Source organism: Capra hircus, chromosome 9 (genome assembly GCF_001704415.2).
Source record: "Capra hircus breed San Clemente chromosome 9, ASM170441v1, whole genome shotgun sequence".
NCBI lineage: Eukaryota > Metazoa > Chordata > Mammalia > Artiodactyla > Bovidae > Capra > Capra hircus.
In genome coordinates this window covers 57,671,139-57,793,531 of record NC_030816.1, presented here as the reverse complement: position 1 = coordinate 57,793,531, position 122,393 = coordinate 57,671,139, and the positions used below count along the sequence as shown (strand labels likewise).

General features: G+C 40.1%; 5 protein-coding genes across 5 annotated transcripts; 1 reads left to right on the top strand and 4 right to left on the bottom strand.

The window, feature by feature from the left end:
- On the bottom strand, positions 1,680-2,714 carry LOC102170976 (trace amine-associated receptor 6). The gene has a single exon (XM_005684760.2). It carries the CDS (start codon positions 2,712-2,714, stop codon positions 1,680-1,682), a length of 1,035 nt encoding a protein of 344 aa, XP_005684817.2.
- On the bottom strand, positions 13,422-14,453 carry LOC102191616 (trace amine-associated receptor 7a-like). Its single transcript, XM_005684830.2, has one exon. It carries the CDS (start codon positions 14,451-14,453, stop codon positions 13,422-13,424), a length of 1,032 nt encoding a protein of 343 aa, XP_005684887.2.
- Positions 23,545-26,801, bottom strand: TAAR8 (trace amine associated receptor 8). The gene is made up of 2 exons (XM_005684759.2): positions 26,778-26,801; positions 23,545-24,546 (listed from the first exon to the last, which is right to left on the bottom strand). Exons 1-2 carry the CDS (start codon positions 26,799-26,801, stop codon positions 23,545-23,547), a joined length of 1,026 nt encoding a protein of 341 aa, XP_005684816.2.
- Positions 35,141-36,189, bottom strand: LOC102170425 (trace amine-associated receptor 9). Its single transcript, XM_005684758.2, has one exon. It carries the CDS (start codon positions 36,185-36,187, stop codon positions 35,141-35,143), a length of 1,047 nt encoding a protein of 348 aa, XP_005684815.2. The 5' UTR covers positions 36,188-36,189.
- On the top strand, positions 62,192-121,785 carry STX7 (syntaxin 7). Its single transcript, XM_005684757.3, has 10 exons — positions 62,192-62,316; positions 72,450-72,600; positions 105,290-105,359; positions 108,042-108,135; positions 108,821-108,958; positions 109,942-109,994; positions 110,537-110,633; positions 112,000-112,072; positions 115,855-115,937; positions 120,447-121,785. Exons 2-10 carry the CDS (start codon positions 72,516-72,518, stop codon positions 120,537-120,539), a joined length of 786 nt encoding a protein of 261 aa, XP_005684814.1. The 5' UTR covers positions 62,192-62,316; positions 72,450-72,515; the 3' UTR covers positions 120,540-121,785.

The window sequence follows — 122,393 nt, the reverse complement described above, 5'->3', positions numbered from 1 at the left end:
CTCAAATATAAAATATGAATCTCATCCTGGGTCTGTAAAAGCTGATGGATATGGCTCAGAGATCTTTAGGAGCTCCAGAAAGATTGGACCCCAAGAATCAATTCGCTAAAAATAAAAACAAACTAAACTGAGTCCTGGGGTTGCAAAGAGTCGGACACGACTGAGCGACTGAACTGAACTGAAACTGAGTTCACAGAAAGACATTCACAGAGAACTTGGAAGAAACATTTGAAAATGAAAAAAGAAAAAGTTAAGCTTGGTAGGAAAGGTAAAAGAATAACAGGGACTTGAAAGAGAAAAATAACAACTGACAGAGCAGGACAGTGTAAAGATGTGAGGAAACTAGAAACTATGACCACTCTGTCAACCACTAGTAAGTAATATGTTTTTATCAAATGCTCAAAGGATGTTCACTTCTCAAAAAATAACAGTATAAAACTGATGCTGCTGAAATTGAGGTATTGTTTTTACTCCCCAATTTAGTGGATCATTTTCAAGCACTATATTTCATATAACAATTATTCAGAAATTTTCAATATATCACTAGATCACTGTTAAATTTTTTAAATCATCACTATGAAATTTGTTTTAGAATTTAGTTTTGATTGATGAAATGTCCTTTAATATTTCCAGTTTAATAAGTCCTATTACTCTTTTAAGCCAAAGGAAAGTGAGGCATAAATCAAAGGATTTAGAGCCAGTTATAGTAACTGAATGAGCAAAATATCTCATAAGCATATTAAATGCTATAAAACTCAAAAAAGAATCAATGAATGAATCGATTACATTGAGAAATCATGAGACCAAAAGTACTAAGCTGTGATGTCCAGGGTTTTAGCCGCTTTTCTCTGTGTCTTAGCCACTCTGTTCTTGAAATTCTCTGGTAACAATTTTACTTTCTAGTAATGTTTATATCTTTTTAATCTGTTTTCCAATCACAAGAATAGTATTTCTGTACCGAAGAATCTTAACAAAGCCAGGTGTGAAAAACAATAGAAATCCTACCAATATGCAGAACTGATTTAAACAAGTTGACAATCACTTATCAAGCAGAGGGCAGTTACTTATCCCTCCATCCTATCATCTTGGGCATCTGTGTACAATTTGGCACCACTGTAGGCCAGAGATAGGATGCAGAAGATGCTGGAGACAATTCCTCAGACAGACACCAGTGCAGACCTTAAGCATAATAGATTTAACTGAAACCCAAAAGTTTCCTGGGAATATGAGCTAAGCAGAAAAGGGGGGAAAAAAAGGCAATAACCTTGAGAAAGTTAATCACAGAGAAATTTCTGAGGAGTTGGAAATAAGTAGACCACTTTGTAAAAGAAAGACAAAGGAAATCAGAGACGACTGAAATGTTTACAGGATACAAAAGGAATGGTTAATGGGATAAAAAGGTGTGTGGCGGGGGAGTGGACTGTCTGCAGAGAGTGGGCGGGCTATGGTGAGTTCTGCAGTAGTTAACAAATAAGGGAGTTAACATTTATTAGTCAAATAAATATTTTTGGAGAAGCAAAGAGTAGTGCACATCCTAACAAGACTGAAATACAAGGGCTTCTCCAGTTAAATTGAAAAAGCCATTTGTTTTCTTTCATGAAAAATCTCACTTGATTTTCTAAAACTCATTTCATTTGGAAAAGGTAAAGATCTATCTTCAACCTCCTCAACCCAATGGCTTACATTTGTTCAGAGGACAAATTCATGCTCCCAGAACTATCCTTGAAAACCCGACCACTCACAATGACTTTGATGGCTTTCCTAAACCAAGGGTAAAATAAAGCATAGATCAAGGGGTTCATGGCTGAGTTGTAATAAGCACACCAACAGCAAATCTCATAAATATAGGCCGGGGTTATGAAGCCCATAAAGGCGTCAATTAATGAGTCAATACTGTATGGTAACCACGAAATCATGAATGCTATGACCGTGATACCCAGGGTTTTAGCTGCTTTTCTCTCTCTCTTGGCAACTCTGGATTTGTAACTGTCTGATGATGACTCTGTTTTTCTACCAGTATTTTCAATCTTTTTAGCCTGATGTCTGGCCACAAGGAAAATATTACTATAGAGAATTATCATGACAAGGGTAGGTATAAAGAAGGACAGAAAATCTATCAATACCCAGTTTTGATTTACAACCATCTGACAGCCTCCTACACAGTTGAGTGCACTAGACAATTCCTCTAGCCCATTCTCATTGGCACCTGTGTAGAACACAGCACCACTGTAAGTAAGGGGCAGGATCCAGGAGATGCTGATGCATATCCCCGACACAGACACCGTGAACTTGGTGGGATAGACCAGAGGGTCAGTAACAGCAATGTACCTGTCGATAGAGATGAAGGACAGGTGGAAGAGAGAAGAGTAACAGAATGCTGCGTCAAAGCATGTGTGAAAAGTGCAGAAAGTTCGCCCAAAGTACCAGCAGCTCTCCACAGACCTGACCATACTGAAGGGCATCACAGTCACTCCCACCAGAAAGTCTGCACAGGCCAGAGAGGCGATGAGAAAATTGGTTGGTGAGTGCAGCTGCTTGAAATGAAGGATGGCAGTCATCACCAGAAGATTTCCAAACACAGCCAGGACAGCCCCAAAGCCATACACCATGTACAGAATCACGCGGGATGTGGGTGAGTAGGGGGTTTTCACACAGGATCCATTCAGGTGCTCGTAGCAGAGCTGCACAGCTGCAGTGGGAGACGAGTTGCTCATGATCTGTCCTTTACATTCAAAGAATTCTGTCCTTGATTTTCATAAAGAATATAGGATTCTGCTTTTCAGTACACCTAGGGGAAAAACATACATCCACTAGGATATCTGAGGAAATTATCAGATATTATTACAATTATTTTTTTAATTTTCCTTATTTCATAAATCACAAATGTGTTTAATAACAAAGCACAAAAATTACACTGAACAATAACATTGGGAGTAATTTCAACTAGTGCTTCATTCCCTGAATTTGATAAAATTTTCTTTTAGTCATAAATATTTTTCTATTTTTTTACCTCCAGAGTTCCTCTTTGTAACAGGCAGTGATATGGGAAGTAATTACAGAGTGAAAGAATCATCTCCTACCAGGTTTATCTGCATTACTGCCTAAAGCACACAATCCTTCCTGATATATAAAAGCTATCTATAAGAGAATCCCTAGATGGAATCCCTGTAGTGCAAGGTGTGAACTTGGAAGATTATTTTCAAGAGTGATTATTAAGAAAGTTATTCTCTAAAAGAGTTCCTCGCATTAAGCTACTCATTATGTTTTTTTGGCCAAAGACTTTTTATATCCTTAGACTTGAACATTCAGCCGATTCTTAATCCTGTTGTGGCCACTTTACTGGATTTTAGCTAAAAAGATATAACTGGGTACACACAGTGAGAGCAAATGCTTGGCTTTTTTCCTCCAGTCAAGAATCATTTTTATATCTTCAGTGGGCACCAACAAACAGACAAGGGAACATACACCATGAGCAGCTTGTAATGGACGAGTTACATTACAGGAAAGCATTAAAAACACCACGATATTTAGGCACACCCACAATTGCGAGCATCTGCAAAAGTCAGTGCTGGTTGAGAAAAGATCGCTCTCTTCTCAGGATGTTGTCACTGGAAGCGGATTGCAATGTCTCTCCATCCACCTGAGAAATGGGTGTAATCCCTCTGAATACTGCTGCTGTGAGATCCTCACAGACAGAAGACCTCACATTCCCCTCTGTAGTGCACTCAATACTGCCCCCCTCCACAAATGATATTTTCATGTTCTAACACCCCAAATCAAATATTCTTTGGAAAAGATGTCTTGCAGTTTTGATAACACATAGTAAGTATATTAAGTATATGCAAGTTTTAAGCATTTTTGCAAGTCAGTGTAAAACTGAGTTGGTTATGAACTTGATTCTTTACATAATTTATTTCTGTTTAATAGATATTTCTTAATATATGTTAACCTCTTATGGAATAATTTGCTTGAAATGGCAAATGATAAAACATTGTATTTTCTCCAACCAGAGACTCCCAGTGTCCTCTGCAAATCTTCCTTCCTCAGCCCTCATTAGATCTCAGGCACACCCCAGAGCTATCTAGTCACTCTGTGTTAATAATTTAGTTCGGACAACTCCAGTTTGAAACTACAGTCTAAATGTAAAAAGAGTATCCCTGTCTTTCCTGTGCCCAGGCTAGCCAGGTCTGAACTTAAGCATTTCATCATTTTCACAAGGGAATGCTTGAACTGGTACATACCATCTGAAGATAAGCCCTGTTAACTAATCACAGAGTTCATTTCCTCCTAAAATCCTATTGAGATGCCCCAAAAAGTATTTCTGAAAGAGAAAAATCTGATGGAGCAAACTAATGGAAAAACCAGGGTAGAGAAATACACTCACAATATACACAATAAAGTTTACCAGAAAGGTGAAAGAAATGTTTTTTCTAATAGATCCTGAAAGAAATTCTTAATCCCAGAAAAAGCAACTAAAGAATGAGGACAAGAAAATAATACAAACAATGCTATAAAAAGTTTCTTCTCAGCTAAACTTCATGTTCCTACCAAGTGCAAAGAGGAAAAATGATGCAAATGCAGATGCTAACTGCAGACACATATAAAGAGAAACTTTTAAAAGTTCCTAGGAAGAGAGGCCAGAGGGTACCAGCTTATGAAAAAGACGTGAATATCATATTACGATCAAGCTCCTCATCAGTACACTATGTCCAAGAAGGCAATGGAGCCGTGCTTTCAAAGTTATCAGACAATTTATTTTAGGAAACATAACTCTAGTTAAAGTCAAAATTTTAACTGAAATCTTATAAAATTCTTTAAAACTATATGGAACTAAGAAGAAATATATAATGCATAATTGTATACATATAGCATATATTTCTATATATCATACAATATATCAATGTATTATACCAAATTTTTATTCTACTGAATTATAATTAATATAATAAAGTACATGCTTATATCATGTAAATAATATATAATATTTGCATTAGCATAAAATAGAGAAGAAATAGATGGTTTTGGATCATTAAAAGCAGGCAAGTCACATATAATGGAGCAGAAGTGAAGCAATTCTTAGAAAAGAGAGCTTGTGCAGGACCAGAGGAGGGGCAGATGAAGGTGGACCACAGGGCCATCCCAGCAGGACCGGATGCAGCCAGACACCCTCTGGAGAGTGGTTAGCCCCACTCTGAATTCATAAGACTCTGGCTGTATGACCTTGTTCAAGTCACTTAAGCTAGGGCCTGTACCTGAAAATGGATGATTCAAACTCAACTAAAAACGAAGAAACAAATGTGGTCAATTCAAACAATGAAGTACTACTCAATCAAAAAGAAAACGAATCAAATGCTCATTCATGTTTTGACATGGTTTATTCTCTATATTATTCATCAGAGTGAAATAATTCAAAGAAAAGTGAGCACATAATATAATGTATGGGTTCATTTATATAAAATGCTAGGAAGTACGTTCCATAAAATTCTAGGACATCCCACTTGCTGGACATGAGTTTGAGCAAGCTCCAGAAGTTGATGCTGGACAGGGAGGCCTGGCTTGCTGCAGTCTATGGGGTGACAAAGAGTCAGACATGACTGAGCAACTGAACTGATTGAGGAAGTGCAAATTAGTATAGAGTGACATAAAGCTGATCAGTGGCTGCCTGGGGATGGAAGAGGGTTGAGTGTGTAGGGATGAGCAGGAATAACATTACAAAGGACATGATGAAATCTGGGAAGTGATATATAACAAAGCTAATGGAGGTGATGGAATTCCAGTTGAGCTGTTTCAAATCCTGAAAGATGATGCTGTGAAAGTCCTACAGTCAATATGCCAGAAAATTTGGAAAACTCAGCAGTGGCCACAGGACTGGAAAAGGTCAGTTTTCATTCCAATCCCAAAGAAAGGCAATGCCAAAGAATGTTCAAACTACCACACAATTGCACTTTCCTCACATGCTAGCAAAGTAATGCTCAAAATTCTCCAAGCCAGGCTTCAACAGTACATGAACCACCAACTCCCAGATGTTCAAGCTCGATTTAGAAAAGGCAGAGGAATCAGAGATCCAATTGCCAACATATGTTGGATCATAGAAAAAGCAAGAGAGTTCCAGAAAGAAACCTACATCTGCTTTCTTGACTATGCCAAAGACTTGACTGTGTGGATCACAACAAACTGAAAATTTTTTAAAGAAATGGGAATACCAGACCACCTTACCTGCATCCTGAGAAATCTGTATGCAGGTCAAGAAGCAAAAGTTAGAACTGGACATGGAACAACAGACTGGTTCCAAATTGGGAAAGGAGTATGTCAAGGCTGTATACTGTCACCCTGCTTATTTAACATATGCAGAGTATCATGCAAAATGTCAGACTAGATGAAGCACAAGCTAGAATCAAGATTGAAGGGAAAAATATCAATACTCAGATATGCAGATGACACCACCCTTATGGCAGAAAGCAAAGAACTAAAGAGTCTCTTGATGAAATTGAAAGAGGAGAGTGAAAAAATTGGCTTAAAACTCAATATGCAGAAAACTAAGATCGTGGCATCCAGTCCCATCACTTCATGGCAAATAGATGGGTAAACAATGGAAACAGTGAGATACTTTATTTTTTAGCTCCAAAATCACTGCAGATGATGACTGCAGCCATGAAATTAAAAGATACTTGCTCCTTGGAAAAAAAGCTATGACCAACCTAGATAGCATATTGAAAAGCAGAGACATTACTATGTCAACAAAGGTCTCTCTAGTCAAAGCTATGGTTTTTCCAGTAGTTATGTATGAATGTGAGAGTTGGACTATAAAGGAAGCTGAGGGCCAAAGAATTAATGCTTTTGAACTGTGGTGTTGGAGAAGACTCTTGAAAGTCTCTTGGATTGCAAGCAGATCAAATCAGTCAATCCAAAAGGATATCAGTCCTGAATATTCATTGGAAGGACTGATGTTGAAGCTGAAACTCCAATACTTTGGCCTCTTGGTGCAAAGAACTGACTCATTGGAAAAGACCCTGATGCTGGGAAACATTGAAGGCAGGAGGAGAAGGGGACAACAGAGGATGAGATGATTGGATGTCATCAAGCTCCAGGAGTTGGTGAAGGACAGGGAAGCCTGGCATGCTTCAGTCCATGGGGTTTCAAAGAGTTAGACATGACTGAGTGACTGAACTGAAGTGAACTGATATATGCTCAGGCTTGATTTTTATAATAACTTCACAGGTGTCTACAAATGTCAAAATTCATCAAATTATAGAAGTATGAATAGATTATATCTGTTATGCATGTCTATTATGAAAGTATTAAAATTAGAGTCTCTAAAAATAAAAGGGATGGTTCAGAATAGATCATCTCAAAGTTGCCTTCAGTTTTAGCATTTTACACATTTATCACAGTGGGCTAATGATTGGAAGGTCAAGAAAATGTGGCTAATGTGATATGCCTGATTTGGAAATGTTTCTGACTCTGAATTTACCTACAAATGCCTGACAAAGAGGAATGCTCCTTCCAGGGAATGATCCCAAGAACTACAAAATAAGTGTCTGCAGTGTCTGCAATTTTGGTATTACTATAAACACTATGATGCATAAAGAATTATTTATCTAATATATGTGAAAGGATCCCATCTTAATGACCCAGATAACCACAATGGTCTGATCACTCACCTACACCCAGACATCCTGGAGGGTGAAGTCAAGTGGAATTTAGGAAGCATCACTATGAATAAAGTTAGTGGAGGTGATGGAATTCCACCTGAGCTGTTTCAAATTCTAAAAGATAAAGCTGTTAAGTGCTTCACTCAATATATCATCAAATTTGGAATACTCAACAGTGGCCACAGGACTGGAAAAGATTAGTTTTCATTCCAGTTCCAAAGAAAGGCAATGCCAAAGAATGTTCAAACTTCCACACAATTGCACTCATTTCACAGGCTAGCAAGGTAATGCTCAAAATCCTTCAAGCTAAGTTTCAACAGAATGTGAACCGAGAACTTCCAGATGTTCAAACTGGATTTAGAAAAGGCAGCGGAACCAGATATCAAATTGCCAACATTCGTTGGCTCTGGAAAAAGCAAGAGAATTCCAGAAAAGCATCTGTGTCTCCTTCATTCACTACACTAAAACTTTTGACTATGTGGATCACAAAAAACTGTGGAAAATTCTTAAAGAGATGGGAATACCAAGCCACCTTACCTGCCCCCTGAGAAAACTATTCAGGTTAAGAAGCACCAGTTAGAACTGGACATGGAACAACAGACTGATTCCAAATCAGGAAAGGAGTACATCAAGGCTGTATATTGTCACTCTGCTTGTTTAACTTATATGAAGAATACATCCTGCTAAATGCTAGGCTGGGTAAAGACTGGAGCTGGAAATCAAGCTGGAATCAAAATTGCTGGGAGAAATATCAATTATCTCAGATATGCAGATGATACCACCCTTATGGCAGAAAGCAAAGAAGAACTAAAGGGCCTCTTGATGAAAGTGAAAAAGGAGCATGAAAAAGTTGACTTAAATCTCAACATTCAAAAAACTAAGGTCATGGCATCCACTCCCATCACTTCATGGCAAATAGATGGGTAAACAATTGAAACATTGAGAGTCTTTTTTTGGTTCCAAAATCACTGCAGATGATGACTGCAGCTATGAAATTAAAAGATGCTTGCTTTTTGGAAAAAAAGCTATGACCAACCTGCTGCCACTGCTGCTGCTAAGTCGCTTCAGTCGTGTCCAACTCTGCGACCCCATAGACGACAGCATTAAAAAGCAGAGATATTACTTTGCCAACAAAGGTCCATCTAGTCAAAGCCATGGTTTTTCCAGTAGTCATGTATGGATGTGAGAGTTGGACTATAAAGAAAGCTGAGCACTGAAGTACTGATGCTTTTGAACTGTGGTGTTGGAGAAGACTCTTGAGAGTCCCTTGGACTGCAAGGAGATCCAACCAGTCAATCCTAAAGGAAATCAGTCTTGATTATTTGTTGGAAGGACTGATGCTGAAGCTGAAGCTCCAATACTTTTACCACCTGATGTGTAGTGATGATCCATTAGAAAAGACCCTGATGCTGAGAAAGATTGAAGGCAGAATCGAAGGGAAAGACAGAGGCTGAGATGGTTGGATAGCATCACCAACTCATTGGACATAAGTTTGAGGAAGCTCCAGGAGATGGTGAAAGAGAGGGAAGCCTGGTGTGCTGCAGTCCATGGCGTTGCAAAGAGTCAGATACAGCTAAGTGACTGAACAAAATGTTTATTCTTATATAATCTATGAGAAATAGAATATGTCCTGCCATATCAGTAAACAAGAATGTTACAGTCATCAGCAACTACAGTCCTCCAACATGAGCCTCTGAGTCCTAACGAAAGTCAGAAAAGAATACCTATCATCTAATAACCATCACACTGTACCACTCCCTACAGTGAGACCTGAGAATACTCAGAATGTGAAAATATAGGATACTGACCCCAGGCAGCTGAGGTGCATATCAAAGAAATGGTTTCAGTGAGCCCAGACTCTTACTTCTTCCCACATATAGAAAAGCACTAAATTTCTTAACTTGACACATCTGGTTTCTTTAATTAACAGTAATTTTTTGATATTCACAACTACCCACCCTTTGTTGCAAAACTCCTACATATCTAGTTCCTCCCCTTGCCTCCTCGGAAAGTTCTTCAAAACTCTCTGAAATGCCATCTCCTGGGCTGTGGTCCTTGTTTTGCCCTAAATGAAACTTAATTCTCAACTTTCATGCTGTGCAATTTTTTTCCAATGTCTATGAAGTATTTCTATATTTAAAGGAAACATACATTTATTTATTCAGCAAATAGGTGTTGAGTTTCCCCTATATTCCAAGCAAAGTGGAAGGTTCATCTTGAAGCTACTCATATGAACAAGTAGGTCATTTTCTTCTGAGGCATGCACTGTGGGGGAGAGATATGCTTAGTCGATCAATCATGTCCAATTCTTTGAGACCCTATGGACTGTAGCCCGCCAGGCTCCTCTGTCCATGGGGATTCCCCAGGCAAAATACTAGAGTGGGATGCCATGCCATCCTCCAGCGGATCTTCCCAACCCAGGGATCAAACCGAAGTCTCCTGCATTGCAGACACATTGTGGGCCACAGTGCAGGAGGAGAGATAGGGCACTATAAATATATATATACATGTATAAATATAATATAAATATGTCTAACATATGATCAGAAAGCAGCAAGTAGTGTGATGGGCAAATGAACAAAGTGGTTCCTAAGAAGGTAGGAGCTATTTAGATATGTATTCAGTTGCTACTGTTTTAATTTTTCATCCACACAAAAAAATGAAGACAAACTTTACAACATATTCTTAATACATGAGCTATTCAAGGAGTATAAAAGGTGCAAATATAATCATTTGCTATCATAATAATATACTATATCCATGAAAAAAAGTTAAATGCAATTTGGAAACCCACAACACAAAGATGGCATGAGGTGTTTTGAATGTACAATACTTGCTATGGAGAACAGGCTATGAGTGAAGTCGCTCAGTCGTGTCCAACTCTTTGCAACCTGTGGACTATAGCCCACAAAGCTCCTCCATCCATGGGATTCTCCAAGCAAGAATACCGGAGTGGATTGCCATTTCCTTCTCCAGGGGATCTTCCTGACCCAGGGATCGAACCCAGGTCTCCCACATTGCAGGCAGAAACTTTTTTTTTTACCTCTGCACCACCAGGGAAGCCCTTTGAAAGTGAAAGTGTCCAACTCTTTGTGACCCCATGGACTGAATTCTCCAGGCCAGAATACTGGAGTGGGTAGCCTTTCCCTTCTCCAGGGGATCTTCCCAACTCAGGGATGAACCCAGGTCTCCTGCATTGCAGGCAAATTCTTTACCAGCTGAGCCACAAGGGAAGCCCCACTATATCCATGAAAAAAAAGTTAAATGCAATTTGGAAACCCACAACACAAAGATGGCATGAGGTGTTTTGAATGTACAAGACTTGCTATGGAGAAGAGGCTCAAAGGAACCAAGTAATCAGTAATAGAAAAAACAAGAGCCTGTATTTGCTTGATGTGCAGACCAATCCTGCTGTAGAAATTAAGATGTAATTTATTTAAATGAACCTCTCTTCACCCTCAGGGGGAAAACTTTGTACAGTAAAATACATAATGAAGAATTGTAGGTTAAATGATGCATCACTAAATCAATTACTCCCATCAATGTACTGGGATCTCCAAAGAGTTGTGTTTAGTCTTTTCTCTGTGATGACTGATTTTTTTTCCTTTAAAAAATTGGTACAAAGTCTTTTGTTCATATTGCTCTCAATAACTTGACTGCAGTGACTGGGCCACAACAGAGGAGAAAGAATTATTGGTTACTTTACTTATTCTCTGATTCTTTGGATGTGAGTATCAGCTCTATTGTTTAACAAATACACCGCCGTGGGAATGAGACTCACCTCATTATGCCTCGTGTCCCTCATTTATGACCCAGAAGTAATAATATAGCAATAGTATTCTCTCTCACATAGTATTGTGAAGACTAAGCAGGTCAGGTAAGTCAGTCCCAAGCACAGAATGAGTGGCCTATAACTCAAAGCATTCTTAGGTTTGCATATCAGAAGCACTCAATAAATGTTCACTGAAACAAAGGCCAATGGATTAGTTCCCACACCAAGCAGAGTAATTCATAGTAGAGAAAAATGAGAGCAGGAGCTTAATTTTTTTTAAGAAGAAAATTCTGATATAGTTATAAAAACAGAAGAAATGCAGATCTAGGAAAGTGGAAAAATTAATGATTTGTCTAGTACATGTGAAGCTCTACTGAAAAAAGACAAGTGAAAATGTATTAAACAAGATATTAGAAGCGCTTGTTTGAATCTGGAAGCTTTATGATATTCAGCAGAGTTTGTAAACACTTTACTTTTAGCTTTCTTATATTTAAAATGATGAAATATGATTTCTCTATAGCTGTGAAACAGAATTAAAGTTACCACATTGAAAACCCTAAATGAAAATAAACTGATAATTTCCAGTTCAGAACTGAAGAATTGTGGCTAAACTAATACTAAGCAGTCTAGAGTGCCTTTAAATCATGTCTATCATCTTTAATCATCAGACTGAGAGTTTCACACAAGTAAAATATAATCAGAAATAATTCACTATCTCAGGAGAATTTTACCAATTTGAAGGATTTGTTTAATAATAGAAATGATGTGCTAATGTAAGACTGATTTACAACAAGCAAGAAATTACAGAAAAATAACAAGAATATATTGATGTGTATTTACTCCTGCTGCAAAGATGTGACACTCTGAATTTTAAATCTTGATGTCTGATGACAACAAAGCTAAAGTTAGAATAGAATTAAGCAATTTATTTAAAATTTTTTTAATTTATTTAAAATATATATATACAACATCCTCCAATCTTAGTACCAAGAACAAGTCTGCATGTCTAAAAAGCTGGCTGAGTTGTATCCAATGTGAGTTGCTTAACTTATTCAGTTTCAAATTTGTGGATTACACAAAATGCACTTATCGGCCTCTGTCTGCCATCCTTTACACTCTTCACTTCAGTTTTATATTCTTTTGGACACATTTTAAATTTGGGCTTTCATTTGAATCCATGAAAACTCTTATAAGTAATTTTTGGAATAATGCAGAAGTGAGGAAATAGTAAGTTAATTTAAGATGAAGTATGATAATGAGTGACAATCTTAGAAACCGATGCATGCACTGAACATAAGTTAACTGGTAAAATTTCTAAACACAGCTGAAATGTTACGAGCAGACAATCAACAAGAAGAAGCTCATTCAACAAATGAAAGGTATTTATGGCACCAATTACCTTTCCCATAGTGAATAATTCAATTGATAGGGTAGTAAAGAACTCTGTCTCTGGATTGATTTTACCTGACTCTGATTATCATATCCTTGACTCAGAAATCTGAAAACCTGACAGTGCAGATTCAATATTTACCCTCCCTAGACCAGGACCTCTGGATCTTCCAGCTCCTTTGCATTTTAATAGAAAAATGTTACAAAGGAATAAAGAAAAGTCTTAACCAGGGATTGAACTACCATAAAGTAATAAAGGGGAGGTTTTAGAATAACAAAAATTTACTAGATCCTTGTCATACATTCTTTTAAATTTTTTAAGGATGCTACAAAGGGGAGATTATTAACTAGAGAAACACAGTGAGGTTCAGAGAGAAGTAGCAGCCCCAGATCAGTGTTAAACGTTTCTGGCTCCAAGGTCATGCTGTTTCCATAACAACCAGGTTTTTATGTTATATTGATTAAAGAATGATGAAACTGAATTTAAGTGTTTGGTCATATCAGAAGCTTTTTGCATTAGAAAATCTTGCAGATATATGATTAAATTTTCTACCCAATGGTGTGTTCACTGTGAATCTATTTTCAATTCCTCCATCTTAAAAGTGAACTTACCCAGAAAATAAATTTACTGTCGAGGAATTCGCTCTCAAGACTTTGCCAGTGACAATGAGTTTGATGGCTTTTCGAAACCAAGGATAAAAGAAAGCATAAATCAAGGGGTTCATAGCTGAGTTATAATAAGCAATCCAAACCAGTATTTCATAAATATATGTGGGAGTGATGAAACCTAGGAAGGCATCAATGATGGAATCCAGGAAGTAAGGCAGCCAGGAGATGAGAAACGCCAGCACTGCGACGCCCAGGGTTCTTGCTGCCTTTCTCCCCCTCTTGGCCACTCTTTCTTGGTAGCTTTCTGAGCATCGCCCAGTCTTGTTGTTCAGACTCTCCATTTTTCTAGCCTGTTGTTCAGCAATGAGGAAAATCTTGGAGTACAGAACTATCATGACAAGGGTGGGGATGAAAAATAATAGAAAATTCACCAATACCCAACTTTGATTCACTGCAATTTGACAGCCTCCCACACAGGTGAGAGCACTTACTAGATCCTCCAGTCCAGCTGCATTTGCTCCTGTGCCAAGAAGAGAAAAAGAATAAATAATCGAAAAGAGCCAGGAGAAGGCAATACACATGCCAGAAACCGACACAGTGAACCTGATTGGATAGACCAGGGGATCAGAGATGGCAATGTATCTGTCCAGAGAGATAAAGCACAAATGGTAGATGGAAGCTAGACAGAATGACACGTCAAAACAGGAATGAAATTGACAGTAACTCTCCCCAAAATACCAGCAGCTCTCCACAGACCTCACTATGCTGAAGGGCATCACAGTCACTCCCACCATGAAGTCCGCACAAGCCAGGGAAGCAATCAAAAAATTGGTTGGAGAATGCAGCTGCTTGAAGTGGAGAATGGAAATCATTACCAAGAGATTTCCAAATACAGCCAGCACAGCTCCAAAACCAAACACTGTGTACAGGATGAGGCGGGGAGCTGGTGAGTAGGGGGTCTTCACACAGGACCCGTTCAGGTGCTCATAGCAGAGCTGCACAGCTGCAATGCTGGGTGAGCTGCTGTTCATGATGCTGCTGTCAGTAGCTTGTAAACATTTGGAGAAGTTCTGTCCCTTTTCAGTCACACAAAATAGAGCCGTTTTCTATTTCCTGGTGGGAGAAAAAAAATCTCGTTGCACTGATTACCTTTGTTATAGTTACCAAACATTATCCCCGTCACCTGTCATATATCTGTATCAATCTGAATGTATGAAATAACAATGTATTCTATTCAAATGTCCATAAATCTTAGCTATTATTTTTCTTATAATTTAGAATGTAATTTAAAACAATATTCTAAATCAAATAAGAATTTAACAGAAAATAAATAGTTCAAATATTCTTTGCTACAAAAGATTTCTTGTCTTACAATTTATCAACAATCGTTTATTACCTGATCTATATATGGGGAATATTCCTCTTCGCCAAAGGTAGTAAATGTGTGTGATTTTTTCGTCATTGGTTACCTTGTGCTACCCAACCACCCTCCCCAGACTGTCTAAAAAGTTAATGACAAAACCCCCCAGGAAGCACAGCCAAATCCCACGTCCAAAATTATCCACAGCGGAGTCCCTATACTGCAAGGTGTGAAGAAGAAGAAACTTACACTTAATAATCTCTGGTTAAAATGTATTGTTTCATGCATGGCCACAAGAAAAACTCAAGAAAAGCAAAGGAACACACTCACTCAAAAACAAAGATGCAAACTAAACAAACTGAAGTCAAATACATATTAAAAGATGATAGATCTTTTTTTTTCCCCCCCACTGGCAAATTTTACCAAATATTTACTTTATTTTTTTTTTTTTTAATTTTAAAATCTTTAATTCTTACATGCGTTCCCAAACATGAACCCCCCTCCCACCTCCCTCCCCATAACATCTCTCTGGGTCATCCCCATGCACCAGCCCCAAGCATGCTGTATCCTGCATCAGACATAGACTGGCGATTCGATTCTTACATGATAGTATACATGTTAGAATGTCATTCTCCCAAATCATCCCACCCTCTCCCTCTCCCTCTGAGTCCAAAAGTCCATTATACACATCTGTGTCTCTTTCCCTGTCTTGCATACAGGGTCGTCATTGCCATCTTCCTAAATTCCATATATATGTGTTAGTATACTGTATTGGTGTTTTTCTTTCTGGCTTACTTCACTCTGTATAATCGGCTCCAGTTTCATCCATCTCATCAGAACTGATTCAAATGAATTCTTTTTAACGGCTGAGTAATACTCCATTGTGTATATGTACCACAGCTTTCTTATCCATTCATCTGCTGATGGACAAAAAAAAAAAAAAAGATGATATATCTTGATTAGAGTGTATGCAAAGAATGGAAGTTTGCTTTAACAATCCTGTAATTCACCATTTTAACAGGTTAGAATTCTATGACCATCCAATGAAATGCAAAAATGCATTTGATAAATTTTAACTTTTTGTCACTGCTAAAAGAAAAAATCCTTAGCTAACTAAAAATACAAGAGATCTTTTGTATCTGAAGAGGTCTATATACGAAAAGGATCTATCACATATGATATACCCAGCAGTGGAATTTGAGAGAATTCTCTTTAATATGAGTCAAAAAGCAAAGATGCTTCAGTGGGAGAAGATTTATAGAGTATAAGTCATTGCAAGACATGCATGAATTCACTTGCATTCCATTCATTCATGTAGGCAACATTTATATATGTTTATTCATTTAGAATTTATTTGGGTCAAGAGTCTTAAAGATAGGAGAGTACACAAAAAACATCCCCTGCCCTTAAAGGGAGTCTTCATGTAATATGAGAGACAGACAGAAAATAGCAATAATAATCTGCTTCAAGCTAAAATTAACACATATGAAAGATGTAAAGTGATGAGAAAAAGAACAAAGCTGGAAGTATCATGTTCCTTGACTTCGAATGATACTACGAAGATGCTGTTGCTGCTGCTGCTGCTGCTGCTGCTCCTAACTTGCTTCAGTCGTGTCCGACTCTGTGCGATCCCATAGAGGGCAGCCCACCAGGCTCCCCCAATCTCTGGGATTCTCCAGGCAAGAACACTGGAGTGGATTGCCATTTCCTTCTCCAGTGCATGAAAGTGAAAAGTGAAAGTGAAGTCGTTCAGTTGTGTCCGACTCTTAGCGACCTCATGGACTGCAGTCTACCAGGCTCCTCCATCCATGGGATTTTCCAGGCAAGAGTACTGGAGTGGGGTGCTACGAAACTAAAGTGACACAAAAACAGATACACAGATCGATGGCCTCTGATAGAGAGCCCCAAGATAAACTCACACTTATGGTTAGCTCATCTGTGGCAGAACAGGCAATCTATGACACAAATGGGGAAAGGACCGTCTCTTCAGTAAGTGGTGTTGTGAAAACTTTCACTTCTCAGAGAAATGGATTCTTCAGCTATGCTTGTACACATGGGACCATGGGACACGGGGATTTCTAGGACCTGTCGTGACTAAATGCTACTCTGAGTAGCTCAGGAATCTTTTACTGTCCCTGTGCTGCGGCAGAGTGGTGAGATGATCTGTCAGGATACATCCATAGACAGCCTAGGTGACCATTTCCGCCCTATGGTCTCCATTCTTATTGACTTCTGTCCAGAAAATGGAGAATGAGCGTCCCCTACTCTTGGATCTTCTCCCTTCAAACACACTTGACTCTATCAGATTTCTGTCACTGCTACAAGAAATCACCACAAACTTGGTAGCTTGAAACAACAGAAAGGCATTCCCTGATAGTTCTAGAGGCCAAAATTATAGAATCCCAAGTCAAGGTGTTACCAGGACCATGCTTCTTCTGGCGGGGGGGGGGGGGGGGGGGGGCGGGGCGGTCTAAGAAAGAATCCACCCCCAGCCTCCTTTAGTTTCTGCTGACTTCCAGCATTTTTTGGCTTATGGCCTTGTCACTCTCATCTCTGTTCCTGTTATCACATCACCTTTTTCTCTCTGCGGGTAATCTCCTAGTGCCTCTTCCTTATATGAACATGCAGGGCGATGCCTTTAGTACTCACTCCAGGATAATTTTTCCATCTAAAGGTTCTTAATCACATCTTCAAGAGCTTTCTTTTTTCAAATAAGATTAGCATTGATGGGTTCTAGGGTTTAGAATGTGGATATCCATATAGGGCTTCTATAACCAATTACATGAGCTTATCATTTATTATCACTCTCAACTCAGACCATATTCAGAGAGATGGGATACCCTTCCCAATAGACCTTCACTATTCTGTTACTAATTTTTGTTCTCCAATTATCCCTCCTACTCTTATTCCTGGATGCAAGGAAGTTTTGCTATTGTCCAGAACTACCTCAAATCTATTGAACATCATTTCTTCCTGTCCCAACAGAGTCTGGCCTTGAAAGTCTGAAGTGTTAGGAAAATAATCCTACTTATTCCTCATTTCAACCAAAACAATCAAAATAGAATAGATGTTCTAAAGAGGTATTTCAAGTTTCTCTTATTCACAACTTGATTTTTTATTATATGGAAATTTTAAATTTTGAAACATGATGGTAAGAGAAAAATAGGAAGAAGACAATGAGCATTGAAAATAATAGGGAGGTGGGCATGAAGGGTGAAAATACCAAAAAATGTATTCACCAGAAGACTGGGAAATGGAAAAGTAAAAAATCTTAGCAGTAAGGAAAGATGACCAACGTGCTTTTGAAAACACATTTCTAGGAGATGGTTGAAGACACTCACTTTAAACAATGTTTGTTTCATTGAATTTGAGGAACAGCTTTCCCCAAATTTGGAATTATACCCAACACTATATTCTATGCCATTAAAAATGGAAATTTTTTAAACTAAATTTCCTCATTTTAATTTCTTATCCAGAAAACAAATTTATATTGATAAATTTTCAATCTTGATCAGTTATATTAAGTTTTAATTCTCCCCAAACCAAGGGTAAAGAAAGGAATTTAAAGCTGAATTTTAAAAACCCAATCCAATATGTTTATTGTAAATTAGAATGATTACTGTGTATATATTGAATATGATTGTTGATGTGTTTGCATTTAAATGGATTGTATTACTGTTTCTTCTAATCATCAAATTCTTTTCTTTGTTCTTTTAAGCCTTCTTGACTTATTTTAATTAATTTTTGTTATTATTCAATCATTCCCTGCTTTGAAATGATAAATATCACTTTTATCATTCTGTTGGCAGGTACCCAAGAGTTTCAATACATATTGTTGATTAATTAAATTTTATGAATTCCAAGCAGTGCAATAAATTGCCAGGAATCACAGCTAAATATTTAAACTTATTATCTCCCCCACCTCTTTTGATAACTGTTGTCATTTATTTTATTTAAATAATTTAATTTAAATTGAATTAAATCCCCAAAGATTTAATTTAAATCCCAAAAGACATTTATTTCAGTTTAGCATGTATTAAGTTTTCTCTTCTTTATACTTTGTGATATTCTTCATTATTTCCTACCTTTCAGTGTTTCCTCTGGAATCGGTTTTCTTCTCCATGGAGAACTTGCTTTAATTTCTTTGTGTGTGATGGTGTGCTGGCAATGAACACTCACTTTTTTTCAACTAAAATATATTTTTATTTTATGTTGCCTTCAGCTTTGAAAGGTGTGTCTGATACGACCTCCAGAATTCAAAGTTGTCAGTCATTTTATATGATGTGAGCTGGAAGCAGACATCTTTCTTATAGATTTTTTTTTTTTTTTTGGCTGTGCCACTCCCCATGAAAGATTTCCCCCTATCAGGGATCAGACCCATACTTCCTGCAATGGAAACTCAGAACCTTAACCACTGGACTGCCAATGAAGCCCTTGTGTAGGATTTTTTAAAAACATACCAGGAAAGTTTTCTTAGGGGACATATATGGTATAATTCAAAGTCACAGAGTGCTTTTCCAACTCAAGTAAGTTAAACAATTGTGGGAAATATATGTCTATAATCTCTATTTGTATGGCAGGTGAAGGCATTTGATGTCCAGAACTTGCTTCTCAATAATGTCAAGGCAAACTTAAATTTTTTATGTAGTCACATCATCTGCAAACGATGATACACTAATTTTTCATTTTTGAATTTCCATGTCTATTTATATAGTTTGTCTAATTGTATTAACTAGTACTTATAGCATTTATAAAATGTGATAACATTGGACCATTTTGCCTTTATCTGAACCTTAAAAAAAGTGCCCCTAAAATTTTACCTTTGAGTATGTGTTGAATTTCAGTGATAGATATATTTTTGCCATGTTAACATGGAAACAATGAGCAATCAAAACTTTGCATAGAACTTAGGGAAGATCCAGGAACTTCATTCAAATGCTCAGTATTAACATGGCCTGTGTCTTTGTTCTTTCTCTCTTGGGTATAATATAATAGACAATATAATAGATTCATCCCTACCTACTGATGAATTTTTCTGGAATCATGTTGCCAACTCTAATTTAGTCATCTAAGACCAAGGAGGTTATAATGTGGTGTCAATACCATCAAGGCATTGTGAGTTTTTATTAGAAAGCCATGATAGGCATATCTGGGATAGTCATATTGAGAAAAGACTATCATGAAGCGTATGACAGAATCTGATCTCTTATTTTCTTTTGTTGTATTCCACATACTCCCTTCATGATCAAGTGAATTTCATATTTAGAATTACATTGAGATTTTGGTGTCATTTGTAACAAAATATTTTGCTTACCCATGGGATAAACTTTAAAAAGTTTAATTTTCCTTTGGCCTCGTCATATACATTATCTATAATTTAATTTAGTAACAGTGCAATTCTCTGTGACATTTATTGAATGGAACTATCAGTTCAGTTCAGTCACTCAGTCGTGTCCAACTGTGTGACCCCATGAACCACAGCACGCCAGGCCTCCCTGTCCATTATCAACTCCCAGAGTTCACCCAAACCCATGTCCATCAAGTCGGTGATGCCATCCAACCATCCCATCCTCTGTCGTCCCCTTCTCCTCTGAACTATAATATGATCCAACTCTTTCACTTAATTCTTTCTATTGTCCTCTATACTCTAAAAATAAGGAACAGTATGTCTTTTCTTAAAAATCTGCTACAGCTAATCTAATTTATTAAGGATAGGAAGTGACAGCATGAAAATGTATTTATTGTTACCAGGCCACTCATCTATTCCTTGTAGATTGTCTTTCTCTTTTCCCTAGCCCAATCTTCCACTTAAGGAAATTAATCCCACAATCCAAAATAGCTTTCACACTCCAATCTGCCTATACAAGTTGACATATGCTTAAAGACACCTCAAAAGTTCTTTCTACTCAAAAATAAAGCCTCTTTAACAATACTTTAAGTCCTCATAATAATTTTTAACAAAGCCATGGGACCATATGTGGGTGAGAAGACAACATTATAGGAAAGACCAATATGGAGTACCAGTCTGGTAATGGCAACTAGTCCTCTGCTTACAGGATTTAACATCTAGGGTACTCTTCTAAGCCTCAAAAATATAATTGAAAATCCATTGTCCATATTACCTACAAAAATTGTTTCCCTTGAGGAAAATACTACACAAAGTACTTTTTTAAAATCTTTAGCCATCCTTGACACAGGTATTTGATTATAATTAATCTTCAGTATTTGTTTGATAACAATGAAAAGACTCAGTGAAAACCAATGAGAAAAATTACTTCAACCATTTTAACTGAAATGACAGCACAGAACAATCCAAAAGAAAAAGGCTTACATACCAGTACTTTATTACAACTTTGTTTCATTATAAAAAATATTCCAGAAATGCATTCCAAAAACTCTTATTGAAACAATAATGTAAAATATTCCAGAGATCAACATGTAAACTTAGAGCACATGTGGTTTGTACTCTCATTAATATAAAAATTTTTGTAAAAAGCATAAAATTCTTGACCCTACAATATCCCAGAGAAGTAAATACAGACTACGTTTAGGTGAGAAAACTGCTGAGAGTAAATGGGGATGTGAATTACACTTTACTTTCAAGCAAGAAAAATTGGTGCCAAAATGGTCACTGTCAGTGATAATTGCTTTCATGTGCAGATTTTACATTAGCTAATGATGGTGATTGCAGCCATGAAATTAAAAGACGCTTACCCCTTGGAAGGAAAGTTATGAGACATTACTTTGCCAACAAAGGTCCATCTAGTCAAGGCTATGTTTTTCCAGTGGTCATGTATGGATGTGAGACTTGGACTGTGAGGAAAGCTGAGCACCGAAGAATTGATGTTTTTAAACTGTGGTGTTGGAGAAGATTCTTGAGAGTCCCTTGGACTGCAAGGAGAGCCAACCAGTCCATCCTAAAGGAGATCGGTACTGGGTGTTCATTGGGAGGACTGATGCTGAGGCTGAAACTCCAGTACTTTGGCCACCTCATGCGAAGAGTTGACTCATTGGAAGAGACTCTGATGCTGGGAGGGATTGGGGGCAGGAGGAGAAGGGGACAACAGAGGATGAGATGGCTGGATGGCATCACCGACTTGATGGACGTGAGTCCAAGTGAACTCCGGGAGTTGGTGATGGACGGGGAGGCCTGGCGTGCTGCGATTCATGGGGTCACAAAAAGTCGGACACGACTGAGCGACTGAACTGAACTGAATGATCATTATGCCAGTCTTTTTGTGGTACAATTTTTCCACAATTTTCTACTTCTGCGTAATGTCTGTAACTTATATCTGATTCCAAAGCAGAATTACTGCTTCCACAAGACTGCAAGTGAACATTCCAAGATTCCGCCCAGCCATTAAGCAGGAGAGGCTTACCTGCTGCTCCAAAAGCTCCAGGAAGGTACAGAGGAGATGGAGGTACAGACCCTTGTGTGTGTGTGTTAAGTCCCTTCAGTTGTGTCCGACTCTTTGATGCCCTATGAATTGTAGCCTGCCTGCGGGGCTCCGCTGTCCATGGGATTTCCCAGCAAGAATACTGGAGTGAGTTGCCATGCCCTTCTCCAGGGGATCTTGCAAACTAAGGAGCTGAACCTGTGTCTTACATCTCCTGCACTGGCAGGTGGGTTCTTTAACACTAGCGCCATCTAGGAAGCCTTATGTAATGTTATTGAGTCTGGACTGTCTGATATGGGCTGAATCAGGTCCCCTCACCCCTAATTCACATGTTGAAGTCCTAATTCCCAGTATTAAGCAGTATAACTGTATCTGGAGACAAGATCTTTGAAAAGGTAATTAAGCTAAAATGAGTTCTTAAGGACGAGCCCTGATCCAACATGACTAGTATTCTTAGAAAAGGAGATTAGGACACAGACTCTCATGTCGCAAGGACCATGAGAGAACACAGAGAAGACAGCCATCTGCAATCCAAGGAGAGGGGTCCTCAGAAGAAACAGACAGCTGACACATTGATCTTGGAATTCTACCCTCTAAAGCTAGGAGAAGATGATTTCTGTTGATGAAACCACTCCATCTGTTGATACTTTGTCACGACAACCCTAGTAGCATAATACAATGTTGCAAAAGACTGAGAAAAAAGAACCATTGAAAGCTATATGAAAGTTGAGCATGAATGAGAAAATTATGACAGATATGACAATGAAAAATGAGATTCAGGATTCAATGAAATGGAAAGAGACAAGCGCATGTGGTAAGAACATGTGCAGAGTGTTGAGACAGGCGACACAGGTAAGGCACTTTATCATTCATTATTTGGTGCAATAAATATCTTCACAATGTAAATACCTTTACATCTTACGATTAAAACACCTGCCTGCAAATTTGTTCCTGCTGCTGCTGCTAAGTCACTTCAGTCATGTCCGACTATGTGCGACCCCATAGACGGCAGCCCACCAGGCTCCCCTATCCCTGGGATTCTCCAGGCAGGAACACTGGAGTGGGTTGCCATTTCCTTCTCCAATGCATGAAAGTGAAAAGTGAAAGTGAAGTCGCTCAGTCGTGTCCGACCTTCAGCGATCCCATGGACTGCAGCCCACCAGGCTCCTCTGTCCATGGGCTTTTCCAGGTAAGAGTACTGGAGTGGGGTGCCATTGCCTTCTCCGACAAATTTGTTTCTGGCTAACTTGAAAAAATATAAATATTTCCCCAATTTTGAAAGGCTTTATTCATTTTTTGTATCTAATTTCATCATAAATTCATAATTTTAAAAACAGCCCTAAATATTCAACTTAGTGCTCTCATTCATTCTGAAAATAAACTAATGGTTGATGAACTATCATTAAAAAGTCCCCCAGTTAAAATGACTTTCATGGCTTTCCTAAACCAAGGGTAAAATAAAGCATAAATCAAAGGGTTCATGGCTGAGTTATAATAGGCACCCCAACAGCAAATCTCATAAATATAGGCAGGGGTTATGAAACCCATAAAGGCATCAATTAATATATCAATTGTATATGGTAACCATGAAATCATAAATGCTATTACTGTGACCCCCAGTGTTTTAGCTGCTTTTCTCTCTCTCTTGGCCACTCTGGATTTGTAGCTCTCTGATTCTGCTTTGCTGCCAGTATTTTCAATTTTTAGAGCTTGTTGTTTAGCTACAATAAAAATCTTACCATAAAGAATTACCATAATGAGGGAAGGTATAAAAAATATCAGAACACTTATCAAAACCCATTCTTGATTTACAACAATTTGACAGCCGCCTATACAATTGAGAGCACTTACTAATTCTTCCATCCCATCGTCACTGACACCTGTGTAGAACACAGCTCCACTGTACACAATGGGCAGAATCCAGGAGATGCTGATGCATACCCCTGACACAGACACCGTGAACTTGGTGGGATAGACCAGGGGGTCAGTAACAGCAATGTACCTGTCAATGGAGATGAAGCACAAGTGGAAGAGAGAAGAGTAACAAAATGCCACATCACAGGAACTGTGAAGGGCACAAAATCTGGCTCCAAAGTACCAGCAGCTCTCCACGGACCTGACCATGCTGAAGGGCATCACGGTCACTCCCACCAGAAAGTCCGCGCAGGCCAGAGAGGCGATCAAGAAATTGGCTGGCGAATGCAGCTGCTTGAAGTGAAGAACTGAAATCATCACCAAGAAGTTTCCAAAGATAGCCAATAAAGACACAAAGCCAAACACTGTGTACAGAATCACCCGAGATGCAGGTGAGTAGGAAGATTTAATACAAGATCTGTTCACACTCTCATAGCAGGTTGGGAAAGATTGCTGGTCATGGTTCTGCAGTTGGATGCTTGCTTTTTTTTCTGCCCTTCGGAAAAAATGGTTCAATTCTGAAAATTAAATAAATAAAGTAAAACTGTATACTTGAATCGTGCTTTTTAAAACTTCCTCATATTACATGTATTTTCCATTTTGTTATGTAAAGAAATTAAAAGAATTTTTAAATTCTGAAATGTATTCCTTCTGTGTTTATATAATTATTTCTCTGTATCTAAATCTCATAGGCAGTTAACTTTAAGCAAATCTACTATGATTATTATGATCATTCAGAAATCACATTATCTGAATAATTGAAGAAATTTCATTTAAATACCTGGCCCTTCACACCTGTGAACTTCTTCCTTGCAAAGGATAATCACATGCAACAATAGCACATTTAAAAAGTCACCTCTTAAAGGACCTCAGCCTTCCTGTTGTCTGAAAAGTTAACACCTAGGGTGCTTTAGAAAGCCAGCCAATAAACTTTGCCCATTATAAATTCCTCACAAGCAATCCCTGTAGTGTAAGGTGTGACTGATGAATTTTGTTGATTATAATTAAAAAGTTTTTCTGCAAAACATGTTTCTCTGTGCCCTTTTACTTTATCAAAACACGATTTTCACATCCAAGAAATCTATTTTAATTCAACTGTTCCAAAATAGCCTCATTCTGTATTTGGCAATGATGTTACCTATTCCCTATTTATAAGACTGGCTGCACAATTTGCAGGATCTGGGACAAAATAACAATCTGGAGATCTTTGTTCAAAAATATGAAAAATAGTGCCCTCACATTGAAAAGTTTTTTCCCCTTCTCTGCAGTTTCTCTCGACTGGCCAAGATATTTGATTTTTGCTGTGGAATGCCTCACTCCCTTGGACATGGAGATACTAGCAGGTCAAGTGCAGGTCCTCATAGGTGCATGGAGACCCTGTTCTGCAACTCAGTGGCCCACCCACTGCCAGGCTCTTCCCCCGCCCAACCACTGAAACAATAGTCCAGGCTCTGTTTGGGGTGAGGAAGCTGAGCCAGGCATCTGCCCTTCTCTGGGCCTGCCACCTGAACCACAGACAGATAGACAACCCCTGGGACTGCGGCCTCCACATGAGGACCCACACAGTGCATGAAGTGGGGGTAGGTGAGGGGCTTGGCCCGCTGAGTCTCTACTGGAACATGCTATGGCCCTCCCAACCTGAGACGGGATGACACCTGCCATGCCGACAGTCGTGCACACCTGACCACAGCCTTCCCGATGCCACGTCCAGTCCTCGCACAGGGTGGAGAAGGAATGGCAGTGCTAGGAGGTCAGAGTAAGGAAGGAGACACTGGACTGGGCCCAAAGAGCCAGGGGCTGAGGAGTAAGTGGATGAAAACCCCTCCCAGGGAGAAAGGGATATAATGGGAGACAGTCATATGTAATGTGATTCCAGATTCCAAGACCCCGCACATGCTCCACGGTCCCTTCCAAATTCACATACAATATATAATTCAAAGATAAAATTATTACAAATTCCAAAACTGCAGCCACACACCTCAAAGCCTGATAGCAACGTTCAGTGCTGCTGGACTAGTGGCAACCCATGGAAGGGCCCTGTCTGATTCACTTCTGAAACTAAATTATCTCTTTGTAACAGCAACTAAATGAAGCAAAGAATGTCAAGCGGAGGCAGCTACCAAACTATCTGATGGGACAATTGGGAGCTGAGGGCCAGGCAGTTCTGATGGCAATATCCTTTCTGGAAACAGAATTTTGCCCTTTGGGTATCAACAGGAAATCAGAGAATTACAGAGGCACACTAAAGACTGTAAAGTGTTAATCACTCAGTCTTGTCCAACTTTTTGGGACCCCCATGGACTGTAGCCCACCAGGCTCCTCTGTCCTTGGAATTCTCCAGGCAAGAATACTGAAGTGGCTGTGGTACTGTATTAATGTACTTTTCAAGATTAAAAATGTATTGTAAGATTAAAAATGTTTTCTTTATTTTTTGTGCTTGTATTTGTTTGCCTTTTATGTATTATTTCTGTGGAAAGTATTATAAACCTATTACATTACAGTACTATATAACCGATTATGTTAGTTGGGTACCTAGGCTAACTTCATTAGACTTAAACAGATTGGACTTAACAAATATGCTCTTAGAACAGAACTTTTTTCTATGTAGGAGATTCATTGTAATTGTATCCCTCATCTAATATAAAAAGGAAAAATGATGTGTTTGTCTACAGAAAGAAATAAACAAGAATACTGGAGTGGGTAGCCATTCCCTTTTCTATGGGATCTTTTTCTAGGGGATCTTCCTGACCCAGGAATTGAACCCCAGTCTCTTGCATTGCAGGCAGATTCTTTACCACCTGAGTGGTATCATTCTGAGTACATTCTGAGCCACCCCATTAAAGTATTTCAAGTCTGAGGAAAAAAGTTACCTTTGATCCTTTAAAGCATATAGGAAGCAACCCTACAAAACAAACAAGTGATGAAGAATTTTTTTCTTTACATTATGTTTAATACTTAAAAATTAAAGCATAATCTGTCATTAAGGATAAAAATAGTGAAAATAGCTTGCTATAAAAATGAAACAGATATTAAAGATGTGCATGAAAACAATTACTCAGCTAATTGTCAACCAAATTATTCTGGGCTGTGCTACCTTTTCTTCACTCTCAATTCTCAAACCTAACTTGTTTTCAGCCCACTCTTATTCAGTAGCCTTGCCGCCCTATTTTCTGACAATATAACATATAGAATTTAAAGAGGATGCAAAGATTTGGGGTGCATAATGGAAGCAGGAATCAAGGATGACTCCCAGGTTTTTAGCTGCCAAAAGAAAGATACAGTATGTAGGACAAAAAGTACATTTGAGAGGAATGATGATGGATTAAGTTGGGGTTGGGTGGAAGAACATAAATCTGAGGCTCTTCAGTGAGTTGGTTAGCCTACATACTTTTAGCTCAGGAAAAAAAATTGTGCCTGATATGATCGTGTGGGTTTCCTCAGCATACTGGTGTCTTTATGGGCATAGGAGTATATGTGATTGCCCACTCTACACCTGCCATAAAGCTTAGGATATATCTGATATTCAGTAAGCATACAAAAAAGATCTTCATGACCCAGATAATCATGATGGTGTGGTCATTCACCTAGAGCCAGACATCCTGCAATGCAAAGTCAAGTGGGCCTTATAAAGCATCACTATGAACAAAGCTAGTGGAGGTGGTGGAATTCCAGCTGAGCTACTTCAAATCCTAAAAGATGATGCTGTTCAAGTGCTGTACTCAATATGCCAGCAAATTTGGAAAACTCAGCAGTGGCCACAGGACTGGAAAAGGTCAGTTTTCATTCCAGTCCCAAAGAAAAGCAACGCTGAAGAATGCTCAAACTATCACACAATTGCACTCATCTCACACACTAGTAAACTAATGCTCAAAATTCTCCAAGCCAGTTTTCAACAGTAAGTGAACTGAACTTCCTGATATTCAAGCTGGTTTTAGAAAAGGCAGAGGAACCAGAGATCAAATTGCCAACATCTGTTAGAAATAATTGAAAAAACAAAGAGTTCCAGAAAAACATCTAATTCTTCTTTATTGACTATACCAAAGCCTTGGACTATGTGGATCAAAACAAATTGTGGAAAATTCTTCAAGAGATGGGAATACCAGATCACCTGACCTGCCTCATGAGAAACCTGTATGCAGGTCAAGAAACAACAGTTAGAACTGGACATGGAACATCAGACTGGTTCCAAATAGGAAAAGGAGTGCGTCAAGGCTGTATATTGTCACCCTGGTTATTTAACTTCTATGCAGAGTACATCATGAGAAACGCTGGGCTGGAAGAAGCACAAGCTGGAATCAAGATTGCTGGGAGAAATATCAATAACCTCAGATATGCAGATGACACTACTCTTATGCCAGAAAATGAAGAAGAACTAAAGAGCTTCTTGATAAAAATGAAAGAGAAGAGTGAAAAAGTTGGCTTAAAGCTCAACATTCAGAAAATGAAGATCATGGCATCTGGTCCCATCACTTCATGGCAAATAGATGGGGAAACAGTGGGAAAAGTGGCAGACTTTGTTTTGGGAGACTCCAAAATGACTGTAGATGGTGACTGCAACCATGAAATTAAAAAACGCTTGTTCCTTGGAAGAAAAATTATGACCAACCTAGACAGCATATGAAAAAGCAGACATTACTTTTCCCACAAAGCTTTGTCTAGTCAAAGCTATGGTTTTTCCAGTAGTCATGTACAGATGTGGGAGTTGGACTATAAAGAAAGTTGAACGCCAAAGAATTGATGCTTCTGAACTGTGATGTTGGAGAAGACTCTTGAGAGTCCCTTGGACTGCAAGGAGATCCAGCCAGTTCATCCTAAAGGAAATCAGTCCTGAATCTTCATTGGAAGGACTGATGCTGAAGTTTAAATTCCAATACTTTGGCCACCTGATGCAAAGAACTGACTCATTGGAAAAGACCCTGATGCTGGGAAAGATTGAAGGCGGGAGGAGAAGGGGACGACAGAGGACAAGATGGTTGGATGGCATCACTGACTCTATTGACACGAGTTTGAGTGAACTCTGGGAGTTAGTGATGGACAGGGAAGCCTGGCCTGCTGCAGTCCAAGGGGTCACAAAGTATTGGACACAACTGAGCCACAAAAGTGAACTCAACTTACCTCTGCCATTGTAAGTTCTTCCTCTGCTCCTTTGAGGTGCAAGTCTTTTTGACAGCCTCTTGTCTATTTTACCACCCACAACTGTCCTTCTTAAGTACCTGACAACCATCCCTTTGAAATGTTAGCATCAGTTCCCCATTTGCCATTTCAGTTCACTTCAGTTCAGTCGCTCAGTCCTATCTGACTCTTTGCAACCCCATGGACTGCAGCACACCAGGCCTCCCTGTCCATCACCAACTCTGGGAGTTTGTTCAAACTCATGTCCATCGAGTCAGTGATGCCATTCAACCATCTCATCCTCTGTCGTCCCCTTCTCCACTTGCCTTCAATCTTTCCCAGCATCAGGGTCTTTTCCAACGAGTCAGTTCTTCACATCAGGTGGCCAAAGTTTTGGCGCTCCAGCTTCAGCACCAGTCCTTCCAATAAACATTCACGACTGATTTCTTTTAGGATTCTTTTAGGATTGATTTCTTGCAGTTCAAGTGACTCTCAAGAGTCTTCTCCAACATCACAGTTCATGTTGAGGTTTGACAGAAAACAGCAAAATTCTGTAAAGCAATTATCCTTCAGTAAAAGATATATTAAGTTTTTTAAAAAGCATCAATTTTTTGACACTCAGCTTTCTTTATGGTCCAACTCTCACATCCATACATGACTACTGGAAAAACCATTTAATACTGGGAAAATCAATCCAGGGCCAGGTGGGCAACAATATTTAGCCAGCAGACTCAGGCTACTATGTGGATAGAAACAAAAGCTGGACAGCAGGTTCATTATAAGACTTACTCAACGTTGATTTTGCATGGGAATGGAGAAGGAACTCTTCTTAATAAGAGGACCTTTAATTTGGACTAATTGAGGGACACCAGGAAGTTTTCCCAACTGAATAAATCTTCCCTTCTTGAATATCACTCTTAGCCCTTTATCCTTTTTACAAAGTACTTGTCTCTGGATGCCCCCTAAAACTTCTCCTGTGCCTTCAACCACTGCCAACTCAAAGGGGAAGCTGTGTGAGAATGGTATGTTTCACTGTTCATAGTTTCATTCAGTCAGTAGTTACTGTTTAGCAACTCATAGGAAGGAGACAGGGTTCCTAGGAGATGGTAGAAGTAAAGACAGGGCAAATGGGAGACTCTAAAGTAGATTTTACCTGCCTCATCAATTTAACAAAGATGAGTCATAGCAGAAACCTTACCTATTCTTCTCTTTAAAATTGTCTATTCTGCTTCGCTTTGTATTGTCCTTAGAACTCGATGAAAGGTCACCCTTTGCCATTAGATATAATTGAGTATATACCTTTAAACTGTTGTGTCTGTGGACAGAATAAAATATAAATGTCAGTTGCTATGTAATACCTGGGAATATAGTCTACACTTTTTTATTTCTGAGAAATGCTATTGGTTTTTTGAAATTTATTATAAGACATTATGTTATTTCCCATCACTGTGTACGATAGCCAAGAAGTCTTTTTGGTTAAAATGCTTGATTGTATGACTTTAGCTAATCAATCTTATAAAGGCATGTTCTGAAAGTGTCTCAAATAAAACATCCTAATAAAATTCTTTCCACTGATAAAATTTATAGAATTGAAACAAGCAATTCCAATGCAATAATAGTTTGTTTATTGGCTCTTTGAACTCCAAAACCTGCAGATTTGTTTAAATCATCATAATTTTTACACAAGACCTCAATGAGAACACCTATTATCATTTTTATTTTATAGGTAAGCAACTAAGATATACAAGAGGGTAATGACTTAACCAAGGTTGAAGCTAGGAAATGGTAGAGATGGGTTTCAAACCCAGAGAACCTGGCTTTAAAATCTCACTCTGGACTCTGTAGTGTATGTAGATTTTACAGATAAAAGAAGGCACATGTTTCCAAAAATAACTAGACATTCATAATCCAGATAATAAATCTCTGAGGCATCGCCCCATGAATTTCCATTTCCACTCTGTATTATAGAACTTTATGTGTTCTAGCATTTTTCTCATTAAATAGAAAATTTGGGGATTAGGCAAACACTATCAATACCCAAATCTGGATTTTTCCTAACTACTGATTAGTAAAAATTTTCTACTTTAGAAAACCAAATTTAAAATGAGACAGATTTTTTAATTTTTTTGTTTATTGAAGGATAATTGCTTTACAGAATTTTGTTTTCTGTCAAACCTCAACATGAATCAGCCATAGCTATACCCTTTTGAACCTCCCTCCCTTCTCCAGCCCCATCCCACCCCTCTAGATTGATATAGAGCCCCTGTTTAAGTTTCCTGAGCCATACAGCAATTTCCCATTGGCTATCTATTTTGCATATGGTAATATAAGTTTCCATGTTACTCTTTCCATACATCTTACCCTCTCATCCCCTCTCCCCATGTCCATAAGTTTATTCTCTATGTCTGTTTCAAAAGGATGTAGATTTTTAATGCAAAAAAGGAGTACACAATTACTTGATGGATGAAAATAAAGTCATTATTTGCTTAAAAATAGCCTTAGGTGCTTAGAAAGAGCAAGGAACTGTACCAGGTATTGAAATAAGGTGAAAAAATAACAAGTAAAAAGTACACAGCTATTTAGTATTGTTAGTAAACATCAGATTATTTGATATACAAAGTATAATAAATCTGTCTAAAGCCTGAAAATATCTAAAAATTATTGCTAAGGTTCTGAGATAAACTTCGTTTAAAATATAGTAATCAAAATAAATTCCTTGCATGTCAAAGGACAGTTGTCTTTAAAACTCATTTTTGACTTTTTAATTACTATTACTAGTGTGTTTCTGCTTTTTTTCCAAGTGAGATGTAATACTGAAGAGTCATTCTTCCAGACTGATATTTAAATAGATTAAATAGATTGGAATGTGTCAAAAATGAAGAGTGAAAACATAAATGAAGAGCATTAGAGCTGAAGAAAAATAAACAGCAGCTTCAAAAGTTGTAAACATGGGGATCTGTGAAATTCAGGTAAGCATCAATTACGTCAGTAACAAAAGAAGAAATGTTCCAGCAGCGACCAATGAGTGACACTGACAGTTCTCCAAGAGAACCTGTCTATTAATGACGGCCTGTTTTGTCTTTGCAATGTGTTATTGATGGATTATTCACAGCCTTGATGCCAATTGATATATTTGCTCTAATTCCAACCAACACTGAGGCAAATGACAGCAATTGTTCTATAACTTTCTTTCTTTTTTAAATGTATTTATTTTAATTGGAGGCTAATTACAATATTGTAATGGTTTTTTGTTCTATAATTTTCTATTTCTGAACACCCCATTTCAATATTTTTTAATATCAGTTCAGTTCAGTTCAGTCACTCAGTCGTGTCCCACTCTTTGAGACCCCATGAATTGCAGCATGCCAGGCCTCCCTGTCCATCACCAACTCCCAGAGTTCACCCAAACTCATGTCCATCGGGTTGGTGATGCCATCCAGCCATCTTATCCTCTGTTGTCCCCTTTTCAATATACAGTTTTTTTAAAAGTAGAGCTGTACTTTTAGTATCAACCGATTAAGAAAAATACATGTTGGACAAAAACAATTATGAATTAAATAATGCTTTTACATAAATAATTAATAAAAATAAACATCCCAACCCAGGGATCAAACCCAAGTCTCCTGCATTGCAGACGCATTGTGGGCCACAGTGCAGGAGGAGAGATAGGTCACTATAAATATATATATATGTATAAGTATAATATAAGTATGCAATATAAATATAAATAAACATACATTTTAATAATAGTACGTATATGTGAGACACATAGTATTTATGAAATTTACAACCTGAGGCCTAAGTGGATTAATTACATCTTTGCAGTAACTGTCTACTTCCATCTTCAGGGTGTCTTGTTCCAAATACATCCAAGGCTCTGCAGCAATTTTGTATGCAGCTAGACAAGAAGTTGATCTATTACTTGTATAAATAAATTAGATATAGAAGAAAGGAGTGGTGCTAAGGTCATCACTGAGATAGTTTGAGGGTAAATAACCAAGTGTTGTGTTCTTTTCAATCAAAAGACTTTTATGAAGAACTTCTAGGAGAGTAGAAAAATAAACAATAAAGAGTACATTTGAAGTGTATTCTTCATTCATAAATGTGAATAAGAGCTTAGAAACATCACTGGACAGTATTTATTTTTGCAATCAGTTCATCCAATGATCACACTCTACAAAGTGCAAGTGAATACAACAGTATATTTATATATATTTTTTAAGTCCCCCAGATCGTTTTCCTCATTATATACGAGTGTCACTGTCAGTTTACACTGGCAATTAACACACATTTCTATGAGGACAACATTATTGATTCACTATTGAAGGGACACAGCTTTGAGCTCTTCTCCAGAGAGAGTGTGAGGGACCTTAATTATGATCATTTGAAAGGTGACCAGTAGACCTGTTTGGTGACGTCATGTCTGAACCAGATAGGTGTTCTGCATGAAGACTCCATATTCTCTTCATCCTCCTTTATCTTTATATTTTTTCTCTGAAGTACTATCAGCTCTATTTGAAAGGTATTAATTCATAAATGTGAACTAGCTTAACCTTGTATAAAGTATTTCACAAAGCTTTTTTTTAATAAAAAATATAACATACAAAGTTTATGTAACTCTGTTCAGCTCTCTCTTCTTTTCATCTCATTAAACAAGTTTGTTATAGAATAGTCTGCGAAAATGAGTTACCTAAATAAAGATTTAAGGCTGTGATTCAAAGATTTAAGAAGGCAAATCACCTTATTCTTGGTTTTTTCAAATTTTTCTCCATCTTAAACACTTGACATACATGTTTAATTAAAGTGAATTAAAATTCATGTGAATAAGAAATGTTATCAGATGAGAAAACTAACGATCTTCCTAGAGTCTATAATACCAACTTGGGTACTTGCTATTTTGAAATAATCCTTGTTTATATTTGGGTAATTCAGCTGTTATTATAATTCAGGTAATGTATACCTCCAAATACAGTGTCTAATACAAACAATGAACTCAAAAGTAGAACAAAATGTTCATTTGAATTAGCATTTGGTGGCTCAAACAGTCAAGAATCTGCCTGCAATGTGGGAGACCTGGGTTCAATCCCCGGATTGGGAAGATCCCCTGGAGAAAGGCATGGCAACCCACTCCAATGTTCTTGCCCGGAGAATCCCCACAGACAGAGGAGCCTGGCGAGCCATAGTGTAGCAAAGAGTCAGACATGACTGAGTGACTAAGCACATCACAGCTTATCCAGATTGTTAAAAAAGCAGTCCATCTCTTTGTCTACATGCTCATTTGACTGTAATAAATTATGTTCTCCAACAGTAAAATGTTCTGTAATCATGTAATTACTGTACATGTTTTCTGTGAACCCAGTGTCCATTAAATGAAGAGAAAGTGTGACTAGGATTTAGAAAACACAGAAATTCAATCTTTAATTCACTAGAAAATTTCCATTGCACCTTTTGCTTTTCCCCTTGTTCTAAAGTCCTTTTTAGATTAACACATTTCAAGAGTTTGTAATCTTACATTAACTTTTAAATAAAATATACTTTAAAGAAGATTTTTTTTTTGTTTCCCCAAATCTAATTTCATGTTAGGTAGGATTTTTTTAGCCTCTATATATTTTGGACAACTTAACATTGGTAACATGTATAAAAGAATCGACAAAATTCAAATTATTTGAAGAAACAATGAGAAATTTCAGAGGAAAAGGTAGAGAATCAGAAAAGCATAAAAGAATATGAAATGAGAGGCAACATTACTCATTTATCATTAAATTCTAAAATAAATGCCAAAATTCAACACAGCAAAATTTTGGAACAACTAACTTTTAAACATTAATGTCCTCCTGGTTGGCAAATGATTACACTTGCCTCTCTAGATCCAAGTACTTAATTTTGCCCTTGACCTTACTTCCATGTTAGTTTTTAAGTTCCTGAAGTAATCTTGTTAATCTATGTCTGCTTCCTCAGAACATAAATTAATTGTAGATGAATCAACTCTTAAGACTTGGCCACTTATGATAAGCTTTATTGCCTTCCGAAACCATGGATAAAAGAAAGCATAAATCAAGGGATTCATAGCCGAATTATAATAAACACACCACACTAAAATCTCATAAACATAAGGAGGAGTTATAAAATTCATATAAGCATCGATCACAGCATCAATAACATATGGAAGCCAAGAGAGCAGAAAAGCTGCCACGGCAATACCCAGTGTTTTCGCGGCTTTTCTCTCTCTCTTTGCTACTCTTTCCTTGTAACTCTCTGAGGAGCACTGAGCTTGGCTGGCTGTACTTTCTATCTTCCTGGCCTGATATTTAGCCACCAAAAATATCTTACCGTATATAAACACCATGACAACAGTGGGTATAAAGAATAGGAGAAAACAGAGTAGAACCCAATTTTGATTCAATGGAGCCTGGCAGCCTCCTACACAGGTGAGAGCAACTACTAGGTCCTCAATCCCTTCCTCATTGGCCCCCGTGTAAAAGATAGAAAAACTGTATGTGACAGAAAAGAACCAAGAGAGAACAATGCATATTCCTGAAACAGAGCCTGTAAACTTGGTAGGATAGGTCAGAGGGTCAGTAACAGCAATATATCTATCGATCGAGATACAGCATAAATGAAATAAAGAAGCAAAACAGAAGGAAGTATCAAAACAAGTATGAAATTTACAGTAGCTCTCCCCAAAGTACCAGCAGCTCTCCACCGACCTCACTGTGCTGAAGGGCATCACAGTCACTCCCACCAAGAAGTCCGCACAGGCCAGAGATGCGATCAGAAAGTTGGTGGGAGTGTGCAGCTGTTTGAAGTGAAGAATAGCAATAATGACCATTAAGTTTCCAAACACGGCCAGCACAGCCCCCAAACCGAGGACTGCATATAGAACTGCCCGAGGACCTGCTGAGTAAGGCGTCTTAACACAGGACCCATTCACGTTCTGGTAGCAGAGTTCCACAGCTTCAGCTTGGGAGAAATTGTTCACCATTGCCTTCTTTGAAAGAGTTTAGGGTTCTCCAATTCCCTATTTCAGCAATGGAAAACAAGAAGGAGATGGCAATTTTAAAAGCTTCTGGAAGAAGGAAAATTTTCTGGTTAAAATAAATGAAAGTTAGTAACTTTTCTCCCATTTGGGGGAGAATAGGAACTCTAACCTCTTGGTCTTTTCAAAAACTATTCCCAAGTTTTTAATATAATTAGATTGGGAATTTGTTGCAGAGAGTCATTAAAATACAGTCAGCACTCTTAGTCCAGTGATACATTTTATATAGTGTAATTAGTTAATGGTTAGAAAGTCCCTTTTTTGAGTGTTACTTTACCTTTTGAAATCTTGCCTGTAACCTCCTGAGCTGAGAACTGATTAGGCTAACAAGAGCTGAATTTTATCTAATAAGTCATCTCCCCTGAGTAGTCCACCAGTAATGATAAACTGTACTTCATTTTTTCAAGAAGGAAGAAGTAAATTACGTCTCCTTCAAATTACAGCCTCAAAAATCCCTATAGTATAGAGTGTAAAGACTAAGGAAATATTTACTCATAACTTGCTAAAATTATTTGGAGAGTGTATTTCCTCCACTGGTTATATTTTCAGAGTTTGTGGGGTTTTTTATTTTTTTTATTTTTTGTATTCCTCCGCGGTTTGGACTGCTTGAGATGGTTTGGAGAACTATTCTTCCCAAATTGCCACTAATATATAAGCAGTATATAAGTATTTTGTGGCTAACAATCAGTTTTCAGTTCAGTTCAGTTCAGTCGCTCAGTCGTGTCCGACTCTTTGCGATCCCATGAACTGCAGCACGCCAGGCCTCCCTGTCCATCACCAACTCCCAGAGTTCACTCAAACTCACATCCATCGAGTCAGTGATGCCATCCAGCCATCTTGTCCTTTGTCGTCCCCTTCTCCTCCTGCCCTCAATCTTTCCCAGCATCAGTGTCTTTTCCAATGAGTCAGCTCTTCGCATCAGGTGGCCAAAGTATTGGAGTTTCAGCTTCCCGTCAATCCTTCCAACGAACACCCAGGACTAATCTCCTTTAGGATGGACTGGGTGGATCTCCTTGCAGTCCAATGGACTCTCAAGAGTCTTCTCCAACACCACAGTTCAAAAGCATCAATTCTACGCTCAGCTTTCTTTATGGTCCAACTCTCAAACCATACATGACCACTGGAAAAATCATAGCCTTGACTAGACAGACCTTTGTTGACAAAGTAATGGCTCTGATTTTTAATATGCTGTCTAAGTTGCTCATAACTTTCCTTCCAAGAAGTAAGTGTCTTTTAATTTCATGGCTGTAATCACCATCTGCAGTGATTTTGGAGCACAAAAAAATAGTCAGCCACTATTTCCACTGTTTCCCCATCTACTTGCCATGAAGTGATGGGACCAGATGCCATGATCTTCGTTCTCTGAATGTTAAGCTTAAGCCAACTTTATCACTCTCCTCTTTCACTTTCATCAAGAGGCTCTTTAGTTCTTCTTCACTTTCTGCCATAAGCGTAGTGTCATCTGCATATCTGAGGTTATTGATATTTCTCCCCGCAATCTTGATTCCAGCTTGTGCTTCCTCCAGCCCAGCGTTTCTCATGATGTACTCTGCAGAGAAGCTAAATAAGCAAGGTGACAATATACAGCCTTGACGTACTCCTTTCCTGATTTGGAACCAGTATGTTGTTCCATGTCCAGTTCTAACTGTTGCTTCCCAACCTGCATACGGGTTTCTCAAGAGGCAGGTCAGGTGTTCTGGTATGCCCATCTCTTTCAGTCTAAAACCAGTAAGATTGATTAAAATACACAATAACTCACCTAGCCCTTCACCTTTCATCCTTAAAACAGAGGCCTATGTAACTCCTGGAATGGTCTGGGCTAGGGTGGGGAGGTGGTTAGATTAGCTACCTCTCTGGTGGGAATGGATTCATTCAAAGGCATCCAAAATTCAAGGAGATACAAAGTTTGTTTCTCCCAGTGTTTGTTTTTATTTGATTGTTTCTATGCTGAAGAATACAGTCTTCAGACATTTTACAGAAGTCACCAAACAATTTAGTTCAGGTCATTCTCTCAGTCATGTGCGACTCTTTGCAACCCCGTGGACTGCAGCATGCCAAGCTTCCCTGTCCATCACCAACTCCCAGAGCTTGCTCAAACTCATGTCCATTGAGTTGGTGATGCCATCCAGCCATCTCATCTTTTGTCGTCCCCTCCTCCTCTTGCCTTCAATCTTTCCCAGAATCAGGGTCTTTTCCAACGAGTCAGTTCTTTGCATCAGGTGGCCAAAGTTTTGGCGCTTTAGCTTCAGCACCAGTCCTTCCAAAGAAGACTCAGGACTGATTTCCTTTAGGATGAACTGGTTGGATCTCCTTGCAGTCCAAGGGACTCTCAAGAGTCTTCTCCAACACCACAGTTCAAAAGCATCAATTCTTCGGTGCTCAGCCTTCTTTATGGTCCAACTCTCATATCTATTCGTGACTACTGGAAAAACCATAGCCTTAACTGGATGGATATTTGTCCATAATGTCTCTGCTTTTTTAATATGCTGTCTAGGTTTGTCATAGTTCTTCCAAGAAGCAAGTGTCTTAATTTCATAGCTGCAGTCACCATCGGCAGTGATTTAGGAGCCCAAGAAAATACAGTCTGTCCCTGCTTCCATTGTCTCCCCATCTATTTGCTAGGATTGGTGGGACCGGATGCCATGCTCTCCATTTTTCTAATGTTGAGTTTAAACCAGTTTTTCACTCTCCTCTTTCACACTCATCGAGGCTCTTTAGTTCCTCTTTGTTTTTTGCCATAAGGATGGTGGCATCTGCATATCTGAGGTTATTGATATTTCTCCCAGCAATCTTGATTCCAGCTCATGCTTCATCCAGTCCAGCATTTTGCAGGAGGTACTCTGGATATAAGTTAAATAAGCAGGGTGACCATATACAGCCTGATGTATCCTTTCTCAATTTGGAACCACTCCATTTTTCCATATCTGGTTCTAACTGTTGCTCCTTCACCTACATGCAGATTTATCGTGAGGCAGGTCAAGTGGTCTGACATTCCCATCTCTTGAAAAATTTTCCACAGTTTGTTGTGATCCACACAGTCAAATGCTTCAGCATACTCAATGAAGTAGAAGTAGATGTTTTTTCTGGAATTCTGATGCTTTTTTATTATCCAATGGATGTTGGCAATTTGATCTCTAGTTCCTCTGCATTTTCAAAATCCAGCTTGAACATCTGGAAGTTCACGGGTCATGAACTGCTGAAGCCCAGCTTGGAGAATTTTGTGCATTACTTTGCTAGTGTGTGAGATCAGTGCAATCGTGTGAGTTTGAGCATTCTTTAACATTGCCTTTTTTGGGGATTGGAATGAAAACTGACCTTTTCCAGTCCTGTGGCCATGGCTGAGTTTTCCAAATTCGCTGGCCTATTGAGTGCAGCACTTTCACAGCATCATCTTTCAGGATTTGAAACAGCTCAGCTGAAATTCCATCACCTCTACTAGCCTTGTTCGTAGTGATGCTTCCTAAGGCCCACTTTACCTCACATTCCAGGATGTCTGGCTCTAGGTGAGTGATCACACCATCATGGTTATCTGGGTTATGAAGATCTTTGTTGTACAGTTCTTCTGTGTATTCTTGCCATCTCTTCTTAATATCGTCTGCTTCTGTTAGGTCCATACCATTTCTGTCCTTTATTGTGCCCATCTTTGCATGAAATATTCCCTTGATATCTCTAATTTTCTTGAGAGCTCTAGTCTTTCCCCTTCTATTGTTTTCCTCTATTTCTTTGATCGATCACTTTAGAAGGCTTTCTAATCTCTCCTTGCTATTCTTGGAACTCTGCATTCAGATGGGTGTATCTTTCCTTTTCCCCTTTGCCTTTCGCCTCTCTTCTTTTCTCAGCTATTTGTAAGGCCTCCCCAGGCAGCCATTTTGCCTTGTTCGTACTTCTTCATAGGGACGGTTTTGATCACCATGTCCTGTACAATGTCATGAACCTCCATCCATAGCTCATCAGGCACTCTATCAGATCTAATCCTTTGAATCTATTTCTCACTTCCACTGTGTAATCATAAGGGATTTGATTTAGCTCATACCTGAATGGTCTAGTGGTTTTCCCTACTTTCTTCCATTTCAGTCTGAATTTGGCAATAAGGAATTCATGATCTGAGCCACAGTCAGCTCCTGGTCTTGCTTTTGCTGACTGTATAGAGCTTCTCCATCTTCAGCTGTAAAGGATATAATCAATCTGATTTCTGTATTGACCATCTGGTGATGTCCATGTGTAGAGTCATCTCTTATGTTGTTGAAAGAGGGTATTCGCTATGACCAGTGCATTCTCTTGGCAAAACTCTGTTATCCTTTGCTGTGCTTCATTTTGTACTCCAAGGCCAAACTTGCCTGTTACTCCAGCTATCTCTTGACTACCTACTTCTGCATTCTAGTCTCCTATGATGAAAAGGACATCTTTTTTTTTTTTTTTGGTGTTAGTTCTAGAAGGTCTTGTAGGTTTTCTTAGAACCATTCAACTTCAGCTTCTTCTGCATTAGTGGTTGGGACATAGACTTTAATTACTACCTTGAGAACCCCATGAAGAACACCAAACAATAGCAACTATCTTTAACTTCATTTAACCATGAAAAGTTACAACCCTGAACCTGAATCTGAACTGAACTAGAGACTAGATCACTCGCTTTATCGCCGCATCATACCATCGGCTTTCCAGGTGGCGCAGTGGTAAAGAGTCTGTCTGCCAGTTCAGGAGACACAGGAGATGTGGGTTCGATCCCTGAGCTTGGAAGATTCCCTCAGGAACAAAATGGCAACCCACTCCAGTATTCTTCCCTGGAAAACTCCATGGACAGAGGAGCCTGGCGTGATACAGTCCAAGGGACCACAAAGAGTTGGACACAACTGAGTGAATGAGCACACACAGCACACATATTTCATACCATAGATTTGGCCTCTGTTGAAAGTGCAGGTTCTTAAAAACAGCTGGGTGAACACACTTGTGTATATGTGTATCTTTTATCTACGTGTCTATACTCTGTAGTTAGTAAGCTTTGCTAATCTATGAATTATAAACATATATGTGTGGTGCTGCTGCTAAGTCACTTCAGTCGTGTCCGACTCTGTGCGACCCCATAGACGGCAGCCCACCAGGCTCCCCCGTCCCTGGGATTCTCCAGGCAAGAACACTGGAGAGGGCTGCCATTTCCTTCTCCAATGCATGAAAGTGAAAAGTGAAAGTGAAGTCGCTCAGTTGTGTCCAACCCTCAGCCACCCCATGGACTGCAGCCTTCCAGGCTCCTCCATCCATGGGATTTTCCAGGCAAGAGTACTGGAGTGGGGTGCCATTGCCTTCTCCATATATGTGTGGTATGTGTGTATATATGTCTGTGGCATTTTCAGGCCTTCCTAGTCCTTGAGTTTTAAATCAATTCATTTTTACCTTGATTTCTCAAGTTTATACTTATTTAAGTTCTGGCTTATTGACATAAATCTAAGTCTCCTCCTTAGAACAGATCTCATAGTTACTCCTCGGATTCCCAAGGTAGGTGCATGCATGTACTCATAAGCCAGTTTACCCAATAAAATGACCATTTCACACTTCCATGTTTCCGTCTTCTGCCACATAATCGAGAAATCGTTTATTTAACAAAAGTATAAATTATGATGCTTGAAATCTAAATCCCTGAAATAGTAAAGGCATAAGGGCTTGAGGCATCTTAACTCCTTATTTCTTGGCAGGTCTTTCTTACTGATCTATTTCGAAGGTAATGTCTCCCGTCTTTGACACTTTCATTTTTCCCTGTACTCTGCTGCCCCTTAGTGGTCACTGTCGGCAATACTGGGCTAACCAAACAAGATTAAGTTAAAGCCCAGAAAGTAAGTTTGTTCAAAAACGTCACCACCCAAACCCCTCCCCAAAATAAGCTCCACATCAAACACTTTGAAAAGAGTCTCTGCCTCTGCCGTGACTCAGATGGTAAAGAATCCACCTGCAGTGCAGGAGACCCAGATTTGATCCCTGGGTTGGGAAGATCCCCTGGAGAAGGGAATGGCAACCTACACCAGTATTCTTGCCTGGAGAATTCCAGGTTCCAGAGGAACCTGGCTGACTGCAGTCCATGGTGCTGCAAAGAATCAGACACGATATAGCACCTGAACGACAAACACTTTGAAAGCATGACAGCTAGAGACTACCCACTTTCTCCCTTCCAAGCTACCCCTCCATACAAACAAGTCAAAGAAAGATTTTTGAACTTGTCTTCATGTTCAAAATCACATGAGGTGCTTAAGATTTCAGGCCTTGTACCTAGAAGTTCTAGGACTGTGGTGTAGTGTGTTTTTTTAAGTCATGCACCACAAATGATCCCGGCATTCCACAGAACATTTCTTGAGAAACTCTGCCCGAGGGGAAAGTAGCCCTAGTAGAATGGAAAATGCTCTCAACTCAATCAGAAAAATCAGGTCCATTCTTTCCACTCACACTTGCTAAGCACTTTCTAGAGCCAGGCATCCATGTTTGGTGCTAAGAATGCAGATAAAAGTCACAACCCCTATCCTGCTCATGGTCTAGTTTGGGAGAGGCCAAGCAAACAATTACAGAGCTCTGAGATAAGAACTCTGGAGAGAGGGAGGAGGAGCGTTCCAGGGAACAAGGAAGGGGTGAGGGGAAGTCCCTGGGAGAGCCAGGCTGATGTTTTTATTGTAGAATGTTCTCCAGTCAGAGACTCTGAAGTAAGTAAGGACAGACTGTATTCAAGTTCCTAATTTCTCTCACCCTGAACCCATCTTCAAACTCTCTGGGTTTCAATTTGTTATAAGAAAAAGACAGATTATACACATGTCGATTTATACATGTGGTTTTACATACATGTTTAGCTGTTCCTGGCACCTTTCACTTTTACTTGACAGTGTGCTTACAGTTTACACTAGTGACGGTGTTTCTAATAGGTACAGTGACCTCAAGACGTTATTCACTGTCTCCAAATACCTCCCACCCAATGTTTTACGATCCTATATATGTATGTGATCCAGATGCCTTAGGAAGAACAGTTGGCTGTTCTTTCGAATAAACCAAGGTCCTAGCTGTTTTGTTGTTAAATTGTGTCTAACTCTTTTGCGATCCCATGGACTGTAGCCCACCAGGCTCCTCTGTCCATGGGGTTTCCAGGGCAAGAATACTGGAATGAGTTGCCATTTCCTTCTCCAGGGGATCCTCCTGACCCAGGGACTGAACCTGCACCTCTTGCATGCATCCTGTGCACTGAAGGCAGATTCTTTACTACTGAGCCCCCAGGGAAGCCCAAGGTCCTAATGGCTCATTGTATTTCATTATTAATTCATAATAATCTACCAAATAGAAAGCTATAATGCATTTTTGTTTGGTCTGATCATTGATCATGGCACTTCAGTGAATCCCAAGGAAGGTCCAAATGGAGAATAAAATGAGATAACGTGAGATGAGGGGAGATGAGATGAACAGAGAGCAAGAGGCAAATGATAGATAAACAAAGGAAAAGATGAAGGAAACAGAAAAAGAAGTGATTCCCTGTCCCCACTGTACATTTCAGTATCTCTTCCTCTTTCACATCCCAGCATCACACAAACCTCCTCCTCCCGAGGTCTTTCCTGAAGCAAGGTCAACATCTATGCACTCTGTTTTAATCCTGGCCGTAACTTCTACAGTAGCAAGAACTAACACGTACAGAGTACATCCCTGTGCTAGGTGCTCTCACAAATGTTTTACATTGTTAACTCATTTAATCATTAAAACAACTGTATGAGGCAATATGATTTCTACTTGACATGTGAAAATAGAAGTACACAAACTTTGAGTAACATGCAAATTTAGGGAAAATGGGTGGCAAAACTAGAATTTCAACAAACCTGTGTCTTTGTCTTCAACTCTTTCTGTGACTGTCTGGAGACAGCTTTTTAGTCCCTTTCTCTACCTCTTTAATTCAGAGGCTTGTGAAAAAATGAGGCATCAAAATTATATTGATGACTTCAACAAGGAAAAAAGAACTTGGGGGGGAAATGCGTTAGCAAGTTTTGAGGAGAATACCCATTGAAGGTCATAACTAACAATATTCAAAGCCACGGCTCAGCTGGATTATTTCCTAAACTGTAAACTGAGTAACTGCTATAAGAATTTCTTCAATGTTTTTAACATGTACGCTTTTTCTTTAACAGTCTTCAATAATCTTCTATTCTAATTAACACGAGATTTTTAAAATTGAGATATAATTGGTGTAATGGTGTAACTGACATATACCATTTTATTCGTTTTAAGTGTGCAACATAATGATTTGAAATAAGTACATACTGTGAGGAACTACTAGAATAAGTTTAGTTAACAACCATCACCACACTTACTGAATAGCTACAGTTATTTTACTGTGATGGGAACTTTTAAGATCTGTTCCCTTAGGAACTTCCAAATATACATTACACTATTTTCAACTATAGTCACCACATTGTACATTATATTTCCAGGACTTTATTTTGTAGTTGGAAGTTTGTACCATTTGACAGGTAAGAAAACTGAGGCACAGAGAAGGTAAGTGAGTTGTCCAAGACTACACACTTTTAAGTGCTAGAGCTGGGGCTTGAGCCCAGGCAGCCTGATTCCAAAGAGCATACTCTTAACCACCACATGATGGTCTTCCTTTCCCTTGCCTTTATTAAAGCTGCACTGCTGTCTGTGTGCAAACATCCTTAGGGAATTCCATTGACAGATATTTATTTTGTTCCCAAATGCTTGACACTTAAAATCATATTGTGATATGTCGTTTCAACACACTTGTCCAGGCATTTCCTCAGGATAGATTTCTAAAGGCAGTGTTGATGGGCTGAAGAGTTAGTACATTGCATTTAAAAGTTTGCAGAAAGGGTGTGTTGATTTATAAAGCTGCCGCACTGTAAGAGTGTCCATTTCCCCACATATCTACCTGTTCGCACTATGTAGTATCATTCCTATATGCCCAGTCTCTCATGTGTGACAGTGTAGAGCCCTTTTTTACACAGGTAAGACTCATAGATGCCCTCCTTGTTTATTTATGACAAGGTGGGACAGACTAGATCAAATTCCCATTCTTAGCCTCATAAATGATTGGCTGAACTTCTAGTCTCTACAAATCAGTCAGAACAAAATGCTTATTGAGTTCAAACATCGGTTAAGATTCCATCTTTCCCCCAGGTGCCTGAACTTTGGTCTATCCTCAGCCTTCCAACAAATGGCCAGCCCCTCCCTACAAATGGCCAGCCCCTCCCTAACAGCCTCTCCTGAGAAAGGACAGGCCTCAGGAGAAAACACTTTCTAATCTTGTTACTCCCTTTCATTCCAAGTCCTGACACCTAGTTCTTCTTAGCCTGGTTTCCTCCTCTCTAGTAAAGAAACGAAGAAGGCAATGGCACCCCACTCCAGTACTCTTGCCTAGAAAATCCCATGGACAGAGGAGCCTGGTAGGCTGCAGTCCATGGGGTCACTACTAGTTGGACACGACTGAGCGACTTCACTTTCACTTTTCACTTTCCTGCATTGGAGAAGGAAATGGCAACCCACTCCAGAGTTCTTGTCTGGAGAATCCCAGGGACGGGGGAGCCTGGTGGGCTGCCGTCTATGGGGTCGCACAGAGTTGGACACGACTGAAGCGACTTAGCAGCAGTAGCAACAGTAAAGAAACGGCCTATTACCTAACACCCGAGACCTTAGAGATCTTGTGATCTAAAGGCTCTCCTCACGGCAACAGCTCCTTTCTCTCCACTGCAATAACTTTCAAGGAAATTCCCTTTTCACTAAGTCCAGATTTGTTTTTTAACATGTCAAAACAACAATCACAAAACAGCTTGCTTTATTTTGCTTTTCCTTTTGTACTTTTGTTGGCTTTTCAAGTATGATTATTGGCTATTTTGATTTCTTCTCCTGCAGTTTAAAAACTTTTCCAGATTTGCTCAATCCCAGGTGATTTCAGCCATTTGTTTCCAGGAGATCCAACCGCTAGGAACAGTCCAACACAGCTGTGTCTCTTTGCCTCCCAACCATGAGTCTAGGTTTCTGCAGAGCTTCTAGCCTCTACATGCAAAGTTACCGAAATTTTGGTTTGCTGATGTGGCTTCCTGGGCAGGAATGTCTCTATCTTGGACTTAGAAATGCACCTCAACACTGCTAAGAGACTGGACCTCAGTTATTCCCACCATAAAAAGAAATGGTGATCACATGACGTAACGAAGGTCTTAGCTAATGTCACAATGGCAATCATAGTGCCATACAAAAATGTATCAAGTCAACATGTTGTACACCTTAAACTTACACATTATGTGTCAAACATATTTCAATTATCAAAGAAGCTTTAGTATATAAAATTTTGCCTTAGGCTCTCCTTTTTAGGAAGCTTGGACTAAGACTCTTCTGTAAGTTTTCTATTCTGAGCTTTTGCTACTTTTTCTAATGTGATGTCTTAGGTTTGGGTCTCTAGATGCAGAAACTGAACTGGGGTACAAGAGAAGGTGAGAAGAAAGTGTAGAAGAGAAAGGGAATAAGGAAGGGAGGATGAGCCAAGGGCAAAGCTAGGAATGTGGTCTTGGCTAGAGACTAGCTTCAGTCCATCCCATAGGAGCACAGGTTGCACCAGAGAATCAGTTCTACCACAGCTCCAGGAGTTCAGTTCAGTCAGTCATTGACTGAGTCTATGGGATCAGGGCATGCGAGCTTCTGAAGGGAGCAGCTCATCTTGAGTCAAGGGTAGCTCTCCAGAGAAGGCAGTCGTGATTTGTTCTAAGCCAATACAGCCACTGAGGTTTGGTTCCAGTAGCAGTTAAAGGGAATTTGATTGGAGAATCAATAGCCTCCTCCATATGAGGTTTGTCTTTCTTATGAGTGATGAGGCTGTGAACCATTTGTGCTAGAATTTGCACATATTTTCTGTTCATTTGTCATTCTCTTTAATTGTGTTCATGATTTTAATAAAGAACTTATAAATTTTTCTGTGAAGATAATCAGCACCCCAAAATAGAGACTACTTTGGTGCAAAGAATATTTTAAGCTGAAAGCATTTGAGATTCAACAGATGCAAAGAAAGAAGAAGAAAAAGAAAGCTTTCTCAAAGCTTCTCTTATCTGTTTAAAAGTAGTAAATTCTGGGAAATTGGGCTGCTGTAAAATTCCTCTTCGGGGCATATCTACTCCAAGAATGGGGAACTCAACTACGTGCATGCATGCCGTGTGTGCTGAGTCACTTCAGTAGTGTCCCACTCTGTGTGACCGTATGGACTATATTGTTATTGTTTAATCATTAGGTCATGTCCGAGTCTTCTGTGACCCATGGACTGTAGCCTGCCAGTCCTCTGCCATGGGATTTCCCAAGCAAGAATACTGGAGTTGCCATACCCTTCCCCAGGGGATCTTCCCAACCCAGGGATTGAACCCGCATCTCTCATATCTCCTGCATTGGCAGGTGAGTTCTTTTCCCACTGAGCCAATTGGGAAGCTTTATGGGCTGTAAACCTACCCCAAGTCCCTTCCTCAAAGGAGTTTTAGTTTTAAGACCATTTATGCCTATGTAGGGGCTTCCCTTGTGGCTCAGAGTTTAAAGCGCCTGCCTGCAATGAGGGAGACCCGGGTTCCATCCCTGGGTGGGGAGATCCCCTGAAGAAGGAAATGGCAACCCACTCCAGTATTCTTGCTTGAAGAAGCCCATGGAGGGAGGAGCCTGGTAGGCTACAGTCCACAGGGTTGCAAAGAGTCGGACACGACTGAGCTACTTCACTTTCACTTTCATGCCTATGTAGACAAATATTAACCCAAACTTTTCTACCGCCAGTCTGTTCTCCTAAAAACCTGTTTGTCTTTCCTAAAGAAATCTGGGAAAGGTCAGTTTCCATTCCAATCCCAAAGAAAGGCAATGAAAAGAATGCTCAAGTGAAGTGAAGTCGCTCAGTCATGTCCGACTCTTAGCAACCCCATGGACTGCAGCCCACCAGGCTTCTCTGTCCATGGGATTTTCCAGGCAAGAGTACTGGAGTGGGGTGCCATTGCCTTCTCCAACGAAGGTTTCTTCCTAAAGAAACCTGGAAAAGGTCAGTTTTCATTCCAATCTCAACGAAAGGCAATGAAAAGAATGCTCAAACTACTGCACAATTGTACTCATCTCACTTGCTGGGAGGGATTGGGGGCAGGAGGAGAAGGGGACAACAGAGGATGAGATGGCTGGATGGCATCACCAACTTGATGGACGTGAGTCCAAGTGAACTCCGGGAGTTGGTGATGGACAGGGAGGCCTGGCGTGCTGCGATTCCTGGGATCGCAAAGAGCAACTGAAATGAACTGAACTGAACTGAAAGAAACCTATTTGCTTTTCTAAGTTTTTCTTTTTTTTGTGGAGTTGGCATATACTTTGTTTCTATCTTTGTTTGTTAACATGTAACAACCAGTGTTTCTCTGTTTGATATTCATGCTTTTTATCTGTTAATCAGTCTTCTGTTACTTTAATTCACAAGGCCCAGCTGCTCAACCTAAGTGTTAGTCTTCAGTCTGCCTCTTTGATAGCGTGGACTGTAGCCCCAGCCCTCTGTCCATGGAATTCCAGCAAGAATACTGGAGTGGTAGCCATTCTCTCCAGGATCTTCCTGACCCAGGTACTGAACCCTGGTCTCCTGCACTGTAGGCAGATTCTTTATCAGCTGAGGCACCAGGAAAGCCAAGAGAGTAAAGAGAAAGCTTTTTCTCTACTGCGCTGAGAGGGATTGGGGGCAGGAGGAGAAGGGGACAACAGAGGATGAGATGGCTGGATGGCATCACTGACTCGATGGACGTGAGTCCGAGTGAACTCCGGGAGTTGGTGATGGACAGGGAGGCCTGGCGTGCTGCGATTCATGGGGTCGCAAAGAGTCGGACACGACTGAGCGACTGAACTGAACTGAACTGACCTGTGTCATAAATACAGATCATCCCATTCTGCTTTCCTTGCCTTTTTCACCCCAAGATAAAAGCAGTCATCAAGGTATATGGAATATAACATAAACCATAAACTTAGATCTACTCAAAGAAATGAAGAGATTCAGGAATGGAATATATGAAGGTAAAATAAATGTTTTTCTCATTTTAAATTGCTCTAAAATATGGATGACCATATTAAAACCGTAAAATACATTATGTTTTTATAGCATATGTAAAAGCGAAATGCATGACAATAACAACACAAGGAAAGACAGGGAGGATTTAGGAAAACACTACTATAATGTCCTTAGAAATATTACTTGAAGGTAGGCTCAAATTAATTTTTTTCTCTTTCTTTTTTTTTTAATTATGAAAGTATGACAACACATTTACAAGAGATTTGGAAAATACAGAAGAAAGTTACAAATAGTTTCACTATATATTATACTTTTTAAGCAGATAAATTAATATTTTTAGCTGGAGTTTCAATATCAAACTCTCAAAAATTAATAGAATGAATAGGCAGAAAAGTAGAAGGATATTAGTAGACCTGAAAAGCACTATGAACCAATTCAATGTAAATAAGATTTATATAATTTTCACACAAAAGTAGGATATAAATTCTTTTCAATTTCCCATAGACTATAATCTAGGAGACACTGGAACATATCCAGGGACATAAAATAAGGTGCAAAAATTTCATGGTCTAAAGGTATTGAAATCATGCAGAATCTGTTCTCTTATCACTGTGGAATTATGTTAGAAATCAACATAAAAAGATATCTGAAAATAACCCACATATTTTCAAGTACAATGTGACATTTACCAAGGCTCAAATTAATTTTAAAAATGGAAAGAAATATATGCCAATAAAGGAAATAAAATTATTAAAAATTCTTAATTAAACCCAGGGAAGAAAGAAAAAAGTGAACAAAAAAGAATAAAAGGAACAAATAAGCAATTAACAAGATGGTAGACTTTAATTGAAACATCATAGATTTAACTCAAACATAGTTTAAATGTTAATGACCCATACATGTTGGTTTAAGATTAAGAGGAATTTGAAATAAAAAATACATTTATAACAGCATCCAAACAAATGAATACATTACATATGACTTACAAAATATGTTCAAGATTTGTATACTGAAAATGATAAAAACACTTATTAAAAATAAATAAAAGAAAAGCTATATAAATGTAGAGATATACTGTGTTCATGAATTGAAGAGTTTCGGTTTTGTTAAGGTGTTAATTCTCTTTAACTAAGAAAGCTTCCCTGGTGACTCAGATGGTAAAGAAACTGCTTGCAATATAGAAACCCAGGGTTCGATCCCTGGATCAGGAATATCTCCTGGAGTAGGAGATGGCAACTGACTCCAGTGTTCTTGCCTGGAGAATCCTGTGGACAGAGGAGCCTGGCAGGCTACAGTCCACGGAACTGCAAAGAGTTGAACACTACTGAGCAACTAATTCTTTGCTTTCACTTTCCTCTTCAATTGACTTTTGACTAGAGTGCTGTCTACTTAAGATTCACAACATGAGAGTTGCAAATTGAGTTTTATATGGGGCAAAATGAGGCCTGCTAACTGGGAGACAGCACCTCAGATAACTTTGAGAAACTGCTCCAAAGAGGCAGCGGGGGAGGACAGTATATATGTGATTTTGTTAAAAGGAGAGTACATGCAATCAGGCCCATATTTTTCCAGAAGGCTTTTGCTAGTCTTATGAAACTTTCTGCTAGTCATGAGAAACAGTCATCACCATGAAGGATTTTAATGCTTTTCTAGATATGAGGAGCTACAAGAATTGGGCTCATAAAATCACCTCCTGAGAATATCTATCTGAAAACCCGTCCTGCCAGTTTTTCCCGAAGCACAGAGTGCCTCATTTCTCCATTACCCTGAACTCCTTTCAGAGGGATGTTGAAGGTCAGCAGCTACAGCAGGACATGATTTAGTCTTTGTAGAGGTAGAGACAAGTACCCATAGCACATGCCAATTTCTAGCTGACACTGCAAAGGCAACTCAAAGGAGAAAAAAGTCTTCTACAACTGATCCTGAAACAATTAGACATCCATATTTTAAAAAAAAGAAACCAAAACTTTGATATACATCTCATACAAAAATAAAAATTAATATGTATTGTAGATCTAAATGTAAAAGGTAAAACTATAAAACTTTAAGAAAACAATTTAGAAGAAAATCTGTGTAGTTCTCGATTTGGTAATGAAAAGATTCAACAACAGTAGCATAATTTATAAAAAGAAAAATTTGGCAAATTGGATTTTATAGAAAATAAAATTTTTTGCTCTGTGAAAGACACTGGAAAGAAAATAAAAAAGACAATAGGAGGAATATTTGCAAATGACACATTTGTTACAGCCCCCCAAAATATAAAGAACTCTCAAAACCCTACAATAGGGAGACAATCTAACACACAAAAAAAATGGGCAAACGATGTGAACAGATACGTCAGTAAAGAAGACATATGGATTTTAAATAAGCATATAAAAATGTTCAATATCATTAAGAAAATGAAATTAAAGCCACAGTGAGATGCCACTACACACCTATTGGTTTGGCGGTTTAGTCGCTAAGTCGTGTCTAACTCTTGTGATCCCATGGGCTGTAGCTTGCCAGACTCCTCTGTCCATGGGATTTCCCAGGCAAGAATACTGGAGTGGGTTGCCATTTCCTTCTCCAGGGGATTTTCTTGACCTAGGAATCAAACCTGTATTTCCTATATTGAGGGCAGATTCTTCACTGCTGAGCAACCAGGGAAGCCTATACATCTATTAGAATAGACACAATTAAAAAAGAAAATCTAACAATATCAAAGGTTGACAAGGAATTAGAGCAAAAGAAATTCTCATTCATTGCTGGTGGGAATGCAAAATTATATGACCACTTAAGAAAACAATTCGGCAGTTTCTTATAAAATTAAACATATACAACCCAACAATACCACTTCTAGATATTTACCTAAGTGAATTGAGAACAAGTGCACACATATGTGAGTTTTATTTGTAATTGCCCCAAATTGGAAACAACCAATAAGTGACAGATAGTGTTACATAATGACAATGGAATGCTACTTAGCCATAGGAAAGACCAAACTATTGATTCATATAATAGTGTCCATGTATCTTAAAGGCATGCTGCCAAATGCCAGAAGGCAGACTCCTATGATTCCTTCTCCCAATCTTACACAATCCCTCACCCCTGCCCATTCCAGGCACTTTTATTTCTAAGAAGTACATTTGAGGGCATGTGGCAATCATGGTGATGACATGAAGCCTGAAGTAATGTTTTCAGATTTGTGTTTCAAATATTCAGTGCTGGCTTTGAGAATAATGTCGTTGAGTGGAGTGGAGGGATAGATGCCGGTGGATTGGGACACAGACCATGAGAGACAGAGATAAGAGGCCACCTATTGACAATATTTAGGAGGTAAAATTAGAAATGAACATACCACTTGTCATGCTGTCATGCTGTAATTTTCCACATAAGATTTCTCTGGGATGCCTATTAGCTCTATGTTTAAAAGTGAGAGCAAAATCTGCTCTGTCCTTGGCATTTAAGTAGGCACAGGGTGATCTTAGAAAACAAAGAGACTGACAAGGAAGGTGCTGCTAAGCTGCTAAGTCACTTCAGTCGTGTTCAACTCTGTGCAACCCCATAGACGGCAGCCCACCAGGCTCCCCCGTCCCTGGGATTCTCCAGGCAAGAACACTGGTGTGGGTTGCCATTTCCTTCTCCAATGCAGGAAAGTGAAAAGTGAAAGTGAAGTCACTCAGTCGTATCCGACCCTCAGCAACCCCATGGACTGCAGCCCTCCAGGCCCCGTCGTCTATGGGATTTCCAGGCAAAATTACTGGAGTGGGGTGCCATTGCCTTCTCCGGCCAAGGAAGGTGAGGGGTGCCTAAAAGCAAGGCACAATGAAGCAAACTTGTTTATTAGATATTAATTTCAGCTGCCTCTTAGTCTAGGACAGATTTCATAAAACAGCTGTGGTTTTCCCACTAATAATCAAAACCAAACTTTCACAAGTACTCATGTTCTCATTTATCAATAAATTCCTTGCCTTGCAGTATTTTTCTTTTTGTCTCTTTCATTTCTCTAGCTGTCCCACAAGATCACATGGTGGTCCTTTAAAAATTTTTTTAGTTCAGGGGCTGTCACATGAATGGGCAATTACCTCCTTCTGTTCACTAGAATTACTATTCTAAACACTGGAGATATAGCAGTGAAGAGTTCCCTAGCCTATCCCTACTATCGCAGCAACCTCCTAAGTAGCCAAACCTCTCTCTCTCTCACTCTTCCATGTGTGCGTGATAAGTCATGTCCCCATGGACAGCAGGCCGCCAGGCTCCTCTGTCCATGGGATTTTCCAAGCAAGAATACTGGAGTGGGTTGTGATTTCCTTCTCCAGGGGATCTTCCTGACCCAGGGATCAATGCAAGGTCTCCTGAATCTCCTGCATTGGTTCAGTTCAGTTCAGTCATTCAGTTGTGTACAACACTTCCCAACCCCATGGACTGCAGCAGGCCAGGCCTCCCTGTCCATTACCAGCTTCCGGAGTTTACTCAAACTCATGTCCATTGAGTTGGTGATGCCATCCAACCATCTCATCCTCTGTCATCCCCTTCTCCTTCCACCTTCAGTCTTCCCCAGCATCACAGTCTTTTCAAATGAGTCAGTTCTTCAAATCAGGTGGCCAAAGTATTGGAGTTTCAGCTTCAACATCAGTCCTTCCAATGAATATTCAAGAATGATTTCCTTTAGGATGGACTGGTTGGACCTCCTTGCAGTCCAACGGTCTCTCAAGAGTCTTCTCCAACACCACAGTTCAAAAGCATAATTCTTTGGTGCTCAGCTTTCTTTATAGTCCAACACTCACATCCATACATGACTACTGGAAAAACCATAGCCTTGAATAGAAAGACCTTTGCTGGCAAAGTAATGTCTTTGACTTTTAATATGCTATCTAGGTTGGTCATAACTTTCCTTCCAAGGAGTAAGTAAGTCTTTTAATAAGTCTTTAAGTAAGTCTTTTAATTTCATGGCAGTAATCACCATCTGCACTGATTTTGGAGCCCAAAAAATAAAGTCTGACACTGTTTCCCCATCTATTTCCCATGAAGTGATGGGACCATATGCCATGATCTTCATTTTCTGAATGTTGAGCTTTAAGCCAACTTTTTCATTCTCATCTTTCAAATTCATCAAGAGGCTCTTTAGTTCTTCTTCACTTTCTGTCATAAGGGTGCTATCATCTGCATATCTGAGGTGATTGATATTTCTCCCAGCAATCTTGTTTCCAGCTTACACTTCAGCCAGCCCAGCATTGCTCATGATGTACTCTGCAGAGAAGTTAAATAAGCAAGATAAAAATATACAGCCTTGACATACTCCTTTTCCTACTTGGAACCAGTCTGCTGTTCCATGTTCAGTTCTAACTGTTGCTTCCTGACCTGCATATAGGTTTCTCAAGAGGCAAGTCAGGTGGTCTGGTATGTCCATCTCTTTCAGAATTTTCCACACTTTATTGTGATCCACACAGTCAAAAGCTTTGGTGTAGTCAATAAAGCAGAAATAGATGTTTTTCTGGAACTCTCTTGCTTTTTCGATGATCCAACAGATGTTGGCAATTTGATCTCTGGTTCCTCTGCCTTTTCTAAACCCAGCCTGAACATCTGGAAGTTCATGGGTCACATACTTTGAAGCCTGGCTTGGAGAATCTTGAGCATTACTTTAGTAGCATGTGAGATGAGTGCAATTGTGTGGTAGTTTGAGCATTCTTTGGCATTGCCTTTTTTGGGATTGGAATGAAAACTGAACTTTTCCAGTCCTGTGGCCACTGCTGAGTTTTCCAAATTTGCTGGCATATGGAGTGCAGCACTTTCACAGCATCATCTTTTAGGATTTGCAATAGCTCAGCTGGAATTCCATCACCTCCAATAACTTTGTTCATAATGATGCTTCCTAAGGCCCACTTGACTTCTCATTCCAGGATGTCTGGCTCTAGGTGAGTGATCACACCATCATGATTATCTGGGTCATGAAGCTCTTTTTTGTACAGCTGTGTGTATTCTTGCCACCTCTTCTTAATATCTTCTGCTTCTGTTAGGTCCTTAGTATTTCTGTCAGGTCCACACCATTTCTGTCCTTTATTGAGCTCATCTTTGCATGAAATGTTCCCTTGGTATCTTTAATTTTCTTGAAGAGATCTCTAGTCTTTCCCATTCTATTGTTTTCCTCTATTTCTTTGCACTGATCACTGAGGAAGGCTTTCTTATCTCTCCTTGCTGTTCTTTGGAACTCTGCATTCAAATTGGTATGTCTTTCCTTTTCTCCTTTGCTTTTCGCTTCTCTTCTTTTCACAGCTATTTGTAAGGCCTTCTCAGACAACCATTTTGCTTTTTTGCATTTCCTTTTCTTGGCAATGGTGTTTATCCCTATCTCCTGTACAATGTTACAAACCTCCATCCAGTTCATCAGGCACTGTTGATCAGATCTAGTCCCTTAAATCTATTTCTCACTTCCACTGTATGTATAATCATAAGGGATTTGAATTAGGTCATATCTGAATGGTCTAGTGATTTTCTCTGCTGCTGCTGCTAAGCCGCTTCAGTCATGTCTGACTCTTAGAGACCCCATGGACTGCAGCCCACCAGGCTCCTCCGTCCATGGGATTTTCCAGGCAAGAGTACTGGAGTGGGATGGCATTGCCTTCTCCGAACGGTTTTCCCTCCACGTTCAAGGTCAGGAGGGGCAGCCATGAGGAGATACCCCTAATCCAAGGTAAGGAGCAGTGGCTGTGCTTTGCTGGGGCAGCAGTGAAGAGATACCCCACGTCCAAGGTAAGAGAAATCCAAGTAAGACAGTAGGTGTTGCAAGAGGGCATCAGAGGGCAGACATACTGAAACCATAATCACAGAAAACTAGCCCATCTGATCACACGGACCATAGCCTTGTCTAACTCAATGAAACTAAGCCAGGCCATGTGCGGCCACCCAGAAGGGAATGGCAAACCATTTCAGTATTCTTGCCTTGAGAACCCCATGAACAGTATGAAAAGGCAAAATGATAGGATACTGAAAGAGGAACTCCCCAGGTCGGTAGGCACCCAGTATGTTATTGGAGATCAGTGAAGAAATAACTCCAGAAAGAATGAAGGGATGGAGCCAAAGCAAAAACAATACCCAGCTGTGGATGCGACTGGTAATAGAAGCAAGGTCCGATGCTGTAAAGAGCAATATTGCATAGGAACCTGGAATGTTAGGTCCAATTGGAAGTGGTCAAACACGAGATGGCAAGAGTGAATGTCAACATTCTAAGAATCAGGGAACTAAAATGGAGTGGAATGGGGGAATTTAACTCAGATGACCATTATATCTACTACTGCGGGCAGAAATGGAGTAAATGTAGAAGAAATGGGGTAGCCATCATGGTAAACAAATGAGTCCGAAATGCAGTACTTGGATGCAATCTCAAAAATGACAGAATGATCTCTGTTTGTTTCCAAGGCAAGCCATTCAATATCACGGTATTCCAAGCCTATGCCCCAGCCAGTAACACTGAAGAAGCTGAAGTTGAACGGGTCTATGAAGACCTACAAGACCTTTTAGAACTAACACCCAAAAAAGATGTCCTTTTCATTATAGGGGACTGGAATGCAAAAGTAGGAAGTCTAGAAACACCTGGAGTAACAGGCAAATTTGGCCTTGGAGTACGGAATGAAGCAGGGCAAAGGCTAATGGAGTTTTGCCAAGAGAATGCACTGGTCATATCAAACACCCTCATCCAACAACACAAGAGAAGACTCTACACATGGACATCACCAGATGGTCAACACCAAAATCAGAGTGATTATATTCTTTGCAGACAAAGATGGAGAAGCTCTATACAGTCAGCAAAAACAAGACCGGGAGCTGACTGTGGCTCAGGTCATAAGCTCCTTATTACCAAATTCAGACTCAAATTGAAGAAAGTAGGGAAAACCGCTAGACCATTCAGGTATGACCTAAATCAAATCCCTTATGATTATACAGTGGAAGTGAGAAATAGATTTAAGGGCCTAGATCTGATAGACAGAGCCTGATGAACTATGGACAGAGATTCGTGACATTGTACAGGAGACAGGGATCAAGACCATCCCCATGGAAAAGAAATGCAAAAAAGCAAAATGGCTGTCTGAGGAGGCCTTACAAATAGCTGCGAAAAGAAGAGAAGTGAAAAGCAAAGGAGAAAAGGAAAGATATAAGCATCTGAATGCAGAATTCCAAAGAATAGCAAGGAGAGATAAGAAAGCCTTCTTCAGCAATCAATGCAAAGAAACAGAGGAAAACAACAGAATGGGAAAGACTAGAGATCTCTTCAAGAAAATTAGAGATACCAAGGGAACATTTCATGCAAAGATGAGCTCAATAAAGGACAGAAATGGTAGGGACCTAAAAGAAGCAGAAGATATTAAGTAGAGGTGGCAAGAATACACAGGAGAACTGTACAAAAAAGAGCTTCATGACCCAGATAATCATGATGGTGTGATCACTCACCTAGAGCCAGGCATCCTGGAATGTGAAGTCAAGTGGGCCTTAGAAAGTATCACTATGAACAAGCTAGTGGAGATGATGGAATTCCAGTTGAGCTATTTCAAATCCTAAAAGATGATGCTGTGAAAGTGCCGCACTCAATATGTCAGTAAATTTGTAAAACTTAACAGTGGCCACAGGACTGGAAAAGGTCAGTTTTCATTCCTATCCTAAAGAAAGGCAATGCCGAGAACGCTCAAACTACTGCACAATTGCACTCATCTCACATGCAATGGCACCCCACTCCAGTACTCTTGCCTGGAAAATCCCATGGACGGAGGAGCCTGGTAGGCTGCAGTCCATGGGGTCGCTAAGAGTCGGACACGACTGAGCGACTTCACTTTTACTTTTCACTTTCATGCATTGGAGAAGGAAATGGTAACCCACTTCAGTGTTCTTGCCTGGAGAATCCCAGGGACAGGGCAGCCTGGTGGGCTGCCGTCTATGGGGTTGCACAGAGTCAGACACAACTGAAGTGACTTAGCAGTAGCAGTAGCACATGCTAGTAAAGTAATGCTCAAAATTCTCCAAGCCAGGCTTCAGCAATACGTGAACTGTGAACTTCCAGATGTTCAGGCTGGGCTTAAAAAAGGCAGAGGAACCAGAGATGAAATTGCCAACGTCTGCTGGATCATGGAAAAAGCAAGAGAGTTCCAGAAAAACATCTATTTCTGCTTTATTGACTATGCCAAAGCCTTTGACTATGTGATCACAACAAACTGTGGAAAATTCTGAAAGAGATGGGAATACCAGACCACCTGACCTGCCTCTTGAGAAACCTCTATGCAGGTCAGGAAGCAACAATTAGAACTGGACATGGAAAAACAGACTGGTTCCAAATAGGAAAAGGAGTACATCAAGGCTGTATATTGTCACCCTGCTTATTTAACTTCTATGCAGAGTGCATCATGAGAAATGCTGGGCTGGAAGAAGCACAAGCTGGAATCAAGATTGCCGGGAGAAATATCAATCACCTCAGATATGCAGATGATACCACCCTTATGGCAGAAAGTGAAGAGGAACTAAAAAGCCTCTTGATGAAAGTGAAAGTGGAGAGTGAAAAAGTTGGCTTAAAGCTCAACATTCAGAACACGAAGATCATGGCATCTGGTCCCATCACTTCATGGAAAATAGATGGGGAAACAGTGGAAACAGTGGCTGACTTTATTTTTTTGGGCTCCAAAATCAGTGCAGATGGTGATTGCAGCCATGAAATTAAAAGATGGTTACTCCTTGAAAGGAAAGTTATTACCAACCTAGATAGCATATTAAAAAGCAGAGATGTTACTTTGCCAACAAAGGTCCATCTAGTCAAGGCTATGGTTTTTCCTGTGGTCATGTACGGATGTGAGAGTTGGACTGTGAAGTAAGCTGAGCACCGAAGAATTGATGCTTTTGAACTGTGTTGTTGGAGAAGACTCTTGAGAGCCCCCTGGACTGCAAGCAGATCCAACCAGTCCATCCTAAAGGAGATCAGTCCTGGGTGTTCTTTGGAAGGAATGATGCTAAAGCTGAAACTCCAGTACTTTGGCCACCTCATGAAAAGAGTTGACTCATTGGAAAAAACTCTGATGCTGGGAGGGATTGGGGGCAGGAGGAGAAGGGGAAGACAGAGGATGAGATGGCTGGATGGCATCACCGACTCAATGGACACAAGTTTGAGTGAACTCTGGGTTGCTGATGGACGAGGAGGCCTGGCATGCTGTGATTCATGGGGTCGCAAAGAGTCCGACACGACTAAGCTACTGAACTGAACTTCAATATAAGTCTGTATTCAGCAATAATAAATTCATGACCTAAGCCACAGTCAGCTCCCAGTCTTTTTTGGCTGACTTTGTAGAGCTTCTCCATCTTTGGCTGTAAAGAACATAATCAGTCTGATTTCGTTGTTGACCATCTGGTGACGTCCACGTGTAGAGTCCTCTCTTGTGTTGTTGGAAGAGGGTGTTTGATATGACCAGTGCGTTCTCTTGGCAAAGCTCTATTAGGTTAGTGGATTCTTTACCACTGTGCCATCTGGGAAGCTCCTCTCACTCTTATTTCTCTTTATTTTCCCCCATTCTCCAAAGTCTTCTTCATACAATGGAATTATGAGCACATCACACCTTTGCTTTCATCCTGTAACTCCTATAGGTATTCATGTAACATGATATGCAGGTTTTCAGTATGTAAATTCCATTTGACTTTCTAGTCTCATGCCCCTCCATTCCACCCACTTTGCTTTATCTAATGAAAGTCATAAGAGATCCCTGAGAGTTTACACTTGCCTATGATTTTATGTTTTACGTGTTCTTCCTTTTGAGTGGAATGTCCTTTCCCATCTTGTCTCCCCAGTAAACTCTTACACATTTTTCAAGATTCTAGTAACTCTTCCTTTTTTGAAATGGTCCCTGTCCCTGTAAGTGATCCTCATCTCTGGGCTCCCTCGGCGCTGTGTAGAAATCTTTATCACAGCATTTCTTGCAGTGTTCTGGGAGAGATCTCATTCATTGAGGGAAAATACTGTAGTCTCATTTTGAGATTTGCATTGCCTCCCACAGCACCTAGCCCCAGGGCAGAGCATCAGTGAGTAGTTGCTTAATGAAATAAAGGAAGAAATCAAGATGTTGAATTAGGTCACCTGGACCTGTGCTTCTCATAATTATTTGTGTGATTTTGATGATGTTTCTTTGGGTTTCAGATTTTTTTTCATCTGTCAAATGGGGAAATAGAGCTAGCTTTTCTGTTAGGCTTTCTCCAGCTTTAATACTCGATGGCTGAAATTATCATCTATTACAAAGGCTGAAATATATATATTTTATTCTATTACAGAATGTTTTATAAAAAGGTTAAGAATACTGGAAAAAAATTTCACATAAAAATCAGAGTTTCCACTATATCTCAACAAAGCCGATAATTTGATTATATTGGGCCAATATTCCTAAAAGTCTACAATCGTCTCTAGCTGAATTATGCTGCCCCTTCAGATGCGAGTGTGTGTGTTCTGTCTGACAATCCTGTCCATCTTTTTCTATTGTCCCCTCTTAACAGAGAGAAACTATAAGTTGCTGCCTATTGTCACACTTATACCACAGTATTCTTCAGGAAAAAAATGAGAAATAGAAAATATTTCTTGGGGACTTTCCTGGTGATCCAGTGGTTGAGAATCTGCCTTTCATTGCAGGGGATATGGGCTTGATCCCTGGTCAGGGAACTAGGATCCCACATGCCATGGGGCAACGAGAGAAAGCCTGAGTGTTGCAACAAAGATGCAGCATAACCACAAAATTAAAAAAAAAATTTTTCTTGTTCTCATTTCTCTGTTTAAAGGAGAAAAATGAAAAATGAATGGAGAGTCTCTTATATTTCTTATCTTTGGGTGACCTCTCACTTAAGTACATTTGTATGCATAATTACAAACAACCTAAAATTTGCTCCTAAAGTGAAAGTATTAGTCCCTTAGTCATGTCCAGCTCCCTGCATTCCATGGACTGTAGCCTGCCAGGCTCCTCTGTCCTTGGAATTCTCAAGACAAGAATACGGGAGTAGGTTGCCGTTTCCTTCTCCAAAAATTTGCTTGGGTGGTACCAATTCAAAGTATTCTGGCTTTAGATTTCTTTTCCAGCTTAGTTCATCTGGATTTTGATGTCCTGATGATCCTCTCAGAAAATACTGTTGCCTTAGTAAAGACAAATATATGCTTTGTGCTCAGTTGGGTCCAACTCTTTGTAGCCCCATGGACTGTAGCCCACCATGCTCCTCTGTTCATGGAATGTTCCAGGCAAGAATACTGGAGTGGGTTGCCACTTTCTATTCCAGGGGATCTTCCCAACGCAGGGATCGAACCTGCGTCTCTTGGGTCTCCCACATTGGCAGGTAGATTTTTTACTACTACAGCACCTGAGAAGCCCCAATAAAGACCTCATTAATTAATCTGGTATTTCTTTCACCTGAAGCAACTGATGCTTTTTATCTAACGATTACTTTATATTTGAATATCATAAGAACATTCTCTGCTCACTTCAAATCCTGGGAAAACTACTTCCTGCCTTTCAAGGATGCTATGAAAACTTGTCTAAGAAAGCACAAGGAAATTACTCTTCGTTTATTCCTTCATTGTTCCTGTTAGAACTGCAAGAACTGCATATTTATACGTTTGCAGTTTTTTAATGGACCTGCGAATAAGGTCTACTGTAGAGTTAAGTGTTGGGAAACAAGATAAGGCATGCGTTGATGATAAGGCCTGAAGTCTAGGGAGGCCGAAATGACCCATAAAGAAAACAGCAGCTCTCCATTCCCTCTTCTTGTTTTTTTACACGCAAACCAGGGCGTTCGCCATCCGCACTTCAGACCTCAAAGAACACCTCTGTACTGTGTAATTTTGCAGGAACCCCTATTCCTTAGCTTAGAACCAGAGGGGGCGGGGAAGGCAGCTGTCACTCAATTCCACTGGCCAATGAGAGGGGAGAAAGCCCCGCCTCCTTCCCTGGGTGCTATTGCGGGCATGCGCAATGAGCGTTCCAGCGCCACCACCCATTAGCTGAGAATCGTAGCTGGGGGCTCAGGGGCCCTTGGGTCCCCGCGGCCAAAGAAGGAGAAGGAAGCCGAGGAGGTCGGGGTAAGAGGAACCTCGGGAGGGGTTGTCTCTGGCGGGGCGCCCCGAAAGCGCGTGTCCCCGTGGCTGCCGCGCCACCTAGCTTTTTGTGCGCGTTGTCAGGTGGCCGCCGCCCCTGCGCTTTGCTGCAGGCTCCCGGGAGTCGGAGGGCCGGCGCTAACCCTGCCCCGAGATCGCGCTGCTCCCCACGCCCCGCCGGCTGGCGCGGGTGCGCCGCCCGATCAGGCGGGTCCCGCCGGCCCTGCCAGCCCGGCCCGCCCAGCGCCGGCTGCGCTCTAGCCTCCCCTCCGCCCCCGGCCGCCCCGGCCGCGCTCGCTCAGGCGCACCGGCGGGCTACGCGCCCCGGGGCGGGGCTGGTGCCCGAGCCGCTCCGGCCCAGCTCTGGAATCCAGCTTCTGCCTCGGGCTGGACACCAGTTGACCTCTTCCTCTTTTTAACGCACGGATTTAGAAAACGCTCTTTAAAGTTCTCCTCTCGAATACAGATGGAGAAGGAAATGGCAACCCACTCCAGTATTCTTGCCTGGAGAATCCCATGGACGGAGGAGCCTGGTGGGCTACAGTCCATGGGGTCGCAAAGAGTCGGACACGACTGAGCTACTTCACTTCACTTCTCCAATACAGAACAACTGAAGACATACATTTCTGTAGTAAAGGAGCCGTCTGTTTATTCGAAGGCTCATCGTGGTTGGTTTTCGGTTTGGCAAGGAGAGTTTGACATGCAGCCTTTCTTTGATCTTTTCAGTGCAGGAAAGCGTTAGTCGCTCTTTCGTGTCCGACTCTTGTGCGACCCCGTGGACTCTAGCCCTCCAGGCTCCTCTGTCCGTGGAATTTTACAGGCAGGAATACTGTAGTGGGTTGCCATTCCCTTCTCCAGGAGATCTTCCCGACCCAGGGATCTAACCCACGTCTCCTGCATTGTAGGCAGATTCTTTACCACCTGAGTACCTGCCCTTAATTGGCTTGCAGAAAGCCCTTTGCAGATACATAAAATATTCCAGGATACCTCCCGACCCCGCCCCTCTTGTTTTTTAGGTTGTTACTTTCCTTAAATTCAGACAAAAAGAAAAAAATGCCCTTCCAGTCAAATGTTGTATATTTCTTTCCTCTCAGGGTTCTTATATTTGCTTGGCTCTTGTAGACATACGTTAATGTTTGTTTAATTCAGATCAACATATTCTGACCATAATTATATATCATCAGCCCTGGGATTTCTTTGGAAGGAATGATGCTAAAGCTGAAATTCCAGTACTTTGGCCACCTCATGCGAAGAGTTGACTCATTGGAAAAGACTCTTATGCTGGCAGGGACTGGGGGCAGGAGGAGAAGGGGACAACAGAGGATGAGATGGCTGGATGGCATCACTGCCTGGATGGACATGAATCTGAGTGAACTCCAGGAGTTGGTGATGGGCAGGGAGGCCTGGTGTGCTCCGATTCATGGGGTCGCAAAGAGTTGGACACAACTGAGCGACTGAACTGAACTGAAAGCTTGCACAGCATCTGGAAGAAAAGAAAATGGTTAAATGCTGTGCTGTTCAGTGATACTGGAGGTGAACGTTTCTTCTGGGATTGTCCTGATCACCGCCCCCACCCCCTCAGGGCAGAGACTTATAGCAGTGTTAAACTGTGTGCTGTGATGTGGACAGGGCTCTGCTTGGCAGGCTGCTTTGAGAAGTTTGTCCCAGACTTTGGACTGGTTAAGAATTAAACTCTAGTTCAGATTTTCTGAAGGAGTTAACATGATGATACCATGTTAACTCAGTAACATCTACATTTTTCTTCAGATATCTTACTTCTGCTGTTCCTGATCTTGAAATCAGTCTGAATTTTGATTATGATCTCAAACTTTAGCCAGGGGCTGCTGGTTAAAAAATAAATCGTATAGAACACCTGCAGTAAGTCTGAGTAAAGTTTGCTGTAATTCCATTTAATTTGAAAGCTTAGTGCGTGAAAGGGTAAAAAATAGTTCTTGGTATTGTGGACCAAACCGAGATAGTATGATAATTTAATGGATGGAGGAGGTGAGCTAACAAGTGCAGTTAATGCAACTGATGTTGACAGTGCTCATGCTTGTAGTAGAGTGATCACCCTGACATCTCTGGATCATCTTCTGTGGCCCCAGCACTTGTGAATTCCACAAGACTGGCAGACTTGTCTCTCTCATCTCTATATTCCAGAGGTAGGAATAGATAATAAATGATGTACTGACTAGATCATTTTAAATGATGATTAGCACTGTGATGCAGTAGGTTAAATCAGCAGAGTGGCAGAATGGTGACTCTGCACTTCAGATCAAAGTGACCGTAGAATACTTCTCCAGCCATGTGACGTGACTTTCGGGGGGGCGGGGGGAAGAGCAAGTCACCGAGGGAGGGGGCGGGGGTCATGGAACGAGCTCTCCAGGGAGAGGAAATAGCATGGAGCAGTGGCGCAAGTCCCAGCGATAAGTCTGGGACATCCTGGATCTGAAAGAAAGACCTCGAGTTCACTGTCTTAGCAGTGGTTATATTAACCCTCAGCCTGGGCATGTGTTCTTAGGAAATAGGTACATTTGTCTTACAAATATTTATTAAGCACTTATTATATATACAGATACTGAAAGTAGAGCAGTCTACGCAATAGACCAAAAAAAAAAAAAAAAAACCTACCACCAAAAACAAACAAAATAAACCTGCCCTTCTGGGAGCTTATTTTTGGAGCACAAGTTGGAGGGAAGTACTGCTGATGCTCACCGTTAAGAAAGTGAAACTGACTATAAACTATTTCTATTGCTTTATCCGCAGTGAATTTATAGAGCATGACCTTTATGTTAATTGGAATTTTAAGGATTCTGCACTGTGTCCATTAGTAACTAGGAGTAATGTTTGATGCTCAAGATTCCTTTTTAAAAATCCCCTTTGTTCTTTTATTTGCTCTTTAGAAACAGTCTTAAGATTCTCAGTACAAGTATTGCACTTTGATCCTCTCTTCCCATCTTTCCCTTTGTAATGTTTATATATCCTCATAGAATGCTGTTTTTTGAGATGTTTGGTGAACACTGTTCAATAGAACTTTGCTGAAATGGAAATGTTCCATCCGTGAGCTGTCCAAGCCAGTGGCCACACAGGTATGAACACTTGATAGTGCAAGTTTAGATAATGAGGTGTAGTTATTCTGAGTCATAAAACGAGGAATTCGGAATGGCCTTTCAGAAATATACAGCGTGAGTGCTTTGGTGCATTTTAGCTCTGGGCTATGTGCTGGATGGAGAGTGACATGCAAAGCAGACATCAGAATAACTTGGTTGATGTAACCTGTGTGTAAAGATCATACACTTTTAAATCAGTTTATAGTTAGCTGTGTATCTGTTTCTGTGTATTTTACAGTATAGTTGGTTGTTTGGATCCTTTATTTCTCATAGCTCATCATCAGGAGAGCCAATCACTGTTGTTTTTTAGATATCACTATGAGCAGAATAAGAGAAGATGAGGAAACTATGCAGCCGTGTTACCTTGATTCATCATGAAGTCACTCCAGGCCTATTTCCCCATCTTCCTTGAGTTTAGCCAGATTTCATACAGGGTCTGCAGAAAGCTGGTAAATTTGGTGTTTCTGAATTGAGTGGGCTCACCTATCCTTAATTTTGTTGTACAGGGCAACAACAACATGGTTTTGTGTTTTAAAATATAGCAACAACATGGTTTTGTGTTTTAAAAATATAGTAGGCTTTAAGATTTAGTTTCAAATTTTAGTTCTTTTCTTACATTAAGTGTGTTGCTTATTCTCATTATACCTCAATTTCTTTGTGTAAAAAAATCATAATTATTATTGTACCTATCTCCGTAGGCTTGGTGGAAGAATCAACTGAGAAAATAAACATGAAAGTTGTAAACACAATGCTTAGGAAATAATGTTAGTGATAATCTTGTTGAGCTTTTCTTTCCCTTCCATCGATCACAGTTTCTTTTCATTCTTAGCTCAGCACTGAGCCAAGAGACTCACCACCGCACCCTTCCTCTAAGGAAATGCCAACCAATCCAACAGTGGCAGCCCTTTTGGGTGAATGATGCTTAGTTGTCTCACCAGCAGGAACTTCCTCAAATGTAGGCTCTTGAGTAAAGGTATGAGGGACACTGGTAGTTTGTAGCTATTTGGTTGATTCTCTGAAGAGCAGAAAAGGAGACCATAAAAGAAAACAGTGGGGAGGCTTATCCTAGGCTTGTTGAGTCTTGAGGGTTAAGGTTAATGCTACAATACGAAGTGGCAGTCCATGGGACTCAGTGATCATACTCCCCACTCTGGGGGAGAAAGTGGGCCTCAGCTACTCCTGTGGTCGGGTGGTCCTGAGGCAGGGAAGGTGGTTGATGTTGCTCCTGCAGATGCAAGAGCGGAGCTTTCCTTTCTTCTGTGTAGAGTAGGAAAGCTCTTGGTCTCTGGATGTGCATTATCTCATTTGGATCCTGGCTGTAGGCCCAAATGTTAAGTGTCTTCCTCAAAGTAGAGACTTCTCATTTTTGCCAGTTCCACTGGCAGCTGAAAAGGCAGTTGGTGAGTTCCTGCAGCTTCAAAGACATAAAGACACTACAGAGAGTGAAGAGTGTGACTTGGAGATAGGGATGTGAGACTCATTTGTGTGTGTGTGGACGGAAGAGCACCCCCAAGAGAGTACATAAAGAAGAAAGAGGAACACGTCCTCATCTAGTGTGTTTGTGTAGGCAGTGAGCCTAGTTGATAGAGGGAAAGGAGAAAGAAAGGTATCAGTGAGCCAGGAGGATGTTGCCCCTGTCTGTACAGTAAAATATTTGGCAGTGAACAGGAAGGGAGAACGCAATGGCAACCCACTCCAGTGTTCTTGCCTGGAGATTCCCAGGGACAGGGAAGTCTGGTGGGCTGCCATCTATGGGGTAGCACAGAATCCAACACAACTGAAGCAACTTAGTAGCAGCAGCAGCAGTGAACAGGAAGGAAGAATCGATACATGCTGCAACATGAATGGGCCTTGAAAACGGGCTGAGAAAAAGAAATCAGTCACAAAAAGAACACATTGTATGATTCCTTTAATATGAAATGTACAGAACTGGCAAGCCTGTAAAGACATAAAATAGATGAGTGGTGGCCTGCAGCTTAGGAGCTTGTTGAGAAATGGGGAGTCACTGTTAATGGGTATCAGCTTTATTTGGAGAGTAAGGAAACGTTCTAGCAGTGACGTCGTGGTTGCACAACTTTTTATTATGAGTATTTAAAAACACCATTGGATAGTGCACTTTAGATGGGTGAGTGTATGCTGTGTGCATTGTATCTGAGTAAAGCTGTTGTGCTCAATTTCCAGCTCTTTGGACTGCAGCCCACCAGTCTCCTCTGTTCATGGGATTATTCAGGCAGCAATACTGGAATGGGTTACCATTTCCTTCTCCAGGTGATTAAACCTGTGTCTCCTGTGTCTCTTGCATTGGCAGGCAGAATCTTTACCCACTGAGCCATCAGGGAAGCCCTTCTCAACCCCCAAGCTCTTACTGGGGGAAAAAAAGATGCAAAATTGAGAGATCTAGTTGGTGTTTTGTAGGCAGCTTGGGATAGTACTGATCTCACTGAATCCCAGGTCCAGTGTAGTTTGGGTCCTCAGCTCTTCAGGTGGCTGCAAGCCCAAGTCCAAGGCTACCTGGGAGTAATCTCATTCCTGCTGCCCTGCTGCAGTGGTTCTACTGTTTGAGTAGAAGTTTGATTCACCCTTTTATGAAATTGGTTTTGGGTCTCTGACAATTACTTAGTGAAGTCCAAAGGGCTCAGAATAGATGACTGGACCTGCCAATCAGGGAGAGAGAATGGAGAGCATCTAAAACTTCCCAGGGATTCCAGGGTGGCCTCGATACAGCAGAGCACAGGCATGGCCCCAGTACTGTTTTTTCTGCCTCAGCCATTCCACTGTCGTACTTGTTACCAGCACCAACAATTAGATCAAAGACACATATTTCCTTGTGGTCTCTTCCCCCTGATTACCAGAAATCTCCAGTGGGTTCTTCTTGCAACGTATTCAAACCAAACCTAGCATCCAGAGCCCGCCCTCTTCTGTGACATCTGTTTTATGGGGCAGCAGGGACTGTTAGAACCAGAACCCTGGAATTGAATTCCACCTCTGCCTAGTGGGTCATTTGGGGTACCTTTCCAGTTACTTAATCTTCATATGCCACAATTTTCTGATTGTGGCACCCCACTCCAGTACTCTTGCCTGGAAAATCCCATGGACGGAGGAGCCTGATACGCTGCAGTCCACAGGATCTCGAAGAGTCAGACACGACTGAGCGACTTCACTTTCACTTTTCACTTTCATGGAGAAGGAAATGGTAACCCACTCCAGTGTTCTTGCCTGGAGAGTCCCAGGGATGGGGGAGCCTGGTGGGCTGCCATCTATGGGGTCGCACAGAGTTGGACACGACTGAAGCAACTTAACAGCAGCAGAAAGCCAGGTTTATTTGCCACTACCTACTTTAAAGGGGAGAACTTGAAAATTAAATTAGACTGTCTATGTGAGATGCTTTTCATTTCACAGATGTGCAGTAAATGTTAGGCCATTGCACCTTTTCCTTCTCTGTGTCATCTCCTGCTTACCCAACCATGAGCCATCGGATCCAGGATTGACCATAGATTTCCACTTCCTTTGGTAACTGACACACTGCCTTCATACTGTCCACATGGACTGGGTCTGTCTGCCTCAGCTTCATGTCTTTGCCTTTTTTGTTTTTCATATATTCATACTCAGGTATCCAAGTCTTACACCTGAGTTTCATAAATTCTTTTTAGAGAAGAGTGATAGTCATGTTTCCTTTTCCCCATCCCTGTCACTTTTGCCTGGCACATGACTTTCTACTGATCCAACCCACCCACCAGCAGAGATGGGATTCAGTTCCAGGATTCTCGTTCTAAAGCTACCCATCCTTGCTGCCCCCTAAAACTAATGTCACAGAAGAGGGCAGGCTGGTATTGCTTTTATTGTTTTATATTATTACCTTTGTCATTCTTGTAAATGGAAGACTTGATTTGAGCATTCTTTGGCATTGCCTTTCTTTGGGATTGGAATGAAAACTGACCTTTTCCAATCCTGTGGCCACTGCTGAGTTTTCCAAATTTGCTGGCATATTGAGTGCAGCACTTTCACAGCATCATCTTTTAGGATTTGCAATAGCTCAACTGGAATTCCATCACCTCCACTAGCTTTGTTTGTATTGATGCTTTCTAAGGCCCACTTGACTTCACATTCCAGGATGTCTGGCTCTAGGTGAGTGATCACACCATCGTGATTATCTTGGTCGTGAAGATCTTTTTTGTATAGTTCTTCTGTGTATTCTTACCATCTTCATTCCAATCCCAAAGAAAGGTAATGCCAAAGAATGCTCAAACTACTGCACAATTGCACTCATCTCACATGCTTGTCCTGGAGAAGGGATAGGCTACTCACTCCAGTATTCTGGTCTGGAGAATTCCATGGACTGTATAGTCTATGGGGTCCCAAAGAGTCTGACATGACTGAGTGACTTTCACTTCACTCACACACTAGTAAAGTAATGCTCAAAATTCTCCAAGCCAGGCTTCAACAGTACATGAACCGTGAACTTCCATATGTTCAAGCTGGTTTGAGAAAAGGCAGAGGAACCAGAGATCAAATTGCCAACATCTGCTGGATCATCAAAAAAGCAAGAGAATTCCAGAAAAACATCTACTTCTGCTTTATTGACTATGCCAAAGCCTTTGACTGTGTGATCACAACAAAATGTGGAAAATTGTGAAAGAGATGGGAATACCAGACCACCTGACCTGCCTCTTGAGAAACCTCTATGCAGGTCAGAAAGCAACAGCTAGAACTGCGCATGGAACAACAGACTGGTTCCAAATAGGAAAAGGAGTACATCAAGGCTGGATATTGTCACCCTGCTTATTTAACTTCTATGCAAAATACATCATGAGAAATGTTGGGCTGGATGAAGCACAAGCTGGAATCAAGATTGCTGAGAGAAATATCAGTAACCTCAGATATGCAGATGGCACCACCCTTATGGCAGAAAGTGAAGAGGAACTAAAAAGCCTCTTGATGAAAGTGAAAGTGGAGAGTGAAGAAGTTGGCTTAAAGCTCAACATTCAGAAAATGAAGATCATGGCATCCAGTCCCATCAGTTTATGGGAAATAGGTGAAGAAACAGTGGAAACAGTGTCAGACCTTAATTTTGGGGGTCTCCAAAATCAGTGCAGATGGTGATTGCAGCCATGAAATTAAAAGATGCTTACTCCTTGGAAGGACAGTTATGAGCAACCTAGATAGCATATTGAAAAGCAGAGACATTACTTTGCCAACAAAGGTCCATCTAGTCAAGGCTATGGTTTTCCCAGTAGTCATGTATGCATATGAGAGTTGGACTTTAAAGAAAGCTGAGCACCAAAGAATTGATGCTTTTGAACTATGGTGTTGGAGAGGACTCTTGAGAGTCCCTTGGACTGCAAGGAGATCCAACCAGTCCATTCTAAAGGAAATCAGAAACTCCAATATTTTGGCCACCTGATGTGAAGAACTGACTCATTTGAAAAGACCCTGATGCTGGGAAAGATTGAAGGTGAGAAGAGAAGGGGACGACAGAGGATGAGATGGTTGGATGGCATCACCATCTCAGCAGACATGAGTTTGAGTAAACTCCAGGAGTTGGTGATGGACAGGGAGGCCTGGCCTGCTGCCAACCGGGGGGTCCAAAGAGTCGAACACGACTGAGCGACTGAACTGAACTGATTCGAGCAGATGCTTTCTCTTGATTGTTTTGTTTGCTTGTTCACAGCTCCCCAGGGCCTAATGGGGTGTTGGGTGTGTAGCAGATTCAGTTAGCGTGCTGACTGCCCAAGCCTTTACAGTGTTCCGAGCACACTCAGTGAAAAGATAGTAGAGGAGTAGCTGAAATTCTTTGCTGTGCACAGTTCTGTCCACAGGGACACTCCTTTTTATCCTTTTTCCTTAACTATGACTGATGTGTGGTATGAACTGAAGAAGAACAGATCTTCGTTTTATTCTCTTTCTGTGGCAGCTGTACCACTTAGCTTCCTGTTCTAAGATACTGGCTTCCACAGCAGAATTCTCCTTCCTCTGTCAGGGGAGTGTGCTTGTTATGGGCCTTTTACTGGGTATTTCCTTTTTTCTTAACTTGTTGGCTCTGTTCTTTCAAATTGAACCTTTTTTCCCATTAAAATTAGAGACCCATTAGTGAGCTGTTCCTGTATTAAGTTAAATGAGAGAAAACGAAATTTCTGGGGAAAGCCTGAAATCTGTGTGCCATATAATTCATAATTGAATGCCTTTTCTCTGCCAGGAATTATTTTATATGTTGGAGAAAGAAAGATAGATAGTATGTGGACCCTGGCCTATAGTTGCTCACAGTTTAATTAAGGAGAAAATATACAAATGGTTAAAAGGATACACAGAAAAGGCACTTATGGTTTTTCTGGTGGTCATGTATGGATGTGAGAGTTGGACTGTGAAGAAGGCTGAATGCCGAAGAATTGATGCTTTTGAACTGTGGTGTTGGAGAAGACTCTTGAGAGTCCCTTGGACTGCAAGGAGATCCAACCAGTCCATTCTGAAGGAGATCAACCCTAGGATTTCTTTGGAAGGAATGATGCTAAAGCTGAAACTCCAGTACTTTGGCCACCTCATGAGAAGAGCTGATTCATTGGAAAAGACTCTGATGCTGGGAGGGATTGGGGGCAGGCGGAGAAGGGGACGACAGAGGGTGAGATGGCTGGATGGCATCACTGACTCGATGGACGTGAGTCTGAGTGAACTCCAGGAGTTGGTGATGGGCAGGGAGGACTGGCGTGCTGTGATTCATGGGGTCGCAAAGAGTCGGACACTACTGAGCGACTGAACTGAACTGAACTGAATTGAAATCATCCTTTGCGAGATCAAAGATGTTTCCAAAGGGAGTGGATAATTTGAACCTTATTTTCTTTAACATGTTTAACTCAGTTCTACCCTATAAAGTCCATTTTTAAAAATATCAACATGTGAGTTTACTCTTTGATGGGTTCCTTTGGTAAATTTCAACCCTGTTAGGTTCATCAAATTTGTAAAATCTAAGGAGTAACTTTAAAATAGGTATAATTATGTGACTTTTATGTTATTTAGGTAACTGCTGAGAAAACTGCACTGCTCACCAACAGCTGATGAAATTAGTGAACAAGCAAATCAACCATGTCTTACACTCCAGGCGTTGGTGGTGACCCCGCCCAGTTGGCCCAGCGTATCTCTTCCAACATCCAGAAGATCACACAATGCTGTGAGTTGAGTTTTAAATTGACTTCACTGTTTGTTTTCAATTCTTCATGGGAACTTGGTGGAGATTCAGAAATGGACAACCAGTGTTCCTCCAAGAAGAGATTTTTAAAAGGCTAGACCTCTTTAGAATGAATGTAAGAAATAATTATGTTAGAAGGATAACACTTAACTGCATTTTTCTGTAGTGTGTTAGGCAGTTAATAAATGTTCATTAATGAAAGGTTAACAAACGTAGATACCAAGGTTTGCTTTAAAACTATGTGATTCTAGATGCCATCTGATGAAATCTCATAGCTTTGGAACTTGGAAGCACTTTCAAGTTTTAGGAACTTTTGTTTATTAAAAATAAAATCTGACTGGATATGATTTAGGCTAATTTTGTCAGGGTAAATGTATAGTACATTATTAAAGACAAGGATGAACTAAAGTAGGGGTATTGTTCTCTCCTGAGGCAGATGTAGAAGATAACCATCTCGACTCCCCACAAATTATCCTTTACTGTACTTGTCAAAGTCAGAATACTAGAAAACTAGTTTAATGTGGCATATTGTTAGGAATTATTACTCCTCAGAGTATATATAATAAGAATTTTTTTAAAAAAAATCACAGATCTGAGCTATAGGTTTATTTGACTTTGTTTCTGAATCACAGCTAATCCTATACCTGGATTACTCTAGTCATTTTGCTAGCAGTATTTTGGTCGTCCGGACTTACCTAAACTTTTAGGATATGTTAATCTACATAGTTTTATTTTTCAGCCTACTTCATTAAGGCTACTCTGCCAGAGTGCTGACACACTGGAACATCTGAAATGTTTTCAGATGACCAACTGTGTTTCTGTAATCATTAACTTCCCAACAGTTATTACTCTACCTGAAAGATTGAAGTGAGATATTAGTGTGTTTTGGAGTCAAAGGGAGTAAATTAGGTTACAGATGATCCTGAAAAAGTGCTGTTACGCTCAGCAGTGTAAGGTAACTCATATTCTGATTTGGGGTAACTCTAGTTTTCTTTGGCTGTTCTTGGAGGAGCAAGGAAAGGAATAGCGTGGAGGTCCCACCTTATCCCCTGCAGAGTCCATAGGATTGGTGCACTGAGGGTTGTTCCAGTTTGTCTGGAGGCACCAGTGTTGCCTCCACCTTGCTCTTCTGGCTTCAGATCTGTTCTCGTAGTTAACTAAAAGGGCCTCTCCTTTCTGTGGCTCCCTCACTGCTGATGAGAAATAACGCTAGTCTGCCTCAGGCTACCTGTGGGAAGATAAAGAGACTTTATAATTTTAATTTGCCTATGTGGAAAATCAGGACCTGTATCCAAGAAAGGAGGCCAGGAGGTCTTTTTCCATAGGATAGGATTGGTATCTTACGCTGGGAAAGCTAAATGGCATCAGGAATTCTGGGAAGAAGATGGGAATGACTGTAGTGCCCAGAGATTACAGAAGCAGTGTGCACCTAGTGATATGAAGGATGCATGGATTGGAAATGGTGTGTGAGCTTGAACTGCAAGGAAGGTAGAGTTAGCTTCAGTTGGGTCACGCTCCCTCAGAAAGAGATCGGTTCACAAGGCCAGCCAGATGATATGAGGTAAATTGGACCGGAGTTGCATACTCATGGCCGGGTTGATAGCTAAATATGTGACTACATTGTGGTTTGGGGCAGTCTTGGAGGATGTGGGAGGGTGAAGAGAAGACCCAAAACTCTTGTTTTTAATAGCCTTGTGAAAGTGAAGTCACTCAGTCGTGTCCAACTCTTTGTGACCCCATGGACTGCAGCTCACCAGGCTCATCCGTCCATGGGATTTTCCAGGCAAGAGTACTGGAGTGGGTTGCCATTTCCTTTTCCAGGGGATCTTCCTGACCCAGGGATCGAACCCGGGTCTCCTGCATTGTAGGCAGATGCTTTTACTGTCTGAGCCACCAGGGAAGTCCCAATAGCCTTGTGAAGAGCCGTTAAAGAGACTGGGACTGTTCAACCCTGGGAAGGTACAGTCACCACCTTCAGATGTTTGAAGCACTGTCTTGTCTGAAACACAAGGAATATACTCTGCTTGATCATAGCGTCCTCCACAGATGAACAGAGCCACGGTAGTCAGTCCTCAGTTTACGAAGGAATAAGGGCATTTGAACAATCATAATTGTTTAGAGATAGAATTGTCTACCTCAGAAGCAGTGCAATTCTGAGCAGCATATGGTGGTAAGATATTTCTCAGGTCTGTTACTCAGAGTTTTAGATACCTGAATAATGGTTCAGACTGAGTGACTTTAAAGTTTTGATTTTAAGTATTTATTCATTCAGCAAATAATTTATTGAGCATCATCTGCTTGCTTGTCACTGTTTAAGACCCTGGGTATCCAGCAGTAAACAAGACCCAAAAGGTCCTGTTCTGTAGTTTCCAGTATGAGGAGAAATGAATGTTTTTGTTTTTGTTTTTAATCAATGAGCAACTTAATTTCCCATGAAGAAAAAAAAAATAATGAGAGTGATGTGAGAGCAGGTGATTAGGGAGAAGCTGCCTTAGGTTAGAGAATCCTCTGAATGCAGAAGAGGAGGGGCTGATAGTGAGAAGATACTGGGGAAGAGCAATTAGTTGGAAGCCACAGCTGGTAGTTTTAAAAAGCAGTCCAGAGCTTGAGGTGTTCAGAAAGCAAGAAAAAAAGAAAAATCCAGTGTGGCTGATGCACAGCACTTGAGGCAAGAGTGGCAAGAGGCAGAACTGGGAGAGGAGGCCAGTCAGGTCACCTAGAGCCTTGGAGGCCATGTGAGGCCTTGTGGAGCTTAGATTTCAGTCCAGGAGGCAGGGAAGAGACACAGTCAGATCTGCACTTTGAAAAGATTACTTTGGCTGCTGCTTAGAAAATAGACTTTGAGGAAATAGGAGGAGGACACCCTGGCTATGGCAGGGTTTTGAAGAGAGAGCTGTTGCCTTGCCCCAGAGTGGTAGCTGGGGAGCTGGCGAGAAGTGCTGGATGTACCGTGGAGGCACCGCCAGCAGGACTTGTAATGCTTGGGGTGGGGTGGGGGCGAGAGGGAGAGAGGACGTCTGGGTGATGCCATGGTTTTTGCATTGAGCAGCCAAGTGGATGGTGGTGAGTACGTACTAAGATGGAAAGAACGACGGTTCAGGAGTTGTGGGAGAGTTTTGTTTTGGCCAAGTAAATTTTGAGGCATCTTTTAAGCATCCAATGGAGATGTCAAACGTCTAGTTTAGATATATGAGTTTGGAGACCAGAGTGGCATCAGAATACAAATGATATTTAAAACTATAAATCTAAAATAATCACATAGAAGGGAGTAGAATTCAGAGGGCTAGAGCTTTAAAAAAAATGTAGACGTTGGGAAAGCAGGGAGAAAACAGCATAGGCAGGGAAGGAACGACCATTAAGGTAAGAAGAAAATCAGTCTCTGCTGGGGTTCCAGAGATTAAAAAGAGTGTTTTAAGGATGGGTGAGGCATCATATGTCTAATGTTGCCAAGACACTGAATAAGATGAAAACAGAGAATTGAATCTGGCAAACTGGTGACTTTGAAAGAGTGAATCCCTGGATATATTCCAGGGATGAAAAGCTGGTTCAGCCTCCGCAAATCAGACCATGTGATGCATACAATGCATTAACAAAATGAAGGATAAAAATCATATGATCATTTCAGTAAATAGAGAAAAAATGTTTGACAGAATTTAACATCCATTTATGATAAAAACTCTCAACAAAGATGGGTATGGAGGGAACTTACTTCAACATAGTAACATCCATAGTAACAAGCCTGCAGCTAACATCATACTCAGTGGTGAAAAGCTAAAAGCTTTTCCTCCAAGATCAGGAACAAGCATAAGGATACCCATTATTGCCACTTTCATTCAAAAGTATTGGAAGTCCTGGACAGAGCATTAGGCAAGAAAAATAAATAGAAGGGATCCAAATTGGAAAGAAAGAAGTAAAACTCACTCTTTGCAGATGACATGATATATATATATAGAAAATCCTGAAGACTCCATCAAAAAACTAGTATAACTAATAAAATATAGATCTAATATAAACAAATTAGTGATGTTGCAGGTTACAAAATCAATACTCAAAATCTGTTGTGTTTCTATACACTAAAAACAAACTATCAGAAAGAGAAATTAAGAAAATCCCATTTACAATTGTATCAGAAAGGAATAAATTTAACCAGGGATATATATTGAAAAATACCAGACATTAAGAAAAGAAATTGAAGGAGACACATGTAAATGGAGAGCTATTCCATGCTTATGGATAAGAACAATTAATATTATGTGCATATTACCCACTGTAATCTACAAATTCAGTGTAATCCCTATCAAAATTACAATGGTATTTTTCATAAAGTAAACAATCTTAACATTTATATGGAATTGTAAAACATCCTGAATAACCAAAACAATCTTGGGGGAAAAAAAAAAAAAAAGCTGGAGTAATCACACTCTCTGATTTCAAACTATTACAGAGCTATAGCAATTAAAACAGTATGGTATTGGCATTGAAAACAGACACATAGGTCAATTAAAAAATATGGAAGGTCCAGAAATAAACCCATGTATATATTATCAATTAATTTACAATAAAGCCAAAAATATACAGTAGAAAAAAAGAGTCTCTTCAATAAATTGTGATGGGAAAACTTGGAGAGACACATGGAAAAGAATGAAACAGGACTGCTATGTTACACTAATACACAAAAATTAACTCAGAATGGTATAGACGTGAACATAAGGCCTGAACTATACAACTCCTAGAAGAAAACATAGGTGGTGAGCTCTTTCATATAGGTCTCAGCAATGATTTTTTAAATTTGACAACAAAAGTGAAACCTACAAAGGCAAACATAAGTGGGACTACGTCAAACTAAACCACCTAGCAAAGGAAACCAAAAAGACAAGAAATAACAGGTGTTGGTGAGGATGTGGAGAAAAGGGAACCCTTATTCACTGTCTGTGGGAGTGTAAATTGGTGCAACCACTATGGAAAACTGTATTGGAGGTTCCTCAAAAAATGAAAAGTAAAATTACCACTGTGCTGTTGTGTTAGTCATTCAGTCATATCCAATTCTTTGCAACCCCATGGGCTGTAGCCTGCCAGGCTCCTCTGTCCATGGGATTCTCCAGGCAATAATATCGGAGTTGGTTGCCATTTCCTCCTCCACGAGATCTTCCCAACCCAGAGATCAAACCCCAGCCTCCCGTATTGCAGGCAGATTCTTTACCGTTCGAGCCACCAGGGATTCCCATATGATCCAGCAGTTCTACATTTGGATTTTTATCCAAAGAAAACAGAAATGCTAGCTTGAAAGTGTATCTCACTCCCATGTTCATTACAGCTTTATTTACAATAGCCAAGATATGGAAGCAACCTGTGTCCACTGATGGCTGAATGGATAAAGATGATGTGGTGGATAGATAGATACACACAGTGGAACATTATTCAGCCATTAAAAAACCCTGAAATCTTGCCATTTGTGACTGCATGATAGACCTCAAGTGCACTGTATTAAGTCAGAGGAGGGGGCAATTACTGTATGATCTTTCTTGCATGTGAAATAAAAATAAACAAAAACTCAAACCAAAAAACCCTTAAACTTCTGTATATGGAGAACAGATTGGTGAGATTGGTGGTTGTCAGGGGTGAGGGGTGGGAGAAATGAGTCAAGGGGGTCAAAAGGTAAATATATATATATATATATATTTTTTTTTTTTTTAACTGAAAAGAAGACGGTTCACAGATTTGAAAAATTCAAAAAGAAGAAATCTGGTGTCCTATCCATGGTCCTTGTGTAGATGGAGAAAAAGGAGACTGAATGACTGACCTGTTCCACTTAAAGGGACTTCCCAACACCCTCTCACCTCTGCGTATATTACTGACCAGAATTTAGAGTTACGTGGCTACTGCCAGGAAGGCTGAAAGCATCTTTTAGCTGGATTTCAGTGTGCTCACTAAAAATGGGGATTGCTCTACTTGAGAGAAAAGGGAGAAATCAATTATTTAGGAGACAACTAGTAGATTCTACCATAGAAATATAAAGATGATCAGAGAAAAGGTGCATTTTTTTCCCACTACACAAGGGAAATTCTGGTGAGAGTATACTTGTGAAAGAATTGTCTTTGAAGGTGAGAGGCTATGGGGAATGGACCACTGATAAGTGGTTTGCCTTTTTATCCACTGTACAGATGTGTTGCAAAGTGTGGTGTGGACTCGAAATTTGATGGGTAAAATGGAAAGTTTCTAGTTCTGAACAAAATAGGAGGCACAGGCATCAGATAGATAGTGGGAGAGAAAGCTGTTAGAAGTTTATGGAAAGAAGAGAAAGTAAACTACTTGAAGTTTTGACAGTTGGGGGAATGGGTGTACCAGGGAAGCAGAGGAAGGTTGTCTTTTTTAAATTCTAAGATTAAATGTTTAAATGTTGGGAAGTTTAGATTTCGGTAGAGCAAATTACTGCTAAAAATCTAACCTACCATCAAGTGTGTGTTACTGATAAGGGCTCTGCAGAAATCACATGGAAGTGAAAGGGAGAAGTGTGAAATTTCAGTTCACTTTTTTTCCCATCTGGTAATGCTAATAATATTGAATGTGATTGAATAAGATGATACTTTGCAGCCCATTTAGGTGCTTCTCTTCACACTACATTTGCATCTTTTGAATTTGTGTCAGTAAAATTATCTAATTTTACAGAAGAAATCAAAAGAGAAGATGCTGTAAGTAAGGAAACATCCTCATATTTAGAATATGTACATCTATTCAACTGAAGCTAAAGTCTCCCGGAGTATTGCAGTGGAAAAATTTATTTTCATATTAATTTTGATTAAGATCAATGAAAATGTGTAAAATACTAAATTGTATGGTTTAATTTATACCAAAAAAAATATTGAGTTGTATGGTTTAATTTATACCAAAAATAGCAGTCAAAAGACTTAATTCTTGGAGGAACCCCAAAATAGCATTGAGTAAAGTTGGAATTTTGTGAGTTTTCAAAACATTATTCTGGCAGTTCTGTTTTGCAAAATGTAGGATAGAGGAAACAAAGTGTTTTTAAACTTAAGTGGGTTTTTTTTTCCTCCCTATTAAGCTACTTTTTGTTACAAATAATCTCTAGTCTTGTTGATTTGCTTTACTCATGATGTATTTAAACCACATTCAGTTCAGTTCAGTTCAGTTCAGTCGCTCAGTCGTGTCTGACTCTTTGCGACCCCGTGAATCACAGCACACTAGGCCTCCCTGTCCATCACCAACTCCTGGAGTTCACTCAGACTCACGTCCATCGAGTCAGTGATGCCATCCAGCCATCTCATCCTCTGTCGTCCCCTTCTCCTCCTGCCCCCAATCCCTCCCAGCACCAAAGTCTTTTCCAATGAGTCAACTCTTCGCATGAGGTGGCCAAAGTACTGGAGTTTCAGCTTTAGCATCATTCCTTCCAAAGAAATCCCAGGGTTGATCTCCTTCAGAATGAACTGGTTGGATCTCCTTGTAGTCCAAGGGACTCTCAAGAGTCTTCTCCAACACCACAGTTCAAAAGCATCAATTCTTTGGCACTCAGCCTTCTTCACAGTCCAACTCTCACATCCATACATGACTACTGGAAAAACCATAGATGGACCTTAGTCGGCAAAGTAATGTCTCTGCTTTTGAATATACTATCTAGGTTGCTCATAACTTTTCTTCCAATGAGTAAGCGTCTTTTAATTTCATGGCTGCAATCACCATCTGCAGTGATTACAATAATATAATTTATATTAAGCATAAAATATTTAAATATTCTAAATATGTAAATGTAAAATATGTTAAAAATAAAATTATGTTAAAATAATATCACTTTCTAAGTATATACAGTAAATAGATACAATAAACTAAAACTTTATTAGAGATTTCTCTGTGGAGCATTTAAAATGATTAAGAACCTGTTTTTATCCTAAGGGAGAAAGTGTTCTGTTGACAGAAAGTGTTCTGTGAGTCAGCAAGTTGTTTGTGCTCCATTTTGACAGTATTCTCTATCGCTGGCCCTAACAAGGAATTAAATCTTTCTTAGTGCAGTGTTCTAGGCAACCATTCCCAATAGACTGAAGTTGACGTACAAATAAAACTGATTGTTATCCAAAGACCAGAAGATCATAGTGCTTTAAAGACATGCTTAGATTTAGTTCTCAAACTTTAGATTTAGTTCTCAAGTTATTGTTTTAAACAGTACCATTTTCATTAACAGTATGAGGAAAGGAGATATACACTCGTTTACCCTTTAACATCTGTATTTTATTTGAGACATTCTACGTGTGACATCCAGGACAAGGATAAGCAAGTCTCTGTGGGTTGAAAAGGCTTGAGCCTACTATATGAGGTGAACCAGAAGAGAGTGTTTCACAGGGCCCCTTCATCCTGGTGCAAACACACATAATTCAGAGAAGGACTCAGGACACATGAACACACACAAAGAATGCATGTTTTTGAAAGAAACAGATAAATATATTGACATCCTATCACATAATTAAAGACTTTTTCTAATTTTAAGAAATAGAAGTATTTTATACACACATACACACACGTATATAGAGAGAGTTGCATAGAAATTATTAACTTATATGCAGAGTACGTCATGAGAAACACTGGGCTGGAAGAAGCACAATCTGGAATTAAGATTGCCAGGAGAAATATCAATAACCTCAGATATGCAGATGACAGCACCCTTATGGCAGAAAGTGAAGAGGAACTAAAAAGCCTCTTGATGAAAGTGAAAGAGGAGAGTGAAAAAGTTGGCTAGAAGCTCAACATTCAGAAAACGAAGATCATGGCATCTGGTCCCATCTGCTGCTGCTGCTGCTGCTAAGTTGCTTCATTATGTCCGATTCTGTGCAACCCCATAGATGGCAGCCCGCCAGGCTCCCCTGTCCCTGGGATTCTCCAGGCAAGAATACTGGAGTGGATTGCCATTTCCTCCTCCAATGCATGAAAGTGAAAGGTGAAAGTGAAGTCACTCAGTTGTGTCCGACTCTTAGCGACCCCATGGACTGCAGCCCACCAGGCTCCTCCATCCATGGGATTTTCCAGGCAAGAGTACTGGAGTGGGGTGCCATTGCCTTCTCTGCTGGTCCCATCACTTCATGGCAAATAGATGGGGAAACAGTGGAAACAGTGGCTGACTTAATTTTGGGGGGCTCCAAAATCACTGCAGATGGTAATTGCAGCCATGAAATTAAAAGACACTTACTCCTTGGAAGGAAAGTTATGACTAACCTAGATAGCATATTGAAAAGCAGAGACATTACTTTGCCAACAAAGGTCCATCTAGTCCAGGCTATGGTTTTTCCTGTGGTCATGTATGGATTTGAGAGTTGGACCGTGAAGAAGGCTGAGCGCCGAAGAATTGATGCTTTTGAACTGTGGTGTTGGAGAAGACTCTTGAGAGTCCCTTGGACTGCAAGGAGATCCAACCAGTCCATCCTAAAGGAGACCAGTCCTGGGTGTTCATTGGAAGGACTGATGATGAGGCTGAAACTCCAATATTTTGGCTGCCTCATGTGAAGAGTTGACTCATTGGAAAAGACTCTGATGCTGGGTGGGATTGGGGGCAGGAGGAGAAGGGGATGACAGAGGATGAGATGGCTGGATGGCATCACTGACTCGATGCACATGAGTTTGGGTGAACTCTGGGAGTTGGTGATGGACAGGGAGGCCTGGCATACTGTGATTCATGGGGTCGCAAAGAGTCGGACATGACTGAGCAACTGAGCTGAACTGTATAGAAATTATTAGTGTAGCTCAGTGAATTATGTTACAATACCACGCGTCAGGAAGCAGAACATTGCCAGCCTCTTGTAGACCTTCTCATGCTTAGAGCCCATTCATACTGTCCAGAGATCACCAGCGTCCTGACTTCTAATGTCACCGATTAACCTTCCTGTTCTCAACTTTATCTAATGGAATCAGGTAATTTATGTTAAATGTCTTTCTCCCATTAGGTTTGTGCACTTTCTAAGTATTGTTGCATCTGTGTTGTTGCAGGTAGCTGTCAGTCCTAGGTTTTCATTAGTGTATTCAGACATATCTAGTTTTTCTTTCTACTGTTGCCGGACGTTTGGAGTGTTTCTGTGTTTTTGCTTTGTTTGGTTTTGTTTTTTCCTTTTATGAACAATGCTGAGTGAGCACTCTTGTACATTGTTTTGTTTCATGTGTGTGTCTGGAAATTGGGTTGCAGTGTTGTAGGATAATGTGTATGTTCAACTGTAGTAGATACGGCAAACCAGTTACCCAAGTAGTGGCCCCACCAGCCACTGTATCAGTTTATGTTGCTCCAAATTCTTGCCAATATTTGACATCTGCAGTCTTTTAAATTTTACCCATTTTAGCCACGGTTGTGTCCCATTGTGATTTATATTGCAGTTCCCTGATTAGAACCAGACTTTTCAGAATTTTGCTGAGTGGGGAAAATCAGTGAGACAATAGAAAAGTTTCTAATTAGGCAAGCTCTGTGTGCGTGCCTGCACATTTCCTGAAATCAGATCCAGAGAGCAGTGTGACCTGAGTAAGCTGTCTAGTCTTCCAGGGCATGATTTTCTTATATATTTTTTCTGTGGGCTGGATTATGGTCTGTTCTAACTTTAACAGGCTATAATTTTAACCAAGAGAAATTGGTTAAACCAAGTAAAAAAATAAAAGTCCTGAGAGCTCTTCTGACATATGTGAGATTATTCTCTTTGGTATTAAGAAACCAGTTGCCATATCTGGACCCTTCATGCATGCTTTTAAATTCCCATAATGGAAACAGTCATCCATAAGTTACAAGTAGAATTCCACTGAGAGCTTTGTATTATTTCTAAATAATAAGAGGTGGGAGAATTGCAGTTACAAAGGGTTCTGGGGTGAATCATGTCAGAATTAACTAAGTTATGAATTGAAGGAAATTGACTGATAGAAATAACCACAGCTGACCACGAAACACATTCATTGAGGTAAAAGTTTACCATACGTATATATTACAGTAAGTCTTACCAGTGCTAATAAGAATTCTGGCATTTGAGTATTGGTTTAAAGGATAATCTAAAAGAGGAAGCTGGAGAGTGGATAAAGCTTGCCTTTGGAAAATGAACAAAAAAAAGATCCATTGGTAACTTTATAAAATATGAATGTGTACATGTAGAAGTTTTCTTAGCAGAAAAAATATGCGTGATATGTCATATGTGTTCCAGAAGACTTGAGAAGTCAGGACTTTGTAGGGGGGCTGTAAAATGTGTGAACTGAAGCCCATATTATAAAGGTTAAGGGAAGATGACTGAAAAAAGATTTGTGTTGAATCTTCATTGTTTTATTTTTTTTAATTATGTATCTCCTATAGATTAAAGCTGTTGATCCAACACAGATTTGTTTAGATTTGAAGTAAATATTGTTGGTTTCTCTGTTGTGATTTCTTTCCTTGTTTATTGAGAAGGATCAGTGCCTGGCTCTTATTCTCAGAAGGTCCTTAGGACTTTGAGATGAAACATAAAAATCTCTATAATGGTGTAAGCCCTTTTGTTTCTTTTACAAATGAATGCAGTTCTTTTAACTACAGTCTGGTGAAGGACACTCTTTTTGCACCTTAACACATGACTGCAGAAAAGGGAAGCTGGTATCATCAACTTCTCCTTTTCGGTTGCCAGAGCAGACTTTTCTTTAAAAAGGATCACCAGTCCTGAGAAGTTAATAAATTGACTGTAACAGTGTATTTACCTAGGAAATGGAGCTGTTTCCTTCCTTTTCCTAGGGCGATTGGTTGGTGAGTGTTGGTGGAAGGGAAGGCAGTTTATAGAAGGAAATGAATAGAAAACATGTTCTCTCTCTCTCCCCCTCCCTCCCTCCTTTCCTTAAAATGCAGTGTGTTATATCTACTTCTGATGTCACATGTCTGAAAATACCTGGTTGAATTTTTTTCCTCTTGAGGAGAGAAGCTTCAGTAGCTCTGAATTCACTGTTGTGATTTTCTTCGCCTACGGTGTTGACATGGAGCAAAGGGAGGGGTAAAAATTCATCTTAATCCAAGGGAATCTGAACAAATAGCAGCCACCCTTTCTTCTCTCTGATGATTTTGCCTACGTGACTGAACGCGAGTGTGGTTTACAACTGAATGTGAGTGAACATTTTCTGTTTGTTTTAGGAACTAAAATTTATTTTATGAACTAAAACAAAGATACAGCTCCAGGGAGCTCTGTCCCTCACTGCCCCTGTAGGTAAACCATCTGTCCTGAATATGAACATTCTTACCCTTGGTCCCAACCTCAGTCCCTAGTTCTGTGTAGTCTTTGCTCCCCGTTTGCAACCTAATGCACATCCTGTTGGTCCCACTTGCCAAATTTGTCCTTTCCCCTCTGCGTCTGCTGTCACCAGGCAGGTCCCAGCTCCTACTCTTTCTTCTCTGGGTGATAGCAGCCTCTGAATTGTACGCCCGGCTCCCATTCCTGCCCCTCTGCAGTCTCGTCTCCATACTGTAGCCGAGGTGAAGGATGTCAGACCATGTCAGCCCGCCATGCACCACCATACCCTCCAAGTCTGATCCTGCCCTCACTCTCCAACTCCTGCCACTCTCCCCCTTTGTAGATTTCAACCACAGTAGCTGCCTTACCCCTGACTGAACAGTTGAGCTCCTTCTTAACTCAGAGTAATTGCACTTGCTTTTCCTCTGCCTCAAACATTTTCTCAAATCTTCGCACAGTTGCTCCTCCTTGGCATTCAGGTCTCAGCCCAAAGGTTGTGTCATTAGACATACCTTCCCTGACCTATCGTGTGCTTCCTCCACTCATTCTTTCTCATTAAACAGTTTTGTTTCTGTGATGCCTTTCATCAGTAAGTCTATTGTTCAGTCACTCAGTCATGTCTGACTCTCTGCGACCCTGTGGACAGCAGCCTACCAGGCCTCCCTGTCCATCACCAACTCCTGGAGCTTACTCAGACTCATGTCCACTGAGTCAGTGATGCCATCCAACCATCTCATCCTCTGTCATCCCCTTCTCCTCCTGCCTTCAATCTTTCCCAGCATCAGGGTCTTTTCCAGTGAGTCAGCTCTTCGCATCAGGTGGCCAAAGTATTGGAGTTTCAGCTTCAGCATCAGTCCTTCCAATGAATATTCAGGACTGATCTCCTTTAGGATGGACTGGTTGGATCTCCTTGCAGTCCAAGGGACTCTCAAGAGTCTTCTTCAGCACCACAGTCTGACAGTATCAATTCTTTAGCGCTCAGCCATCTTTATGGTCCAACTCTCTTCTATTTGATTGGTATATTAAACTACTATAATTGTCCACTTATTTTCTGCATTCCCTACTAGGATGCCAGCTCCTAAAGAGAAAGGACTTCACGTGCCCTGTTCATAGCTCTGTCTGTCCTATAAGAACAAATGAATAATCTCAAGTAGGTTACCCTTTAAGTATGCCTGGCATGTACTAGCCATTATAAATGTTTATTTCTTTTCTTACCTTTGACCTTATGGCAGGAATCTCTTCTCACTCATTTGGTAATGAGATGCTGGTTTGTGAATTCTTCTGTATTTCATCTTTATGATTTTTTTCTAGGTGCCAACATTTTTTCCTTTACTACGAGAGTCTCTATTCTCTTCTATGGCAGGGGATCATACTTTAATGCAGAATTATATCCCTCAAGAGCTTTGCATACAGAGCTATTAAGAATCCGTTGGATGACAAAGGATAGAACAGAAAGGCAAGAATAGAAAACTTCAAAGAAGAGAATGTTATGATTTCAAGATGTGACCCTGGAGGGAAGGAACACAGTTTGATAAGATGGGAAGCGCTCAGCAATCCTGACTACAGTGCTACAATGTAAAATCAACTGAATGAGAACAAAACAAGTTTTATAAAGAAATCTTAGTGCTCACATTGGCAGCACATATATTAATACTAAAAATGGAATGATACAGAGAAGATTAGCATGGCTCCTGTGCAAGGATGACATGGAAGGGAAAAAGGTATCTTAGAAATCTTAAAGGAAAGGCACAAAACCTTTCTATGAGCCTGGTTCTGGGGCAGGGTGGGGGCTGGGGAACCAGTGTTGAATGTGAATAATGGAAAGGGAGAGGGGAATGAGAGGGTACAGAAATCACTCTATGATGCATGGATTCATGCAGCATTTGGAAATACTAGGAACATTTCATCTAGAGGGGGATTGGATTGCTGCTTCAAATAGTTGAAGGGATGTCAAGAGGAACCAGAGCTCAAATTGCCAAAATCCATTGGAAATCATGGAAAACGCAAGAATTCCAGAAAAAAAATCTACTTCTGCTTTATTACACCAAAGCCTTTGACTGTGTGGATCACAACAAACTATAGAAAATTCTTCAAGAGATGGGAATACCAGACCACCTGAACTGCCACCTGGGAAATCGATATGCAGGTCAGGAAGCAATGGTTAGAACTGGACATGAAACAACAGACTGGTTCCAAATCAGGAAAGGAGTACGTCAAGGCTGTATATTATCACCCTGGTTATTTAACTTCTATGCAGAGTACATCATGTGAAATGGCAGTCTGGATGAAGCACAAGCTGGAATCAAGATTGCCGGGAGAAATATCAATCACCTCAGATATGCAGATGACACCACCCTTACAGCAGAAAGCAAAGAAGAACTAAAAAGCCTCTTTATGAAAGAGGAGAGTGAAAAAGTTGGCTTGAAACTCAATATTTAGAAAACTAAGATCATGGCATCTGGTCCCATCACTTCATGGGAAATAGATGGGTAAGCAATGGAAACAGTGACAGACTTTATCTTTTTGGGCTCCAAAATCACTGCAGATGGTGACTGCAGCCACGAAATTAAAAGACGCTTGCTCCTTAGAAGAAAAGCTATGACCAACCTATATAGTATATTAAAAAGTAGAGACGTTACTTTGCCAACAAAGTCCATCTAGTCAAAGCTGCGGTTTTTCCAGTAGTCATGTATGGATGTGAGAGTTGGAGTATAAAGAAAGCTGAGCACTGAAGAATTGATGCTTTTGAACTGTGGTGTTGGAGAAGACTCTTGAGACTCTTGAGAGTCCCTTGGACAGCAAGGAGAGCCAACCAGTCAATCCTAAAGGAAATCCATCCTGAATATTGATTGGAAGGACTGATGCTAAAGCTGCAATATTTTGGCCACCTGATGCGAAGAACTGACTCATTAGATGCTGGAAACGATTGAAGGTGAGAGGAGAAGGGGATGACAGAGGATGAGATGGTTGGATGGCATCACCGGACTCGACGGACATGAGTTTGAGCAAGCTCCGGGAGTTGGTGGTGAACAGGGAAGCTTGGCATGCTGCCATCCACGGGGTCGCAACGAGTTGGACAAGACTGAGTGACTGAACTGAAGTGTCAAGTGGAAGAGGATCTCCTTTCTTTTTGTATGATATTAAAGAGAGTAATTAAGAGTTGAGTCGAAGGAATTGAAGTGATTATGAGTGGTACTTCCAGCAAGGTTTCTGAGGTTGCTGTGGACTGGTACAGGTTACTCTTTCATCCAGGTGTTTGAGCGTACATCAAAGATTCTTGACAAGTATCTTAATTTATTCATTAATATATGTATTTTTTTTACCTTCCCCTCTCGTAAGCTCTGTCAGGTTCCTTGTTATGGACTGAATTGTGTTCCCTTATTCATTTGTTGAAGTCCTAATCCACAGTGTGACTGAATTTGAAGATAGGGCCTTTGGAAAGGTAATTAAGGTTAAAATAGGTCATAAGGGTGGTGTCCTAATCCAGTGTGACCGGTGTCCATATGAGAAGGGGAGAAACACCAGGGATGCCCAGGCACAGAGAAAAGGCCACATGAGGATATAGCATGAAGAAGGCCATGTGCAAGCCAAGGAGCATCAGGAAAAGCCCGCCCCACTGGCACCTTGACCTTAGGCTTCCAGCCTCCATCCAGAACTGTGAGAAAATTCTGTTGTTTAAGCCGCCAGTCTGTGGTATTTTGTTATGGAAGCCCTCACAAACTAAACACAGCCCTGCATTCCTTGGCGTGTTGCACTGGGATTTAAAGTGACAGGAAACCCAGATAATGCTGAAGTTGGCTTTTGAATCCCAAGATTCTACACTTTGTTGTAATGTATTATATTTCAAAAGTAATGTGGGTTCGTGTGGTTTAGGCAGGTATTTATATAGAATGAGAGAAGAGATATTTATATTAGCTTCTTTGATTTTTATGAAAAACTCAAGATTCTGAAAGATGTTTTCGTTTACTGAATAGCACATTAGGAAGAGTAATTCATGGGTAATATAGAAATACCTTTATTAAATAGTCCTTTGTTATAAGATTTCTTCTGTTTGAAATGATTACTGATAATGACCATAATGATAAGCCAAGACTGACGGTGTGACATTAGTTGATTTTTCAGCTCTTATCTACAAAAATCCCTAACTCAGGCTTTTACTCTGGGTAGAGCTAGACTTTTGAACATGTAAGTAAATGGAACTTGGATACACAGATAAGAGAATGTTCTCATCTAGATATCATTACACTAAGTATTTTCTCTATATAGAACTTGGAAGGATTCATTTGTAAAAACAGCATGAATGGTAAGTTTTCCCCAGTGTTAAACTTATAATCTTAGGATAAAGTCTTCATGAACAGAGGTTTGGTAAGTGCTGTATGGCACAGTCATATACTAGAGGACGCACAGTGTTGGGCTCAACTAGAGTTTTGGATTTGTCGAATGGTTAAGATGAGTGGAGGGAGGGACTCAAGGACACAAGCAGGGGAGTAGAAGATGATGATGTTTAGGCTGGCTGTGGAGTGCAAGTTGGGTCAGGAGGCCAGTGAACCGAGGGGCAGGGGGAGGTTGTGTGAGGGAAAGTGACAAAGAGGCAGGACCTAAGGGCTCTAGGTCCTGGGAGTTGTCAGAGGCTTGTTGGGATCAGGGTACCAGTCAGAGAGTGCTAGGCATACAGGAGGTGGTAATTTGTAAGTAGTGTCTATGAAACTAAGGTTATGGAACAGTTAACAGGTGTTGGTAATAAGGCATTCGGTTAGATCTTAGAGTGTGTGATTTTGAGAGGATGGAGGATAAGTTCATTTGGAAAGAAACATACAAAGAACTGGGACTTCCCTGTGACTCAGCTGGTAAAGAATCTGCCTGCAGTGCGGGAGACCTGCGTTCAATGCCTGGGTTGGGAAGATTCCCTGGAGAAGGGAAAGGCTACCCACTCCAGTATTCTGGCCTAGAGAATTTCATGGACTATACAGTCCATAGGATTGCAAAGAGTCGGACGCGACCAAGCAACTTTCATTTTCATAGAAAGAACTGAGGCCAGGATTGTTGTTCAGTCCCTCAGTCATGTCTGACTCTTTGCGACCCCATGGACTGCAGCCTGCCAGACCAGGATGGTGGTAGGGTTGTCAGCATGGGTATTGAGATCACCAGGAGCTGAGAGAGAGGAGTCGAGAGTGACGGTGAACCTGTAGCTAAAACCATCAGAAAGTCGGGAGCGTGACCTGAACAACCCAGAGAGACAGCCACTATTCCTGGGGCTCTTGCTTTCTGTACATCTAACCTGACCTGTCATTTTTTCTTCATTGCAGAAAAGAATTCTTAATTCTTTTTCTTCCCCAAGTTACTCTAGTTTCTGCTTCGTTGGTGCTTATTATCTGGCCCTCTTGCCTGGGAGCTCGTTTGTGATCTTGCTTTAAAACTGCAATTGCTTCACTGAGTTTAAAAAAAAAAAAATTCAGTGCTATTTTGGGTTATAATTTTCACCTTATCCACTTCTGTGGTTACATTTTTTTTCCTGCTGCGTTTTCCTCATAGGGAGTTTTGCTGTTCTTTTCCACAGTTTTTTATAGTCTTCCGCATGGTTGCTATATCTGTTCTTTCTGTTATTATTCAGTGGAGTGAGTGTGCTTTTCCTGGCTGTGAAGGGAGAGGGAGGAGCCAGACTCGACTCTAGGGCCCCTTCCTCTCGGTGCTGCCCGGAGGCACTGTTTCTTGCCCCCTCTGCCTCTCAGAACCTAGCCCGGTGTAGGAGGGCTTTCCCCTCCAGCTGTGGTGTCCCCCCATCACGCCATTGACTCCCAGTGTTCAGCTGCTTCTTTCTAAGGTGTCCCTTTCCTCTTAGAGAAAGGTGACCGTTTAAGAGATGGGCAGCCGGGGGCCCGAGGGTGGTCTCAGCCTCCTGATGCCACCGCCCCCAGCAGAGCACCGCCCCTGTTCCTTCTCAGCGCTGCTCCTGGACCCCTCCTCGGGGTGCAGTCATCGTCTTCTGCTGGTGGATACTTGCGGGTGACATTTTGGAGCTCTGCCTCGCCTGCTCGCATCTGCAACACCTCCTCACTCCCTGTCCACACACGTGGCTTCTCACCCAGGATCTGCTCTTTTCTGTTCCTTTTGGCCACATGTACATATTTTTGAGGATTTTTTTGTTGTCTTGGTTTCTCTGAAAATATCACTTCGGTTGGATTTCTCCCCCTTCCCCCACTCTGTTCTTTATGGCTTGGGGAGGGAAGAAGAGGCAATAACATGTGAGCAGCAGGGTGTTGCGGCTAAAACTGATCAGGAATTCAGACTGAGGTTAACAGTTGAGGAAGCACTGCCATTTAAGCGGGAGGGGGATTCCTCACGTGGCTAATACTGCTGCTGCTTTTGGAGCAGGGAGAGGCCATCAGCAGATGACAGGAAGGAAGCTCGTCAAAGAGGTGAGGTGGGCTGAGGAGGGGTCAGGAAGGCTGGAAAACCAGGAGTAAGGCTTTCCTGCTGGCAAGCCCCCCTGTGTTAGCTGTGTACACAGACCACCCTCTCAAGGGGCCGCGTCCTACTCTGGGCCTCTGTTAACTCCTGATTCTAGATTCCCTCCAACTAGGTCGGCTGGGCAGGCCCATGTGACAAGATGTTAGGTCTGAACGTCTTTGCTAAATCAGAGCTTGCAATGTTCTGGCTACCTTCGAATTCCAAAGTACTGTTTAGATACAGTTGGCAAATGACTCGCTTTTGTACTTTGTTCATTTTTAAGAACCATGACTTCAGATTTAACGTGTTGTTAGTCTACAGAAGCTTTAAAATGCCCGAAATTGCAACTTTGTTCCACTGTTTGCCTTTCTTGAAATATCTGGGAAGAAAACCAATGAGGAATTTAAAATTAAATGTGTTCTAGATGAGAGACTGCTTCATGGAAGCAGGACTTGGCCTGCGGGTGTTGGAGTACCAGGAGGGCGAGCACAGTAAACCAGAGGGCTTGGCCCTGGCCGCACCGGCTTCACCTTCAGCTTCTCAGCTCAAGACTCATTCTTTAGAAGATCCTTCATTTTCCTCCTCACGATGCACATCAGTTTTTTCACTCTTGAAGAAGATAAGCTCCCTGTTCAGGTCACAAGACAACATATTGGGAAAAAAAGCCCATAATTATTTCAGTAGTTTTCTTTCAGATTTTCTAATGAGTTTTTCTACTTGCCATGTGCTTTTTAGAATTACAGTATACTTTTCTTGTTTTTTCCTGATATAAGAAAATAAACCTAGGTCTTGATTTTCTTTTTTTCTTCAAACCTTTTTGTGTTCAGACTTATTTTTAACCAGCTGATGCAGGTATTTTTTCATGGTACATTATCTTATGCACCTTGTACTGAGTAATGATTAGCCCAACCTAATGATTCTAACTCTGATTATCGTAAAGTTACCAGTAATAGCATCTTGTGTTCTTTCATTGGGTTGGTACAAAAGCAATGCAGTTTCAGACAGTGAATTTTAATCGTTATCTGTTCAGTTCAGTCACTTAGTCATGTCCAACTCTTTGCGACCCCATAGACTACAGCACACCAGGCTTTCCTGGCCATCACCAACTCCTGAAGCTTATTCAAACTCATGTCCATCGAGTCGGTGATGCCATCCAACCATCTAATCCTCTGTCATCCCCTTCTCCTCCTGCCCTCAATCTTTCCCAGCATCAGGGTCTTTTCCAGCGAGTCAGTTCTTTGCATCAGGTGGCCAAATGATTGGAGTTTCAGCCTCAGCTTCAGTCCTTCCAATGAATATTCAGAACTGATTTCCTTTAGGATTGACTGGTTGGATCTCCTTGCAGTTATCAATAGGCTCAAACACATCTGTATTAATCAGAATAGGAACCATTACAATCAACCCATTCTTGCTTATTTGAGAAATAAGTTTGTGTATTCCTGTAGCATAAAAATTTGTGCTTTCAGCAAACTGTTGGAAAGCGTTTTCTGCTTCCTGCTGGTTGTGAAAGTGTTTTCCCTGCAAAAAGTTGTTGAGACGCCTGAAGCATTGATAGTTAGTTGACAAGAGAGGTCAAGTGAATGTGACGGATGAGGCAAAACCTCGTAGCCCAATTCGTTCAACTTTTGAGATGTTGGTTGTGCAATGTGTGGTCGGACATTGTTGTGGAGAAGAAGTGGGCCCTTTCTGTGCACCAGTACTGGCTGAAGGCGTTGCAGCTTTCAGTGCATCTCATCGATCTGCTGAGAACGCTTCTCAGAGGTAATGGTTTCACTGGGATTCAGAAGGCTATAGTGGATCAGCCTGGCAGCAGACCACCAATGACCATGACCTGTTTTTGGTGCAAGTTTGGCTTTGGGAGGTTTTTTGGAGCTTCTTCTCAGTCCAGCCACTTAGCTGGTCATCGCTGGCTGTTGTGTAAAATCCATTCTTTTGCCACACCTCACAATCAGGTTGAGAAATGGTTCATTGTTGTTGAGTAGAATAAGAGAAGACGACACTTCAAAATGATGATTTCTTTGGTTTGCAGTCAGCTTATGAGGAACCCACTTACAGAGCTTTTTCACCTTTCAATTTGCTTTGAATGCAGAATGACTGGAATGTAGATGCTGAGTTCTTCTGCAGTTTCTCATGTAGTTGTAAGAACATCACCTTTGATGATTGCTCTTAATTGGTCATTGTCAACTTCAATGGCTGGCCACTGTGCTCATATTCAAGGCTTTCGTTCAGCTCCTTTGCAAAACCTCCCTAACCACTATTTCACTGTACGTTCATTAGCAGTTCATGGGCCAGACTGTTGATGTCGCAAGTTGTCTCCACTGCTTTACGACCCATTTTGAACTTGAATTAAAAAAATTTGCTTGAATTAAAAAAAATTGCTTGAATTTGCGCTTAGTCTTTGAGATGATTGAATGACATCACCGACTCAATGGACATGAGTTGAGTAAACTCTGGCAGTTGGTGATGGACAGTGAGGCCTGGCGTGCTGCAGTCCATGGGGTTTCAAAGAGTCAGACGGGACTGAACTGAACTGAAAAATAAATATAAAGTAAACAGCAAGTAATGCATTAGCAAAAAAGCACAAAGCAAGAAATGTCCATTAAAATGATAATATAACATAACCACATTTATTTAAGAATGTATTCTAATATCAAACAGCAAAGTTCAACAGTGCAAAACCACAATTACTTTTGCACCAACCGAATAGAAATCTATGCCATTTTGCAATGTTTTTATATATGCCATCTTCTATAATATTGATGCTTAAAAGCACCCTTTAAACTAGATGGTTTGATAGATGAGGAAAGCCTGGAGGCTAAAACAGAGTTTGTTTTTACTTAGAGTTTGTTTAATATTTAATAGGGTTTTTTTCCTGTTAATAGTTCAGTTTTTCACTTGTATGTAACTGCTAGACACGGTCGCTGTCAGGTAATAGCTGACTTCCTTCCTAATTGGGGGTTATTACTATCTGGTCTTGATTTGTATTTATCATTATCTCCACAATTCTCATAACTTTATCAGAGTTTATTAGATTTCAATACCCTCCTACAGCATGTTTCACATTAGTTAATATATGTTAATAAGAATGTTCTTATTCTTCATTTTGTTGTAAGAACATCACCTTCAATGATTGCTCCTAGTTGGTCATTGTCAACTTCCAATGGCTGGCCACTGTGCTTATCTATGACTTCCAGAAGAACATTAAGTCTCTTCATACTGTTCTCTCTCATTTAGTAAGCTCTTTCTGTTTGCAGTACAAAGCCCTGACGTACATTGCCCCGAGTTGGAGTTCCTGATGACTGAGGAAGAGGTGATTTTCCCTCCACTTGACTGTGAGGCAGTTATAGCTTGGAGAGATGAGATCGGTTGCCCAAGGTCAGCAGCCAGGAAGGAGTGAGGTCAGGCTTCCAAATCAAGCTGTCTGGCTCCCAGACTGCTTGCTGGTCAGTGTTAAACTCGACTTCCTCTGTGTGATGTGGGTGAGACTTGAGTCAGAATCTCTAAACCACTTGCCCACGTGTTTTAATAACCGTTATTTTTTTTCCCATGATTGACAGTTTCAGCTGAGTTATTTTGGATTGAGCAACAGAGCTATTTTGTGCTGAAAGAGAAGGTGGTTGTATTCTGTTCTCCGTTATTTGGAGACATTTCTTTGAAGGTGGTCTATGTGCCTTTTAGGGCTAACTCAGGGTGTCCCCAAAGCCTGGCCACTCTCACTGGTCAGACAGTGTCCTCCCTGCTCCCCTGGGAATTCTGACAGGTGGTAACAGTGCACAGCCTCTGATAGCATGCCTATAGTGGTACTGTCAGAAAAAAAAAAAACAAAAACAAAAACCCTTTGCTATGAAGCAGTTTTTTCCTTAGGTCATCCGCTAGATGGCAGCAGACTCTTACGGAACACAGTGGGTGTTTGGTACAGAAAAGAATGAAGAGACAGAAAGGGCATGGTTTGAGTTTTATATAAATAATAATGCACTTTTCCTGGATGTATAGGAAATGGTGTTCTCCTTATGTTATGAAAAATGTAATATACTTTGATGTTACCTCTCTAGTAGAAATAGTGCAAAGAGTTGTAGATTGTGAATAATGCAAAAATAATTTGTTCGTTGTATTCTTGTAGTAGTGCATCTTGATTTAATCCTATCTCAGTGTATTAGGTGCGTTTTTCTTCAAGTAACTGTTTATGGTTATGGAAAGAATTAATTCCTTAATTTTCATGTTTCACAAGGGTTTTTTTTCCTTTCAAATTAGACATTTGCCAAGAAAAATGAATATGACTACTTCAAAAATTCACAATACCCCAGGCAAGGTAATGAGACGAAATCTACTAGACACGACTTGGGAGAAGCTAGGAATGATTATCAGTTATTTTAGATCACTATCCTGTTTGTTACCTACCTAGAAACCTCTTTTTTGTCTGTCTGTCTCTAAACCAGTTTTTTTGTAAACATTTCTGAACATGGCAGCATGAATAAGGCAAAAGATCATATAAGCCACCATCCTAAAACTAGGAGATAGTCAGAAACTGGAGAGTAATAAAATAGATTGGTAATGATACATCAGTTACTCTGCAAAAATGTTTATCCAAAAAAATGAAAAAGTAACCATAATTGTTTCTAAATTAATGTGAGAAGAGCAGCAGTTAAAAATAATAACTGACACAAACCAGCACCTTTAATGTACCGGTATCATTTTGTGGTTGTTCAGTCTCTCAGTCATGTCCAACTTTTTGCGACCCCATGGACTGCAGCTCACCAGGTTTCCCCGTCCTTCACCATCTCCTGGAGCTTGCTCAAACTCATGTCCATTGAGTCAGTGATGCTATCCAACCATCTCATCCTCTGCTGTCCCCTTTTTCTCCTGCCTTCAATCTTTCCCAGCATCAGGGTCTTTTCCAGTGAGTCAGTTCTTCACATCAGGTGGCCAAAGTATTGGAGTTTCAGCGTTAGCATCAGTCTTTCCAATGAATATTCAGGACTGATTTCCCTTGGGATTGACTGGTTGGATCTCCTTGCTGTCCAAGGGACTCTCAAGAGTCTTCTCCAACACTGCAGTTCAAAAACATCAGTTCTTCAGCATTTAATCTTCTTTATGGTGCAACTCTCACATCGTGATTACTGGAAAAACCATAGTTTTGACTATATGGACCTTTGCTGGCAATGTCTCTGCTCTTTAATATGCTGTCCAGGTTTGTCATAGTTTTTCTTCCAAGGACCAAGCGTCTTTTAATTTCTTGGCTGCAGTCACCATCTGCAGTGATTTTGGAGCCCAAGAAGATAAAGTCTGTCACTGTTTCCACATCTGTTTGCATGAAGTGATGGGACCAGATGCCATGATCTTCGTTTTTTGCATGTTGAGTTTTAAGCTGGCTTTTTCACTCTCCTCTTTCATCTTCATCAAGAGGCTCTTTAGTTCCTCTTCGCTTTCTGCCATAAGGGTGGCATATTCTTTCTGAAAATTGCAGAAGTTCAACTCCTTTTACATGCGTGCTCAGTGGAAGACTTGCAGCACTGCTCAAGTGTGAAATAGACTTAGTAACATAGTGTATACTTAGTACACTCAAGTACCATACTGAACTCAGTTATGGTTACAAAGTTTTAGTAGTTTCTACTAATTTAGGACAAGGATCAGCCTATTTTTACTATAAATGGCCAAATAATAAACATTTTAGGCTTTGCAACACACATATGGTCTCTTGTGTATTCATCATAGTTGTTTTGGTTTTTGTTAACCTTTTCAAAATGTAACAACCATTTTCACATTGTATACATTTTTACATTGTTTTATACATTGTATAAAATGAGTCTGAAAGCCCCCACAGGCCATATATAGCTGACACTGATGTAAGAGGGTGATGCTGGTCTTATGTAATGTGATGTCTATGGAATCTTGCTCATAGGGCCTGAAGAAAGGACAGGTGTTTATTTCCTCATCAGTTGCAGTAGGGCAGAAGGCTCCTTGTGGTCCATGGTAGGCCTTGAAATGTGCTTTGAACACCACTTGAAGCACCAGAGCGTCTCAGCTCAACTCCTTCAATTTTGCACACTTATTTTTCCTTTTTTTGCTTTGGCAGCTATCGTACCTGGATTAGGAAATAATCTTTTTAAAAGTCTTTTACTCTTAGCCCTTTTAGCGCTCTGAAAAATACTGTTTTAGAAACTAAGAAGTCTACATTCTAATCCCAGCTCTTCTACTTAAAAATAGCCATAGTTTCTGGAACAAATCAGTTATTCTGTCTGGTATTCAACTTCATGTGTATAATAAAATTGAACTAATACCATACAATATTTCTCCTGAATTTGATTCAGTAATTTCAGATGTGTGTTTCCATAGGCTCTTCATCACCTGATCAGATGATACCTTCACTTGTTCCTCAAGTTTGTGTGCTTAGTCACTCAGTTGTGTCTGACTGTTTGCAACCCCATAGACTGTAGCTTGCCAGGCTCCTCTGTCCATGGAATTCTCCAGACAAGAACAGTGGAGCCTGCCTGTTGCTATTTTCTCCTCCAGGGGCTCTTCCCCACCCAGGGATCAAACCCACATTTCATGCATCTCCTGCATTGGCAGGTGGATTCTTCACCACTGTAGCACCTAGGAAGCCTGCTCCTCAAGTTTAGAGCCATACAGATTAAAGAAACAGGAATGATTGTTGATGTCCAGAAATCCTGGCGGATAGTAGGTACCCAGGCCATGTTGAATGAATAAATAATAAAGGAACATACCTACCTCTCTTAACTTTCTTCTTATATATGCCTTGTGTTTTAGAAATACATATGGGGCTTCCCTGGTGGCTCAGAGGTTAAAGCGTCTGCCTGCAATGCGGGAGACCTGGGTTCGATCCCTGGGTCAGGAAGATCCCCTGGAGAAGGAAATGGGAACCCACTCCAGTATTCTTGCCTGGAGAATCCCATGGATGGAGGAGCCTGGTGGCCTACAGTCCACGGGGTCGCAAAGAGTCGGACACAACTGAGCGAGTTAACTAACTAAGTCTTAATATATAAGATTCAGTCTTTCTGATGCTGTTTTGTGGCTCAGTTTAAAAATATTCATTCAGTGTCAACAATATGGTAGATGCAAAAGATCTGATAATGAACAGTGAATACCTAGTTCTTTCCTTTAGGAGTTTATTTACCCTTGTGGTTGGGGGAACCAGTTGATAATCTGAACATCAAGTTATGTCTTAAGTATAATACCAAGGTTCGAATCTCCAAAGTAAAGTGTCTAGTATCTTGCACTTCAAAAATAATACAAATGTCTCCTCCATTAGGCTCTTTGGATTGTCCTTCAGTAGAACACCTATACATAGGTCCTTGTTTGAAACATTATGAGAGCATTTATACTATGTATTGATACTTTTTCCCTTCCTTTTCTAGATTGCATACTGTTTGAGTGTAGGAGGCCTTGTTTTACATTTGCATTCATGAAAAACATGGAGCACTTAGTTAATTAAATGCACTCTATTAGGCAAAGCTGAATGGTTGCCTTTCTAAGAAGCTTCATTTTATGAGGTACTGTGTTATTCACATTATTGTTTTAGAGTGAAAAGAAAGTTGTCAGCTAAAGCATTTGACTTGTAAGCAACTTTGGTATTTATGGAACCTCAATAGCATTCAGTCAGTCTAGATTTTGATTATAAGTAGCTAAGCTCGTTTCATGAGTCTGGTCTTTCTTTTCTTGTGATTGTTGCTGGGACTCTGTCATTATTAATCACCTGCATTACTCATAATGGAGGCCAGCAAAGCTCAAGGACTCAGAATGGTTTTGTGACCGTACTGTCCAGTTTGTGTCCCCTAAGGACTGGTTCTGTAATGATACTTCCCAGTGGTGCTATTATAAACCAAAAAGATCCAATGTCATAAGAATTTGGGGTATCAGATGGCCAAAAATACCCATTATAATTCATCTCTTTTGTTTTCTATAATGAATATATTTCTCCTTTTTTTCATATTTAAGCTTGAAAAAATTAAAAAGCCCCGTTTAGCATGGTGCTGCTATTGCTCATACAACCCGCACTCCTCTCCCATCTCCACTGACAGGTAGATCCAAGACATGTGTATTTCCTGCTTCCAGTGCCAGGTCTGTTTGGTGATTTCCAGTCTATGCCTCCTCTGATTCAGCAAGATGGGGGGTCACAGTATTTCCTTAATCTGTGGACCAGAGTTTAAGTGTAACTGCTAACAACATGCCCCTATAAAACAGTGGAGAATAGAGATAGGGAAGGAAACAAATAGTTAATTTAAGGATCCACATTACAGAGCAAGGAACAGAATATTGACACGTGCTGTAGTCTGCCGCTTAATGGCTGGAAACAAGGCTGCAGTTTCTACTAATCCTTTTCTCCTGGATAGCTATTCCATGTTCCTTTTACCTTCTTTTTGTACCTCGACTGTGGAGTAACCCAGACTTTCAAACCCAGATCGTTGTTGCTCCTGCTCACGTGTTAGATCACACTAACTTAAGACGGCAGTATTAGCTAGTTCCCTGCAGCTCATTTCCCAAGGTTTGTTTAGACTTCTCCCTCTGACTTTGCCCTGGGCACACTTTTACTTCCCCTTGATAATGACCTCAGTGGACATTGTGCTACCCTGGCCCCAAGTGGCCCCATGTAGTCTCAGCTTCCACTCAGGTGGAGCCACGGTTACACTCCTTACTTGAATATTGTCTCTAAATCATTTCAAGGGATGGAAGAAAAGTTTGTAAATGGGTGAAAGTGAAAGTGAAGTCGCTCAGTCGTGTCCGACTCTTTGCAACCCCATGGACTGTAGCCGACCAGGCTCCTCTGTCCATGGGATTTTCCAGGCAAGAGTACTGGAGTGGGGTGCCATTGCAAATGGGTAGTTAGATGTAAATGTGAACTATTTATCTTCACTTTTCCACTTTAGGTCCTAAATCTGAGTTTTCTTTGTGGATATGGTTGAAGCAGCACCAGAGAGTGGTGGGTCTTTGTGAGCATAAAGGTCCCATGGGATTGCATTTCAGCTTCCCAAGATACTGTCTCTCAGGTGACACCGTAATTGGGTCTTCAAAAGGCCATTAGACATTCTAGAAATCCAGCAGCTTCCAGATAAAGGAGTACTGGGAGACCAAGGAATTCTTGGTCTTTGGAAGCTCTGTTTTATATGTATATATATATGTGTGTGTGTGTGTGTGTGTGTGTGTGTGTGTGTGTATTTGTTTTTTTTCTCTCTGTTACATTGAGTATCTTGATCAGGAGCACTGGTGGATAGAATGATTGTGATTGATACATGGATTCAGAAGCCGGTGGGATCATGGGGGGAGGGCAGCAGAAGAAGCAGTACAAAATCCATACTGCTGCTATTTCAATCAATATAAAATTCCACCTTCACCAAGATGGAAGGGCTGTAATCATCTTGCCTCTGGATGACTGGCTCATAACCCCCAAGAATGGTGCCATATTGTATATTTACTTCTGATTGCTGTTGACTGCAAACTGGTACATGGCATTGTCAGTAATCATGTTAATCTGAAGAAGGGGAAGTCTGTGTTGGCAAGCCTGTATGTAGTTTTTAATTCTTAAACCATTCCTGGTTGTTTTTTCCATTGAACAAGTACTGCAGAAGTTGGAGTGAGAGGCAGGTTGACTAACACACAAAATCTAGAAAGAGATACATCAACAAGACAGTGAAAGTGTTTGTCACTCAGTCGTGCCTGACTCTTTGCAACCCCACAGACCGTAACCCACCAGGCTCCTCTGTCCTTGGAATTCTCTAGGCGAAAATACTGGAGTGGGTAGCCATGTCTTCCTCCAGGGGATCTTCCCTACCCAGGAGTCGAACGCAGGTCTCCTGCATTGCAGGCAGATTCTTTACTGTCTGAGCCACCTAGGAAGAACCTGTCAACAAGATAACATAACACCTAATATGTAGCAGGCAACTCAAGTCACTGGGTCACCCAGTATATCACTGTTTACTTTTTATCCAAGAATCAGTAGTAGGCCTAGAACGATTCCTCAAAAGGGTAATATTGGCTTGACAAAGAGCATCATTTTGCTCAGTGAATCTAAGGGACTTCTGTTGTTTTTTTCCTAGTGGACCTTGCCACTAGTTTTACGCAGAACCCTGAAATTCCACAGGTTCTGGAGTTACCATTGGATCAAGCAGGTCATTGAAGCCAAGTTGTAGAACTGCTTATGCCACCACTTGAACCAGCAGGATAGCCTTTTCTGTTGGGGAGTTGAAGCCAAAGCCAGCAGCCTTTTAGGGCATTCAGTAAAATGGATTGGAGCCACATAAAAAGTCTCACTAAGCCATATTTTCCCATTTGTATTTGAGACTGCAAAGAAAAGCAATTTGTCATTACTCTGCAGGAATATATCAATGATCCATACGGATCAATGGGCCAAGATTCTTCACTAAGGAAACAGGTTTCTGCATTAATTTATCATCTGTCTGCTGGCATACTTCCATCCTTCCAAGGCACCTAAGAGAACATGTGGCTTCTCACTTTGCAGATTTTAAAAGCACATGAAAGCAATGTATTGGACTTGTGTAGTGTCCTGTAGGAGGAAAGGCTCAATAATCTTGACATCTGACTTGTACAGTGATAAAGAGGGTATATAACCCTAAGATAAGACATTGAAGGCTTGCTGCCCACCCCATCCAGCTGAAAGCATACTCCTCTTGTTTTCTACTTTTTAGGATAGAGCAAAAAGTGTTTACCATATCAGAAGGTTTGTACAGGGTGCCAACAATTTTGATGATGTGTTCTAGCAAAGAGATCACATTTTGAGGAGCGTCGCAATTGGAGTCACCATTTAAAGAAGCCTCTGCTAGCCATCGTTACTACTAATGTTTGCTTTCCTCATCCTCTGCACAGGCCAGTCAAATGGGCGTAGGAGAGGCTTCACAGCTCTCAGCTCTCGTCAGGTCTTCCTGACATTTCTGGGCAGTGAACAAGAAGAGGTGTGGCTGATCGTCTTCTGTTTTGTTGAAGTGTAGAGCCCTGGGGCTCCCAGTTATGTCCTCCTTTGCATATGAGTCCTTTCTCAGGGAGAAAGGATGAAGACTGGGGTTGCTGAATGTATCTGTTTACAAAAAACCAGGGAAATAACCATTTGGTGGACTTAGGCTCCCTCCCACTGGGTCTATCAGGAGCAGGTCTACTTAATTTCTTTTTAATGGCCAAACAATTTTATATAGCGTCCATGCATTAAAATTATTTATCATTTCTAGGATTGACAATTTTTAGTCTTTTTTTCTTTTTTTCTTGCTATTCATGTTTTCAGTGAATATTATTAAAGGTACTATTCCTGGCCTACTTTTGTCCTGGCTTGTCTGACCTTTCCTTGGTTATTTCTGATTCTTTCTACATGATGAATATTACTCCTCCCTATGTCTTTACCTTTATGAAGACTTTTGCTTATGATTATATTATCATCTGCTTATTTTGCTTGACTTTTTCCAATCTGATATATGAAAAGCTGATTGTCAATGAAGTTGAACTTCTCATATGTTTATTTGTCATTAAGATGATACTTTTTACCTTTTTTTCACTGGACTATTTTTATATTTCCAACTTATAGGAGTTTTTTTTTCTATATTAAGAATATTAACCCCTTTACTCATCATATGCTGCAGGCATTTTCTCCCATGTACACACACATATGTTACTTGTATGGATTTGTAATAAAGATACATATTTTTCATATAGCATTTAAACTTTTTGTGTATTTACTGCCAGTTTGATAATATTTTCCTTCATAGTTCTTAGTTTTGTATTATACTTGGTTAATATTTTGAATCAGTTCAGTTCAGTTCAGTTCAGTTCAGTCGCTCAGTCGTGTCCGACTCTTTGCGACCCCATGAATCGCAGCATGCCAGGCCTCCCTGTCCATCACCAACTCCTGGAGTTCACTCAGACTCACGTCCATCGAGTCCATGATGCCATCCAGCCATCTCATCCTCGGTCGTCCTCTTCTCCTCCTGCTCCAATCCCTCCCAGCATCAGAGTCTTTTCCACTGAGTCAACTCTTTGCATGAGGTGACCAAAGTACTGGAGTTTCAGCTTCAGCATCATTGCTTCCAAAGAAATCCCAGGGTTGATCTCCTTCAGAATGGACTGGTTGGATCTCCTTGCAGTCCAAGGGACTCTCAAGAGTCTTCTCCAACACCACAGTTCAAAAGCATCAATTCTTTGGCGCTCAGCCTTCTTCACAGTCCAACTCTCACATCCATACATGACCACAGGAAAATGTACCTGTGCCAAAATCATAAATAAGATTGAGTCAACTCTTCGTATGAGGTGGCTAAAGTACCATGGCCTTTTTAAAAGACAAGAATCCTCTTGAAATAACGATAAATGCCTGGATCAGTTTGTCTTACCAGCATACTTTTTTTGAAAGTGAAAGCTTTAAACCCCTATAAGGTAGCCTAGGAGAATCTGCTGAAGTTGAGAAGGAAATATATAATTTATTGTACAAAGCAGCCATAAGTTTAAAACAGCAGACAAAGTTTCTCATCTCACAAAAGAAAAGGTCTATTACCAAAAAAAAGAGCAAAAAGAAATTCCTTTGCAACTAGCTGAATGGTTAACAGTTGCTATATGTTTCCTCTCCACTATTTATATTTTCCATCTTTGACTTGAAAGCAATATTCATTACATCATCCTGAGAGAACAAAAGTAATCCTGTGTCTTGGAATACAATCATTCCCTTGATCCCATAAATAAACAATGACTTTTAAAAAGCATTTAAGCTATATAAATAAACGACTTCTTTTAAATGAAAAAGAATGGGTGACTTGGATCATTTTTCTCTAGTTCTTGGAAATGTGAAAGTTCTTTACTTTGAGATGGATTTTCAACTTATCTCTGCTTGCCATTTTATTTGTGTTCAGAAATGCATAAAACTAGAACCTTCCCCTTTGTACAGTGGTAGACTTCTGAACGGTGAACTTAGCATGAAATATTTAAAACCTATAGAAGAGTAGAAGTATAGTACAGTGGTCTTTTTATATACACTTTACCTGGATTCACCAGTTGTTGACATTTTTCAACATTTGTTTAGTCTTTCTCTCTCCAGATTCAATTCAAGTTTCTCTAGTCGTCTCTACAAATTTTTAAAAATAGTTTTTATAGGTTTTTTCTTTTTTCCTGAATCAGAAGCCAGTCAAAAATTGTATACTGGGTGTCTTAGTATTTTGTGTTTTTTATTTAGAAAGCTTTCCTGCTTTTAGATGTTTTTTTCTTTTGTGACATTGATATTTTAAGAAGTGCAGATCAGTTGTGTAGATTATCACATAATCTAGATTGGTCTGATTTCTTTCTCATGATTGTGTGTGGTGTGTGTTCAGTTGCTCATAGATTCCAGTTAAATATTTTGGCAAGAAAAATACATAGGTCATTTTGTGACTTTCTTGTTGCATCATGTCAGGAGGCTCATAATGCTAGTTTGTACAATTGGTGATACTAAATTTGGTCATTTAGGACCAAATTTAAGCAAGTTTTAACAAATTTTAAGCAACAGATTAATCTTCTATAAAGTTAGCCCAAGTTAATAACATGTATGTGATGATAATTTGAGGTCATGTGAGTATTCCCATGGTTTTAGCATCCTTTGATTCTTGCTTGAATTGCTTATTACATAAACAGTTGAAAAATGGTTATTCTAATTTTGTTATTCCTCCTTCATTTATTAACTGTAATTCATTCACTTTATATCCCAGTGAATCATATTTTCCTCACAGTTTTTGTGCCAGTAGAATTTACATGACAGTCCATGTGCCATTGTACCAAATGTGCTGATGGAATAGGGAAGAAAATAATATTTTGGATCATAGTTACAGTTTCACATGTTAAGGTATCCACACAATACATTGTCACTAATTAGATTTGAATAAGCCATTGATTTTTTTTTCTCAACTAATATTTTCTATATTTATGTCTTTGTTTTTCCTGTCTTTTTCTAACTGTCCTATTGCTTGTGTTAATTTCTAACTTAATTTCTAATGGTCTAACATTTGTAATAATTACTGTACATTTACTTTCTATCATAATAGCTGCGGAAATACAGAGGACTCTGAATCAACTTGGAACACCTCAAGATTCACCTGAATTGAGGCAACAGCTGTAAGTATTTAGTTAAACATCAAAAAGAAAATAAATAAAGAGGGAAAACCACCTATTGTTACGTTCGTTCGCCTGGAAAATCCCATGGACGGAGGAGCCTGGTAGGCTGCAGTCCATGGGGTCGCTAAGAGTCGGACATGACTGAGTGACTTCACTTTCACTTTTCACTTTCATGCATTGGAGAAGGAAATGGCAACCCACTCCAGTGTTCTTGCCTGGAGAATCTCAGGGATTGGGGAGCCTGGTGGGCTGCCGTCTATGGGGTCGCACAGAGTTGGACACAACTGAAGTGACTTAGCAGCAGCAGCAGCAGCAGCAGTGTTACATTTATTGGAGAAAACAATGAAAAATTAATAAGGTTTCTTTGGTGCCTCATTTGTACTCAGATTTTGTGTAAGTTTTTCCCTGTCTAAAGTGGGCAGCTCTTTTTTTTTTATTTTAAAGATCTGGCCTTCTCTATCAAAGCAGAACTTCTTGGTTACCTAGTACTTTTTAATAGGTTGTTTTTGATGGCTTTAGAAAAACAGTACTCTAAGCTTCCCCCTGTGTGAGTCACTTCTCATAGCTAACAATCCTTGTGATGATTTTTATTTATTTCTCTTAGATTTCATTGCATATCCAGTATGAACTATGCCCCCCAAAAGTTTATCATTACATCCTTGAATTTCAGAAAGCATTAGCCTCTGTTTAAAAAAATAAAAGCTATAACCGAGTAATGTACTTACCTATTTGAGTAAATTAGTATGTTATAGAACAACAGCAACAATACTTTGTGGTGTTACAGATTTTACAGTATGTTTTTACACCTTTTCTCATCTGAACCTTACAAAACCGCAGTGAGCTAGATAGATCAAAAGAACTATTTCCATTTTACTTATGAGGAAAACATTTCTATTTGGGCTTTGATGGTTTGCCCAACATTATTCTAAACCTGAGTGATTTTATATGTTAATTTAGCACTATTGCCAGCTACAAATTTCAAGTAGTATATATGTAATAAATGAAATGCCAGACATTAGCTACAGAAGGAAAATTTCCAAAAAGAAGAGATTGGAAGATAGGTAATAATAATTCATATTTTTTCTGAAGTACAGTTTGAGGAATTTATAGTTGTTTTATAATTTATATTGCATTTTTCTGCAGTGGATAGATATCAGGGGGATAAACATGTCCCAAATCTAAATAACAAACCATCATTTATTAAAATAAAGTAGAACAGAAGCCATAATTCTTAATAGTTAACAATATTTTGCTAAGCTTAAGAGTGGAGATTCTGAATATGTAGACATCATTAAAGTCTTCTTTTTATAATTTTAATTGTATTACTTTTATAAAGATTTATAAAACATATATAAAGATAAGGCATTTACTAAACATATATAAGTGTGGTATAATTCCTTGTCAGTCAAATATAGATATCTATATAGTGAAAGATATAATCATATGCTGCTGCTGCTAAGTCGCTTCAGTCATGTCCAGCTCTGTGCGACCCCCACAGATGGCAGCCCACCAGGCTCCGCCATCCCTGGATTCTCCAGGCAAGAACACTGGAGTGGGTTGCCATTTCCTGCTCCAATGCATGAAAGTGAAAAGTGAAAGTGAAGTCGCTCAGTCGTGTCCAACTCTTAGTGACCCCATGGACTTCAGCCCGCCAGGCTCCTCCCTCCATGGGGTTTTCCAGGCAAGGGTACTGGAGTGGGGTGCCATTGCCTTCTCCGATATTATCATATAGTTTCTCATTATTTTAAAGCACCCAAAGTGTGAGCAATACACAGGAAACTCAAACAGAGGCTCTGTATCAATCTAGAGGGGTGGGATGGGGAGGGAGATAGGAGGGAGTTTCAAAAGGGAGGTGATATATGTATACCTATGGCCGATTCATGTTGAGATTTGACAGAAAACAGCAAAATTCTGTAAAGCAATTATTCTTCAATAAAAAATAAATTAATTTTTTAAAAGCAAAAAAAAAGGAAAAAGGCAAAAAAATAAATAAAATGAGAGATAATATATATATGCGAGGTACTGATGTTGTGACCTGTAAAACATCACATGAATACAAGCTTTTTTTAAATGTCAACTTCCTTAGTTATAGATCTTACTTTTCACTTTATAAGCTAGTTAGCAAGATAGAAACAGATAACTATATAATTTACCTCTTTCACTGTGTTCGGTTTTTTTAACAGAGAAGTGCTATCATTTTTTTCCTATGGTTAAGATAAATAATAGTAAATTTGTACGATTATTCATTGTGACTTCTGATCTTTTTTCTTTTTTTTAAATAAAGTATCTATAGCATATAAATACTCAGGTAGAGAAATAAGAGAGGCTGTCTGTAACCTGAGAACTGGACAGACTTTTAAGCCTCCCACATCCCCCAGATCTCAAACATCAGACCTTTTACAATCTCACATTGGCTTTAGTCATCTTCTTTTCTAAATAGCTGCTGATATTTATTTCTCAAAGCTTGGTTATCTCCATAAGTGAGTAAAGCACCTTCCACATAGTATTTACTCAATATTTATAGGACCTGATAACTTTGTTTTCATAGAGAAAATTTGAGCCAGTCTCTTAAAAAGTGATTTTTCTAAAACTGTTCATCAGGGTTGAATTGAGTGGCAGAGTTATAGCTTCAAGAAATACCTTAGTTCTTTAACTGTAATACATGTTTTTTTTTTACTTTAGCCAGCAAAAGCAGCAGTATACAAACCAGCTTGCCAAAGAAACAGATAAGTACATTAAAGAGTTTGGATCTCTGCCCACTACCCCCAGTGACCAGGTATGAAGCTTTAAGACACACTGTTGATGTACTGAATGTGAAAGGAATCAAATGCATTGTAGGATCTTTGAACTGTTGGACTAGAAAGGAAATCAGGGGGGGAAAATCTATTTGAGATTAGTTCAGAGAACACAAAACTGTATTTAATTGCCCAGGTAGTATCCTGTGGTTCAGTAAAGCAAAAATTATTTCCATGCAGTTGTCCTGACCCATAATTAAGTAAGTGCTCAGAAAATGCTTCCTGGCTAATTGTTTCCTGGCCTTCCAGGACTGACTTCATGCAACATGCATGCTCATTCAAGATGTGAGGTTTCCTAGGGGCACGCGTTTTTATTACCCTGCTTACTTAGTGGAAGTTATTATTTAGGTGAATCAAAGGTTTTATTTCCATTAAAATAAAGAAGAGGAATTACTTTAAAAGGGTGGCCTAGTTTTTAGGATGAAAACTTGAGGTGAACATCCAACATTATGGGCCTTTGCCTCAAGATAAATATGCACAGTGTTTGAACACATTATTAAATTGAGCAAAATGTTATTGAGTGTTAATCAGTAAGGGTCTGTAATATAGTGGATAAAATTTTCAAAATTAAATAAAGAGCCAGCTACTAGCAAAACACCTTTTGCAAATTCTATAGAACTTCACAGCTTGATTCTAGCAGGTTTCTTTTCCCCGCCTCTCCTCTAGCGTCAAAGGAAAATACAGAAGGATCGCTTAGTGGCTGAATTCACAGCATCGCTGACAAACTTTCAGAAGGTGCAGAGGCAGGCTGCCGAGAGAGAGAAAGAATTTGTTGCTCGAGTAAGAGCCAGCTCCAGAGTATCTGTAAGTATTTAAAGCAGCATTGTAAAAATGAACACAGTATTCCCCAGGGATCCTGTGAAAAACTACAAGGCATGTTTTTTGAGCCTTAAAGTCCTGTGAATATCTTGGAAATCGGTGTTGAACTTTTATTTTCAGGAGTTTTCTGCTCAGTTTTTAAAAGGATGATAATTGTGTATTATTGGTGGCTCAGATGGTAAGGCGTCTGCCTACAATGCGGGAGACCCGGGTTCAATCCCTGGGTTGGGAAGATCTCCTGGAGAAGGAAGTGGCAACCCACTCTAGTACTCTTGCCTGGAAAATCCCATGGACAGAGGAGCCTGGTAGACTACAGTCCATGGGGTCGCAAAGAGTTGGACACGACTGAGCGACTTCACTTGTCACTTGTGGTTATTCTGTCCATGTCATGGAACAAAAGATTTCAGATTATGTAAAAATACGGAAACGTTCTGTCAGAGAAGATTAGGAATCAAATCCTGATTTGCACCTGAGGCGGTAACTTTGTATTCCTGCTGGAGTAGAAGACTCTTTACTCCTGGGTTATATGAAGATGATTTGAAATGAACAGAGTGAATATATTGTGTGAATAATTGAAAATGAACTTAGACCTGGAGAAGATAAATAGAAGGATAAGTTAGAGTGGAATTTTGATTTAATCTAATTTTAAATCTCCCTGGAAACTATCATAAGTGTTTCCCTGTTCCTTAATGTAGAGGTTCCAAAGCTACATTCTTTTTTAATCAAATAATATTCATTATTTGGCTCTTGGGAATATTTAATAAATTGCTTCCATGTCAGCTTAGGTTATAGTTTTATTATTACTTGAAGTAATTGACTTAAAATAGTAGAACAAGAACTTTTCTCTTTTCTTATACCTATACTCCAGTGTGTACATAAATCAGTTTAAATTATTATAGAGGAAAATATGAGTGCTGTGTGCTTTTCCTTTGTGCCATCTCAATCCATTCTGTTACTAAATTATTCAGGGTGGTTTTCCTGAGGAGAGCTCAAAAGAAAGGAATCTTGTATCCTGGGAAAGGTAAGAAGTATAAAACAGTATACAGAGTAAAAGATAATTTTTCATATTTGTTTTTCACATCATGGTCTTGGGCAAAATTAGTTTTCAATATATCATGATTCCTAAGTCATTTATAAATAGAAAACAATACATTTGAAAAAAATTTTAAATAATTCTTATAAAATATATAAAAATAGTCCAGTATAGTAATAGTACTCTTTAGTTATTTATCCAGATAAATATTATTGACTTAATTTTTGATTAAGATTATTTTTGATATAGATTATTCCCATGTGTGAGGTTTAAGTCAACCAAGAAGAAATACTCACTTGCTAGATGTAATAGCTTCCGATAATTAAATAATAACTCTAAAAAAAATCATTGAAATGAAAATGAATAAAATTTGGTTAACATTTCTGTTATACTTTTAGAATTTAAGTGAGTAATTCTGTGACTTTGAAGCAAAAATATTCTATTTAATAAGTATTTCTGTAATAAGAAGGAAGTCCCCTTGTTTCCATACTGGTTTTTCTTTTTTTTACATATTCCTTTCTTTTTAATAGCCAAACTCAGCCTCAGGCTCAGTTGCAGGATGAAGAAATTACAGAGGACGACCTGCGCCTTATTCAGGAGAGAGAGTCTTCTATCAGACAACTCGAAGTAAGCTTTAAATTGTAGAATTGAACTGCCTCACTTAGTGAGCTTGTTCTCAGGATGCTTAGGTGATACTAGAAGAAGGGTCAAGAAAGAAAACTAAATAAATATCAATTCGGTGGCATTTCTCATATAAGTTAGAATCATTGCTTTTAAAAAGAGTAATCTCTTTAGAAATTGTGCTAGGATGAGAAAATATACTTCCCTCCACTCCAAATTTTCTTTTTTTTTTAATTCTGTTAAGTCATCTCAAGGCACCTGAGCATTGAGAAAAATATCAGTCTAGTGATAAAGTTCTAATCAGTGAGTCTGGATGGCTTCCATGGCACATAATACACATCACACCTGCATGAATAAGATTTCTTCCAGGGGCTTTAAATGTATTTATTTCCCTTTGGTACATGTAGGATATTGAAAAGGGCTAAAAGGTTTATAGCCTTTGTTTATAGGGAACCTACCTGTTCCCTGGAAAGTGGCCTGATAATAGCTAACAGTAGCTACCATTTATTGATGGATTCCATCCACCAAGCACTATATGATAAATTGTTTCTGTTGTCTCATTTAGTTCTCATAAAAGTAACTTAACTGTGTCACTATCACTCCCCATTTTACAGATGAGAAAACTAAGTTCTAGGACGAATGTATAAATCGCCCCACTCTTCCTGAATAAAGTATTTACATATTACTCTTTCATCAGGCAAAATAATAGTTATATATTAAAGAAAATTAAATTTATATCTTATTTACCCATCACTATTACATTGCATATTCAAGTTTATTAATTTGAGAATTTGAATTTACACCTCATGTTTTATTCTTTTAAAGTGTCAGATTGAGGGACCTCCCTGGTAGTCCAGTGGTTAAGAATCCACGTTCTAGTGCAGGGAACGCACGTTCAGTCTCTCGTCAGAGAACTAAGATCTCACATACTGTGAGGAAATTAAGCCCACTTGCCGCAACAAAGACCCAGCACAGTCTTAAGTGTCAAATTGACATATAAATTTTTACTGGAATATTTTCAGTGTTTTTGAGGAAATACTGCTTGTGATAACAAGACTAATCAGATTGAATGGTGTAAATTCAATAACGCACCACCCTTCTCTATTACACAGGTCGTTCATTTCCATTCCAACGATATTTTTAACATCACAAACTTGTTTTAGAGAAATGGTTACTGTTATTCAGAGTCTACTTACTTGGGATTGCCTGTAGTCAAATAGTTTTCTCACATGCCCAAAATGCATGTTATTAAGTCCAGAGGCATGCTCACCTAGGTATGAGTACTGGTTTGGGTTTTTTTAAAAATTTTCCCCCTTTGTGGATTGGGGATTGAATTTCCGATTACAATAATATGTACTTTTTTTCCTCTTAGGCTGATATTATGGATATTAATGAAATATTTAAAGATTTGGGAATGATGATTCATGAGCAAGGAGATGTAATAGGTAAGCCCTACGTGTGAAATGTCATGAGGTGGAAGCAGGCCTCATGCAGTTTCCCTGTGGTAACTTCTCAGCGTAACTGACCTCCTTCTCTCGTTGGGTCCTCCTGGAGTCAAAACTACCGTGTCTGCAACAGACAAAGCACCACCCTTGGCATTATCTAAAACAGATCTCATTTTTGGCTCCTACTGGTTGAAATGACCAATTTCATGTATTTAAGAAGTCCCAAATTTAATCAGGGTCTGCTGCTACTGAGATCATGGAAGGTTCCATGTAACATCATCCTAGCTCATTCCCAGGACCTCTGGTTTCTGTCTTATCCCAGTTTAATTCTCATCACACCAAGACTTTGGAGAAAATGTCTTTTCATAAAGTGCACACTGTCCTCTCTTCTCAAGTAGAGGGAATAAGTAGCCATTTGCCTAAACATTCATTCTCTTAACATTTTTAGCATATTACTTTAGTAGTATTACTTAGTTACTGAGGATTTTTTAATTCTTTTTTAAAAACTCTGTAAGACTTCCTTTAAATTTTAAATGTAATCATAATTCATATAGGATATAATTAACATTGATCAAGATTCTGATCTTCTTTATCAGTTTGAAGTATGAAGATATTTGTGAGTATACTAAAGGTATATTTAATATGTTTTCTGAATTTGGTGTTTAAATTTAAATACAAGTTTAAATACTTGGACCTATAGTTTAATTATTATTTTTCTATTCTTACCCTCTTCTGTAGTCCCAGTAGATCACAGGGTAAAACTTAAGAAACCATTCATTCATCCAATAAATATTTATGGAGTGCCAACTACTTTAAGGCATAAATCTAGGCATTGAGGATTCAGCTGAAATTAAACAACAAATAAAAGATATTATAATCTAATTGGAGGAGAGAGACAATTACAACAGAAAGAAAAGTGAGTGGTGATAAGTGTTTATGGGGAAAATAAGGTCAGATTGGGGTGGGACTGCAGGTTCTGGGTAAGGTGCTGCTTTTCAATGTGGAGTCAGTAAGGGCAGGTGACATTTTAGTGGAGACTTCACAGAAGTAAGGAAGCCAGCAGGAGAAGAGGTTCCAGGCACAGGGAATAGCAGGTGCCCTGGCCTTTGGGCAGAAGCATGCCTGACATTTTAAGTGAATGGAGTGAGCACAAGGAGGATGGAGACAGTGTCCAAAGTCACAAGGGACCAGATCACATAGGCCGCTGAGCTATCATAAGAACAGTCTTTGTGTTAATAGAGGAGAAGCCACAGGAAGATGTGAGCAGAAGGGCGTAATCATCTGACTTAGATTTTAAGAGACTCACTTGGACTATTAGGTTAAGAACAGAGGTTGAGAACATGAGGTAAAGGGGAGGTGAGAACAGAGGTTGTGAACGTGAGGTAAAGGAGAAGTGTCTGGACTGGGGTTTTAAATCTGGGTATCATCTGCACATAGGTGATATTTAAAGCCATGAGATTAGGTAAGATCACCTGGGAAATAAGTTTAGATAGAGAAGAGAGGGGCTTCCCTGGTGGTTCAGTAAAGAGTCTGCCTGCAGTGTAGGAGACCTGGGTTTGATCCCTGGGTTGGGAAGATCCCCTGGAAAAGGGAATGAAAACCCACTCCAGTATTCTTGCCTAGAGAATTCCATGGACAAAGGAGCCTGGCAGGCTACAGTCCGTGGGGTCACAAAGAGTGTGACATGACTGAGCAAGAGGAGGTTCTAAGGACTTATAAATATTTAGAGCACAGTCAGCAAACTGCATCCATTCTTTTATGTATCTATAGCAGGTTTTGTACAACAGAGGCATAGTTGAGTATTTATGACAGAAACCAGAAGAATGAACTGCAAAGCTTAAAGTATTTATTATCTGGCACAAAGAAAAAGTTTGTCAATCTCTGATTTAGAGGCTAGAGAACCAAGGAGGAACCAACAAAAAATAACCAGTGATGCAGAAGAAAACCACGTGAGTGTACAGTTGTAGGATGGTGTGGAGGAAGCATTTCAGGGTGATGACCCGTCTGCTCCCTCTGATGCTGCTGTTGGGCTAGGTAAGCTGAGGATTAAGAGTTGACTGCTGAATTCAACAACATGTAGGGCATAGATGACCTCCGATGAGAGCTGTGCTGGTGAAATAGTGCAGGTAGAAGCACGATAAAGTAGGTTCCAGAGAGGCTGGGAGGAGAGTGACCGGAGATAGCGAATGGAGATAGATAGCTTTTTCTATCAGTGAGGTCCTAACTGCCAGAGGATGTGGCATCAGTGAGAGGTTTGAGGGTTGGTTTGTGTCTAAGATGGCAACAATAGGATTGATGAGAAAGAAGTGCTAATAGTGAGAGGGAAGCAGTTGCTGGCCTGAGGTCGTTGAGCTAGGCAGCAGGAATTGGGATGAAATGCACGCATGGAGGGGTTAGCTCTCACTGAGCACAGATGGGTCCCCCACAACCATGGGAGAGAAGTCTGAGCACAGAGATGGTTGCATGTGGTAGTGGGTAGGGTCAGAGGAGATTGTGGAAGTGTCTTCTGATTGTTCCTGTTGCCTCGGTGATCTGGAAATAAGGCCCCTGGTGGAGAATGACAGTGAGTGAGGAGGCATGGGAAGTTAGAGGAGAAAGTGTGACTTATCTTCCAGGAGCTGGGGAGATGGGGCAAGAGTGCTCTGCGGTCAGGAATTTAAAGTGAAATAAGTCAGCCCCGATGACTTTTTTGTAGCCATATACAACTGCACAGGATAGGTTGGGGGCTATCCTGTCAGCTAAGTGTGACTGCAGTAGGGGGGAAGAGGGCTGACGATGAGTGGAAGAAAGTGGCAAATGACTGTCCGTGGAGTCAAAGGTAAGGAAGAGGGAAGGAAGGACATGAGGTATGCCATGAAGGCCATGAAAAGGGGGTGGGATCCCTGAAGTTGGGTCTCAGAAGGAGAGAACTCTCACGGTAGCAGGTGATCAGAGAGTGAGACCTGGAACGGAGATGACAGAGAAGCTGCAGTTGCTGGTAATGGCAGATTTGGAAGGTGACCATGGAAATAGGTGGCTCAGAAAGCATCACAGGCAAAGTTAAGGAAAAAATGTGTGTTCAAAGAATTGAGAGGCCTGGGTATTAGAGGGTCAGCAGTTGGACATTGAGACACCAATATGGATAATAGTAGAAGCATTGAAGAGAACATCAGTGGAGCAGGAACTAAAACATTCAAGGAAAAAGAAGAAAAACCATCTCGGGATGCCTGCTGCACTGCGGAGTGAAAGAGATAGGCGTGAGCTCTGAAAGTCGGCAGGGAGGAGGAGGAGACAGCACTCATCCATCCTACAGATGTAGGACATTCTACCCCCAGTTCAGACGAGGGGAGGAAGGAAACCTGTCACCACTTGAGAAGGCTATGGGGACTCTCAGGGAGCCTAGGTTTCCAGCACAGAAGGAGGTTGATGCTGGCCACAGAGTAGATGACGGTTTTCAGGTCTCCCTGTTTCCCCTGAACCAAAGTTCAGAATGCTTTGCTTGGATATTGAGTTGGCCATCACAGAATGCAAACTCAGTGACAGCATTTTGGGGGTTTACCAGGTAGAACTGGAGTACGCTGTAATGAAGATAATCAAGTTCATTTTCTTCACATTGTTTCTGTATTGTTTGAGGCACCTGGGAAATACAGTTGCTAAAAGAAAATTCAGCTGTACGCATATAAACCTTTGAATAATCAATGTATTTAATTTTAACCATGCATAAAATTAGGTGATTAGTGCAGCTCTATTACTAGCACATCAGCACCTGTTTAACATTTTTGTGTCTGTGTTTTATTTTAAAGATAGCATAGAAGCCAACGTGGAAAATGCCGAGGTGCACGTCCAGCAAGCAAACCAGCAGCTGTCAAGGGCAGCAGACTATCAGGTAATATCAACTGTCCTATAACTTAGGCCCTTAAGTGTGTGTGTGTATGTGTGTGTGTGAGAGAGTGTGAGTGTAATCATGTGGATGGAGATGTTAAAATTTAAAATCCTATGGAAGACAGGCCAGAAATATGCCAGTCCATTAAAAGTGGGTTTAGCCTGTTTGTTCTCAGGATTGAACAAGTGTTGTGCCCACAGGAACAGGTAGTTTAGCATTTAGAGTCTTGAGAGGAGCAGTAGACAGCTCCGCTCTTTTCTGGCAGCTTCTGGTCTCCAAGGTCATTTTCACATTTCAAACCAGAAACCTGTTTGACAGCGATTTCCCTACCTTTCTTGCAGTTCCTTTCTGCCTTTCTTTTTGGTCTGTGATACTTTGGACCAAAGAGGCTAAGATCCTTGTCCCAGAAAGATGTCTCAGGTTCTGTGGAAATTTTATTAGCTTGGACTGTCCTTGACCGGTGGGTATTTGGTCAGCATTCAGCAGACCCTTCACCAGGAATGAAGTGATCCCTAAAGTGAATCAGGTTAGTATAGGAAATCCATACATATGAGTCAAATATAAATACATACAGAAGACTACAAATATTAGCACCGTGAACTATATCATTTAGTATGTAAATCTTTGATGTTTAACAGAGATAAGTTCTCTTTGCTGCTACTGCTGCTAAGTTCTCTTTCAGTTCAGTTCAGTTCAGTCGCTCAGTCGTGTCCGACTCCTTGCGACCCCATGAATCCCAGCACGCCAGGCCTCCCTGTCCATCACCATCTCCCGGAGTTTACTCAGACTCAAGTCCATCGAGTCAGTGATACCATCTCATCCTCTGTCGTCCCCTTCTCCTCCTGCCACCAATCCCTCCCAGCATCAGAGTCTTTTCCAATGAGTCAGCTCTTCTCATGAGGTGGCCAAAGTACTGGAGTTTCAGCTTCAGCATCATTCCTTCCAAAGAAATCCCAGGGTTGCTCTCCTTCAGAATGGACTGGTTGGATCTGCTTGCAATCCAAGGGACTCTCAAGAGTCTTCTCCAACACCACAGTTCAAAAGCATCAATTCTTCGGCACTCAGCCTTCTTCACACTCCAACTCTCACATCCATACATGACTACTGGAAAAACCATAGCCTTGACTAGACGGACCTTTGTTGGCAAAGTAATGTCTGCTTTTGAATATGCTATCTAGGTTGGTCATAACTGTCCTTCCATGGAGTAAGTGTCTTTTAATTTCACGGCTGCAGTCACCATCTGCAGTGATTTTGGAGCCCCCCAAAATAAAATCTGACACTGTTTCCACTGTTTCCCCATCTATTTCCCCTGAAGTGATGGGACCAGATGCTACGATCTTCGTTTTCTGAATGTTGAGCTTTAAGCCAACTTTTTCCCTCTCCTCTTGCACTTTCATCAAGAGGCTTTTTAGTTCCTCTTCACTTTCTGCCATAAGGGTGATGTCATCTGCATATCTGATATGATCGATATTTCTCCCGACAGTCTTGATTCCGGCTTGTGCTTCTTCCAGCCCAGCGTTTCTCATGATGTACTCTGCATAGAAGTTAAATAAGCAGGGTGACAATATACAGCCTTGATGTACTCCTTTTCTGATTTGGAACCAATCTGTTCTTCCATGTCCAGTTCTAACTGTTGCTTCCTAACCTGCATATAGGTTTCTCAAGAGGCAGGCCAAGTGGTCTGGTATTCCCATCTCTTTCAGAATTTTCCACAGTTTATTGTGATCCACACAGTAAAAGCCTTTGGCATAGTCAATAAAGCAGAAATAGATATTTTTCTGGAACTCTCCTGCTTTTTCAATGACCCGGCGGATGTTGGCAATTTGATCTCTGGTTCCTCTGCCTTTTCTAAATCCAGCTTGAACATCTGGAAGTTCACGGTTCATGTATTGCTGAAGCCTGGCTTGGAGAATTTTGAGCATTACTTTACTAGCATGTGAGATGAGTGCGATTGTGTGGTAGCTTGAGCACTCTTTGACATTGCCTTTCTTTGGGATTGGATGAAAACTGACCTTTTCCAGTCCTGTGGCCATTGCTGAGTTTTCCAAATTTACTGACATATTGAGTGTAGCACTTTCACAGCATCATCTTTTAGGATTTGAAACAGCTCAACTGGAATTCCATCACCTCCACCAGCTTTGTTCGTAGTGATGCTTTCTAAGGCCCACTTGACTTCACATTCCAGGATGCCTGGCTCTAGGTGCGTGATCACACCATCGTGATTATCTTGGTCGTGAAGATCTTTTTTGTATAGTTCTTCTGTGTATTCTTGCCACCTCTTCTTAATATCTTCTGCTTCTGTTAGGTCCATACCATTTCTGTCCTTTATTGAGCCCATCTTTGCATGAAATGTTCCCTTGGTATCTCTAATTTTCTTGAAGAAATCTCTGGTCTTTCCCATCTGTTGTTTCCCTCTATTTCTTTGCATTGATTGCTGAGGAAGGCTTTCTTATCTCTTCCTGCTATTCTTTGGAACTCTGTATTCAGATGCTTATATCTTTCCTTTTCTCCTTTGCTTTTCTCTTCTCTTCTTTTCACAGCTATTTGTAAGCCCTCCCCAGACCTCCCTAGCAGTTTTGCTTTTTTGCATTTCTTTTCCATGGAGATGGTCTTGATCCCTGTCTCCTGTACAATGTCACAAACCTCCATCCATAGTTCATCAGGCACTCTATCAGATCTAGTCCCTTAAATCTGTTTCTCACTTCCACTGTACATGCAGTTCAGCAGAGTTAATGTCACCGCATCGCAGACTGAAGGTATCATTCCTGAATAGTTGAACACACACACACACACCCCCCTAGATTAATCTGTGACCGCCAGCTGTTAAATCTGCTCAGATACAGAGTACAGCAAGATTCATCAGTGACTAGGATCCATGTCATTTCATTTTGCTTTTGAATTTTAGGGAGATGTAGATATATCCCCAGCTTTTACTTTTCCTCTTCCTTGTGGAAGGAAAACCTACACCTGCTCTGGGGAAAAAGGAACACATCTTCCCAAGCTAAACCTTCAGAGCTAGAACTGCCCCCACCTCCTTAATCCCACAGGACCTGGTTGTTATTGTTGTTCAGTCGCTCAGTTGTGTCTGACTCTTTGAGACTCCATGGACTGCACACACCAAGCTTCCCTGTCTTTCACCATCTCCCAGAGTTTGCTTGAATCAATGATGCCATCCAGCCATTTCATCCTCTGTCACCCCTTTCTCCTGCCTTCAATCTTTGCCACCATCAGGGTCTTTTGCAGTAAGTTGGCTCTTTGCATCAAGTGGCCAAAGTATTGGAGCTTCAGCATCAGTCCCAGTGAATATTCAGGGTCGATTCCCCTTACAATTCACTGGTTTGATCTCCTTACTGTCTAAGGGGCTCACACAGGACCTGGAGGGATGAGAACAGAGTCACGCAGCACAGGGGCTGGGAAGAGGGCAGTTTCCCCTCGTCCTGCTTGGCAGCCTTGATATTAAATGATGCCTCTGCAAGATACAGTGTGGTGCCTCTAAATAGTTCTGATGGATTAAGAACATAAAACAAGGTGGAAAATGCTCTCATCACCATAGCACCCCAGAGTCTTGCCTCCCCTGGAGATGGTGCCCCAGGGAAAATAAAATTCTCTAGTGGAACAGTTGTCATTGTTGATGAAGGCACATTACACATGAGTCTGCGGTAACCAGGTAGAGTCTGGGGAAAATACATGGGTATGATGAAATTGAAATGAACTGTGTTTAATTAGTATTTTGTTGAAAAATTAGATGGCCACATGGAATACTAATCAGTATTAATAGTTTTTAAGAAAAATTGAGTCAGAAACATATCTTTTTGGTAAATTTTATATTACTTCTGGTTGACCCAAGGCAAATTTACAGACTTTTCTACTTTGTAAGAAAAAAGATGCCTGGATGTTGTCATGAGATGGACAAGCCATTAGAGAAATACAGAAATCTACAGCTGGGCCAGGAATGAGGAATGGAGTAAAGCTCAACCTTTATAATTTAAATGAGTGTTTTTAAATTTTTTTTTAGCTCTTTTTAAAAATTTATTTGCATGTTGAAATTCTGAATGCAGTTTCCATTCATATTTAGGGATGAGAACGATTTGGGAAACTTAATTAAACTTTAGGAAACATCAAATATTTGCTGATACGGTCAGAGAACTCATTTTGAAGAGCAGTTTTTTGATAAAAGTTTAAAAATTGATGTCTTTAAGCTGTTTTTTGTTTTCACATATAGGTAAACTCTATGTCTTAATTTTTATTCCTCTGTATCTTTCCCAACCACACATCTAGGAAAAGCATCAACAAAAGTTGAATAATTACCCCCTGAATTAATACCGTTAATTCAAGAATATATTTTGAAAGCATACTACTATATGTATTGAAAAGCAAAAAAAATATAGCCCCAAATTTGAGGGCGAGAAAATACCATTGATTTTACTCTAGAAATGAACCAAATGATTTTCACTTGCCATCGAGATGCTCCGCTACATCTGTAAACATGTTTTTTGTTTTTTGCATCTGCAGCGCAAATCCAGAAAAACCCTCTGCATCATCATTTTTATCCTTGTTATTGGAGTTGTAATTATCGGTCTCATCATATGGGGAGTGAAAGGCTAAGATGATAAAGGAGCACACTACTGCACTACATTATGTAAATTATGTAGGAAGATTCCTTTAATCATGGTGGGTTTTTTTTATTATATTCTTTTAAAGCAGTTGCCTAAAGGATGGTTCCCGTACTCTGTTATTTTTATTTGGAAGAAAGTTTTCTTTGGATTAAATCTTATATTTTCTAATGCTGAAAGTTTTCCTATATATCACTGCTGGCATGCTTTTCAATCTAATAACTGTTCTGCCCACATTGTATTTGCTTTTCATCTATAATTTATTTATCCTGTTGACTTAGCTTTTGGAAATTAGTAAATTTAAAGGTGTGTGTGTGTGTGTGTTTTCTGTGTGCACCTTCCCATCACAATGTAACATGCACCCATGTTTGTGTCACTTTGATTACAGATCTTCAATTTAATTTTGATTTGTGCCAGCAGAGGAAACATTGTCAGTAACTTTCAAAAGTAACATATATGTCTGTGTTTGGTATTTTGTTGTTTTCCTGGTTCACAGCAGCATAAGTTGTCTATTTAACTTTTATCTTTGTTTTTCTCTTAAGACCCTTGTTGATTCTCAGTGAAGTCAGTGAATAACTTCCTAGTATATCTTTCACTCCTGATGTGTAGATAGTAAGCATTTGTTGTAGATTGCCTAGTAAAATGCTAAGGATAGGTTGTTTTTATATAGGTTCTGTTGAGCCTGACGTTCCTTTACAAGGAACTGTGTTGTCAGTATAAATGTTTAATGTGATCTGGAGGAAGAGTATGACAAATCGGTACCTATTGTGTTAGAATTCTAAAGACCCCAAACTTATTCTGCTGTGTATCTCCACAGCTGTTATGATGGAAAATTAATTACCTTCCCTTTTGTCCTATAGAATAATGATTACATTTGTGTCCTTGGGTCAAGATTACTTTGGGGAAGTAACTTTCCCACAGTTATTGTTTTTGGGCACCTAACACTTAAAATTCTTTGCATATAATTTTGTACCATCCTACATTAGCAAATGAATTGGATGTTTGCCAATTAACTCACTTGCCTTTTAAAATCAATGTTGTTTTAATGCACTAATCTGTATACTATAAAGAAGATCATCTTTATAGTTTGTATTTTATAATGTTCTTACATAGCAGTTTGATAGTGAAGGCAATGTTTTACATGGCAAGCTATGAGACTTCAGATGGGAACAAATAAAATATTAAGTAACTAAGTAAATTGTATCTTTGCAAGCAAAATAAAGATGATTTTAAAAGTGCCTGAAGAGTTTTATTTCAAGAGAATTCCACTTCTGCAGGACTTGATACTTACTTCACACTTTTGCCACTGTACTACCTGAAATCTCAACAGAAGAAGTGTAACCACATGGCTGCCATTTTGCATCTTGCTGGAGTACCAACTCACTCAGAGTTTTTATTTTGGCCCTCTTTTGCTGCTAATAGGTAGAAGCTGTTTTACTTATTACCAAAACACAAGAAGAGCCTGTAGAAAACTGTTTTGTGAGTGAATGATTAGGAATATCAAGACTGTGTTCACCTACATGAGACTGCTGTATTGAACAGGTTGGGTGATGGAGGCAAGAGAATTCTTACAAATTCTGCCTATTCTGAAGGCAGTGCAAGCCCATCAGGCCTGCTGGAATGTGATCCTTCTCTGTAAGTGCACAGAGAAGTGTAATAGCCAGTCTCTTAGGACTGTTTATGGCTGCCACAAATCAGCTCAATTTTCTGCCGTGATTATACTGGATAAAGTGTTTATTCTCATACAGGCAAATGCATCTACTTCTGTTTATTTCTTGCTGAGTTCCCAATAACAGCAAAAGCACTTACTTCGGGAGACATGAGTTTAAGCACCTTAATTTAAAAT

Excerpts from the sequence above, each read along its gene's own strand:
- LOC102170976 (XM_005684760.2), bottom strand. The coding sequence starts at position 2,714 with ATGAGCAACTCGTCTCCCACTGCAGCTGTGCAGCTCTGCTACGAGCAC.
- LOC102191616 (XM_005684830.2), bottom strand. The coding sequence starts at position 14,453 with ATGAACAGCAGCTCACCCAGCATTGCAGCTGTGCAGCTCTGCTATGAG.
- TAAR8 (XM_005684759.2), bottom strand. The coding sequence starts at position 26,801 with ATGGCTACCCACTCCAGTATTCTT. Across the intron at positions 24,547-26,777 it reads CTACCCACTCCAGTATTCTT|CAATCTTTCCCAACCTGCTA; the intron begins GTTTATTTCTTT and ends AACCATGACCAG.
- LOC102170425 (XM_005684758.2), bottom strand. The coding sequence starts at position 36,187 with ATGGTGAACAATTTCTCCCAAGCTGAAGCTGTGGAACTCTGCTACCAG.
- STX7 (XM_005684757.3), top strand. The coding sequence starts at position 72,516 with ATGTCTTACACTCCAGGCGTTGGTGGTGACCCCGCCCAGTTGGCCCAG. Across the intron at positions 108,959-109,941 it reads GAGCCAGCTCCAGAGTATCT|GGTGGTTTTCCTGAGGAGAG; the intron begins GTAAGTATTTAA and ends TAAATTATTCAG. Across the intron at positions 109,995-110,536 it reads AATCTTGTATCCTGGGAAAG|CCAAACTCAGCCTCAGGCTC; the intron begins GTAAGAAGTATA and ends TCTTTTTAATAG.